This window comes from Dermacentor variabilis, chromosome 3 (genome assembly GCF_050947875.1).
Source record: "Dermacentor variabilis isolate Ectoservices chromosome 3, ASM5094787v1, whole genome shotgun sequence".
Lineage (NCBI taxonomy): Eukaryota > Metazoa > Arthropoda > Arachnida > Ixodida > Ixodidae > Dermacentor > Dermacentor variabilis.
This window is the reverse complement of record NC_134570.1, coordinates 244,172,118-244,295,063: the sequence shown is the minus strand read 5'-3', so window position 1 is coordinate 244,295,063 and position 122,946 is coordinate 244,172,118. Positions and strand designations below refer to the sequence as shown.

The 122,946-nt window shown below is 46.2% G+C and overlaps 1 protein-coding gene and 1 pseudogene across 1 annotated transcript; both read left to right on the top strand.

Moving 5' to 3' along the window:
- Window positions 1-27,748: 27,748 nt before the first annotated feature.
- On the top strand, window positions 27,749-96,798 carry LOC142574454 (uncharacterized). The gene is made up of 3 exons (XM_075683524.1): window positions 27,749-28,093; window positions 50,322-50,439; window positions 96,653-96,798. Exons 1-3 carry the CDS (start codon window positions 27,751-27,753, stop codon window positions 96,750-96,752), a joined length of 561 nt encoding a protein of 186 aa, XP_075539639.1. The 5' UTR covers window positions 27,749-27,750; the 3' UTR covers window positions 96,753-96,798.
- Window positions 46,014-49,509, top strand: LOC142573871 (uncharacterized; annotated as a pseudogene).
- Window positions 96,799-122,946: the final 26,148 nt, after the last annotated feature.

Below are 122,946 nucleotides of genomic sequence, written 5' to 3'. Positions count from 1 at the left end.
GTCTATTTCATTTCTAGTATCGCCGTTCGGGCTCCTCCACATCCACTTTCGGCTATCCCGCTTGTTGAAGAAGGTATTCATAATCCGCATATTATTCTGTTCTGCAAAGTCTACTAGTAACTCTCCCCTGCTATTCCTAGTGCCTATGCCATATTCCCCCACTGACTTGTCTCCAGCCTGCTTCTTGCTAACCTTGGCATTGAAGTCGCCCATCAGTATAGTGTATTTTGTTTTCACTCTACCCATCGCCGACCACGTCTTCATAGAAGCTTTCGACTTCCTCGTCATCATGTCTGGATGTAGGGGCATAGACCTGTACAACCTTCATTTTGTACCTCTTATTGAGTTTCACAACAAGACATGCCACCCTCTCGTTAATGCTATAGAATTCCTGTATGTCACCAGCTATATTCTTATTAATCAGGAATCCGACTCCTAGTTCTCGTCTCTCCGCTAAGCCACGGTAGCACAGGATGTGCCCGCTTTTTAGCCCTGTATATGCTTCTTTTGGCCTCCTAACTTCACTGAGCCCTATTATATCCCATTTACTGCCCTCTAATTTTTCCAATAGCACTGCTCGACATGCCTCACTAGATAACGTTCTAGCGTTAAACGTTGCCAGGTTCATATTCCAATGGCGGCTTGTCCGGAGCCAGGTATTCTTAGCACCCTCTGCTGCGTCGGAGGTCAGACCGCCGCCGTGGTCAGTTGCTTCGCAGCTGCTGGGGACTGAGGGCCGGGGTTTGATTGCTGTGTTCATATAGGAGGTTGTGGCCGAGTACTGCACCAGGGTGGCCAATCCTGCTCTGGTGAGGGAGTCTGTTACCGGTTCTGGTCACCGGGATCAGGCCACAGTCCAGGCCTGTTTATGCAATGTACAATTTACAATGTGCCGCCTGTACAGGACCTTAACATTCTTGATGATGCCTTGGTCCAATGTCTGCAAAACAGCTGTTATGTTTGCAGGCAAAAATGCGAGGCGTATTGCACTCAAGGCTGGCACGTTCACGTGAGGACTGCAGTGATCCACAAGGAACAACACCTTGCGGTTCGAAGAAGCAAACTTGTCGTACAATTTTGTTATCCAGCTCTTGAAGATTTCGGCCATCATCCACGCTTTCTTGTTCGACTCATAGTCCACTGGCAGCGTCGTTACGCCTTTAAAACATCTCGGCTTGGCGGCTTTCCCGATCACAAGTAAGCGACATCGTTCTGTGCCAGTCGTGTTTGCCGCGATCGGCACCGACACCCTCTCCTTGCTGTGTTTGTTCCCCAGCACATTTGTCATCCTTGAATGTCAGGGTCTTCTCTGGTAGAAGCCGATAGAAGAGTGCAGTGTCATCTGCATTGAAGATGTCTTCCTGTCTGTATTCGCCGAGATGTTCGTGCAGCTTTCCATCCTTCCACGTGGCGCATGTTTCCATGTTAACGGACGCTTTTTCACCACACACGCTCTTAATAACCAGGTCATGGCGATCTTTAAAGCGCGTCAGCCATCCATCTGACGAAACGAAGTCATTGATCCCCAACATTTCTGCAAGCGTTCAGGCTTTCATCGCAACAATGTCTTAGCTGAGAGAAAGTTTGTTGCTCCGGGCCTCCCTAATCCACACCAGCAGAGCCTTCTCCAACTTTGGGTAAGCGCCGGTGCGCATTCGCTTCCGAGATGTCTTGAACTTGTCGTTCTCAAATGCATCCATTATTGTGCGCTTGTTTTTGGTGTACTACTTTGAGACCGTTTTCGGCTTGATCCCGTACTTTCGTGCTATGTCTTGTTTGACGGCACCTACCTTCTGAACTTCCTTCAAAACCTCGACTTTCGTTGCCAGCTCGAGCGTGCGATAAGAGCCACGGTTTGCCATGGCTATCAACTGTGCGACCATGTACAGTCAATTTCGAAGCGTAGGATCACCCGTGGAACAACCTAGTCAACGAGCTACACGCACAAAGGCCCTCGATCAACACACGCCACAGCGCACGCCTCGCCATGCGCTCAATATGCTGCGCATGCTGCAAGCCTAATCTTGCACAATCTCGCCACTGTCAGTATGCAGCGCTGCGTGCACCTATGGCACCCGCGTGGCCTCCGCGATCAGCTCCGGCTACGAGTGGCAGCCGCTTCGCCTCCCGCTGTAGCTGATTGCAGAGGGTGCAGCAGGCGAAGAAATGAATAATTGCACCGCTCCAAGAAGGGCGGCGTTGCGGACGCCTGCGGTGGCGATGACACCAACGCAGAGCACGGAGCTGTTGCAGCACTTGAAAAATTGCACATTCTACCAAAGAATGACGGTCAACTCGAGGATCCCGGCTGAAAATTAACTTCCAATGTAACAATATTACTGGATGAGGACTTTGAATTATCGAGCGATTTCTTCCATAGGATTACATGCAAAACTGACGGGACCAGCACTTCACTTCCAATTAAGCGGCTTTGAATTATCGGGAGTCGACTGTATGATGATCAATCACCAACTAGCCCAACTTTCCACATGACGGAACAATTTCTGTATGTTACCAGCTATATCCTTATTAATCAGGAATCCGACTCCTACTTCTCGTCTCTCTGCTAAGCCCCGGTAGCACAGGACGTGCCCGCTCTTTAGCACTGCATACGCTTCTTTGGTCCTCCTAACTTCATTGAGCCCTATTATATCCCATTTACTGCCCTCTAATTCCTCCAATAGCACTGATAGACTCGCCTCACTAGATAACATTCTAACGTTAAACGTTGCCAGGTTGAGATTCCAATGGCGGCTTTTCCGGACCCAGGTATTCTTAGCACCCTCTGCTGCGTCACAGGTCTGACCGCCGCCGTGGTCAGTTGCTTCGCAGCCACTGAGGACTGAGGGCTGGGGTTTGATTGTGGTATTCATATAGGAGGTTGTGGCCAAGTACTGCACCAGGATGGCCAATCCTGCTCTGGTGAGGGAGTGCGTTACCAGTTCTGGTCACCGGGATTAGGCCGCACTCCAGGCCTGTTTATGCAATTTTATCAACACGTGGATTTTTTTTAATCTGGTGGAAAATTGCACGGCACCAAGATTCAAACCATGGTCCTCTTGCACGCGAGGCGGGTACTCTACCTCTATGCCACCGCTGCACCTTGCACGTGCACCAAGTGCGCGTTCTTCAGCCAATGGTAAAAACCCTCCGATATACATACCGGTAGATTAAAACATCGCTGGGACTTCCAAAGCAGTCGTAGGGCGGCATGTGCAGTTGGAATGTTCACAACGGTAGTGTTGTGCTTTTACCAGAATGGTGGCTTGCCTCACTCAGGAAGAATCGCGTAATGATTCACTGGTAATGTGGCACATTAAAGAAAAATTGACTATCTGCGCCACACTAGTACAATATTGTCACGTACGAGTTTGTGCCGCTGTGGACAATGACATTGGTGGGTGAAGAGGAGATTGAAGTGTCTCAAAGATTGGGTGATTGTGTTACCCTGGTCGCTGAGCTACACCCTTTTATATGTATACTAGCGAGCATTTATATGCAAAAGCATTTATAGAAAGAGCATTTATACATTTAGAGCATTTATACAAAATATATGTATACTATATTTTAAGTAAATATATTTTCTCCCCGTAACATTTTGGTGGACGCGAGGGGTACTCTCGCCTCAAGCTGGCCCTGGATCTTTGCAGCGGGCGTCACATCGGTTCCGCTGTTAAGGCTACTGACGCTGCCTCCTCCGCTCAGACACTAGCGGAAGTAGTGCTAACCCAGCTATGTCACCCGGTAATCATTATCGGCACTGGCAAAGTCGATGTCGAAGACTGGCTGACGTCGTATGAGCACGTCAGTAAGCACAACAAGTAGGGTGCCACACTTTTGCTGACCAACGTGATAGTTTACTTGGAAGGAACCGCAAAGGTATGGTTCGAGACGCATAAAGCTGATATTAGAAGCTGAGACTCCTGCAAGGAAAAGCTATGCCATCTTTTTGGAAGACCTGTGGGACATCAAATGGAGGCCAAGCAAGAGCTAGCGTGTTGTGCCCAGGCATCAACGGAATCGTATGTCGTGTATATTCAAGACGTTCTGGCTCTCTGCCGTAACGCGGACGCGGACATGCTGGAGGCCGATAAGGTCAGTCACATATTGCAGGGCATTGCAGACGATGCGTTCAACCTCCTGCTTTGCAGGAACTGCTCAACTGTCGAGCCCATCATTAAGAAATGCCGGAATTTTGAGCAAGCGAAAAGCAAACACATCGTACAACACTTCGACCACCTTCCGAATACGGCTGCCACTTCCTCCTGCAACGACCCTCCGGCGTCACACGACGACCCTCCGGCATCACATCCGCCTACAACGCCAAGCATGACACAGGTCATCCGTCGCGAACTTGAGGCTATGCCTCCATGTTCTCACTGTCCCATACGCATGACAACATGACCGTATCACTCATTCAAGCTGTTGTCCACCAAGAAATTGCAAACATGGACATCCAGTCTGCCGTCCGCCCACGTCCCACCCCTACCGCTCCTGTCATTGCCTCTGCTGCCCCTTGACAGTCGTTCCCGAATCGATATCGGAACCCCTCTGAGTGGCGAACACCGGATGACAGGCCAATTTGCTTTGCTTGATCCCGGGTCGGTCACATATCCCGCCTCTGCCGTAGTATATGCTGATGTGCTGTATATGCTGACCATATGCTGATCGCCGCTTTGACCGAGACCCTCGGCCTCTGTCGCCCCTCTCTGAACCACACCATGCCGGCCTTCCCTCTCGGGGAAACCACTAGCCACTCACCGTCGCCTCAACGCCGTCTATTGCGTTCGCACACACCTCGACGTCTCTCGTCCCTGTCCTACGCGGGCCGCTTCTCGGGAAACTAAACAATGCGGCCCCTGGAGGTGAGGCTGCATTGACAACTTGGACTGCAAAACCTCTGCTGACCCCTGCTGGACCGAACGTTGTTGAAATTTTGCCGATGATGTACCCGTTCAAGCCCTCATCGATACTGGCGCTTGGGTGTTGGTTATGCGATCAGATGTTCGTAGCCGTCCCTGTAAAGTCCTGACACCTGCCGAGTCGCCTGCCGTCCGAGTAGCTAGCGGCAGTACAACAGCTGTGATGGGAATGGGCGCCGCGAATGTTACCATTGACGGCCATCCAGGGTTAGTCCTGTTCACTGTATTTGCTGAGTGTCCACACGAAGTGATTCTTGGAATCGACTTTCTGACTGCCCATTCAGCACTGATTGACTGTGCAACCGGCACCCTTCGCCTTAAGCTGCCCCATTACTTTGCCGACCCGACCGACGACCATAAGTCCTGACTTCGTTCTACTGAATTTGTTCTACTGCAACCTGATGCTGCGACTTGCGTCGTCATGTCGCCTTCTCCACCACTTCGGGATGGTCTTTACATGGTGTCCACATTTTGTGACGTCCTCTTGGCACGTCAAATAGCACTACCAAGCTCAATAGTAACTCTTACCAACAATCGAGCATGGCTTCCTCTTCTGAACTTTGGTTCGTGTCTGCAAGTGCTTCCTGCAGGTGTATCTCTTGCTGTGCTATTCCCTTTGGAAGACTGTGGAGTAGCTGCTCTTACGCCGGAACCATGATTTGACACTGCTCCAGCTACCGCCCCTCCTACTTCACGCAATGACAAGTTCACATCAATGATCGCTACTGATCTACGACCTGCTTACGCCGACGCCCTTCGCTGCATTCTGATGTCCTATGAAGACATCTTTGATTTCGGCAATCGCCCGCTAGGTCGAACCTGTGTCGTCACCCATCTAATCCACACTGGTGATGCTCCTCCTATAGACTGGAGGTCCTACTGTGTGTCTGCAGCTGAATGCCAGGTTATCCAAACGGAGGTGGACAAAATGCTCTCCAAATATATTTTCGAGCCTTCCTGCAGTCTGTGGGCATCACCTGTCATTCTGGTTAAAAAGAAGGACAACACCTGGAGATCTTGTATCGATTACTGTCACCTTAATAAGATTACCAAAAAGGGTGTGTATTTGCTTCCACGTATTCCGCGCTGGACTGCTTACATGGTGCAAGTTATTTTTCGTCGATTGATTTGCGCTCTGGCCACTGGCAAATTGCAGTGGATGAATGAGATCGCGAAAAGACCGCTTTTGTCACCCCAGATGGTCTCTAACAAAACGTCAAGTTGGGCCAGTTGGTTGGGATTCGTAGTAAGTTTTGTTACGGCGCAACACAAGACAACGACAAAGGAAGGTATTCATAGTAAGGTTTGTTACAGCGCAACACAAGACAATGACAAAAGAAGGTTGTCCTTGTCTTGTGTTGCGCTGTAACAAACCTTACTATGAATCTCTACCAATTTAAAGTGATACTTTTCGGACTGTGTAATGCCCCTGCTACCTTCGAGTGCATGATTAACTATCTTCTGCGTGGATTCAATTGGACCACATGCCTCTGCTACCTTGATGACGTCATTGTTTTTCACCAACGTTTGAGAGCCACCTCCAGCGACTCTTATCCTTGCTGTTTTTCGATGAGCTGGCCAACAACTCAAAACGACAGAAAGCTGAGCTAGTTGGTAAGGATTCATTATGCAAAAAAGAGATGAGCCGTGCGGACAGGACGCAAGAGTAGATAAATGAACAACATGAACGCCGACTTGTCGGTGTTCGTGTTGTCCACTTCTCTACTCTTGTGCCCTGTCTGCATGCCTTACCTCTTTTTTGCATAATGAACCTACAACTAAATTCTGCAAAATGCCATTTCGGCCACCGCCAAATATGAGTACTTGGGTCACTTGGTTGACGCTGCTGGCATCCAGCCTGATCCTGATAAAGTTCGATTATCTACTATGTCAAACTCTTGCCTTTGCTTCGTGTTGTCGACAAATTCGACTTCGCCCTGCCATCTCCTAGCCACCTGGTTAGCTCAGATGGTACAGCGGCTGCCCCGGAAAGGCGGTGGTCCCGGGTTCGAGTCCCGGACCAGGGCGAATTTTTCTTCAACTATGAGGCTTTTCCTTCGAGGAACCCGTATGAGTTTCCTTTGTAGCAATCGCTACGAACTGGTGGATGTCTGATTTTCCCTTTATTCACCTGATAAAGTTCATGCCGTTGGTGAATTTCCTCTTCCACATTCTTCTACCGATGTCCGAAGGTCCTAGGGCTGTGTTCCTATTTTAGGCGATTCATCCAGAATTTTGCCGAAATCGCTCGCCCTCTCACAGACCTCCTCAAAAAGGACGCTACTTTTCGTTGGGGACCCGACCAGGCTGCAGCATTTTCCACGCTTATCAGTCACCTTATCACTCCACCCGTGTTGGGTCATTTTGATCCGCATGCCTACACTGAAGTTTGCACTCATGCAAGTGGCCATGGCATTGGCGCTATCTTGTCCCAATGGCAGCGGAACACCAATCGCGTGATCGCATATGCTAGCTGTCTTCTTTCAGCACCAGAATGCAACTACTCCATAACAGAATGTGAACGCTTGGTCCTTGTTTGGTCCATTGCTAAGTCCACCCTTACCTGTTCGGTCGACATTTCACCATCAAGACAGATAATCATGCCTTATGTTGGCTATCCTCACACAGAGATCTGACGGGCCGCTGGGTATTGTGCCTGCAAGAGTGCACCTTTTCGGCGTCCTACAAATCGGGGCGGCTACATAAGGACACCGACTGCCTCTCCCGCTATCCTGTCAACCCACCCGATGGCACCGAAACCGATAGATACCTGCGTTTTGTTGATTTCCGACTTCTCACGCATTGCCGATGAGCAGCATCGTGACCCATATTCGTGATCCATCATCAAATGCCCTACCTCAGAGCAACAGGACGTTTCCTTCCGTATGTTTATTCTCCAGGAGAAAACTTTGTACCGATGCAATATGCATCCAGATGGTGCTGAACTGCTTCTCGTCGTTCCCCAGCATCTGTGCTCGAGAATTCTCTCGCGGTTACACGGTCTGCCCACCGCTGGTCAATTGGGTATCTCCCGTACATACGACCGTGTGCGTAGGCGATTTTTCTGGCCTGGGCTATAATCGCTTTGGTCGAAGCTACGTCACTGCCTGCAAACTTTGCCAACGCTGCAAAAAGCCTTCATTGTCTCTCATTGGGCACCTTCAGCCTATAGATATCCCCAGTAAGCCATTTTTCCACGTCGGCCTGGACCTCCTTGGCCCATTTCCAACTTCATCCTCAGGCGACAAGTGGGTGGCCGTTGCGACGAACTATACCGCGCGTTATGCCATGACGCGGGCCTTGCCTACAAGCTGTGCAACTGAAGTGGTTGATTTTCTCCTACTTGAAGTGATCCTACATCATGGTGCCCCACGTCAGCTACTCACTGATAGAGGCCGCTGTTTTCTTTCTAAGGTTGTCAACGACCTTCTCCGCTCTTGCTCAACGTCCCACAAGTTCACGACGGCTTACCACCCACCGACAAATGGACTTACCAAGCGTCTCAACCGTACACTCACGGACATGCTCTCCATGTACGTGTCCGATGATCACCGTGATTGGGACTGCTCCTTACCCTTCGTGACGTTTGCATACAATTCGTCGTGTCACAATATTACAGTCGCCGACCGTTTATTCGGACCTCACGGGGACTGCGGAAATGTCCAAATAAACAGGTGTCCGGAACAGCAGATTAAGAAAAAAAAAGAAATCCTTTATTTCCACGGACTTATTCGGGCTCGGCAGTAGGCTTGAAGAAATCGTGAATGCGCCGTTGCACGCTGTTCCGTTTACGCGCAGTCAGGTAAGCCTGAATCTCGGAGAGGGTCGTACGGTCACTACAGGTGGCTGAAAGCAAAGTCACTGCTTGTACACGCTCCGCATGCGATGGCAGCGTAGCACATGGTACGTCATCTTCCGACTTGGAGTCATCGTCTGGCGGTGCAGCAGAAACCTGACGAATGATCTCGCCGTCGTCGAGTTCTGTGCATGTCATTACAGCAGTGTCAGCACCTGTGAAACTGTCAAATGAGACGGTGTCCGGAATCGCAATGCAACTACTGCGCAGGTCTCAACAAAACATTTTCGGCGTAAGTAGGGAGCATATCGGAAGGCGACAAATTCTAGGCCTCCCAGCACCTGCTTGCCGGCATTCCCCCGCGCAGTCTGCGCAGGCACTGTCGGAGTGTGTACTGTCGGCGCCATGAGGCACTTGATGTGATGTTTCCATATGCTGCGTTGGATCACCGCAACCTTGACACAGCACACAAAGCAAACAGCACCACGCCGTCCCACCGACACCAGTTGCACAAACGAAAAACGTGACCTACTCGCAGCGTCGTGCACGAAGAAAGAAACAAATCAGCTGCTGGATTGTCTTGACATGGCTTACTAAGCTGAGACCGGAGCTGCTGTAGCCACTCTATCAAACCATGCAGAAACGATGATGATGAGCCGGGATTTGCAGTAGCACCACTTCGTGGGGCAGCAAGGAGGCTCCATTCAAAACAAAAATGGCGTTCAGCAAGTCGAACCATGCACTGGTCAGAGTCAGAGCATGGTGCTCTCGATCGAGTTGGCTCAAGGAGTGTCCGCAAAATCAGACGAGAGGTTGCAAGGTGTCCGAACTTTTGGCAGTTGTTATACATTATGGTGTATGGGGAGAATTGCCGTGCTGTGAAGCAGACCGAATAATCGAGCATGTCCGAATTTTTGGTGTCCAAAAAATCAGTCGGCGCCTGTACTAGTTATTCTCCATTCTATCTACTATATGGCCGTGACCCACTCCTGCCTCTTGACTCATTGCTCCCTTCTGATGCCAACACTACCACAGTCTACGCTCACGACGCCATTGTTGGCATTGCCCGTGATCGTCTTCTGGTGTCTCGGACTATCCAGAAGCATGGTTACGACAGTTGTCGTCAGGACGCTCATTTCAGCCCAGGGTCACTTGTCCTGCTTTGGTTACCCTCCCGTCGCGTCAGCCTCCGCGAAAAACTGCTGCCATGATACGTCTGGTCGTACCAAGTTCTTCGCCAAGTCACTAGCTTCACATATGAGATATCACCTGTGACTTTGACGTCTTCTACCCCACCAAGAACTGATATCGTGCACGTTTCACGACTCAAGCCCTATAACTCGCACGCTGATTCGTCACCGTAAAAAGCATCGAGACGATGCTTCTGCGGCCGGGGGTTAATGTCACGTACGAGCTGTGCTGCTGTGGACAAAATGACGGCAGGTGAAGAGGAGATTGAAGTGTCTCAAAGATCGGTTGATGGTGTTACCCTGGTCGCTGAGCTACACCCTTGTAAATTTATATATTGTAAATACTGCAAGACAGCTGTTAAGCCTCAATGGTTTATTTCGCAGGTCGCGCGCTCAAGATGATGACGCTGGCCATGATGATGAATATATGCAGATGAAGATGAAGGGGTAAAATAATGCTCACACAATTCCCCCGCGCGTGGAAGCGGCCAACCTGGTCACTAGTTACGCTGGATATGGCGGGAAACGCCGTATAAAAGGCTTTAAACGCGAAGCATGCACAGTCTCTGTGGCACGGGAGCGGCCGTCCAAAGGCGGAACAACGGGAGTCACACGATAGTTAACTGGCGAAGTCTGTTCCCAAACAATGTAGGGCCCGATAAAACGGGACTGAAATTTTTCGCACAATCCAGGAGCGTGAACTGGGGTCCGCAGTAACACTTCGTCTCCAGGGTGGAAGGAAACGACACGGTGAGATGCATCATAGCGAATTTTGCGGTCTTATTGACTGGCGTCGGTGTTGAGGCGGGCACGTTGGCGACACCGGGCAATGCGCGAAACGAACTGCTCACACACTGATGTGGACGAAGGCACGGGAGCACCGAAGAAAGAAACATCGAAGGTAGTGATCGGTTGGCGACCATACACAAGGAAAAAGGGCGAGTACCCTGTAGTGCATTGGACGGCTGTGTTGTATGCGAAAGTGATGGATGGTATAATGACATACCAATTGGTGTGGTCAGGGTTGATGTACATAAATATCATGTCGGACAGCGTGCGATGAAAGCGCTTTGTGCGACCATTAGTTTGAGGGTGGTAGCTGAAAGTCGTTTTATGGATGGTATTGGACGCACGGAAAACATCGTCGGAAAGTTTAGAGGGAAAGATCCTGCCGCAATCACTCAAAAGGACATGTGGGGCTCCGTGCCGTAAAAAGATGGCTTCCAAAAAAAGGCTGCAACCTCCTCTGCGGATCCCGAAGATAGTGCGGCTGTTTCAGCGTACCGTGTCAAGTGGTCTACAGCTGTGATGATCCATCATTTACCGCCAGTGGTTAAGGGTAGCGGTCCATAGAGGTCGATACCAATTACTGCGAAAGGAGCTTCAGGGCACAGTACAGGTTGGAGCAGTCCAGCCTGAGGTGAGGTCAGTTGTTTGCGGTGTTGGCAGAGCGAACAGGAAGCCATGTATTTTGCTACGGTGGTTGCAAGTCCAGGCCAAGAGAAGTGGCTGCGAATTCGCTCATAGGTTTTATGGAAACCAAAGTGACCGGCAGTGGGATCGTCGTGAAAGGTCTCCAATATCTGGGCCCGAAGTGATACGGGAACGACAGGAACCAAACGGTGTCCTTCGGGATGAAACATGTACCAGTATAATATTAAATTTTCCATCTTGAAGTTCTTCAACTGCCAACGGAGCCAAGCGTTAAAGGGAAGCTGAAACAGTTTTCGAAAAAAATGAGTTCTCTGCGGCATTCTACAGTTTTGAGTCCCCTGAACACGAATAACTCGTTTAAAAAGGGCGGAAACAAGCGCAAGCGGCTGTTTTTTCATGAAAACGCGCACCAGCGCCTCAGGGTATCGCGCGAACACCGCTGTTGCCCGTGATTGCTCGGAGCCGCTGTGACGTCAATGGCGGCGGTCGCCGGTCGGCGCCGCCGTTAGCACGCTGTTCTGTTCTGGCGTCATAGCTGAGTTGTAAGCATTATGGAACGTTCTCGCTGTCTCGGACAGCTTGTATTTTCGCCGTACATGTTCGAACCGACAGCCGATACGGAAAACGATGGCGGCAACGGCGGCAACGATGATGTTGAGTGTGCCAAAAGCGAGAGTGATGTGTGCACCTTCTCGCGCGTTGGAAATCTTAGCTGTTACGTATGCTTTTTTTTTTTTTCGTGTAGCTGCACGTTCCAATGACGGGAGAAAAAATGCGCTAAAGTGTCACTGGGAACTTGCTGCTGGAAGAATGCCGAAGCACTAACTTCTCATTAGATTGTAAACACGGGTACAATTCCGCTATGTCAAGCACCTTGCCGCTGCTTGTCTAAAGTCCCGTGGTTTTGTGAGCGTTGATACACGATCGCGAACATAAGTGCCGCGTTTCAAAGCGCGCACATGCAGTGCTGCGAGGTACAGTCATGGAAGTTGCTTATCATACACATCCAGACCGAGATGGTCAGGGGTATTATATGTGCAATATTCAGAATATGGTTCGACGACTTTGCGATTGTGGCTCGATCAAGAATCGGTATGCGCGCTCCATGCTAGTGTTGACATAAAGATATTAGGCAGTTTTAGCACCGCCGTGTGGTAAACATGATAACTGCAACCGTACGTCGAATGTCACTAGGCAAGCCTATACTCCATTTCATACCTCAGGTGCAACGCTGTGGAAGCTACGCACGAAGTCCGGTTACCAAAATTTATTAGTGCGCGCGTTTCCGTCTATGGTTCGCAGCGTGCCAGCGGCATTTGCTCGCGCGAGCATGCACGTGAAGCTGCCGCGACGGACTGCAATTAAACAATGCCGAAAAGAAAATTGATTTAAAAGAACGTGTTAGCAGCCGTATAAGTACACGGATTGTTTCTATGGGTAAATTCTTTTTTTTTTCATTCAGAACTGAGCTTATATATGAAAAGTTTTCTCAAAAATCGGGTCAAGAAACACCGAACTTTTTCTAAGTGCAAACGCAGCCACTGCAAGAAGTATCTCAAGTATCCACAGCATTGCACTTGATGTATGAAACGGAGTATAGCAACGCTAGCAACAACGCGTTTCCGCATTTGTCGTAAGGCTATCCGGCTATCGCGGAAATGGTCCGAGCACAGCACAGTTGATTTCGTCGGCACGAACTTATCTCTCCTCACCGCACTGCGCTGCAAGCTTCTTGTCCTTCGGGAACCTGTGAAACACCACATCGTCTCACCCGCGTGTGTTCGCGCAGCCGAATGCTACACAGAACGAGGGCATGTTGGGCGCCCTTGGCTGTAGGCACTCACGCAGCACAGAAGGAAAGCACAGTTAACGAAAATCTCAAAACAAACGTGAGCGGCGGCGGCGGCGGCAAATATCTGGTAGCGTCGTTGAGTAAAGCGCAGGACGGAAAGAGGCATGCCAGCGCATGCCAGCACGCCGGTCCGGCAGCTCGGTCCCCGCCAGTGACGTCACTCTCACCGGTTCACTCCTCTGGCAACCACCTCACCCGGCGCTCCGGGAAGCGATGGGGGCGTGTCCGCGGGGGTGATTTAGAAAGCGATTTCCGCCCCTTATATTAACAAAACGAAGAAAAAAATTTCGGAACCATAAATTATTAGGTCTGTTCTTCCCAATCCCAGCAATTCATGGAAATTGAAAACCGTTTCAGCTTCCCTTTAAGTGGGCGAGATGATGCACGAATGCGTTCCATAACGGAGTGGCAGTAGGAGTCATTACATTGGCTAGAGGCAAACGTATGAGAATGGCTGGAAGGGAGCCGGTCGAGAGCTGCGAGCGAAGGGAATGCAGGCGACGTGCCCTGCGGTTTCCTCACGGAAGGTGGTAAGCAAGCAGCGTTTTAAGACGATGGTAGGGGACAACGAGAGAGAGCATCGGCATCCTGGTTTTCTTTCCAAACTTGCAGGTGACGTCGAAGTCGTATTCTTGTAAATGAAGTATCCAACGGCCGAGGCGTCCCGTTAAATTCTTTAGCGTCGCCATCCAGCACAAGGCGTGGTGATCAGTAACGACCGTGAAGTTGCGGCCGTGCAGATAAGGCCGATATTTTTGGACGAACCAAATAACGGCGAGACACTCTTGTTCGGTAATCGTATAATTTTTCTTTGCAGCTGTTAGCGTGCGACTTGCGTATGCAACCACACATTCTTCAGAATTTTGCTGACGTTGCAGAAGAACGGCGCCGATACCGTGTCCCCTGGCGTCAGTACGTAGAAGAGTGGGTGCGGTGTTGTCGAAATGACAAAGCACTGGTTCGGACATGAGGGCACGCTTGAGGGTGTCAAAAGCAGTTGGGCATTCGTCCGACCATACGTAGGGAGCTCCAGAAGGAAGGAGTTGATGGAGCGTCGGCGCAATGGTGGCAAGGTTGCGTATGAAGCGCCGGAAATGCGCAGCCAGGCCAAGGAAGCTTGGCTAGTCTTTGGCGCGTTGAGGCCTGGGGAAGCGAAGGACAGTGGCAATCTTGTCGGGGTCGGGTCGGAGGCCCTCGTTGCTGACAAGGTGTCCGAGCACTTTAATGGTTTTGCTGGCAAAGTGGCACTTTTTTGTATTCAGCTGAAGGCCACCAGCTGAGAGGCATGTCAGGACTTCGTCGAGGTGCTGCAAGTGCTGATGGAAGGTCGACGAAAATATGATGATGTCGTCAAGGTAGCATAAGCAAGTCCTCCACTTTAGGTCCCGTAGTACGATGTTAATCATCCGCTCAAACGTGGCGGGAGCATTACACAGGCCGAAAGGCATTACGTTAAATTCATAAAGTCCATCGGGTGTGGCAAAGGCGGTTTTCTCCTTGTCTGCTTCGTGCATGGGGATCTGCCAGTATCCGGAGCGTAGATCAAGGCTGGAGAAATACTCTGCGCCTTGTAATGAATCTAACGCATCATCGATTCTGGGCAGTGGATATACATATTTGCGGGTTATCTTGTTCAAGGCAGGGTAGTCTACGCAAAATTGCATTGAGCCGTCTTTATTGCGCACCAAAACGACAGGTGACGACCAAGGGCTTGAGGATGGGCGGATTATGCTACGTTTCAGCATGTCGGCAACGTGGGTATCTATGATCTGTCCATAATTGTCCAGCCAATCATCAACGTCGTCACTACGAAGGCCAGCGAACATGGTGGGATTGCGCTGCCGCGTGCTGACGGTCCATGAAGGCACGGCCGGTGGGGCAGAGACGGTGACGCCGGAGGCTCCTGGAGGATCTTCTTGGGGCATCCTGGCAGAAAGGCGGAGCAAGCGGCGGCCTGAACGAAGCTCCAGGGAAACTCGAAGGCGTAGAGGACCAAGGGATCGAAAGCAGCCTCCACCACTTGCGAGACAGCTGTTAAGCCTCAATGGTTTATTTCGCTGGTAGTGCGCTCAAGACGATGACGCTGGCCATGATGATGAATATATAGAGATGAAGAAGATGAAGGGGTAAAATAATGCTCACAATACATATATTTTCTCCCCCTAACAATATGTTCAACATTACAAGGCGGCTTGTGCAATCGACACTACAGCAAGTGTTCAGCATGAGTCTCGTCGCTGACGCTGAGCCTATCGCTCGAGCGTTAGTCCACGGAGTCGCTTTCGTCGACAAAAGTGCTTGCAGTGTTTCCCATGAACTGCTGAAGTGCTTCCTTTAACTAATATTCTTTCCCAGAAACCCAATAAAAATCATTGTTCAGTCCCTGAAGCTCAGGAAATTACCACGGATCATGAAAAGGATCACGCACCCGGTTCCCACAACTGTCCTGCTGTAATCGTGGCGCAGCTTGGAATGCAGCTGGGGTGAGGGTAGGCGCATATGCATAACTGAATTAAAAAAAGGTTCATTCTAGGGAGCCATTTGATGGGGATTTGACATAGTTTATGGAAGAAATGCGAGTTCTGTCAGTGATGAGCTTAGAAGCGTTTTGAGAAGTGTATTGACACATGTACTTGTTTATCCTTTTTTCGGGGAATGCATTTCACCCACTTACAACTTAGTCAGCGCAAGACGCACTTGCATGATTTGGAACTGACTTGAAGGTTATTGTTTTTTATATCTGGTATGTCTGTTGTCACCGAAATTTGAGTAATCTGACTGTATCTGCAATGTGAATTGTGTCGTATTTTCTGAAAAGCACGCAGGCACTAGCACCACTTTGTAAGAGCGTTGCTTTTTGTTCGCATGCAGCCATAGGCCAGGGTTGCTGGACTTTTGCACGAAATGCACTAAGGATGCATGTAGGCGAGGATAAGGACATTGTTTTGGCTATGCAATTGTGGAGTTTTGTTTTTTGGCAGTTGAGTTTTGACTTTTCCATTTCGAATTTGAGTAAATTAAAATCTGTTTGCTGTGCTCACCTGCGTCTCCCGACTCCATCTCTCCCAAGATCCGCACGGCCCCAAGATCAGTGTGACAAGGAGGTAAAACACCCAGTCATCTTCCCGCACAATCATCACTTTTCTACGTTACTGACAAAGCGAGCACACTGCGAAATACTACACGGAAGCTTGAGAGACACCCTGTCACAGTTGCGAGAGCACTATTGGATCTGCCGGGCAAGAACATTAGTGAATAAAGTCGTACACGGCTGCTATACGTGCAGATGTTTCAGAATTGGCCCTGGCGACACTCCAACTGCTCCTATAGCACGTCATTGTGTAAGGTCGACGAACCCATTTGAAGTCACTGGAGTTGACTTCGCAGGACCACTTTTTGTTGTGACTCAAGCCGGAGAAACAAAATGTTACATAGCGCTCTTCGCATATGCCACATCACGAGCAGTGCACCTGGAACTGGTTTCCAGCATGACCTGAGAAGCATTCCTCATGTTTTTACGACGCTTTGTAGCGCGAAGGGGTCTATCTCGCGTGATTTATTCAGATAACGCAAGAGCATATAAAAGACGTCAAAAGACTTAGAGAAGCTTTTCAAGTTGCTTTTCCAAGAGGATGTAACGGCGTACTTGAGCCAGAAGATTTTCAGTTGCAAGTTTATTGTTCCCAGCGCAGCATGGTGGGGCAGCTGGCAGGAGCGTCTGGTCAGGACGATCAAGCTTCCACTGAGAAAGGCTCTTGGCAAAGCTCAAGTTAACTTTGAAGAGCTGACAACTGTGCTTACGGAAGTCGAAGCGGTCGTGAACTCCGGGCCTCTCACCTGCGTTGAGTCGGACAGCAAAGAACCTGGCACATTAACACCAGCAGACCTCATCGTAGGACGGAGACTAGTAACGCTACCACAGTGCAGCAACAACGTGTCAGTGAACTGTACGTGCACGGAAGCTGTCCGACGACACGGCTACAGGAAACGCCTAGCTGAGAACTTCTGGAAGAGGTGGACGAAAGAATATTTTGCTGCAACTTCGATCAGCGCACTTTTCCCATGGGAGACCCACCAACGAAATAAAGACTGGAGCTATTATTATAGTTAACGCCGAGAAATTACTTCGACAAATGTGGAAACTCACAAGGGTTCTTGAAGTCTACAAAAGTGTTGATGGCCATGTCCGCTCTTGCAAGATTCAACAACAGCAAGGAGTTATTACCACCAGACCAATACAAAAACGTTATTCGCTCGAGCTAAACGAGTGATTTGGCGGCTGGTAGTGTGTTGAATTATTCTCAGCACAGTCTTGGATCGAAGAAGAAGCGCCTCCTTCCTGGAGGGAGCCCGTGCTCATGAGCACGTGCAGCCAAGGGCTACCTGAACGGCAAAGAATAAAAATAATGCCTGATGCTTTGAACCTCGCTTGTTGTCAGTAAACCGCACGACATCTTAAACACCTATGTGCCATGTATGGTGCAGAGGGTGATGCGCGCAGGCGCGCATTATGAAGAGCAAGTAGACCAGCAAGCTCTGGAACAGTGAATGCTTTATTCGGAACAACGTGTCCTCCTTATACATGCTGGCGGTTGCTTATCCGCTTCTAATAACACAGAATTATGCCTGTCGGCGCTATCGCATTCCTTCCCCCACAGTTAAGTTCTTTTGTGAAAGCCCTCCAACTCGTAAAGAGCCGGTTGTTGCCGCCTTCGTAAAATTCTACGTAGGACGGCAGGGGCCGCGGCTGGCGTGGGCTGGATGGTTGTCTGGTGGGGGGGGGGCGGCATGCTGGCATGAACTGGCTGGCTGGTCTGAACGGTTGCCTGCTTCCTTGGCTTTGTTTGAAGATGGTCTCGTTCTGACGGTCTTCCTCCATGGCCTGGTCATACTCAGGCACAGTCGTCGTGCTCCCGGGTGCGCCTGTAGGGATCGTCTGGGGGCCCACGTATGGCAGCTGCTCTGGAGTGGCTAGGTGAGATGACTGACATGGGGTAGCCATACGTGTCTACTGGGAATAACTGGCAAGATGTAGATGATCAACCTTAACGTAGTGCACTTTACCCTTTGTGTCCACTGAATACGTCACTGGGCTAATGACTTTCACTATTTGGCCTTTAGTCCACGCTATTTTCTACTCTCTGACAGTTTTAACATAGAAGCGGTCCCCTTCCACGAAGAATCGAAATACAGAGCGACCTCGGTCGTGTTAGGCCTTGGCCTTTTGTTGCCCCTTTTTCATATCTTCTTGAAATAATTGTTTTAGCAGCGACAGCTTTGTACGCTGCGCCCGTTTCAAGAACAGTTCAGCCAAGGAGCAGCCCGTTGCTGTGCATGGAGTTGTCCTATATGCAAGCAAAAAATGGTCGAGGCGTTCACTTGGCGTCCTGTGGCTCCTTGGCGTCCTTGGCGTCCTGTGGAAGCGCTATCATGAAGTAGTTGGTTGCGCAAAGTTCTTTGAACTGCTTGCACACACCTCTCAGCTGCTCCATTAGACTGTGGGTGATAAGGTGGGCTCCCCATGACTTGAGAAAATAGTTGAAATCCCGCGCCACAAACTCAGGACAAACTCACACAAAATATCGACTCCTGATATATTGAACGTCAAGCGGTGTAAAAGTGCCCTCAGAAGTTCGCTTTCCCTTGCGGTGGCGTGAAAACCGGGTGGCATGGCTCCATCAAACCGCTCTCCCTACAGTGACTGCGCTACGTTGAGTCGACGTAGACACCGTCGACACCCCCCTGCAAAAAATTATTCTGGCCCGCCCGCAGCTCTTGCTGAGACAGCCAATCAGAGGCTCTTGTGCCCTGGTTGTGCAAGATGGTGCAAGTGCGAGTTGTCTCGCTGCTTTTCGGGTTCATTGTGTTTGTGCCTTGTGGGCCTTCTCACGCAGTGTTGCCGGGATGAAGCGGCAGAATTCGCCTTTCGCCGTGAAGCTGTAAATCATAAATCGGGTTGAGCGCAGTGAGAAGTCGGATGCCCCGCAGTGTGCGAGATTTCTACGGGCACTCTTAGCATGATCTTGGAGAATAAGGGGAAGATTAGGGCTAAAGCGGCCAAACTTGCGACCCGGTGCCCGTGGCGCCCCACGCGTCCTGACACCCGTATACAAGTGGTTCATCCAAAATTGCTTCAGGCGTGCTGCATTCCGCGTGCCCGGGGATAACTGTAAATTCTGATGAATGCGACAAAGCCGTTGCTGGCGTTGCCGAAGTTTGGAGCGAGCTGTCAATTTCAGAAAGCCGTTGATGAATCAACGGTCGATGAATTTGAGTGTAGATGATGGGGTCGCAACCACGGGAGAACCCGAAAACGAAGACGGCTGACACTGTACCGAGCGCAAGTGAAAGTGGGCACAATGAGGAAAGCAACGACAGTCCTTTGCCCACGTCCTCCGAGGTGATTGGTGCACTCGCATTAGTCCGGTGCTTCTGCGCAGGTGTGGAAGCTGCTCCAGCTCCTTAGAGAAATGCATGCATCACGGGCAGCAAAATTACACGAGCAGAAGAAAATACAGGACTATTTCATGCGAAACTAAGCTAGTTTCATTAATTAAGTGATTTTATAAATGATATGTGTTTTTATGACATCCAATTCTTTAGCAGCCTTATATCGAATTATACTCCATATCAAACTGATGCGCATCTTTTTGCGAGTTCGATATAGCCGGGTTCGACTGTAATAAGGCGACCTGGAGTGGCTGACAAACTTCACAAAGCAAACTTTCCAAAGCAAACTTCACAAGCATTCTGTGTTGTAAATCTTTTGTTTCACCATTCCTTCACCTCATTTTCACTTTGGTGTGCTTCACGTGGTGAGCATCTTTTAGGAGTGATTATTTTGTGGTTCTCAAAGCTTTTTTTTTGTGCATAAGGCAGGCTTTACGACGACGAGCCCGTTCACAAGCCAACACTCACTGACGCTCGCAGTAGACAGCTTCTTCCTCAGGCGTACACACTACTTGTAGTCTTCCCATAGTTGTAGCTGGGATGGAATGGGAGGAACCACTAATTCAAACCTTCATACATTGGGCGCAAGGCACACCACTGGAGATGCGGGTGCTGCAATGGTTTGGTGATTGGTTGGATTGGTTTGAAGATTGACGTCTTCGTGTTTCTTGATGAGGTTATACACACGTTTGGCTACGACAGAGAGAACAACGCCAGTGATTGTATGGCCGTAGTCCGCCGTTGCCGCTTGCATTTGATGTCTCGGGTGTACACGGTGGCATGGTTAGCAGCATCCGTCTGGCGCTGCCGCTTGCGTTTCTTTAAAATGAAATTGCTTCGAAATTGAATCTGTCCATCATGTAAGACAATAGTCACATAGTAGTGGCATTGAAGAAAGAGCAAAATTGCGAGTGATGAAACTAGCTTTCTATTGGGCGAACCTGTGCCCTCAAAAACAGGCTATACTCAAAGAACAACAGTAGCAGCAAACGCCGTCAATGATCATAGAAAATCTAATCTGCCAGTCAAGCGCGCCGGATTTTATACATTAGTCATTGAAGGGTCCAGAGTAATCGCTCGTCCCCGCGTGCCTTCCAGAAAGTTCTACACAATTCGCGTCGCACATGCAATCAGATTACACAAACTTCGGTGACAACAGACAGAAGATAGAAACATCAATAACACTCGAGAAACTTCCGACACGTGGGGGTGTATCTCACGCTGAGCAATAACATTGGTTAGACGGTGAAAAGTGGTCATCCGAAAAAAGATTAACAAGTGCATGTGTCAATGCTTTCCTCTCAAAAAGCATCGTCCCGATGCTACAAACATAACACGAGAGCGAAAAACAAAAGGACACTTGTTAAACAAAAGTAACAAAACAACAAAGAAAGAAACTCCAAAGTAACGCAATAAAAAAAAAAGCCCAAGTTCAGCTATGCAAAGTCCCAAAATTCGCTAGTGCTGGTAGAACGGCTTAATTAGCACAGCATGGACTATTTCAGGTCATGAGTGGCACTGCTGTGATTGCGAAATACCGTCTGGCACGACCTCATAGTCGAGTGTGCCAATGCGTCGGATAATCTTCTAGGGTCCAAAATTGCAGCATAAAAGCTTCTAAGTCCTTGTCGGCATATCAGGGTCCAAGCCTAAACACGGTCGCCAAGCTCATATTTCACGTATCATTGCCGAAGATTGTAGTGCTGGCTGTTGGTTCTCTGCTGATTCTTGACGTGCAGGCTGTCGGGCTTCTTCGGTGTGCTGGAGATAGGCGGCGATGTCGAGATTCTCTTCATCAGTGATGTGCGGCAGCATGGCGTCGAGGAGTTATCGTCGGGTTCCTTCTGTAAAGCCTGTTTCACGTGCAAGCGATTGAGCGAATGGAGCGAACAGCGGCGCGGCGCTGTGGAGCTTTTCGCAAGGTTTCGTTTCACATGCATTGCCGCCGCGCGTTTTCCGCCGCTGCGAATAGCAATGTTGCTGGCAAAAAAAACGGGACTTTCAGCCTGTTTCGGTAGTTTGCGACTACCAACATAAACATCGCTTTGTTCCTGCCTCTCAAATTTTTATTTTATAAATACATATCCTGCGCTTAGCAATTAGCAGTTCGTTGAAAAGCTCTCTCGGCATGTTGCCCGTACGACGTTCAGCAAGTAAATAAACATCGTCCTATGCGCAGGCTTTCCCCCACTAGTCCTCCACTGGTCACGTGTCGAGGCGGGCCGTTCGGAAGCGCTGCTGCCGCTCTGCCGCTGCGATGAAATTCCAACTTGCCCGAACCTCGCCGCTCCCGCCGCTAGTGCCGCCGCCGCCGCTCGAAACAGATTTCTGCGGCGCGGAGGCAGGATTCGCGAGCATTTTCGCTTGCATGTGTCACAGGCTTAATCTAGTTTGAATGACATCATTTGAGTTGTTTCGTGGAATGCCGTGTTATAACCAAAGGTTACGTATGGCAAGACTGCACACCACATCTTGTGTTCGACGTTGACGTACATTGCTAGCATGTCGGCGAGGGTATTGTTCAGCCGTTCCATGGGATCATTCATCTGCGGGTGGTATGCATTTGTCCTCCTGTGATTTGTCTGGCCGTATTGGAAAATGGCTTGGGTAAGCTCTACAGTGAAGGCTGTTCCTCTGTCGGTAATGAGGACTTATGGGGCTCCATGTTGCGGCATGTCACAGGAGGTATTCTAAGACCTGGATTGGGAACAATTGGGGATAAGAGTTAATGGAGAATACCTTAGTAACTTGCGATTCGCTGATGATATTGCCTTGCTTAGTAACTCAGGGGACCAACTGCAATGCATGCTCACTGACCTGGAGAGACAAAGCAGAAGGGTGGGTCTAAAAACTAATCTGCAGAAAACTAAAGTAATCTTTAACAGTCTCGGAAGCGAACAGCAGTTTATGATAGGTAGCGAGGCACTGGAAGTGTTAAGGGAATACATCCACTTAGGACAGGTAGTGACTACGGATCCGGATCATGACACTGAAATAATCAGAAGAATAAGAATAGGCTGGGGTGCGTTGGGCAGGCATTCTCAGGTCATGAACAGCGCGTTGCCATTATCCCTCAAGAGAAAAGTGTATAACAGCTGTGTCTTACCAGTACTCACATAGGGGCAGAAAGCTGGAGGCTTACGAAAAGGGTTCTACTTAAATTGAGGACGACGCAACAAGCTATGGAAAGAGGAATGATAGGTGTAACATTAAAGGATAAGAAAGGAGCAGATTGGGTGAGGGAACAAACGCGAGTTAATGAAATCTTAGTTGAAATCAAGAAAAAGAATTTTGCATGGGCTGGACATGTAATGAGGAGGGAAGATAACCGATGGTCATTAAGGGTTACGGACTGGATTCCAAGGGAAGGGAAGCGTAGCAGGGGGTGGCAGAAAGTTACGTGGGCGGATGAGATTAAGAAGTTTGCAGGGACAACATGGCCACAATTAGCACATGACCGGGGTAGTTGGAGAAGTATGGGAGAGGCCTTTGCCCTGCAGTGGGCGGAACCGGGCTGATGATGGTGATGATGATGATGATGATGTTGCAGCAGGGTATTCTCGACGAAGAATTTAGTAACTTCGATTGTACTATCTTTAGGCAGAGCTTTCGTTTCGGCATAGCGGGTAATGAAGTCGGTAGCCACGACGATCCACTTGTTTCCAAATGTTGACGTTGGAAAGGGTCCCAACAAATCCTTCCAGATCTGCTGAAATGGCCACCAAGGAGGCTCGATCATCTGTAGTAGTCTGGCTGGCCTTGTCAGTGATGTCTTGTGTCGCCGACAGTCTCGGCATGTCTAGACGTAACGGACGACGTCGACGGTCAGATGCAGCCAGTAATACCTTTTTCTATCTTTGATAGCGTCCCGGAGAATCCGTGGTGCCCAGTGGTTGGATCGTCACATAGGCCCTGCAGTACTTCAGGATGCTGTGGGGAGGGAACAGCAAGGAGGTAGTTGGCACAGACTGGTGAGGACTTCTTTACAAGTAGGTTGTTTTGAAGCGAAAACGAAGACACTCCTCGCTTAAATGCCCTAGGGACAACATCAGTGTTTCCTTCCAAATACTCTGCAAGGCTTCTTAGCTCTGGGTCTGCTCGCTGCTGTTCAGCAAAGGCTTCTGCGCTTATTATTCCAAGCAAGGGGAACACATACGGCGTTTGTTGAAAATCTGATCTGCCGGTGAAGCACGCCGGCTTTTATACATGAGTCATCGAAGATTCAAGAGTAATCGCTGGTGCCCACTTGTCTTCCAGAAAGTTCTACACAATTCGCGTCGCACATACAATAAGATTACACAAGCTTCGGTAATAACGGACAGAAGAGAGAATCATCGTTAACATTAAAGAAACTTCCGATATATGGGGGCACGTTCCGCGCTGAGCGATAACATTTATTGGACGATGAAAAGCAGTCCACCTGGAAAAGGTAAACCAACTACACGTGTCACAATGAATCGGTCATACCCCCTTAAGCAATGGCTTATACTCCCGTAAACGCGGCCTCCCCTTTACGACAACAGAAGAGAATAAACGTGCATCAAAAGTAAACTTTACTGCTCTAAAACACATTTTTGGCTGGTCCAAAATGGCATAGGCCAGTAGCATCACTGGAAATGCTTGCACTATACTCTGGATATGTCAATATCTCAACTGCAGAAGTGTAGGGAGAATGTCACTACCCAAAGGCTTCCATACATTGTGTGCAGCCACGATATCGCCAAAATGTGACAGGACTGCAAGTGTGTAGCGAAATGTGCTTCATTCTACGTCATTCTTATCATCCACTGTTCATGGCCGACTGTGGCTTCATTGATAATGCAGGCGGAATTCGCTCTGACCCCTCACGAAGCGCTATAAGTGCGAGGAGGTACACCTCCACAACATAAATGCTCAAGTTCATGGGGCAGCTGCAGCGAATGTTGGTCATGTTTTTGGCATTTTTTTAAGTTCAGAGTCGCGATTTTATAGCGTTGCCCTTTCTGATGCCGCTTCTTATCATGCTTCGTCAGTGATAATAGCGACTCTCCATCTGTGTTATGAATGGGATAAGTCAGCTGAGAATGCTGGATGAAACAGCGGCATGTAATCAAACATAAGTCATGGCTGCAAAATCGAGGCCCTGAGGTAGTATTCCCAGTCAATTACTTTTTGGTGATACAAGCATTTTGGTATGCCACCAGGTTTTTGAAATGTCAGTGCCTATGTACAACAGCATTTTCTTGGCTCTGTGCAAAGCTCACCTGTAGATGCCTCTGAGTGCCGAGTCGCAGAATATCTCGCAAAAGGGATCTACTAAAAATACCGCTTCTGGTATTTGCTTCTCGAGCTTTTATGAGAAATCTAGTGGCTACTGGCGCCTCTAGTGAAAGGCTCTGTGTAAGTTTGCCCAGCCTTGGGCTTATACATTTGTGAATTCGCTTATCTAGAAACATTGCCTATCTAGAAAATTTTCCAGGTTTTTACAAATTCCAAGTTAATTGGGTTTTACTGTATTATACACTTGTGCGAATATCAATCTTTTAATTCGTAGTCAAGTCAAGGCAAATAGTAATTAGTGATAAATAATTTCAAAGGAAATATAGTTCAATATAGTGCGATTTGCATATAAACTGGGCATAAGAGCCAGTTGACAAATATAAGAAAAGTTGGTTCTTGCAAAAATGGAAACAGGTTCATTTCTAGAGTCAGTTTACCGTATTTACACGCACAATGATCGCGCTCGCGTAATGATCGTGCCCCAGAATTTTGCCATCAAAATTCTATTTTTTTATTTCCCGTGTAATGGTCACGCCCTGAACTTGCCACAGCGATATGTTCTGTGCCAAGTCTAGCTAATAATGATTGCACTTACCATCTGTCAAATGCTACGCGAACGACTCTTCAAAGACAAACCAAGCAGTCTACACACACCAAACAGTGCACTCGTGGGCACGCAACAAATCGCAAGCAGCAACGATAGTGTCCACGTTTACACTGATATGTGTTACACGTTTACACTGATATATTTGTAAATAAATAAAAATAAAAATATTATAGACGTGTACCCTATTCATATGCCGACGCTTGTAACGCAGCTAAGATATTAGCCCACCCTTAGCGGAAACGTGCCGTATTAGGACAGCAGCGAAGACAAATGCCGCAGTTTCCGTAGCATGCCCGCCATGTGTTTCTGTCACTGGCAGCTAAGCGTGCCCATCTCTGTTTCTGTCCCCTCAAAGTGGACATGGCTACGTTATTGCCGCAAACTTGCCGATATTAACGATATTATTCATTACTGATACGGAAGAAACTGTTTCAATGCATGTAATACACTCACGAGAACAAAAAAAATTGTGCTCCGCTGGCTGCTATTTTTGTTTTGGTGTTCCGCACTACATACAACGGCAGCTCTGCCTATTTGTTGACCTGTTGTCATCCCGCTGCTAAAGTGGGTTGAACATTTTTTTTCGGGAAATTTAACCCGCGTAATGACCGCACCCCTGAATTTTCATCAATTTTTTTACAAAGAAGTGGGATCATTATGCAAGTAAATACGGTATTCTTAAAGTGCTGTTAGTCAGATATTTTCACGCAAGAGAAGCAAGTTTCACCTTTTTTACAACTACAGCATCAGAGAAAGTTTCTTTGTAGGCTCTTGCTCACTGTTGTGCTTCAGTCTTTGTGGTGGCCGAGGCCGCAGGAGCATTCGCCCGTACGAATCGCCACGATGCTATGAAGTGCGACCTTGAGTGCTCAGTGCCAGCAGTTTATGCCATGTTGTGGAAGTTCTGCACAATGCTCTTCTCAGTCTAGCCCCCCCCCCCCCCCCCCCCCGTGCACAATCACCAATGAGCTGCAAACTTTGCCGGACCGATTTGCCATCCACCACAGCTCTCTTAGCTGCTAGGCCTAAACAGTTTCGTTATGGTGGGTGTCGGTTGCCAAAGTTATTTTTCAATGCTGTGTCAAATCAAGTCTATTCACAGCGGCCACATAGCTCTTGGTAAGCCATACGACAACTTCAAATAATATTTGAATATTATGTTTGGGCAATCGAGAAGATAGAGAATTTGGGTGTGTGTATAACAAGTGCCTGTGAAATTGAGCATTAAAAGTGTGCTGCGTTTATATGTCAATTTAGCCTTGAAGTGTGGCTTCACAGCCCTGTAAATGTCACCTAGAGGTGAGTTTCGTGACAGCCTGGGCCACGCTGACCTGTCGGGCCAAGTTCTTCGCCACCGAAGAGGTGGGAACCGAGTCGCTGGCCAAAATTAAATCAATTCGTGTATCTGTGAATGGAGACTGTTTATTACAAAGATTTGGGCATTATATGCAGTTATTTCTGCTGGCACGCATATTTTTAAAGAATTTGCATGGTAGAGTAATTGCGAGGGCCAGTTATACGCAGCAAAATACTTATATTCGTTTTTTTCTAATACTTTGTAAACTTCAAATACTGAAATTCGAGTCGGAGGGAATATTGAATAGCATATTATTCAATTGAATATGTTAAAGTATTGAATATTCGCACAAGCCTAGCATATTTTCAACCCACGTGAAGAAGATGCACTGTTGATTTGGCAAGTAAGTGATCGTGTTTATTGTCCTTTCGCAGCTTCTCTAGCCTCCTTTATCTTCTGCAAGCGTCTCAGGATGATTACGCTGTCCTTGGACTTCGCCATACTTTCTTACGCTTCATTTTAGAATACTTTTAGCTTAGAGCGGTGACAAACATTTAAGTAGTTTAAGAATACTCAGAAAAAAACTTGAATTATAGAATTTGCAATAATCTTCTATAAGACAAACAAGAATTTATTTTTACAGAAAACATTGACAAGCTGAACAAACCCCACCTTGCAGAAACCTAGGGAGCTTTTCTATCTGTGTTAAGGGAAGATTGGGTTCCAAGGTTGGCATCATTTGAGGTTGAGTAACTGCTTTAGCAAAATTCTCGAAAGGTTGCCAGAGCCACTAGCAAATAATGGTATGACGCTTGCTTCAGGAAGAGATGACTCAATGAGATGGTGCTCCAGTTATGTGTTTTGTTGTGATGCAGGGGAGCTTGGCAACAGTGCGACGATTTGTTTCGAAGGGGCATTTGGCCGAGAGGAGACGTAAGAGGAAATGCTGATTCGTACCGGTGAGATGACACCATTTGGCACAGCTGCTGCTCCCCACACTGGCCACTCTGTGCTGCCCTCAACCAGTGCGGGTGCAGAGTTGGTGCGCCAGGTGTCACCGCCTCGGAAAAGGAAGAAAAAAGAGAAGCTGGGTACAGTGGTGCGCAGGGGAATTCCTCCTGCACGGACATCGTGCAACAGCTTGCTGGATGAGGAATTCCTTCTGGATCCTGAAGTGAGCGACTCTGGGGATGCTGGGCAGTCTGACCATGATGGGTATCGACCCGAAGAAGAATACCTGGCCAGCGATGACGATGATTCTTGCAAACCCTTGCTTGTCGTAAAAGGTAATGTGTCTATTCTCATGTTTACTTACTTATTTATTTCGGTACTCTTAAATGCTCTAAGGCTTTACATAGAGGAGTCGGTATCTTTTTATGCTCATAAGTCTTCAAACATGTTTTCTTGTAGGCAGTAACATCAGTAATTGCAGCTACAGAAGAAGGGCTATTATTCCATTCGTTGCTCGTGCTAGCTATAAAGGAATTAGAAAAAAAGGTTGGTTCGGCATGCAGAAACTCCTACTCTGAATTCATGGTCACTGTGAGAGGAAACGTAGGTGGAAGCCAGAAGAAGCTGTTCTTTAAGGAATGGATTAGTAAAACAAATGTTATGATACAAACACAAACAAGAGCACATGCATTGCAATAACAGACTAGAAGACAAAGCGTTAATTTTATAGAAGGTGCGCTCACTTCACTGAAGTAATTGGATACAACAAAACGGCCGGCACGGTTTTGAACACTTTCTAGAGCATGCGATGAGGTAACACTAGATGGATCCCTGACAGACCTGGCATACTCTGGCTTCTATCTCACGAGGGATACATGAAGTAGAAGTTTCACATGGGTATGGACGGAATAGAAGTTTCGGTGCAGAAAGCCAAGCGTGCAGCTGGCATTCCTAATTACAAAATCAGCATACATACCATATTCCATGATAGGTCTTGTGTAATGTGTATCCCGAAGTATATATAAAAGCAAACAGCTGCTTTGTGTGTCGTTGAGGTTGTAAATGAGAGGCTGACTTGAGTTAAGAATGTGCAATAATCTCATTGGTTAAATGGTTAACAAAAACCCGGGGCACTTCGCCGACCAAATAAAGATTTAAAAGAAAAGAAGACGTTTCGGCTCCCACACGAGAGCCTTGTTCACAGGTAAAATAAACAAAAGTGCTCGAGCAGCTCGCTTAAATAGTCTAGAACACGTTACGCAGGCAGCGCGCATACACTGACGGCAGATTGCCATCGCTCCTGTTCAGAGTGTGTGGCGTAGTCTGGATCATGAGGGACTCAAGATAAAGGCGTTGAGATAGCCCTTTTTCCCTGGCAAGGACACGTGCCTTCCCCCAGTCGATTGCGTGGCCGCTTGAAGTGGCATCCTCAGCCAAGGCACTGGATTTCAGATTTTCTTTTTTGACGTCATAATTGTGCTGTTTATGACGCCTTTCAAAGTCACCAGTTTCGCCAATGTACACGTAGTCGCAATCCGCGCATGGGACAACGTACACAACACCTGGGAATTTCTCTTTTGGTAATCTGTCCTTAACATTGACGAGTGATTGCCGTAGTTTCTGGTTTGGAATGTGTGCCACTTGAACATTGTATGAACGCAGAATACGGCTTAGAGCTTCACTCGTGGATGGGATATAGGGTATTCCGGCGCGCTTTTGACTAGAGGCAGCATGGGGTAACTGCGGACGTGCCATTTGTCGTTCGACAGCATTCAAGAAAGAGCACGGGTAACCACAGGCTGATAGTTCCCGCCGTACCACGCTTACGTCGGCTGCGTAGTCTTCTTGTCTCGTGCCGATTTTCTCCGCGCGTCGTAGAAGCGTCGAAACCACTGCCCTTTTGTGAGAAGCAGGTTGCAAGGAGCCGAAATGCAAGTAGCGTCCTGTGTGAGTTGGCTTTCTGTAAACTGCGAACGACCAAGTAGGCCCCTTTCTTTCAATCAGCGTATCAAGGAACGGAAGCTTGCCGTCGACTTCCTCTTCTACCGTGAACTGGATCGCTGCTTCCATGCTGTTCAGGTGTGAAGTGAACGACTGAACTGCTTCTTTATGAATGATGCAAAAACAGTCGTCCACGTAGCGAAAGAATGCCTTCGGAGCAGGGCTGAACGAAGCGAGTGTTTATTTTACCTGTGAACAAGGCTCTCGTGTGGGAGCCGAAACGTCTTCTATTCTTTTAAATCTTTATTTGGTCGGCGAAGTTCCCCGGGTTTTTGTTAACCTTTTAACCATGTTTCATCCCGACCAGACGGGCTTCCGTCAAACACTGAACTTCAATAATCTCATTGTTTTACATATTGTAATGCTAAGACTCATTAACAATTGATCACCCTTAGACGAGAGCTTACTTCTGTGACCTTGCAAAGCAAGAACACCATTAGGTTCATTAATTTGCCTATGTAGGATTCAATGACCAGCGCAACACTTAATTTAATGTTTAATTCCAACAGCCAAATCATCAATTTATATAAGTAATAGCAGTGGTCTGGGGAACTCCTGAGGTAACGGACACTGATGAAAAATCAAAGCCATTGGCATGCACATATTGAGAACATTTCGAACAGAAGCAGACTATCCTTTCTAAAATGTTCTGATGTATTTTTAGTTTGGACATTTTTAAAAGAAGGAGATTATGTGAGAAAGTCGAAAAATATACAGTTAATAATCATTTTCTTATCTGCAGCTGCAAACAAGTCGTTAGTGTATCAGCATGGCCCCATGCTTGCGATTGCCAGAACACGAGTGCCCAGGATTTATTGAGCAGGTATTTTATACAGTAACATGAGGCAACGCCCCTCAGACGGTCGTGCGACGATATACAGAGAAGTGGGACTACGCCCTCTCAGTTTATCATGCATAGCACACGTGTCAGACGCGATACGATACATCCTCTTTTGTTACGAGAAAGAAAACAAAATAAACAGCGCAATTATTTACAGGTCTGGTATAGCGATGATTCCAAGGTTACACTGAGATGTCTGGAATTGCCGTAACACTGGCTGGCGTTGGCGGCGCAATGTGGGACATGTCCGCGGCTGTCGCAACACTATTACTCGGCGCTGGGTCGTTGGTGTGACGAGCAGATGTCGAGCACTGTGGTTCCGCGTCACTAGCATTGGGAATGAAGTCAGGCTGAAAGGTTTCCCCGGTCGGTAGTAGGTGTTTGCGATTGCGTCGAGAGGACCGCCCCTCTGGCGTGATGACATGGTACGACCTGAGGTACGTCGATGGTTTCAGAACCTGGTGCTTTCGTGGCCCACGTGCCAGCCTGGACTCGCACGACATCGCCTTCGTGGAGCGGTGCTAGTGGCTGCGCGGAGGTTTGAAGCTGATGGTTCTTGACAACTTGGTGGGCTTCGAAGGCAGGCAGCAGTGTTCATAGTTGGCTGCCTTGGAGGATCACTGCTGGCGACCGGCCACACTCCAAGGGAGAAGTCCTGTAAGCCAAAAGTGCCAACCAGAAATCCTGTTTAGCTTCTGCCGTTTTCTTTAGGTGTTTTTTGACCACCTGTACCCTCTTTTCCGATAAACCATTCGAAAGTGGGAATCCCGGTGTTGAGGTAATGTGTTTGAAGTCGTAAGTGCGCGAAAATGTGGCAAATTCTCTGCTAAAAAATTGGGGACCATTTTCCGAAAGAACCTCGATTGGAATGCCATAACGGGCAAATATAGCACTAGTCGCTTCAATGGCGGTCTTGGCTGTAGTGTCTCTCAGGTATTGTACTCCTGGGAAGTTAGACAAGGCGTCATAGACACACAGGTAGGACTTGCCGCCGTAGTGGAATATGTCGATTCCTACGCAATACCAAGGCTGGTCCTGAACGGGACGCATCATAAGTGGCTCCTTCGGCTGGTTATACGCATACTTTTTACATGTAGCGCACCTCTGAGCGAACACCTCGATTTCCGAGTTCATGCCAGGCCAGAAGACGAGACGACGAGCCCTAGCTTTACATTTGCCTATTCTTAGATGACCCTCGTGAATCCTGTGCAAAGTCTCTCGCCTCATACTGCTTGGAATTACTACCTTGCACCCCTTGAATAGGACACCTTTAATATGAGATAGCTCAGATGAAAATGGTTTCAATGGACCGTCTATTGGCTCATTCATTATTTAGTTTTGCAGTACCACTTTCAGGTAACTATCCTTCGCTGTTTCTGCTGCGAGGCGCTTCCATGTTTCATCACTGATGAGTGAAGATACCGTACTCACGGCGTGCACTTTACGTCAGCGGTGCCAACCGCATCCGTGTCCAAATTGCTGGGTGCTCGAGACAGCATGTCCACGAGCACGAGCTGTTCTCCTGGAACGAATTGCAGGTCGAAGCCATATCTGAACAATCGCATAAAGAAACGTTGTAGCCTGGGTAGCATGTCACCGATTGCTTTCTTACAGATAACAATCAAAGGGCGATGATCGGTCTCAATGAAGACCTTTCGGTCGTACACAAAGTGGTCGAATTTTTCGCAGCTGTATGTAATGACTAGCATTTTTTTCTATTTGTGAACAGCGCTTTTCCGCTTCTGAAAGTGTTCTCGATCCATACGCAACTGGTTTCCAAGTGCCGTTGTGGCTCTGCAAGAGTGCGACGCCTACGCCACTGCGTGATGCGTCATACGATAGTTTTGTTTCTTTTGCTAGGTCGAACACTGACAGCAACGGTTTACTATTTAAGGTGTGGCATATCTGACGCCATTCTTTCGCGTGATTCGGCGTCCAATCAAACACTGCGTATTTCTTGATTATGCTGCGCAAAAGCTTCGTCCTTTCTGCCAGTGCTGGAATAAACTTGCCGAAATAATTTACAACTCTGAGCATTCTCTGCGCGGCTTGTTTGTCACACGGTTCTGGAATTTGGAGTATAGACTGAACGAGGGCGGAACTCGGCCTTATTCCTTCTGCAGAAATTACGTCCCCTAGGAACTCTATTTCGTTGACTCCAACAACGCATTTGTCAAGGTTGAATGTTAGCCCTGCTTTTTCTGCAGTCTTTAGCACCAACCTCAGTCGTTTGCCATGCTCTTGCCTTGATGAGCCCCAAACCAATATGTCATCGACATATACCTTTCTTCCTGGTACAGTCTCAAAAATGTCGTTTAAGGTCTTTTGGAACACTTCCGATGCTGACGATATGCCGAAAGGCAATCGGCGAAAGAGCAGATTCTTGACGTTTCGTCGTGAAGCGAAATCTGGTAGAAACCGGAATTTGCATCTAGGCGAGTGAACACTTTAGCTCCTGGGAGCTCTCTGTCCTCTCGCCTAGGAATTTCGAAGTGTTCTCATTTAATGGCCTCATTTATTTTACACGGGTCCATGCACGTATTTTACCATTTTTCTTGTGCACTGTGACAAGAGGGCTTACCCATTCAGTAGGCTCAGTCACCTTCGTGATTATGCCTTCCCGCTCTATGCGCTCCAGCTCGTGTCGAAGCTGCTCTTTCAAGGCCAATGGTACTCGACGCGCCGGCTGGATGACGGGGAGTGCTCCGTCGCGCAGGATCATGCGATAGTGGCGCTGGATACAGCCTATGCCAGAAAAAAAGTGGCGAAATTCATTCACAATTTTTTCTGAGCTGCTTTGCGACACGCTGTGTATTGTCGGGATACTAGCTCCATGGTCTCGCATGTCTGCAGACTGAGAATTGCTTGGGCTCCCTTGTGGATAATGAAAAAATATCGAGTGAAAGTGCAGTTGCGCAGCGTCACTTCTTGCCTTACGGTGCCCAAATGCTTGATTTCGCTTCCCCCGTAGGATCGTAACACCACATTGCAGGGCTTTAACTGTGGCTTCGGGTTCATCTGTGCTTACAGCGCTAAAGGTAGCAGGTTGGCCTGTGATCCAGTATCTATTTTAATATCAATCAGTTTTCCTCCCACCTTCGCTTTCACCATCCAGTCTGCTCGGCTGGACTTATTTCCGATATCGAGAATTTGAAAATCATCTTCACTACCTTGCAACTCGCCTACTTGTGGTTTTGATTTGCAACATATAGCAAAGTGGTTTTTCCCTTGGCATGCACGACATCTTCGTCCGTAAGCAGGGCATTTTCGTGGTGCATGCACCCCTGCACACCTTTGACATTTGTAACTTTTGCGCTGCTTTACTTCCGAAGCACGACTTGTCCTGTGCATTGCGGCGACTTGCTTTTGCTCTCACATCCAAATTGCCTGGTTCGCTACTGCTACTTCAGCTGCTTTGCACTGTTCTTCGGCCTTTTGCAGCATCAACTGGTTTTTAGAAAGAAGCTTTTCTCGAACCTTGGCATCGCTTGTGCCAAAAACAATTTGGTCTCTGATCACTGACTCTGCCAGCCCACCAAAGTTACACGCTCGTGCTTTCGTCTTCAGATCTCGTAAGAAATGCTTAAAAGGCGCACCGGGCTCTTGCATTCGGCTACGGAACAGGTAGCGCTGATGTACCTCATTGACTTGAGAAGCGAAGTATTTGTCGAACTTTTTGATTACTGCGTTGTAATCGTCCTTTGACTCGTCTTCCGTGAAGCTGAAGGTGTTGTAGATCTCGATGGCTTCCTCTCCGGCGATGCTCAGTAGCAACGCAGTTTTTGTCGATGCTTCTTTTCTTACTCGATGATTCCGTTGCTGTCAGGAATAGTTGAAACCGTTGCTTGAACAGCCCCCAGTTCTTATGTCACCTTCAAACCGCAGCGGCTCCGGTGGCTTTATTAAATCCATGCTGGCAGCCTTCGAACGGTGACCTCGGCGACTGCTATCCTTCAGACGAGCGGATGTGGGCAGGGGCTAGAAACTTCTGACACCATGTATCAGCATGGCCCCATGCTTGCGACTGCCAGAGCACGAGTGCCCGGGATTTATTGAGCAGGTATTTTATACAGTAAAATGGGGCCACGCCCCTCAGATGGTCTTGCGACGATATACAGAGAAGTGGGACTACGCCCCCTCAGCTTATCATGCATAGCACACATGTCAGACGCGATGCGATAACAAGACAAGAGGGCTTACAAGACAAGAGGGAAAGTAATTAGTTGCATTTCCCAAGAGAAAGCTTCCTAAAACCATGTTGCCATGAAGAAAAAAAATGTGTTAGATTCAAGAAAAGACATGAGGTTAGAATATACAGTTGGACCTCGATATATTGAACAGTGCGTTGATCGCGAAATAGTTCAATATACCCAGAATTCGGTATATAAAATCCCATGAAAAAGCTTCAAAACCTTATGCAAATTAGTCAGTGAACCAATGGCGCGATCAGGGATCGTTCAGAGTGCGCGTTCGGTTGCGCTACGCACAATTGGCCTAGGCCGTGCCAACTTCGTCAGCCGTGAGCGCGCGGGCAATTGTGCTACAGGCAGCACCGACTTCGTTCACCGGATGAAGTCGCAACCGCGAAACCGAACGCGTACTCCAAACAACAATCCTCGATTGCGCCCCAATCGTGGTGCAGTAAATACTCACATGAAGCTTCACACAAAGTATTTATTTGTTTGGCTGAAACTACTGCAGCAGTGTAGCCTGCTTCTTATTGGCATATGCATGCTTAAACATGGAGTCCTCAACATAGTCTAAACGATCCACGTGCGATAGGCCGGTGCCTTCTATTGCGCCGCAGTAGCAGCGTAGAAGGGCAAGATCAGCTACAGCTCCAGTTGAAGTCGGGAACGGGGCGACATCAGCACTTGTGGGATCAACCTCGGCAGAGTCTTCGTTTGGCCGCTACTTCTGCTGCGATCTCTACGTCCGTTAATCGAAGCATTTTGAAACACTGTCAGAAACTAAGCACAGTGGAACCTCGATTATATGACTTTCTTGGGACCGCGAAAAAGCTTTGTAAAATGCGGGCGTCGTAAAATTTGAACATAAATTATGCCTATGAAAATACTACTTATTTCGTGCTATGGTTTTACGGGAAAATTCAATGTAAGCTACTAACATACTCTGCAGGGCTTGGTGAGAAATGCGATAAGAATTAATGCTGGAGTACAGGTACCAATCATCCTTTATTCACACGAACCTTTACAGCACTTCACTGCCCACTGCTGCGATTCCCGCCAACTGGCGCGAACTGTGAAAAAGTCGGTAAGTTTCTTTTGGACCTTTTCTGATCCGTGAACCAAGTGCTTTTGCTCGAGTTGGGTGACGTCCAAAAGAAGGTCCTCTGTGGGGTCGCGTGAACAGATGAAGTTCCGGATGCCGTCTATGTGCCGTAGCACCTGGGGGGAACGTGGTAGGCACAGGCACGGCATCTGTGGCAGCGTCTTTGTCCTTGTCTGATGTCGCAGCAGTGTCGGCACTAAGCAAAGCCTCCTCGATGGTGTCATCCAGCGACACCTCGCCGCAAATCGCAACGTTGTCGTCGGCCTCCACGTACTCGGCGAAGGTCATGGTGAGACCCTTGCTTAATGCACTTATCCAGCGGCTATAGCCGGCTTGTGCAGTTGGGCGGAAAAAAAACAACCTTTACGTTCTTCAGGCTGGACGTATCGGGTGGGTGGCATGGTGTGTTGTCCACGAAAAGCAATATTTTCCTTGCCTTAGCACCTATTTTGTTATCCAGCCGCTGCACAAAATTTCTGAAGAGCGCAGACGTCATCCACTCCTTTTTGTTGAAGTTTTCGCTGCACGGCAGCGTCACGTTCTTAAAGCACCGTGGCTTTGCAAACTTTCTAACAACTAGCACGGGCAGCCTCTCGGAACTGCCCTCGTTAGCACAGAATAGTGCCGTTACACGCCCTTTACTATGCTTGCCACCATGACAACTGTCATCCTTAAGCGCAAGGGTTAGCTTGGGCTGCATATGGTAAAAAATACCGCTCTTATCGGCATTGAAAATGTTGCAGCGCTTGTATGCAGCAATCATCTCCGGCAGCGACTCCATCCACTCGTTCACCGTCGAAACGTTCATGGAAGTGCTTTCTCCGCAGGGGCGGCTGTACACAATCCTGTTTCATTTCTTAAAGTGAACCAGCCGTTGTTCTTTGCCTGAAAGTCATCGATGGCCAGACGCATTGCCACGAGGTTTGCCTTTTCGTTTAGAATGGCGCCTTCAATGTTGGTCGCAGAGCTCTGCTTGATGCAGCCACTTGATAAGAACGTTTTCCAACTTCTCATGCTGTCCTTCTTTTGTCGCTTTCCGCTTGAGCCTGAACTTGTTCGCATTCCGCAATATCATCGCTTTGTTTGCCAGGATCTTCTTAAGCAAAGATTCGGATATCTTAACGTCCCGGGAAATGCTGACTTTCGTTACTCCATGCCGCTTTTCTGCTTCCTCGATAATATTCAGCTTATGGCCGAACAACAGAACTGTCCTCTTTCGGGACATCGAGCGTCGCGTTGCTCCACATAACTCAAAACCTCCGCTGAATGCTGGTCGCTAGGATTATGACGAAGAATATGTGCGATAAACCTAGGCCTCTCCGCGCTATCTTGTCGGCGATCTGCTGCTGGGAAACTGGAAGGAGAGAAACGCTTCCCCAACGCGACGAGAGGCGACGCCACCGAAAAGAGAAGGAGAAAGTGATTGTGGAGAAGAAAAGGCGCTATCACAGCACAGAGGGTGTCGTGGTCGGCCGTTGGTGGGGGAAATAGAAACGAACGATGAGACGAGGCAAGGAAGAAAGCTGCGCCAGAGCTAACCGGTTGAGTGGTGTCAAACGCTCTGCATGTGGAGAGACGGAGTGAGGAAAGAGACCAGCAGCACTTTTCTTTCGTCCGCCATTCCGTCCCACGCTTCGCGAGAGTCGTCGTATAATGTGGGTCAGGCGTAAAATTGTGTCGGATAACCGGGGTTTTTAATGCATTGTTTCTATGCGGACTTCGCCCGGACTGCGCTGATCCGTCGTAAAACTCGGGTCGTCGCAAAACCGGGGGACGTATAACCGGGGTCCCACTGTATTAAAGGGGCCCTGAACCACTTTTTATCGAAGTGGAGAAAGACATTTGAAGTGAAGATATTGTGACACGCTGACGAAGATGTTTTAATCATCGTTGGAAGAAGACGGTGCTCTGGTCTTGTCATCTTGTCAGCTGCTATAATCTGTCAGAACCATCTTGTCAGAACCATCTTGTCAGCTGCTATAATTATTGTAAATATTCTGTAAATACACGCCAGAGTGTTTTTAACCCCGTAACATTTTTGGTGGAGGTGTGGGATCATTATCAAGATGGATTTATGCAGCGGGTGCTCCTTGGCTGCATCTACAATGCCAGCTCAAGGCGAGGATGCTTCGGGTCCGTCGGCACCCACGCCCACCGTCATTCTAGCCCAACCCCGCGACCTAGGAACCTTTTCTGGCACCGACGACACTGTTGTTGAAGACTGGCTTCAACTATATGAGTGGGTGAGCGCCAGCAACCACTGGGACCAGACCATCATGCTCGCTAATTTGATATTTTACCTCATGGGCACGGCACGTGTCTGGTTTCAGACCCACGAGGAGGAACTTACCAGCTGGGACATTTGCAAACAGAAACTCAGATTTGTTTGGCAAGCCTGTTGGACGTCAGCGCGCCGCCCAAAAAGGCCTCGCTTCGTGTGTCCAGACGTGCACTGAATCCTATCTCACGTACATCCAGGAAGTGCTCGCTCTGTGCCGCAAAATGGATCCAAAGATGTCCAAACCTGATAAGGTTGCACATGTCATTAAGGGCATAGCAGATGATGCCTTCCATCTCCTTGTCTTCAAGAATTCTTCCCTGTGCAAGCCATCATTACCGAACGCCGGTGGTTTGAAGAAGCCAAGAGTCGCTGCATTGCCCAGCCATTTCCCCGCCTTCCCAACACGGCTGCTACGTCCACCTGCGAAGACCTCCGCAGTCTGCCCACACCCAATCGCTCTGATGACATCCTCCATGTCATCCGACGCAAAATAGAAGCCGCATCTCCTGTCACGACCCCAACCTATGGCCCCGACGATTGCCAGGCGACCATCCCATTGATACAGTCCGTCGTGCGCCAAGAATTGACCAACGTTGGCTTGACCAACGTTGGCTTGACCAACGTCTGATCAGTTAATTGGCCTGACTACACTCTGTACAGCACTGTCATATGCACCCGCCACCTGAATGCCCCAACGCGGTATCGCAACCCGGCTGAATGGCGTACTCCAGACGACAGGCCTATATGCTTCACTTATGGCCGTATCGGCCATATTTCACTTCACTGCCCGTCTTCGTGGAATTCCAGCCCTGGTCCTACCACCCATCCCACGGCCCTCACGCTGCTCCTCAGTTCGCCCCGCAAACGCAGCCAGCAAATTCTGGCGACACTGCTCTCCTTCGCCGCGTCGCCGCTTCTCCCGATCACCTCCATCTCGCCGTTCACCTTCCTCTAGCTCCTTCCGGCGCACCCTTCCAGAAAACTAAAGGAGGCAGCACCTGGAGGTGATGCTGCCAAACCGACCTGACGCAAAAATCGTCTTTTGACCTTGCCCACACATCGGAACCTCATTAACGTGAATGTGGATAGTGTACCTGTTACGGCTCTGATTGACACTGGCGCGCACGTACCTGTGATGAATGCTCAGCTTCGGAATCATCTCAAGAAAATCCTGACTTCTGCACCTTTGCCTGTGGTCCAAGTCGCTGACGGTGGAACACCAGCCGTTATTGGCATGCGTCCGGCTCGTATGAGTGTCGCCGGACATCATACTTCTGTTTTATTTTATGTACTAGAGCACTGCCCTCACGACCTCATCCTGGGCCTTGACTTTCTGTCTACACATTCCGCTTTGATAGACTGTTCTGCTGGTGTTGTGCAACTCGCTCTACCTGCTGCTATTGATCCTCCCGATAGTGCTCCGATACGGCTATGTTCCACAGAGCATGTTCGCCTCCCTCACCGTGCCGTTACCTACATAGGTGTCTCCCCCGTTCCACCTGTACCAGGCGGTGACTACATCGTATCTCTTAATCCGGATGTCCTGCTGTCGCATAACATCGCTTTTCCTCACACCGTCGTTACCATTTCGGACAACACGTCCTGCCTTCCACTTGTGAACTTTGGACTCTGTACACAAGTACTCCCGCATGGAATATCCCTGGCGCAAATAACGCCAGCCAGAGACTACCACATTTCAGCTTTAACTTGTGACAGCTCCTCGTGTTCAGCTCTTGCTTCACCCCCTGTCCCTTTAGACTTGAATGCCCTAACAAAAATGATTGCTCCCGACCTTCCTCCCCAGCGTGCTCAAGAGCTACGTTGCCTCCTTGCCTCATACTGGGACATATTCGACCTTGGAGAACGCCCTCTAGCACAAACATCTGTCGTACAACATCGAATAAACACCGATGATGCGAGCCCGATCCATCGGCGACCCTACCGCGTCTCGCCTGCTGAGTGACATATCATCCAACACGAAGTTGACAAGATGCTTTCTCGAGATATCATCGAACCTTCTTGCAGCCCATGGGCATCTCCTGTTGTACTAGTTAAAAAGAAGGACAACAGTTGCCGATTTTGTGTCGATTATCGACACCTCAACAAGGTAACAAAGAAAGACGTCTATCTGCTACCACGCATTGACGATGCCCTGGATTGCCTGCATGGAGCACAATATTTTTCGTCCATCGACCTTCGCTCCGGATACTGGCAAATTGCCGTCGATGACATGGGCCGCGAGAAGACAGCTTTTATTACTCCCGATGGCCTGTAGCAGTTCAAAGTGATGCCTTTCGGTTTATGTAATGCCCCGGCCACATTTGAAGGAATGATGGATGCCCTCCTACACGGTTTCAAGTGGTCCATCTGCCTCTGTTACCTGGACGACGTGATCACTTTTTCTCCGACTTTTGCGACACACCTCGAACACCTGTCGACGATCGTATCTGTTTTTTGTCAGGCGGCGCTACAACTAAATTCGTCCAAGTGCCACTTCGGTCGTCGTGAAATTTCTGTGCTCGGGCATCTCGTCGATTCTTCTGGTGTATGTCCTGATCACGATAAAATACGGGCAGTCAAAGACATTCCCGTGCCCACATGTGCCAAGAATGTTCGCAGCTTCTTGGGCCTTTGCTCCTACTTCCGTCGGTTTGTCCAAAATTTTGCGAACGTTGCGTGCCCTCCATCAGCTTCTCAACAAAGACGCTGAATTCATTTGGGGCCCTGAGCAAGCTGGTGCTTTCACCGAGCTGATTGGGCTGCTTACGTCCCCGCCCATTCTTGCTCACTTTGATGCGTCAGCTCCAACAGAAGTCCGTACCGATGCCAGTGGCCACGGTATTGGAGCTATCTTGACACACAAACAACAAGGGCGCGAACGTGTTATTGCCTATGCTAGCCGCCTTCTTTCCTCTGCGTAGAGCAATTATTCTATCACCGAACACGAGTGTCTGGCTCTCGTTTGGGCAGTGGGTAAATTCCGCCCCTATTTGTACGGCCGCCAATTCACAGTCATCACTGATCACCACGTTCTGTGTTGGATTTCGTCCCTCAAAGATCCTTCAGGGCGCCTTGGCCGCTGGGCTCTGTGGCTCCAAGAATAGAACTATTCAGTTGTATACAAGACCAGCCGGTTACAACAAGATGCGGACTGCTTGTCGCGCCATCCTGTCGACCCTCCTAACGTTTCTGCGGCCGGCATCCCTGTCACCGTTCTCTCTCTGGGTGCTTTTTGCGGCATTGGAGCCGAACATCGGGATGCCTTCTTGCAACACCTTATTCAACGGCTCACTTCAACGACGCCCGATCCTTCCCTTCGCATGTTTGAACTTCAAGATGGTATATTGTACTGCTATAACATGCGCCCAGATGGCCCTGCCCGACTCTTCGTTGTGCCTGAGTATCTGCGTCAGACTGTTTTCGCCCAGCTTCATGATGTACCATTTGCAGGTCACCTTGGCGTGTCACGGACTTATGACCGCGTTCGTCGGCGCTTCTTTTGGCCTAATCTATACCGTGACGTCTGCCGTTATGTCACTGCATGTGATCTTTGTCAACGACGCAAAAAGCAACCATTTGACATACCATCAGAACCATTCTTCCGTGTAGGTGTTGATCTTTTAGGCCATTTTCCCTACGTCTGCTTTGGGAAGCAAGTGGATTACTGTAGCAAGAGACTATGCCACTCGATATGCAATCACACGGGCTCTTCTGACAAGCTGTGCAACCGATGTCGCTGACTTCCTACTGGAAAACATCATCCTTCACCACGGCGCCCCTCAACAGCTCCTCGCCGACCGAAGCCGCTACTTTCTTTCTAAAGTTGTCAATGACATTCTACACTCGTGCGCAACTAAACGCAAACTTGCTACTGCTTACCATCCACAAACGAACGGTCTAACCGAGCGCCTTAACCGCACCCTTACTGACATGCTGTCCATGTATGTCTTCGATGACCATCGCGACTGGGACGTTGAGCTGCCGTTCGTTACTTTCGCCTATAATTTGTCTCGCCATGATACCGCAGGCTTCTCTCCATTCTTCCTCGTGTTTGGCCGCGACCCTACGTTACCTTTCGACACCGTTCTGTCTGCTAGTCTGAATTCCACATCAGAGTACGCCCGTGAAGCCATCCTCATAGCACAAGGAGCATGCCATATTGCCTGACGTTGACTTGTGGAGTCGCAGAACAATCAGCGGCACTTATATGACGCCCGCCATCGTGATGTCCATTACGCACCGGGCGCCCTGGTTCCCTCGGAGACGTTACTTTCCCACTACTCCGGCCCTTACCGTGTCTTGCATCAAGTAACTGACATCACGTACGAAATCGCGCCTCATGAGCGAAGCGTAGCTCAGCATCGCTCCAACATGGTCCACGTCGCGCGTCTCAAGTTGTATCTTTCGCCCGCCTCGTAACCAGCACCGAGCCGGTGCTTCAGCCGCCGGGGGTCATGTGACACGCTGATGAAGAAGATGTTTTAATCATCGTCAGAAGAAGACGATGTTCTGGTCTTCGCGCGCTGTTTACCATCTTGTCAGCTGCTATAATTATTGTAAATTTTCTGTAAATGTACGTCTGACTGTTATACACGTCTGACTGTGATAGGGGCAGGTGTTTCCACGAAAGCTTTTTTAGAAATTCTTTTAATGTACTTAAAGTCGACGCTGATTGGGTGGAGAGATGGCGTGTTTCTGCAGAAATCGGGCATTTGTATTGGCTGAAAAGTTGCCCCCATTCTTAGCGATATTTACCTGAGTAAGGTTGACAGCTGCTTAGAGAAAGCCTTAGGTGATTGCATTATCAAGATATTTCGTTACGTTGATGATTACCTGATTTTCTGCAAGAGAGAACAATTCGATTCCACTGTTACCTCAGTAAATGAGCAATTTACACTTTATGGAGGAGGAGTAAAGTTTACCAAGAAATTTCCTCAGCGACGCGTAATTCAGTTTCTAGACATTTTCTTGGTCTTCAAACAAAATCACGTTTGTTGGCAGTACTCCCCAAGATCTTCGAAGCCATTGTTAAACTTTCAATCCAAGCATTCCAAAGTAGTAAAAAACGAAATTGCCATGTCGTGTCTTAAGCCTTCTCTCACCAGATCCTGCATACACAAAATGGGTGCCAGCTTTAATGCGTAGGTCCGGCGCCTATTAGAAGCAGGTTATCCTAGCGTAGCAGTGGCCACTGTGGCTGAACGCCTAAAGTCGGTTTCGAGGGAAACGGACGTGACTACAGAAAGCAGTAATAGCAAAAAAAGAGTAGTCGCTGTTCCGTACATTCATTCAGTATCGCACAGGCTTAAAAAAGTTGCAAGTAGAGATGATGTTAATGTTGCTTTCACTGCTCCCAATAAGTTAGGTAAGATATGCGCTGCCGTGCAGAGGAAAAGGGAGCAGGTAAAAGGCATAAAAAGAACAGATATTTGTCCAGTGAAGCACAATAAGAACTACAGTTTTACTGACTGTCGTATGGGTGTGGTTTATAAAGTTCCCTTTAGCTGTGGCCAGTTCTATTTAGGGCAAACGGGGCGGTGTATCAATCAGTAGCTAATGGAACATAAAAGGAACTCGAACAACTCCGCGCAACCAATGCGACCCTGGTAGAAACCACGCGCCGGCTTGCCGAAGAGCTAGCCGAGGTCAAGAAAGAACTTCAAGCACAACAAGCCCATCCATGGACAGAGCCAGCTCAGTCATCTGAGACACCTACACCCACCACCGACACGCCACCACACCAAGGCATACAATCAATGGACACAACCCAAGACGAGCCCCAGGAGGAGAAGACCACTGATCCAACCCCCAAGAAACGAGCACGCACCGAACCAACACCCACCGTTGTCCCCGAGCAGAACTCCGACACGCTATCGCACCAAGTCACAGAATCAAAGGACAAAACCCAAGACGCGCCCCAGGAGGAGAAGATCACTGACCCAACCACCAAGAAACGAACACGCACTTCATCACGACATAACAAGGACCTGACCCAATTGGAAACTCAGCTCGAAGCCAAAATTGAAGCGCTCGCCAACACCTATGCCAGTACCGCTGCCGTGACCGACCAACGACTGGCACGGCTGGAGGAACTGATCACCACGTCCTTCCGCACCATACAAGAGCGTTTCGAATTCATTGAACACACCCTCAAGCCCATAGTCCGCAGCCCCATCTTTTCAGCGGAATTCGCTAAACACCCATAACTCCAAGAACAGACGCAAGCCCCACCCTCGACACAACTATGTCCCAACACCAATCCACAATAGCATCGCTACCAGGCCTTACGGTCTGGCAGTGGAACTGTCACAGTTACAACAACAAGAAAGCAGTGCTGCAACAACATATTACCACAGTAAACAAGAAACCCGACATTATCCTGCTGCAAGAAACGGCGACGGTGACCCCCACCCTCCCTGGGTATCGCGCTCACGTTAGCCAAGGGGAGGGACGGGGCGTCTGCACGTTCGTCCGCAAAGGGCTCACGTTCATCGAGCACCAACTCAAACACGGCCGCAGCAGGGTGGAATACGCCTTCACCGAAATCATCCCAAGCAAACAACGGAAAGGCAGCCTGTTCATCGTCAACATCTACAGTAACCCCAAGCACCAAACACAGAAATTCAAGACCCTACTACACACAGCCAGCACCCAAGCCAGACACACCACGTTGCTGATCGGAGGGGACTTCAACGCCGCCCATCGAGCGGGGGGTTATGTGAAGGACACGGCCATGGGACGGGACTTATTGCAGGATACCCTGGACCACAAATGTGTGCAAATCACGGTCGCCACGCATCCTACCCGCATCGGCAACTCCGTAGCACGAGACACCACACCAGACCTTACGTTCGTAAAAAATGACCACACGGGACAAGTAACATGGCACAACACGGGCGTCGACCTGGGCAGTGACCACTACATCCTCGAAATTACGATAACCACCCAATTACGGAGCAATACCATTATACATAAGTGGACGGACTGGGACGAATTCCGTAAGGGGCGCCTCACCACAGCGCAAGACATCACAGAGATCGAAACCTGGATGGCGGAACTCCGCGATGCAGTGCGCTCAGCCACAAAGACCATAGAAACAGACGAGGACGTCATCATCATGGACAGCCGCCTGGCCCATCTGATAGAGGCCAAACGTTCGATACAGGCGCGTTGGAAGCAGCACCGGCTGAATCGCAAATTGAGGAAGAAGGTGGCTGACTTAAATAGGGCCATTGAACAACATTGCAGGCTCCTGTGCCGTCAACAATGGAACGAGATATGCAACCGAGCTGACAGGGAATTGCATCGCAGTTGTACATGGAATCTATTTCGGCACCTCCTAGACGAAACAAAGACCAAGTCAAACCAGCGCGACCGCCTGGGCCGCCTCATGCAAACCATCACGCAACAACAAGGAAAAGACGCTGTTATCAGGAGCCTGGAAGCCAACTATCTGCCAGACACGCCAACGGAAACCCACCCGCCGTACGGGGGGCTGCCCAACGCGTGGCTCGACCGAGACATTACCACATCAGAGGTACGGGTAGCGCTGCACGAGCTCAACACCCGCTCAGCAGCTGGCCCAGATCTCGTTACAAACAAGATGCTACGCAACCTGGACGGCGCTTCGATAGAAGCCCTAACCGATTACTTCAATGAATGCTGGCACTCGGGCAAGCTCCCCCGACAGTGGAAAACGGCAAGAACGATCCTGATTCCGAAACCGGGCAAACCACTGGTTATCGGCAACCTGCGTCCCATCTCGCTGACGTCCTGCGTGGGCAAGGTGCTGGAGCACGTGGTCGCCAACCGGTGGCAGGAATACCTAGAGAAGGAAGGCCTCTATCCTGACACGATGATCGGCTTTCGGCGCAGACTCAGCACACAAGATGCCATGTTACAACTCAAACAAGAAATCGTCGACAACAAGACACAAGACAGCAAAATAATTCTGGGTCTCGATTTACAAAGTGCATTCGACAAAGTTAAACACTCAGCCATATTAGGACAAGTATCAGGACTCAACATGGGGGTAACGAGCTACAATTATATTCTAGACTTCTTGACTAACCGCACGGTAGAACTGCACGCCGGAGACCTCAAGCTCCCCGAACATAAGCTCGGCAGTACGGGTACTCCACAGGGTTCGGTCATATAGCCGTTGCTCTTTAACCTCGTCATGATCGGGGTAGCGAGGGCAGTAGCGGGGACCGGCGCCCGGCATACTATCTATGCCGACGACATTACCCTGTGGGCGGTCGGTGGCACCGACGCCAGCATCGAGCAACAGCTGCAAGCGGCGGTTACCGCCATCAAGCAGCACCTTGATGGCACAGGCCTAATGTGCTCGCCCGCCAAATCCGAGCTGTTCGTCCTCACACCGCTTCGACCGGGACGGAAGCGCGCTCCTCTTCGGGAGTGTGATCACATTAAAATTGTGACTGCATCGGGGCGACGCATCCCCGAAGTGCCCAAGATCAGAGTACTGGGCCTGCTGCTCAACAAGAGCGGCCGCAACGACGAGACCATGAACAAGCTTACCACCAAGGCAATGGACGCCATCCGGCTCATACATCGAGTCTCTACAAGACGGGCGGGCATGCGTGAAGACAGTCTCGTGCGCCTTGTCCAGTCGTTCGTGATCAGTCACATCGCCTACGTTGCGGCCTACCTTAATTGGCACGTCACTGACAGGACCAAGATCAACACGCTGATCAGACGGGCTTACAAGACGGCGCTGGGTTTAATGGAGACCACGAGTACGGCTCGGCTCTTGCAGCTCGGCGTTCATAACACCCTAGAAGAAATAGCCGAGGCGCAGCTCACCGCGCAATTCGAGCGCCTCTCTACCACCAAGACGGGGCGCAGTATACTGACGTCCCTGGGTTACAACCCCCAAGCTCCCAGCCGGCAACCGTGCGAGATCACAGATGAGGCGCGGGCCCACATTTACGTGGACCCCATCCCGAAGAACATGCACCCAGAATACAACCAAGAACAGCGGCAGGCGCGGGCCAAGGCCCTCACCGAACAACACGCCCAAGACCCGCACGCCCGGTATGTGGACGCCGCGGAATACAAGCGGGAAGGCTTCGCAGCAGTGGTCGTTGCGGCGGCTAACGGCACCAAGACAACGGCAGCGAGCGTGCGGTGCACGAACGCCACAGACGCTGAGGAGGTTGCCATCGCTCTGGCGATCACCGAGGCCGAGTGTCGCACCGTGCTCAGCGACTCGAGGAATGCCGTGCGCAATTTTGCCAAGGGGCGAATATGCGTGCCGGCGGCCGCCATCATCGGCAAGCTCCAATTTCAAGTCCGCGGCAGCACCGTCCGTATCAAGTGGTTCCCGGCGCACGCCGGCGAGTGTGCATCCTCACCGAACCACAACGAGACGGCCCATTCGGCGGCGCGAGCGCTTACCTTCCGCGCCCCCGAGAGTGACCGTTCCGTGTGGTGGTTCGAAACCAAGGACAGATTGACTAGTTATGCCGAAGTAACCAAGTGTTACCGCTTAGCTCGACGGACAATGCCGCCTCCCCACCCGGCACTCAGTCGGGAGGAGGCCGTAATCCTAAGACAATTACAGACCGCGTCACTCCTCGCCCCCGCAATGCTGCACGTGCTTCACCCAGAGCTCTATCCGAGTGGGCTGTGTGGTGTTTGTGCAGCGGGTCCGGCGGACCAATGGCACATCATGTGGGACTGTGCCAGGTTCCCGACGGCAGCTACCTCCAGGACTTACCCGCCAGAACTTCAAAGTGCACTGCAGTCTACAGACAAGGACTCACAACTATGGGCCGTCCAGCAGGCCCGGGGTGCGCTCGAAAAGCACAAGGCTCGTGACCCACTACAAACGGGCCCAACGGGGCTAGTGCAGAGTAGAATATAACCCCGGGTCGACGCTTGGCCAGCGTCACGACTCGTTAAATCGTCGTTTGCCGGTACTTTATTAAAGTTATTCCTATCCTATCCTTGTTAACCGGTGGATCACCTTCTAATCTTTCCCTACATTGCCAAGGTTGTAACTGCACGCCAGAGTTAGATGAATGCACGATATTGAATGTGCGATATTGATATAAGAATGAAGATACGCGTCTTGTGGTAGAGGCATGGCATATGTGTAATGGTGGAAGTGCGTGCATGAGTCAGCCTTCAATTACTTTACATAAGGAAGAGATTAAGTGCCCTAACAGCTATCTCTCACGTAGACCGGCGCATGAACCCGACTGACACGTGGTGATACCATTCCAGAGCTTGCACAGATGAGTTTTGTGTTTCTTTCTTTTTTTTTGCCTCAGTGCTCACTTCAGTTGATAGTCGGCGTTCGTGTTGTCCACTTCTCTTCTCTTGTGCCCTGTCTGCATGCCTCACCTTTTTTGCATAATGAATCGAAGCTACCGGAAACAAGATAGTGGCGGCCGTAAAAAACGCTAGACTCTTCTCTAAGCATGCCTTGGACGCAGCAGCTGCCAGAGTAGAACCCCCCCCCTCCCCTCGGTGCTTTGTGTGTGACAAAAGACAGCATGCTACGTCCCCGCTTTCCTCCCTAGTGCGCACGCAAGATTGAGCCGCCATCGTCGGCTCACCTTTGCATACTTTTTCTCGCACATACAGCATATGGCGTGTGGTGCCGATGTTATTGCTCCTAGATTTTTATACAGAACATCATGGCGACGGCAGAAATATACCTGTAGTGCCCATATTGTTGCTACGGCAATAAAAGTAGGTTGAGGGCGCTGAGAACAAACTAGATATTAGGGAGGAGTGCGCTGCAGCTGGTATAATGTAAGACTGATCAAGTCTGTATTTATGCCCATATGGGCAAAGCCTCGGCCATTTTGACCTGTCGCGAAAAGCTAATGGCGGATTATGAATGAAAACAGATTGGAATAGTTTTATATTCCGCCATTCTCTTGCCATTCCAGTGTTACATGTATGAAAATAACCCTGAATCTGCCAGATCTTTTATTACGCTGCAAATGTACTCGTCTTTGCCTATTCCACAAGGTTTATTACTCTAACCACATGCTCAAGAATCAACTTATCACCCCACCTATGTACGTTTCATCCCGTTCTGACCACAGAACGGGATGAAACCATCCCGTCCGTCCCATCCATTCCGTCCCATCCTCCCGAACGAACAAGTACCATGATTCTTTTTTACCCCGCACAAGTGTCGACTCGAACCATCTTCCTGCGTCCATCATTGAGATCACAGATATGTCTTCATTCAAAACAGCAGTCTACCACGCTATCGCTTAATGTTGTCTGCATACCATTGTCTGTATATTACATTGCTTTGTTATGTACCACTCCTTTCTGCCTTAGGGCCTTAGGGCCTTGAAAGTATGTATAATAAATAAATGAATAAATAAATATTACACCAGAAGGTTAAGCATAAGGTGCTTTGGAATCGCCCTGGTCTAATATGTAGAAAGGACTTTCAATAAACCACAGTAACTTATAACTCTGGCTTCTCTCTACGGTGTATTGCTGAAGCACATTTCTAGGCACTTCATGCACAATGTTGAGACATTAAAAAATATTTATATATGAGAAAATGTCCTGGGCTACTTTTCGAAATGTTGGAATTACTATTGCAGAATGCATGTTTTTTGTGATTGCTACCACTAATAAAAAATCTACAGGAACTATTACCAAAATTTACATGCACTAGTTGGTTTCAGTACCAGGGTAATCTGCTTTAAAATTGAGCTTAAGACGTTGCTTAATACAGTTGCAGTATAGTGCTTGTGTTGGTTTATCTGTCGTGGTTTGGAAGTGTGCTCGTATCTTCGTCTTGCGTGGTCTGGAGCAGGGGGAAGGGGAGGTGAAAACTGCTGTGCGCCCAGTTCGGTTGCACTTTCACATTGAAGAACTTCGCGTACACCCTCCATTTACCACAAGCAGGTTTGAAGCGGTTGTCCTAATAGTACGGCGCTCTTGAAGATATTTGTCAAATCTGGCCGCAGTTTTAATAAGTGGTGTCAGAGAATCATAAGTGCAGTGAAATGTGCTCATTATAAATAATAATTCGTTATAACTGGGTTCGTTACAAGCGGGCTCGACTGCAGTAGCAGCCCAATTTACTGTGTTTGTAAATGTAGCAAGTTACTGGCAATTGAACATGAATATCTGCTTTGTTTAGAGAGGAAGGGGCGACAAGCCAAGAGGGCGACCAGCAGACGGGCCGAAGAATCACCTAAGAAGCGTCTTAAGAAGCTCGCAGACGATGGCAATTATGCGACCTACCTCAAGAGGCTCAAGTGAGTTAACAGTTTGGCATGAAAGCTATGTTGATTGTCTAAAGTGTGAGGTTGCTACATTAACATGCAATGTTGGCTGACTGCATTTGAATCAGCCTTACAGTGCAGCTGATATATCACTGGTGCCCAATTTTGTTACATGTAAGGCCATGATCATCTCTAAGTGGGGTCAGCTGGGCTCGTTGGTTGGGAATAGCATTACGAAACATTGTTCCAGCCCACAAATAAACACAGATGAGCAGAGAGGGACAAACAAGAACGGTGGACCTAACTCATTGGTTGATTGGTCAGTGCACTGATGAAACTGCCGTATTGGTGATGGTCTATGCTTGCTGTCCAAATTGCTAATCTAAATTGCAAATCTTGTCCACATCCAAATTACATCTGCAAATACATGAAGCTTGGAGCATGTAGGTTTATTTATTTATTTATACATGTACCTACAGCACCTTCTAGGGGCATTGTTGTTGGGGGGCTTACTATACAAAAAAAAGTTGTGATACAAAGAAATTGTAAAATACATCATCATCAGCCTGGTTACACCCACTGCAGGGCGAAGGCCTCTCCCGTACTTCTCCAACTACCCCGGTCATGTACCAATTGTTGCCATGTTGTCCCTGCAAACTTCTTAATCTCATCTGCCCACCTAACTTTCCGACCCCTGCTACGCTACCCTTCCCTTGCAATCCAGTCCGTAACCCTTAATAACCATCGGTTATCATCCCCCCTCATTTCACGTCCTGCCCATGCCCTTTTCTTTTTCTTGATTTCAACTAAGATGTCATTAACTCACGTTTGTTCCCTCACCCAATCTGCTCTTTTCTTGTCCCTTACTGTTACACCTATCATTCTTCTTTCCATAGCTCATTGTGTCCTCCTCAATTTAAGTAGAGCCCTTTTTGTAAGCCTCCAGGTATCTGCCCCATACGTGAGTACTGTTAAGACACAGCTGTTATACACTTTTCTTTTGAAGAAAAATGGCAACCTGCTGTTCATGATCTGAGAATGCCTGCCAAACACACCCCAGCCCATTCTTATTCTTCTGATTATTTCAGTCTCATGATCTGGATCCGCGGTCACTACCTGTCCTAAGTAGATGTATTCCCTTACCACTTCCAGTGCCTCGCTGCCTATTGTAAATTGCTGTTCTCTCCCGAGACTGTTAAGCACAACTTTAGTTTTCTGCATATTAATTTTTAGACCCACTCTTCTGCTTTGCCTCTCCAGGTCAGTGAGCATGCATTGCAATTGGTCCCCTGAGTTACTAAGCAAGGCAATATCATCAGCGAATCGCAAGTTACTAAGGTATTCTCCATTAACTCTCATCCCCAATTCTTCCCAATCCAGGTCTCTGAATACCTCCTGTAAACACACTGTGAATAGCATTGGAGAAATCGAATTCCCCTGCCTGGCTCCTTTATTGGGATTTTGTTGCTTTCTTTATGGAGGACTCGGTGGCTGTAGAGCCGCTATAGATATCTTTCAGTATTTTTACATAGGGTTCGTCTACGCCCTGATTCCGTTATGCCTCCATGACTGTTGAGGTTTCGACTGAATTAAACGCTTTCTCGTAATCAATGAAAGCTATATATAAGGGTTGGTTATATTCCGCACATTTCTCTATGACCTGATTGATAGTGTGAATATGGTCTATATTGTTGAGAAGCCTTTACGGAATCTTGCCTGGTCCTATGATCGACAGAAGTCTAAGGTGTTCCTGATTCTATTTGTGATTGCCTTAGTAAATACTTTGTAGGCAACAGACAGTAAGCCGATCGGTCTATAATTTTTCAAGTCTTTGGCATCCCCTCTGTTATGGATTAGGATTATGTTAGCGTTCTTCCAAGATTCCGGTACGCTCGAAGTTATGAAGCATTGCGTATACAGGGTGGCCAGTTTTTATAGAACAATCTGCCCACCATCCTACAACAAATCTGCTGTTACTTGATCCTCCCCAGCAGCCTTCCCCTTTTGCATAGCTCCCAAGGCTTTCTTTACTTCTCCCGGCGTTGCTTGGGGGATTTCAAATTCCTTTAGACTGTTCTCTCTTCCATTATCTTCATGGGTGCCACTAGTACTGTATAAATCTCTATAGAACTCCTCAGCCACTTGAACTATCTCATCCTTATTAGTAATGATATTGCCAGCTTTGTCTCTTAACGCATACATCTGGTTCTTGCCTATTCCTAGTTTCTTCTTCACTGCTTTTAGGCTTCCTCCATTCCTGAGAGCATGTTCAATTCTATCCATATTATAATTCCTTATGTCAGCTGTCTTACGCTTGTTGATTACCTTCGAAAGCTCTGCCAGTTTTGTTCTAGCTGTAGGGATAGAGGCTTGCATACATTGGCGTTTCTTGATCAGATCTTTAGTCTCCTGTGATAGCTTACTGGTATCCTGTCTAACGGAGTTACCACCGACTTCTTATGCACGCTCCTTAACGATGCCCACAAGATTGTCGTTCATTGCTTCAACACTAAGGTCCTCTTGCTGTGTTAAAGCCGAATAGCTGTTCTGTAGCTTGGTCTGGAATTCCTCTATTTTCTCTCTTGCCACTACCTCATTGATAGGCTTCTTATGTACCAGTTTCTTCTGTTCCCTCCTCAGGTCTAGGCTTATTCGAGTTCTTACCATCCCATGGTCACTGCAGCGCAGCTTGCCGAGCACGTGCATATCTTGTATGATGCCAGGGCCAGCGTAGAGTATAAAGTCTATTTCATTTCTAGTCTCGCCATTCGGGCTCCTCCACATCCACTTTCGGCTATCCCACTTGCGGAAGAAGGTGCAGATTGAAGCAGAAGTGCAGAAGAAGGTGCACATTGTGCAGTAAAAGTGAACAATTTAAGAGCATACGATAGATGATACAACATACACTGGCAGGACAGTTGCCCTTGACATCGAAAACCGTTGTGAAAAAAGCAGCACTAAGTCAAGACATGCTCTTTTAAAAATGAACGAAATGCTTTGCGTAGGGTGGTAACAATCTACGCCGGGAGGCTGTTCCACTCATGTGTTGCTTTTGGAAAAAATGTAAATTCAAACGCATTAGTTCGACACATATATTCGCGTACTTTCAAAGAATGGTCCCTTCGTGATGAGATGTAACTGGGTGACTGTATGTAGTTTTGTTTATTGATACCCGTTTTTATCATCATCATCATCATAATTTATTTTCCCTTAAAGGACCCCTGTTGGGGTACTACATAAGAGGGGGGATTACAGAAGCTAAGAATAGAAACAAAGATATGGTTACAATTTCCTACAAAACTCAGCCTGTGGATTCGTATGAGAACAGAAAAGGAACTAAAAAAAATTAGAAAAAAAAGAGCGAGAAAAATGAAGGCCAAAAGGCACACTGAATAGAATGCAAAAGCAAATCAGCAGAACAGTCACAATGTGAGACGGCAATCGCAAAAGAATGAAGACACAGTACGGTCATTATAATGTTAGGGTTTGAGGTGACCAGTAAGCAGGTGTTTGAAGATAATGGGCTTACGCTCATTGACAATTCTATCTGGTAAATTATACCACTCTGCAATGGCGCTAGGGAAAAATGATTTATTAAAGGAAAATGTTGAACCATGCGAGCGCTGGATGCTGCAAGAGTTAAAAAGGCGACGAAATGTACAGGTTGGTGGGATTAGATGCTTTCTATGCAGTTCAGGGAAGTTATAATAAAGTAGTTGGAAAAGGCACAGTTTTGCAATTTTCCGATGCAACACCTATGGTTCGAACCCTAGAGATGATGTAATCCCACTGACACGTTCTTCACGGCTGTACGTGGAAGTTATGAATCTAGCAGCACGATCTTGTATTGATTCTAATATATTAATTACCTAAGTAAGTTTGGTGATGGCTCGAAATAGCTGAGGCGTATTTATGTTTACTTCGAATGAAAGTTTCATAAGCTAGTTTTCTTGTGGATTAGGGGCACAGCGCAAGGGCACGTCTGACGTAACCAAGTGATTTAGTGGTGTCGGTAGCCAATTTTGTTATATGGTCGGACCAGGTCAACTTGCTATTAATAGTGATACCGAGATAGCGATATGATTCAACGGTGGATAGGGCTGTCGAGTTTAAAAAAGTATGGGTGATCCTTGTTAGAGTGTTTACGGGACACCTGCATAACTTTACATTGGGAGATGTTAAGTTTCATTAAAGAGTTGGAACACCAGGTTTTTAATAAATGTAAGTCTTTTTGGAGCATTCCATGCTCGGTTGGGTCTGTAATACGACGATAGATTACGCAGTCATCTGCAAAAAGTGGAATATTGTATGATATGCCTTTAGCAAGGTCATTTGTGAAGATGAGAAAGAGAAGGGGACCAAGGAAGGACCCTTGTGGTACTCCGGAGATGACACTAGCAGTGGTTGAACAATGATTTCTGACAGCTGTGTACTGCAATTGATTAGTAAGAAAGCAACAGATTCATGACAGTTTGTTGTTTAATATGTTAATGAAGAGATCTAATAATCTGACATATTTACGCCTTGATGAAAGTGATGGCCATCCCAATGCTTTGACAATTTCGCTTGAGCTTCTGGTGAAGTTGTAATTGCCCGTTACAAACCAGGCGGCACGTTTTTGGATACGCTCCAGTTCATAAATATTTGCACCAGTTTCTAAGTCCCAGGCATTGCAGACCTATGGCAAAATTGGGCATACATTTGATACGTAGAGAACTTTTTGAAGAACAGAAGGTGCTTTCCTGAAATTACGTGGTAGAAAGTTTAGCATGCGACTGGCTTTTGCTGATACCTTATGAATATGGTCATTGCAGGAAAGTGTGCTCTTAATGACAACCAGTAGGTACGAATATTCCGTAGCAACACGTAGCAATGTCTGTTCCATGCTGTAATTTGTAAGTAGAGGCTGCTTTCTTTTTGTAAACTTAAGTACACTTCACTTTCACACGTGGAGCTTTCATTTTCCATTTGGCATACCACTTTATTATTGAGTTAATGTCATTTTGCAGTTATTTGGAATCCTTTGTGCACCTAATTTTGTGAGATATGCAGCAGTTATCTGCATACAACCTGATATGACTGGCCACACATTGAGCAAGATTATTGATATAAATAAAAAAAAAGAAGTGGCCCCAGAATAGAGCCATGTGGCACCCCCGCTGAGACGGACACATGTGATCTGATCATGATGCACCATGAAGGACGGTGCATTGTTTTTGGCATAAAAGATAGGCTTGTAACCATGCTAGTGTGTTAGGGGATATGTTAAGGCACGATAATTTTAGCAAAAGGAGCGAGTGTGTTACAGTGTCAAAGGCCTTGCTGAAATTGAGGAAAATGCAATCCATTTGGCTACCAGACTTTAACGTTCTGGTGATGTCATGTGTAGGTTCTATTAGTTGTGTGTTGCAGGAAAATTCTTTTCTAGAACCATACCCTGTCAGACAGAAAAATTTATTAGCCTGAAGGTGGTTTATTAATCCTTTAACCACCAATTTAACTTCCGGAAAAGATGCCAAAATCATCAATTTTTTAAGTAGTCCTAATTTTTTTCATGTAATTCTGATTCTGAAAATATATTACGTCATTGATTTCTGTCTAGAATTAGCACAGAAATTAAAAAAAGCAAAGAACTGCTGTTGAAGGCAGCTTTCCCTCAATGCATGTCGTGCTATGGGTCAGAATGTACTGAAAGTCCAAGTATTTATTTGATGCAATACACGGTAACACGCTGGAAAGTGCACAGGCGTTGCTTTGTCGTAACAAAAGCTTTCGTGAATAATAGTCGCTCTTTGTGTGGTAGATTTCGAAGCATGGTGTCACACAAAGCCCGACTTGGCAGTCCTCGCACCACATTCGAATTTTCTTGCGCAGCTTCTTTGATGTGTCCCTCGAATTGGCACGTGTGCAGGCAACACATCTCCACGTTGGCTCCTGCTTTTTTGGTGTTGGTGGAATTTTTCTTGGAAAGTGTCGGCCTTTGAGCCTTATCAGAGATAAGTTGGATCTGCAACCTGTTCCGGCCAGAGTGTGGAGGCACTTCTCAAGTACTAAGTCCACAAGTCGTACGTCGAAATTCAAATGGCTCAGTCTTCCTGCTGACTTCTTGCACAGACAAAAGGCATTGAAGATAGCTATGTCAAGGAAGTGGTGAAATAGTGTCTTGTAATAAAGCTGCTGCCCTTTGTACAACGATGGATAGTATGACAGGTTTCGGTCCGACCAGTCGACGCCACCCATTGTGTAGTTGTAGTCGAGAGCAATCGTGGGGGGGGGGGGGCTTAGAAATTTGCACATTCCTGCAATTGTCAACATCTTGCATTGTAGGTGAATGAATGGGGCTTAGAAAAGTCACAAGCTTCTTGTCTCTCCATTGGAGCGCGAGGCATATCCCATATTGAAAGTGACAATTCCACCTTTTTTCAAACTGGTGTTTTTGAACGGAGGCATGACCTTTCTTCCAGGACAAGCTGTTCTATAGACATTGGTTTTCCACTTGAGGAGAATGTTGGCTAGTTCCAGTGAATTGTAGTAGTTGTCATCCGTCAAGGTGTGCTAACCTTTGTCAAGAAAGGGCTCCATTAGGTCCATCATCACCTTGGTACCCATGGCTTCATTGCCGGCCATGTCTACTGTCCCCTTGCCCCTTGCCAATCAAATTGCAGATGTAGACACTTGAAGATTCACACCATAGAAAGAGTGTCAGGCTAAATCTTGCACGTTTCAGTGGAAGATACTGCTTCCGTGTCAATCTTCCCTTGAAAAACAAGAGGCTCTTGCTTTTGTGGGATATGAATTGTAGTAGTTGTCATCCGCCAAGGTGTGCTAACCCTTGTCAAGAAAGGGCTCCATTAGGTCCATCATCACCTTCATACCCATGGCTTCATTGCCGGCCATGTCTACTGTCCCCTTGCCCCTTGCCAATCAAATTGCAGATGTGGCCACTTGAAGATTCACACCATCGAAAGAATGTCAGGCTAAATCTTGCACGTTTCAGTGGAAGATACTGCTTCCGTGTTAATCTTCCCTTGAAAAGCAAGAGGCTCTCATCAACGGACACATACTGTTCAGGCACATAGGCAGCAAGGAATGCCTCGTTCAGCCTTGTGATAACGGGCCACAGCTCCTATAGCCTGGGGTGCAGATGGGTAGTAACATCCAAGGTGTTGAAGTTGGTGAAATGAAGGTAGCACATCAACACGTTGAAACGGTTCCTGCTCATGGTCTTCCTGAACACTGTTGTCTTCAAAACTTCCTTTGTTGACCAGTACATCTCAACTTGAGATTTGCCGACAATACCCTGCTATATTATCAGCAAAAATAAGACCATAATCTCATCGTGGTCTACTGGTTATGATGTAGAACCCTCAGCAGCAAAGTACGCTACCACATAATGATTCGTGTCCGTGACGATTAGGTCAATGATGCCTAACCAGCCGAGAATGTCATTCTTGTCAGTGGGCTGCCGCAAGATTCCGGGCACTGAAGAGAAGGGAAACTGCAGAGGCTCAGGTGGCAGGTTATCGGTGTTCACGTGCTGCCACACACGTGCACTGCTCAGTGCCACACCATCGCTCTCGTTGTCATCTGAAGTAATGTCCAGGGTAAAGACAATGTCCGAGTAACGGCCCAACACATTTTAATAACTACAACATCATGATCAGTAATTCCCGGCACTGTAACAACAGAAGATGTAAGGCTTTGGTCATTGCAAAACAACAAGTCTAACACGTTTGCTCTGGAACTGCAGACCCTCGTAGGGGCGGTCACAAGGTGATATAACTGATGAACATTAGCAATTTCTTTAATAGCTCTATTCAGCAATGACTCACTGTGGACTACCGGTATGAATGAGGTCCACACCACATCTGGCAGGTTAAAATCAATGGCAAGAATAAATTTCTCAACGTAAGTTATGTCGAGAGTTCACAAAATATTTGTCACATATTTCTCAAATTGTTTATCAAGTTCAGCTCACACTTGGGGAGTGAAAAACACCTGAGGGCATTTCAGCTTATTGGGCCAGGTTTGGCATTCGTGTCTAAGTGGCTCAGGAATAACTTTTTTTCATACTTTGCCATGCCCCACAATCTTTGAAAAAGGACTTTCATCCTAACAATGAATAATGATTGGCAACCTAATCAATCGAAAATCTGTGCGGTCATCGGAAGGACATCTCTTTTGGTGTCGACCTTTTCTTTAGAAGTTGCAACAGTGATTACATGTTAATAAGCCTGTCAGCAGCTGTGTTCCATAGCACACCAAGAACCTTCATAGGAACCACTGCTGGAATGGAGTTCAATTCATCAGCAATGTGCCGTCTTAGTTCAGTTCAGTTTCATTACCTTAAAGGCCCCTTTCTGGGGGGCATTACATAAGGGATGGTTTTTTTTATTTATATAGCGATCACGCAGGCAAGGTTAATTAACATTTGATGATCACGAACACAATCGTGAAAAGTAAATGTTGAAGCAATGATGGCGATGTCCTGGAAGAGGCCGTTCCTGTCTGTAGCTGCTTGATAAAAGAACGAGGCGGAAAGAGTAGTAGTGCGCGATGATGGGCGGGCAACCTGAAATGGATGACTGGTGCGGTGAGATATGCGTGTTGCAGCTGTTATATAAGGTGGCTGATTTAGTGAAGAATGAAATATTTAATGATAAAGGGCGAGACTGGCAATGCGGCGACGCAATGAAAGGGGCTGTAATTCGGATTTAGCTTTCAAAGATGAAATGCTGATGTCATACAAATATGAAGAGTGAATGAATCTAGTGGTGCGATTTTGAACTACTTCTAATGCTTTAATAAAAACTCATTGTGTGGGCTCCAGACAGCAGATAAATATTCTAATTTTGGTCTGATGAGTGACTTATACAGAACAGTTTTAAATTTGGGGGGGGGGGCAAGGCAGAGATGGCACTTTAGAAAATGGAGCATTTTATTTGATACTGAAATGATGTTACTAATGTGGGTACGCCATGATAAATGATAAGACAAGGTTACTCCTAGATATCTATAACATGGTACTAATTCAATTGGGGTGTTAGCGATGGAATACAGGAAGTGATGCAGACTATGGCAATGAGAAAAGGACACAAGTTTGTGTTTAGTAGGATGGAGGGACATTAGCCAGTTGTCACACCAATTAAGTATGCTGTTAATATTTTCCTGAAGAGCAAGCTGATCACGAACATTACTAATAGTGTGGTAAATGACACAGTCATAGGCGAAGATTTGAATACTGCAAGAAACCTGCTTGGGTAAATCGTTAACATATACAGTCGAACCTCGATATAACGAAGTCCAATTGGCAGCCGAAAATTTCGTTATATCGCGAGTTTCGTTAAGTCGAGGTTCGCATGTTTCAACAGTCCAAATAATGATGCAGGTTCTTCGAACACTCCTGGCGTATGGCACTTTGTACATAGCAAAATTACAAAGATAACCAATAAACCCCGGAACTAATAACACAACGATGAGCGTGATGCCCGATAGCCAGCGGGTACGAACGCATTTTTCTCCATTACGCGTACTGTGAAGAGCAGGTCTGCAGCAAGCGCCGCGCCTAGCGCTCATAGCTGCCACTAGATGTGGCCATCAGTGCCATCATCATCATGATTTGTCATCACTAAAAAAAATCCTTTCATGAAGGCATGGCAACCCATGGCATAAAGAAAAAAAAAATTATTCACATACCAGAGCTATCAACTTGAATATTCTTTCGAAGAAACTTGGAAGTAGTACTAACTTGGTGAATCCATGAGGCCACCACTTACCATCGGATGATACCGCGCTCAGTAAAGCAATGAGCACGTTGATTCATGAACGCTGGAATATTTTATTTAACTTCCCGCAGAGCAATTCTATGCAACTCGGGTGGAAGCGAAGAACTCCGTCAGCTTTATCTGCCGCTTTTTAATATCACAGAGCGCAGAGCAGCTGACACGAGTCAACATCTGTTGTGTACGCCATGCTTTCGTCACCGTCATTGTACTCGCGGCGGAGCAGGGCCTTAAAATTAAGGCGAAGGTCCGGGCTTGTTTCATGACCATGCCGCACTTCACTGGCAGGGACCGATCGCGCATTTCAGCGACGTACGCCGCAAGCTTAGCCTACAGCTCCGGAAAGCGTCCACTTCGGCACGCGTCACAGGTGAAAATTTCGCTTCGCTGCAGTCGCCACTCTCGCACCAGCCCTTTGTGATTAGTTTCTTCGGCGTAAAAGATGGCAGCCCTCTTGAACGCTGCTGTGAACGAGTGCCGAACGATTAGTGGGCCTGGAGCACTCATGACGACTGTGGAAGCATAGAAGTAGCACGTAGCCGGCAGTGAAGTGGAACGCGTCAAACTAATACTAATGCCTTTCAAAAGAGAAAGAAACCTGCGAGCGGTGTCTGCTCTTTCATAAATACCCATACTCCCCGCAAGCGCCACCATTCTGAGGGTGCCGCCGCAAATGGGAACAGCGGCACTTCCATCAACTATCGACACCCCCCGATTAGTGTTGCATGCACTGTGAAACTCTCAAAAATGTTGAAAAACCCTTCCGAAAAGCGAACAAACACGCGGGATAGCGAAAAGATACCAGTAGGGCCATAGAGCAAACATAATATAGTAAATACGTTGTAGCTCCCGTTGGTCTCGCTTTTTTGGCGGGGCCATGTTTTGGTTTCGATTATAAGTCGACCCCCCAACTTCAGACTTTCAAATTTAAAGAAAGTGGTCGACTTACAATCGTGTAAATACGATAACCAACTGAGAAAACGCGCCCAACGACCGCTGTTCGTAAACTTACTTCCGGTTGACGCTTTCCCGTTCCAAGAGGCCGCTGACGTCATGGTATCACGCGTTCCGGAACTTCTGAAGCACTACGGCTAGCACTACATGAGCGCGTCCGCTGCGGGTTTCATACGTACACGATAGATGGCGCAGCGGCACGTTCTGCTCCACGTATTGAAGCGCGCCGGGGAAATTGAGCATTAAAGGGCGCATGCAAATCGCTGTATGCCCAGCTAAAGTTTTCGCCTGCCAGTCAAGGAGGATAGCGATGTTACTGATGATATTGATGATATTGATGAGTCAAGCGATGATATTGCAGAATGCCAACAAGTTCAGGCTCAAGCGGAAAGCGGCAGAAGAAGGACAGCATGAGAAGTTAGAAAAAGTTCTCGTCAAGTGCCTGCATCAAGCACAGAGCTCTGCGATCAACATTCACGGTGCCATTCTAAAAGAAAAGGCGAACCTTGTGGCATTGCGTCTGGGCATCGGCGACTTTCACGCAAAGAACAGGTGGCTGGATCGCTTTAAAATATGAAACAGGATTGTGTACAGCCGCTCCTGCGGAGAAAGCACTTCTATGAACATTTCGACGGTGAACAAGTGGATGGAGTCGCTGCTGGAGCTGATTGCTGCATACAAGCCCTACGACATTCTTAATGCCGATAAGAGCGGTATTTTTTACCATACGCAGCCCAAGCAAACCCTTTCGTTTAAAGGTGACAGCTGTCATGGTGGCAAGCATAGTAAAGAGCGTGTGACGGCACTATTCTGTGCTAACGAGGGCGGTTCCAAGACGCTGCCCGTGCTCGTTGTTGGAAAGATTACAAAGCCACGGTGCTTTAAGAACGTGACGCTGCCGTGCAGCTACAACTTCAACAAAAAGGCGTGGATGATGTCTGCGCTCTTCAGAAATTTTTTCCAGCAGCTGGATAACAAAATGGGTGCTAAGGCAAGGAAAATATTGCTTTTCGTGCACAACACACCATGCCACCCACCCGATACGTCCAGCCTGAAGAACATAAAGGTTGTTTTTGTTTCCGCCCAACTGCACAAGCTGGCTGTAAGTGCGTCAAGCAAGTGTACCGGAAGCGGTTAGTGCAGCGTCGGCTGGCGGCTATGGAGCGCAGTGAGTCGGAAAAAAAGATCACTGTGCTCGATGCCATGCATTTTATTGCCAGTTCGTGGAACGCAGTGTCGCAAAGCACAATCGCTAACTCGTTCAAGCACTGTGGCTTTAAGCGAGAGACTGCCTTCTCTGCTGGGGATGCAGCAACCTGAATGCAGGCTTCGCCGACAACGATTTCGAGGGTTTAAACCTCACCATTACCCGCCGAGTACGTGGAGGCCGACGACAACGTTATGATCAGCGGCGAGGTGTCGCTGGATTACACCATTGAGGAGGATTTGCCTGGTGCCGACACTGCTGCGACATCGGACGAGGACAACGACGCCGCCACAGATGCCGTGCCTGTGCCTACCACGTTCCCCCAAGGTGCTACGGCACATAGACAGCATCCGGAACTTCTTCTGTTCACACGACGCCACAGAGGACCTTCTTTTGGACGGTGCCCAACTCGAGCGAAAGCACTTAGTTCACGGATCAAACAAGGTCCAAAAGAAACTTACCGACTTCTTTTAAAGTTTGCGCCGGCTTGCGGGAATCGCGGCAGTGGGCAGTGGAGTGCTGTAAAGGTTCGTTTGAATAAAGCATGATTAGTACCGGTACTGCAGCATTAATTCTTATCGCATTTTGCTTTTTTGGTAAGTTGGGTTTCCAAGCCCTACAGAGAATGTTAGTAGTTTACATTGAAGTTTCTCGGGAATCCGTCGCGTGAAATAAGTAGTATTCTTATAGGCATAACTGATGTTCAGATTTTACTGCGCTCGCATTTTGCGATGCTTTTTAGTACTCTGGACCCCTGGTCATACCTCGCATCCGGGTAACGAACGCGCACATGCGGTTGCCCGAGAAATTTCCCTCCGGGCGACTCGGCGTGGTGAGGCGACTAGTTCAGAGTGGGGGGATCCCTTGCTCCTTTACAAAGACATACTCCGTCATTATACACGCATTCGTCGCACCCACGCCGCACCACCACCGACCTTCTCGCGGGAGGAAGCAGTGGCATTACGCCAGTTACAAACCGCAACTTTTCTAAATCTTTTCTCTCTCAATAAATTCTACTCACACTGTTATGCAGATCGTTGCCCTGGCTGTGGCAGCTCGCCCACAATCTTCCACGTCACGATTGAGTGCACTGCAAACCTCTTTCCTCCCTTACCAACTCTCCTTTACCCCCTACGCAACAAAGAGCTGTGGGACGACGCCCTCCGCGACGGACCTCCCGAGGTCATCCGAGCTGTGATACAACGGGCTCGAAAAATCGCCGGAATCATCTTAGGGACCCTGGACTGAGGGTTCCTCCCACACTGCTCTCGCCATTCAAATATTATTAATAAAGATGTTTTACCCTCTTAGCGCTCCCGAGAAAGTCGTATAATCGGGGTTCCAGTGTACAACGGGTGTTCGCGAGTTTCGCCTGCATCGGCTGCCTGGCCGGGATTCAATCCCGCGACGTCATGCTTAGCAGCCCAACACCATAGCCCCTAAGCAACCCTGTGGGTAAATCGCAAGGCGTAGCTCTTGAATGATTGTTTGAAGAAATGCCTTTTGTACATCAGCAGTAACTTCAATCTTGTGCAGTCTGAAATTCACGAGCGTTTTAACCATGTGATTGTTGATCTTGGGCCCTCTTTCTAATACCGTATATACCTACGCGTGTAATGGAGCCACCCTTTTCTTTTTTCCAGAAAGGTAATGTGAATTTGGAGGGAGAGCTCAATATGCAGGAGAAAAATAAAATTCCGACAGACTTATAACAGTTGAAAATTCGTATCACGATGTAATAAGAAACTCGCTATTAAAGCCTTACCTTTTCAGTAAAAGTATGTACGCAATATAAATGTACAGGGTGTCTACCAATCGGGAAAACTGGGGAAACCGGGAATTCGTGGGGATTTTGTATAGTCTGAATGCGGATAACTGAGGGAATTTATGCTTCTATCAGGGAAAATTAGCTGTAATTTTATTGAAAGGGAATGAAAGTTGCGGTAGTGCTGGCTCGAGTAACAAAGAGGAATCGTAATGAATCTACTTTGATGCCATGTCGTCGGCTGGAGGAGGTACCAGTGTACAGTCAACGACCGACTTTCCGGACGCCCGATAATTCTGACAGCTTCGAGGCACCACCAAGTACCCCATAGAGTCAACGTCTGACATTTTGGACGCAAGAACCCTTCGCCGTCCGATTTTCCGGACTTTTTGCTGTGACAAAGGTCCGAAATGGCATTAAACAGCCATATCGATTACTTCGCCGCCTCGAAGGGCGCTCTCGCACGCAGATCCGCTTGCGACCATAGCCGCCATCGCGGCAGTGCTAGGCCCAGCTGCTTCGACGTTCGCTGTTAAGCTTCTTGCTGTTCGGTGCCGTGTTTTTCATTGAAAGTATTCGCCACTGTCAACAATGCGACTCCACCTTAGCGGTCCTCGCGATTAGCTTCGAAGCTCGGAAAGCACGGCGCGTTGCATAAGGCAGGTTCCTGAAAGGTATCTTCGCCTTAGTACAGTAGTGTTACGTAGTGAAGCATACGCAAAAGTATTGCAGTGAAGCATAAAAAGCGTCAGAAGGGGCAATTGTCACGAGACGCAGTATGTATTCCTTAATTATACATGGGTACACTCGCCATCTCCTGTCACAGTACGAGCACCTATATGTCTAAAAAGTGTACTGGCACGCACTCAGAGCTTTTTCGCATGTGCTTGTGGCAATTTGAGCCCTTAAAGGGACCCTGAAACGATTTTGACGATTTTGTATAAACGTACTGAGTCGATAGAGTTAGTCTTTCTTATCATTAATTCACGCAGCTAAGTGCTCCGCGTAAAGCGTGTAAGTTATTACAAAGCTTTTAAAATGTACACCGCTGCCGATCGCAGCACACTGCTCGGTGGAATTTTCAGCCGCCCCTACCCGTACGTCGTAAATCACCCAATTGACGCCAGTAGGGCGAGCTATCCGATTGGCTGCCCAGGGTGCGTCATCGATAACTTTTCCATCTTTATGGTGAACGAATGATGTTCGTAATAGTTGCAATGTTAATTTGTTTCTGAAAAAGAAGGTAACAGAAAGAGAATGCATAAGAATTTCTCGCTACACTTAAGCACTTTCGGCACACAGCAAGTGTCGTCTGCTTGTGTTACAATGTGCTCCATCTTGAAGGCAGCTCTACGCAGGGTGTCTACCAACCGGGAAAACCGGGAATTCTCAGGGAATTTGAATAGTCTGGAAATACTCTGGAAAAAATCAAGGAATTTGTGCTTCTATCAGGAAAAATTAGCTGTAATCTTATTGAAAGGGAACGAAAGTCGTGTTAGAAAAATCAGACAAAACGAAAGTCGTGTTAGAACGACTTTTTTGTTAGAAGTCGTGTTAGAAAAATCAGACATCCACCCGAACGGGTGGATGTCTGATTTTTCCTTTATTCATTATTTCTCCCCACCTTGTGGGTTTCCGCAGAACTACTACGTCAAACACTTGCCTTTGCCTCGTGTTGTCGACAAATTCAACTTAGCCCTGCCATCTGCTAGCCGCCTGGTTAGCTCAGATGGTAGAGTGGCTGGCCCGGAAAGGCGGTGGTCCAGGGTTCGAGTCTCGGACCAGGACTAATTTTTCTTCAATTATGAGGCTTTTCTGTCGAGGAACCCGTATGGGTTTCCTTTGTAGCAATTGGTATACGAACTGGTGGATGTCTGATTTTCCCTTTATTCGAAAGTCGTGGTAATTCTGGCTCCAGTAATAGAGGAATTGCAAAGAATCGTCACTGACGCCGTGTCATCGGCACGAGGTATTGCCAGAGTAGTTAATGGCCGATTTTTCAGACATGCCCGATAATTTGCACGGCTTCGCGGCACCACCACGTACTCCATAGAGTCAATGTATAATGCCCGGACTATAGGTCTGAAATGGCATTAATCTAAGCCACCACCGCCGCCATTTCGATTATCTCGCCGCCTCAAACCGGTGCTCTCGCACGCAGATCCGCTGGCAGCTGTAGCCACCACCGGGCAACGTTAGGCCTAGCTGCTTCTACGTTCGCTAGCTTCTTGCCGTGTGTTTCATTGAAAGAATTCGCCACTGTCAGCAGTGACACCGACTACGCCTATGTAATCCTCGCGATTGGCTTCCAAGCTCGCAAAGCCCAGCGTGTTGCGTAATGCCAGTCTCCAAAAGTTAGCTTCGCCTCAATAGAGAAATGTACGCGGTGAAGCATAACAAGTGTGGGAAGGGGCAGTTGTCACGTGACACCGTATGTATTCCTTAATTATACATGCTTGCACCCCCGTCAGAGTACAAGCACCGATATGCCTAATAAGTGTACTGGCAGGCCTTAAGAGCTTTTTCGGACGTGCCTGTGGCAATTTGAGCCTTTAACTCTTTCGTTATTGCGAAAAAACGGTAGTTTTTTATAGGTCTCAGAAAAAAAATGTTTACCACTACAAATAATACTTCAGCGTACATTGCAGCATAGCATGTTGTGCATAATGAAATTCTCCGTCCAAAAACATACGTTGCGGAGCAAAAAAATTTTTAGGTAGAACAAAAATTCTAGAAAGCACCATTTTTGCTGTCAGTTGATAAAAACAATAAAGGGATGATATCTGCTAAAACATTAATATGAAAGAAAATTCCTAATAGACATTTCAAAGATAAATAACCCAGGAATAGTGTCTGAAAAAATAAATGCTCAGTAGACCGCCGTTCTTTGGATACAAAAAAGAAACTAAGACCAGTTCATCACTCGTGCCATGCGGTGAAGCAGTTTTTAGATATTGTGAAGCATAAGTGAACTCCGCACTTTTCCTGCAAAATGTCTGGTATTTGTTCATCTTTGCGGTCCTTGTAACACATTTTGCTGTTCCGTATTTTGGCATCTGAGGATGGTCCGATGAGAAGTCCAGGGAACGTACTTCACCAGGGCTGCGATCGGAGATATTTCGTTCGATGCGTTCTGTTCGGTTGCTGCAATGTCACAAAGTGGCAGTATGCAAAATTTGTGACAACGGGGCGGAGAGAGCAGCCAATCAGGAAGCGGTGACCTCCCCGGAAGTTTACTTCCGTCGTTAGTCGTCTGCTTGCAGATAGTCTACCACAAAACGAAATGTTTCTCGTCTTCTAAATGAATGAAATCTCCATCTAAAAAAAGGTATTGTTTTCTTCTCAAGCCCAAACATGTTTTCAAATAGTAGTACATGTGACTACTGCAATTTATAACTATTTTTACAAAATCGTTGCAAACTTCTGAGGTTCCTCAAGAATGAAAAATTGCTAAAATTATTCCGATACATAAATTGGGTGATGCTACAAATCCTTCAAACTTCCATCCTATTTCACTCACTTGTACAGCGGGGAAACTTTTTGAGCATTTAATATTAAAACACGTAACTTTTGTTGAAAGTCATTCACTAATTAACCCTAACCGACATGGATTTAGGAGTGGTTTGTCTACAACAACTCAACTAATAGAGACTATTCAAGACCTAGCATTAACAATCGATAAGCGAGGACAGGTAGGCATAATTTTTCTAGACCTATCAAAAGCTTTTGATCGGGTATCGCATCCAAAACTAATCCATAAGCTGCAAGGAATTCTGGGACACGGTATTCTTATAAAATGGTTAAAAGCATATGTGTCACGACGTCAACAATTTGTTGATTTCGAAGGGCAATCCTCAGACTACGTTAAAGTTCTATCCGGTGTACCTCAGGGTACAGTTTTAGCTCCCATTCTCTTCCTTCTTTTTATCAACGACGTAGCAAATGGCATTGACGCAACGGTACGCATGTTCGCAGATGACTGCAATGAAGAAATAAAACGAAGGACACCGACCAACATAGAAGTGCTAAAGAATGAAAAAAAAATTTAAAAGACGTTTCGGCTTCGCTACGGAAGCCTTGTTCACACAATTGTGTGAACAAGGCTTCCGTAGCGAAGCCGAAACGTCTTTTAAATTTTTTTTTTCATTTTTTAGCACTTCTATGTTGGTCGGTGTCCTTCGTTTTATTTCTTCAATGCTTCATCCCGACCAGACGGGCTTCCGTCGAACCCTCGATTTCAGATGACTGCAATATTTATAAAGCAATGCAGACCAAAGATGATCAGGTTGTTTTGAATGACGCACTTAAAAAGATAGCAAAATGGTGTCAGGACTGGCAGATGATGCTAAATTCAGAAAAAAAAAACTGTCTACATGACAGTCACGAGAAAGAAAGCACCACTAACCTTTCCATACCAAATTCAGCAAAGACAACTATAAAGGGTTGAAGAATACAAGCATTTAGGTATCATTATTTCTTCCGATCTAAAATGGAACAAACACGTGTCATACGTGGCAACAAAATCACTCTCGGCGCTTTTTTTCCGCAAACGGTCCCTCAGATACGCTTCATCCAATACCAAACTACTCACGTACATGGCACTCATTCGCTACGTTATAGAATACGGCGACATATGCTGGTTCCATACACTAAATGTGCCATAGCAAAGTTAGGAAACGTACAAAGAAGAGCAGCTAGATTCATTTATAATAAATACCGTCGTCATGCATCCTCAACTGAACTTCTACGCTTACCCGGACTCCCAACAATTAGCGATCGTGCTAGATATCTCAGACTAAAATTCCTGTTTATTCTCCAGAGCAATGCTCTAAAAATAGACAAAAACAAGTTTTAGTACACTCTAACGCTAGAATTTCAAGAACGAAACACAATAAACAATTATCTGAGTATAGGTTTCACAATGACACCTTCAGGTATTCATACTTCCCACAAGCTATCAGAGAATTGAATCTGTTACCACAAGAGGTTGTCGATTGCACAACCCTCGATTCTTTTTTGTCTAACCTGTCTGACCATATCTTTGTTGCTACTTGATGAAATCTGGTTTTTACATTATGTTCTATTGTCACCAAGAATGTGGATTGTCATATCGCTGTGCGTGTGTATGAATAAGCTTGTTTTTAAACCAAAGCTAAGGCCTCTTGTAAACGATTATCGTTGAACCCTGTGTGCATGATGTATTTTCCCTTTCATGAATGTACCCTTTCCTGCCAAAGCCTTCGTTAAGGCTAGCAGTATCTACCAAATAAATAAGTAAAATAAATAAATAAGTAAATAGTTTCTCTACGTCGTCCCTAGGTGGTGTCGCGCACAGTGAGAAGAAAAAAGAAAAAGGAACGATGGGAAGAATGGCGCACTTTTCAAGAGGCAGCGACAACATTCCAGTGGCTCGCTGGCACCGATGATGGGGTCAGCTTCGCTGTACAACCAACGGATTATTTGTTTCGAGAAAGAAAAACAACGCCGGAATTCACTTTCTGCCATTCTTGAAACGTGTTTCGCACCGCCACCCGCTCTCCTCCTTCCTCTAGAAACGCCAGCGCAACAACCTAAGTTGCTAACAGAAGCGCCATTTTCTCGAATTAAACTATGGATTGGATCCAAACGTGCCATGCCGCAGCCACCGGTTGGATCCAATCCCATCCACCAGACGTGGCGTGCGAAGCCGCATGATCGCTCCAAACTTCCCAGCTCCCGTCGGGTTCGGCGCCTAGCAGACCAAATGCTCGGTGGGAGCATGATTGACAGGAGCGCGTCATCATTTTGACTTCACCAAAAACGTGGCTGTGCCCCGCGGCTGGCGACGTCGGCGCAGAGTAGGCCAATCGCGTGCGCCGGTAACTGAACGAACGCGCCGAACAACCATCTCCGATCGCAGCCCAATTCGTCTAGAGTCATGCACCTCTTCAGGACCGATCGCTCTCAGCGTAGCTGGGCATCTACAAGATTATGCATCCAAGCATATCTGTTTGCTTTTTTGCAGATTGTCTTCATTACTTCAGCAGAGAAGACAGAGTAGGAAAAAATCCCATGCCATTGCAAACTGTCTTGCGCTGATCTGCAGTGCTGGGCCAAGATGTGCTGCGGGTGGCTTTCTTGGCATGACTGGAAGTTTCTGTGCTACCGATGGCAGCACATCATAACCAAGTGAAGTATACACCCTGAAGATAATCAGGAGAGCTCTCAGGTCGTGCTAAAAGATTGGCAGATAAATGCGCACAAGGAAGGAAACCGCTCAAGGTCGTAATGGAAACTCACTTGTGAACAGTTGCGGATGTCCCATGTTGACTCAAAGCATTGTCGCCGTCAGATCTTGAATCTGCTTTGCTGTCATCTTTGAAATCATAACTCGAGTCCTCATCACTAAATTGAAGTGGAGGGGCTGCATAGTTTCGAGCACTACGCTTTTCTCGTGACGCAGCCGCGTGGGATGACGACATAGGAGCCTTTCAATAACTGCGCAGTAACACGGCAGTGCCCCTTGCCTAGATTTTACGGGAGAAGTGAAACCTATGCTCTTGGAAACTGATTGAAAAGGCCAGATGCACATGCTAGACTTGCGGCGGACCTTCAGAAATACACTTAGGTGGAATAAAACAACTCTGACTCCAAACCAAAGCTCACTAGTGAACAGCTGGCATCATTTTCAGTTATCACCGCTCAGCACTGTCAGTGTCAGATGGAAAAGCTGGCGATATAATTTAATTCTTGACTTATTGGGAGTCATTTGATTACAAAATTTTCATGCTAGTGCAGTGTAATCATGAGCGACATGATTTTTTCTCAAGCTCAGCGGAAAGTGATGGCCATGCCTCTTTTTGCTACAATATACGCGCATTCGTTCGCAAGAAGGTCCTTCAAAAATCATAACATTACCGGAGAGTGAAAATTTTAACTGATTCTGAAAGTGCAGTGCCTGTACTAACTACTGGATGGCCTTAAGTGGATATGAAACGGCTCCAACATGTCGAAATTGGTGATCTAAAGTATCGATCACTGGTGATCGATTTTAATATACGTGGTAACAAAAGAGTTAAGGACAGTTAGAGACATGCATTCATTTTTTTCGGACTGCCTGATTTGTCGGATGTTTTCGCAGCCCCTAGGGAGTCTGAAAAATCAGACGTTGACTGTACAACTGACCAAGAGGATGCTTGAAATGATACATGGGACGAACGTGTGGTGGAATGAGGATGAGAACAGAAAGGACTGACGCCCTGAGGCATTAACAAGAAAGGAAGCATGCCGACACCTTTTTGAAGCTGCTTGAGCTCAAAAAATAAGTGTTGGTTGACGCCGAGAGGCAGGTGTCCCTCATTCAAACCAAACTCTTAAATCAGTGAAACCCTTCACCGAGATTTTGTGTACGGGCTGAAAGTACGTCAGGACAGTTGAGGTCGACTTCCAAGCTGCTGAGAGAGAATCTTGGTTGTGACAATGTTCAGGCCTCATACCGATGAGCTTGTTATCAGTTGATAGAAATAGCTCATATTTGAAAATATTGTTGCAGGAAGAAAGCAGGCCCACGAGTGTAAAATAACGTATATTTACAACTGAGGTTAATGGCGTTCAGGCAACTGCCAGACTTCGTCTTCCTCTCGTCCAATCCAACTTCTTCCTTCCCTTCACCGTAACATCACCCTCCCGGCGGAGTATCTCCGTCCCGGTGCAAGTTATAGAACCTCACTTAATGGGGGGACATAGGGCTTCAGCCTGGCGATGTGAACAACATCGCTGGTGACGTTGGAAGGCACTGAAGGCTGACCGACTGGGGCGATCTCGTATGTCACGTCGGACAGTTGGCGTAAGATCTGGTACGGTCCAGAATAACGGGAAAGTAGGTTTTCCGACAGGCCGACGCGACGTGTAGGCGTCCAAAGAAGGACAAGGGAAGCAGGTGAGAAATGGGAGTCTCGGTGCCGAAGGTCGTAGCTTCGCTTTTGAGAAGCTTGCGAGACTGTGAGGCGATGACGGGCGACATCTCGGGCCTGGGCGGCTAAGTCAATAGCATCGCGAGCACAACCACTGCTGGGTGATTGTACTGCAGAAGGTAGCCACGTGTCAAAGGGCAAGGTGGAGTCGCGGCCATACAACAGGTAAAATGGTGAGAATCCGGCAGTATCGTGACGGGACGAGTTGTATGCGAAAGTGATGTGCGGTAAAGCGACGTCCCAGTCGCGGTGATCGTCGGAAACGTACATGGCCAGCATTTCAGTTAGCGTGCGGTTGAGTCGCTCGGTGAGGCCGTTCGTTTGAGGGTGGTACGCGGTAGCAATCTGGTGTTCTGTAGAACAGGAGCGGAGCAGATCATCGACGACCTTCGATAGAAAGTAGCGGCCGCGATCCGTCAGCAACTGGTGAGGGGCGCCGTGGTGCATGATGACGTCGTATAGTAAGAAGTCGGCGACATCTGTAGCGCAGCTGGTTGGTAGCGCTCGTGCGATGGCATATCTCGTGGCATAATCGGTTGCTACAGCAATCCATTTGTTTCCTTTGATGGAAATTGGAAAGGGGCCAAGGAGATCTAGGCCCACACGGAAGAAGCGCTCTGTAGGGATGCCAATTGGTTGCAGCAAACCAGCGGGAGGCATAGCAGGCATCTTCCGGCGCTGACACAGGTCGCAAGAAGCGACATAACGGCGCACAGAGCGATACATGCCGGGCCAGAAGAAGCGTCGCCGCAGGCGGTCGTATGTTCGAGTGAAGCCCAGATGTCCAGCAGTAGGAGCGTCGTGAAGTTGCTGGAGCACGGCTAGCCGAAGGTGCTTGGGAACGACTAGGAGGAGCTCCGGGCCGTCAGGACGAACGCTACGACGGTATAAAGTTCCATGGCGCAAGGTGAACATCCGGAGGGATGGGTCATTGGGCGCTGCTCGTGGCCAATATGGAGGAAGCCGGAGAGGGATAGAACACTGATGTCCGAGTCTGCATCGGTATCGTCCGGTTGATCCACTGGATTGCGGGACAGGCAGTCAGCGTCTTTATGCAGGCGCCCTGACTTATACCTAATATAAAATGCATATTCTTGTAGACGCAAGGCCCAACGTGCAAGTCGTCCAGTTGGGTCCTTCAAAGAGGAGAGCCAGCAGAGGGCATGATGATCGGTTACGACGCAGAAGCTCCGACCGAAAAGGTACGGCCGAAATTTCGCGACCGCCCATACGAGCGCGAGCCATTCTCTCTCAGTAATGGAGTAATTTCGCTCGGGCGTGGAAAGAAGGCGGCTAGCGTAAGCGATGACACGGTCTTGGCCCTGTTGACGCTGAGCGAGGACAGCGCCGATGCCATGACCACTCGCGTCAGTTCGTACTTCAGTGGGCGCAGAAGGGTCGAAGTCTCACAGAATTGGGGAAGTTGTAAGCCGCTCAATCAGGGTGGAGAACGCTTTCTCCTGCAGTGGTCCCCAAGAGAAAGCGACGTCTTTCTTAAGAAGGTCAGTGAGAGGTTGAGCTATGTCGGCAAAATTTTTCGCAAAACGCCGGAAATAAGAGCTCAAGCCCAGAAAGCTACGGACATCGTTTGTTCAACAAGGTACAGGAAAATTTCGCACGGCGTGAACTTTCTGTGGATCAGGTTGGATTCCGGCGGTTTACGTGATGGCCGAGCATGTTAATTTCACGGCGACCGAAATGGCACTTGGAGGAGTTTAGCTGAAGGCCAGCCCTGCGAAACACGGATAGTATGGTTGTGAGACACGCAGATGGCTCTCAAAGTTCGGCGAAAACACAATCACATCGTCGAGGTAACAGAGGCATGTAGACCACTTCAAGCCGCGCAAGAGAGAGTCCATCATGCGCTCGAATGTAGCTGGCGCATTGCATAATCCAAAGGGCATGACTTTAAATTGGTACAGACCATCCGGTGTGACGAAGGCGGTTTTCTCGCGGTCCATCTCATCGACGCTAATCTGCCAATAGCCGGAGCGGAGGTCAACTGATGAAAAATATTGGGATCCGTGAAGGCAGTCAAGAGCGTCATCAATGCGAGGCAGGGGATAAACATCCTTCTTTGTTATTCTGTTTAGGTGACGGTAGTCAACGCAGAAGCGCCACGAGTTGTCTTTCTTCTTTACTAAGACAACTGGTGATGCCCACGGGCTACTTGAAGGTTCAATGATGTGCTTGTCCATCATCCTGTCTACCTCTTTTTGTATGATGGCCCTTTCTGTTGCGGAGACACGATATGGCCGCCTATGAATAGGGCTGGCGTCACCGGTGTTGATGCGATGCGTGACAACAGATGTCTGGCCAAGTGGACGGTCGTCCAAATCAAATATGTCCCTATAAGATGACAGTAGGTGAAGAAGAGCTGCTGTTTGCTCGCAAGGAAGGTCTGGGGCGATCATCTTAGAAACATCGTCCGTATGTGTCGAGGACGGAGGAGTGGGTGACAAAGGTCCGTTGGTACTGAGGAAGGATTCAGAGTTCAAAGAAGAAACCTCAAATTCTTCCATAGGAGTGATATGCACTATGGCGATACCGTGTGGCAGCACATGCGACGAAAATCCAAAATTGAGGATGGGCATACGAGTGCAGTTTTCGCGGATCCGGACTAAGGTGCTCGGCAGGGCAATATTGCGCGACAAAACCACGTCAGTAAGCGGCGACACGACGTACTCGCCATCAGGTACGGGAGGACAGGGCGTCAGGAGGACATTTGTAGCCGCTTGTGGAGACAGCCTTGCAAACTCAGCTGAACATAAGCGATGTGAAGCGCAAGTTGTTGCGTCGGTAGGAAGCGGCAGATCCAACTGTACAACAACTGCGGAGCAGTCAATTTGGGCAGAGTGTTTGGAAAGGAAGTCGAGGCCGAGAATTAGGTCGTGCGGACAGTGTTCAAGGACGATAAATGGAACAACGGTATAATGGCCCCCAATGGTCACACGTGCTGTGCACATTCCAAGGACAGGTGAAGTACTCCCTTCGGCGACTCGCACAGTGCCCAGTACGGCGGGTGTCAGAACCTTCTTGAGCCTTCGGCGGAGAGTAGCGCTCATAACTGAAAGCTGCGCTCCTGTATCGATGAGAGATCTAACAGGAACGCCATCAACTTCAATGTCCAGTAGGTTTCCACATGTAGGCAGGGTCAACAGAGGATTTGTGGGCCGGGTCGGAGTCGCAGCTTCACCTCCGGGAGCTGCACTACCTAGTTTCCCGAAGCGAAGCGACCGGTTGCAGAAGGGGACGAAGAGCGGTGAACGAGGGGCGAACGGGACCTACGACCTTGCGGAGACGGGGAGCGGCTGGATCTTGGTGGAGCACTGTCGGCGTTGATGTTCCTAGTCGGTATATAGGGCGAGAAAGTACGATTGTCTGGTACTTGGCGGTAGTGACTCGGAGACGACCACCGAGGAGGCGACGACCAGTGGTTGCGGCAATGACGGGCGATGTGTCCAATACCGGAACAATTAAAACAGATTGGTTTATCATCCGCTGTGCGCCAGTCAGCTGGGTTGCGACGGCGTGGCGGAAAGCGTTGTGTCAGGGGGCGAGCGGCCGGAGAAATCTGGTAGGTGTTTCTATGGCGGACCGAGCACAGAGATGGAATGCCCAAACTCGCTATTTCCTCCCGAACGACCGCTTGTATAAGGGAGATAGCGGGCACGCTTTCCCGACAGTCGGGACGAACTGGAGCCGGAGCCATGGCCTCAAGCTCACGGCGAAAGATGCGCGTGATATCTTCCGGTCCTGCGGGCTGAACGAACCGCGGCGGGTCTTCGCAAGAAGATGTCGCGGCGGTATTGGGCAGCCGGTCGAAAGTTTGAGCGACGCGGCGGCCCTTCGCTTGTTCGAAGCGCCGGCACTCGTTTACAAGTGCATCCACAGTGGCACAATTCTTACACATTAGGAGATTGAAGGCATCGTCTGCAGTACCTTTCAGTATGTGACCAATCTTGTCTGCCTCGGTCATGTTGTTATCAGCCTTGCGACAGAGGGCCAGCACATCCTGTATGTACATGACATAGGATTCTGTGGACGTCTGACCGCGGCACGCAAGTTCAGTTTTTGCAGCCAGCTGACGACCGACAGGTCTGCCAAACAGGTCTCGCATTTTTTCTTTGCAGACATCCCACCTCATTAGGTCAGCTTCGTGTTTGTCGTACCATTGCTTCACAGTTCCTCTCAGATAAAAATATTACGTTTGCAAGCATCATTGTTGGATCGCACCTGTTGTTGTCGCACACTCGCTCGTACATCGTAAGCCAGTCCTCGACGTCGGCGTTGTCCGTGCCACAAAATGTCCCTGAGTCCCGCGGGTGAGTGAGGATGACCGTTGGCACGGGCTGCTGAGACATTGTCGCATGTGTCGGTTGATTTGCCATTGTGGCGGCAGGCAGATGGCGTCCGCTGCGAAGTTCCGTAATTGTACCCCGCACCTCCACCAAAATGTTGCAGGAAGAAAGCAGGCCCACGAGAGTAAAATAACATATATTTACAACTGAGGTTAATGGCGTTCAGGCAACTGCCAGACTTCGTCTTCCTCTCATCCAATCCAACTTCTTCCTTCCCTTCACCGTAACAGTATTTACTTCTATATGCGTCTCCTTTTCATGCGTATTTGAATATGTTTGACTCGATTCGGAATGGGTTTTGCCATCCTTTTCGCTGTGCATTTTACTATCACCTTCTTTCTGTTTTCTCTTTGAATAAAATAGATATTACTCTTTACTATTGAAACTGGATTAAATCATTTTGTTTCAACATGCTTACTACAGAGTCACAGCATTGGGCAACATAGTGTCAGCCCAGCTTGAAGTAAAACAAAGGTCTGGCTCATTCAGGAAATTTCGCAAGGGTACTCAGGGAAAACATGGAAAACTTAGGGAATTTGTAAATGTCAACTTTGTAGAAACCCTGTCCGTGGTCAGAGTCGATCTCAGTCTTTTTGTAAGCATTATGATTAGACTTTGTTGTGTTGTGGACGGCAAATGTAGCGGCTGGTAATATGTCAAGCTGGGACATCGTGTCCCTCTGAAAAACAGCAGACGAGCAGACTGGCTGCAGCACATTGGACGGGCGCTATCCGATCGGTGCCAGGATTGGCATGTTTGTGGCCGTCACTTTACACCAGAAGATTACTAACGCAATAGCGAATTGCGAGTCCGGTATTAGGGTAAACGCAAGTGCAAGGGGACAGGGCCTGGCCGTTTGACTGTGTCGTTTCACGCAATGAGCAGGAAAGCAAATGTAAATGGTCTGCGCAGTGCAGCCACCGGGTGGCAGAGTGTCATGTGTTAGAGGCATAGGACACAAAAAGAAAAGAGAACGATATGCGCCGACTGGTCCGAACGGCTCGAGCCCTCGAGGCGTGTGGCCCGAGGTGTGATCGGAGAAGCGGCGGCACCAAGGTGGCATTATTGACGTGGCTCTGGGCCAAGAAGGTTGGAGCACCAGCTTCGTACTGGCGATGGGACCCATGGAGGTTCGGACAGGCCAATGGCGCTGGCGACCCAGGGTGTAGCCGTCGACCTCGGCGACGTTCGAGCGAGGCTCCCTGGACCTGCTGCAGCCTCCCACGGCGTTGCCGGGCACTCTAGGAATTGCATCCCCCTTCTTCGGCAGACCAGCACGGGCGATAGTCCCCGGGGCTTCTCGTCGGCACACGGAGAGGCAGCGGCGGAGTCCAGTGTTAGGCCTAGCCAGGCAGCCTGTGTGCACCGTCACCAACATAGTTCGGGATGCCGGCATCCGAGACGGAGGAGCTGGCCGGCCGATACCAAGAAAGCAAAACTTGCGGAGTTGGCAGGAGCACCGACTGGGATCAAGAGCCAATGCACGTCGGACTTGGAGATGCGCACGACTGAACTTTGTAAGAACGTTCCTTTTCTAAGCGTGCAGCCATAGGCCAGGGTTGCCGGACTTTCGCGCGAAACGCACTAAGGACGCACGTAGGTGAAGATAAGGACATTAATTAGGATAAGGAATTGAGTGTGGAGTTGTATCTTTGTCAGTTGAGTTTTGAATTCTATTTTGAGTGTGTTTTATTTTGGTGTTGTTATCAGTAAAGTCTGTTTGTTGTGCCTGCCTGCGTCTCCCGACTCCATCTCTCGGAACATTCGCACGGCCCCGAGATCAGCGTGACACACAGAGCTCAACCACACACAGTAGCAGTAACGAAATATATTCTTCTTCGCTGCTGGTGTAAATTTTTTGCGGGAGTGTAATCGTTAACAAATTGTTTTTGTAAATGTTTAAAATGTTTTACACTTGGTTATAGCAATATTAGCTCTTTGTTTGGCTGGCGAAGCTCTGTGCCAACAGGTGACTGAACAGTGCAGACCGATCAGGCCGCCCACGTACGTCTACGCTTAGATTCCTTCTTCAGCTTGAGTTTATGCCTCCAGCCATCTGTCGAAACACCCAGCTCGCCTGTGACTACCAGAATACCAGACACGTTCGGCGCTGCGACAGGATGCTCGCAACGCACGCTGCTTCAATAGCTCTTGCTTGGGGTCGACTGCCAAGCAGCTGGTGGAGAGTTTGGAGAAGCTTCGCGCGCGCGCTCCTAGAGAACCAGAAGTCGACGATACGACATGCCATCATGACGCAGAGCCAGTGAAGGTGGAGCTTAGCCCTGATCACTCAGCGAACGAGTTGAGGAGAAAATGCATGACTATGGAGGAGGGTAACTTCTAATTGTCTGTAGCTCTCTTAATATGACATGTTTCACACAAATTGTGGTGCGAATGATTAACTTTAGTTGTACCCTGCGCGTCTACAAAATTTGTCCAAACTGTTTCAGGGGCCCTTTTAGGGCAAGAAAAGACATGCATTTATTTTGTCGAACTGCCCGATCTTTTGGATGTTTTCGCGGCCCCTAGGGAGTACTGAAAATCATGTTCACTGTACAACTGACCAAGAGGATGGTTCAAATGGTTCGTGAAGCGAATGTGCATCGGAAGAAGGACAAGAACAGAAAGGACTGACGCATTGAGGAATGAACGGGAACGGAGGTGTGCCGCTGCTTTTTTGAAGAAGCTCGAGATAAAAAAAACAAAGTGTATTGTATTGGTTGACGCCGAGATACAGGTGTCCCTCATTAAAATGAAAATAAACTCTTTTAAGCAACGAAATGCAACACTGAGGCGGTGTGCGCGGGCTTAGCCTGGACAGCTGAGGGTAACTTAACAGCTGTTGAGAGAGAATCTCACTTGTGACAAAGTTCGGACATCATATCAATGAGCTTGTAATGAATAGATAGAAATAGCTCATATTTGAAAATATTTGCTTTTGTATGCATCTCCTTTTTATTTCGATTTCAGAATGGTCGACTCGATGCGCAATTGGTTTTACAATTCTTTTCGAAGGTATTTTATTTGCTGAGCATTACACTAGCCCCTTACCCCCCCCCCTTTCTGTTTTCTTATTGAACAAAATAAGCACTACTCCGTATATAAAAACTGGAAGTCTCTTTTTTATTTTTAACATGCTTACAAGAGAGTGACAACATCGGGCGACAAGGTGTGAGCCCGCCTTGACATAAAACAAAGTTCTGTGTCACTCAGGGAATATTGCAAAGTCACTCAGCGAAAACCTGATAAACTCAGGGAATTTGGAAATCTCAAGTGGGTAACATCCTGAATGTAACTACTGTATTTATTCAGTGCGATCATTACGGGAGTGCGCAATGATCACACCACTGAATTTTGTCATAAAAATTCGATTTCTTTTATTTCCCGTCTAATGATCGCACCCCGAACTTGCTGCAGCGATATGTCGTGTGCCAAGTCTAGCTAATAATGATCGCGCTTACCATCTGTCGAATGTTACGCGAACGACTCTTCAAGGCAAACCAAGCGGTCTGCATGCACCAAACATTCTTAAGCAGATGCCCCATTTCATTCCTTTCATCACTTTCCGCACTTCCATGACAAAAAGAAAAGCTACAACCACGCTTGCCTTTATTATGCGTAGGCTTTTCAACAACAAAAAAGGCGCCTTTCGATTCTTGTCGTCTGCACTCGTGGGCACTCAACAAACCGTGAGCGGCCACGATAGCAGCCACGTTTGCACTGATACGTTATAAGTGTACCCTATTCATATGCCGATGCTTGTAACACAGCTAAGATATTCGCCCACCCTTAGTGGAAACGTGCCGCAGTGGGATAGTAGCAAAGACAAATGCCGCTGTCTCCGCAGCATGCCTGCCTTGTGTTTCTATGTCACTGGCAGCTAAGCACGCCCATCTGTTTCTGTCCCCTCAAAGTGGACATGGTTACATTATTGCCACAAACTTGCTGATGTTAACAATATTATTCCCTACGGATACTAAATAAACCGTTTCAATGCATGTAATGTACTCATGAGAAGAAAAAAAATTGCGTTCGGCGTGTTCGGCTTGCTCCGCCGGCTGCCATTTCTGTTTTGGTGTTCCGCACTACATACAACGGCAGCTCTGCCTATTTGTTGACCTGTTGTCATTCCGCTGCTAACGTAAAATGAAAAAAAAATTTTTGCGGGAAATTTAACCCGCATAATGATTGCACCCCTGAATTAGCATAATTTTTTTTTAGAAGAAAGTGCGATCATTATGCGAGTAAATACGGTAATTTTCTTTATTCGTGTCACTAGCCAGCCATTTGTTAGTGCTCCTACTCCCAACTAAAACTGTCGTCGCTGTCCTCACAGACGTCGCTTGCTGCTTCTATGTCATTGTCGGCTCACGGTGCATCATCTTCTGGGCTGTGCAGGCTGTTTGAAATTCCATTCCTTTTGAAGCTGTGGATGGTTATATTGCTGGGAATTACGCTCCACGCCTCCAGAATCTATCTGCAGAGCATGTCAATGAATGGCCTCCTTATTTCACCTGCTGGGTAAAGTCGTGGTTTCTCCCAGCCATCTACTCTGTACAGCCGCTGCACGTTGTCCTTGAAAGGTTTATTGAGTGACACATCAAGGACCTGCAGCACAGACGTCAGGCCACCTGGGATCACGGCGATGTCTGCACGCGTTTCTTTTCTTCGGTGCTGGACACGTCCTGTAGGTGACCGTGGAAACTATTGACGACGAGCAGTGACGGCAAAAAAAGAGCCCCCGAATGCCATCCCCAAACTGTCTTCAACCAGTCTACCATCAGCTCCGTCCAGCCCTTCTCCTGAGTACAGACATGGATGCCTGCGAGAACAGAGTTCTTGGGAAGTGTCTTCCCTTTGAAAACGACAAAAGGAGGAAGCATCCTTCCGTCAGCTGTCACTGCCAAGATCACCGTGGAACATTATTTTTTGGTGCTTGTTGTCTTCACGTGCACACTTTTCGCACCTTATAGTTCCACCGTGCTGCTTCGCGGCATGTCCAAGTTTAGAGCAGTCTGGTTGGTGTTCCCAATCTTAGAAAGAAGTAACTGCTTAGTAATGTCTGCTCTCAGGCCAGTTGGTACATGGCTTTCAGAAATGACCTTAGGCGAAAAAAATAAGACATGACAACAGAATGAAAGATACGGACAGGCGCACTCTCGCAAGTGACTTTTATTTTTCCTGATGCTTCACTTATATACCCTGAGGAATGCAAACAGGAACATACACATGTGAGTTTACATGAAATAGAAACCAAATCTTATCATATGCTATCATCCAGGAAACTAAACTCATTCTTGTGAAGAGATAACAATGGAACGATGACACACTGGTCATCAAACTTTCAAATTCAAATTCTTTATTCAAAGCACAATAAAAGTGTGTCCAGTACTATTTGGACCCATAGCCGTAGGCTAGTTATGGGTCCAAGAAGTGAAGTGGAAGTGAAATGAAGAAGTGAAATTCTATAAGGCAGATACTTCGTCACATGCACAATAAAAAGTTAGATGAGTGGAGAGGGGGATATATACATAAAACAAATGACAAAAAGAAAGCATAATAAGAAACAGTTGATTCAATGCAAAAACATTGTGCATGTTATATTACAATAATAAATGGGATGCGAACAGCAGATAGATGTCTTTTAACATGTTTAATGCACGCGCTGAAAGAATTTTTCAGCTGAAGTGCAAAATTTTTAGCGTATTTTATTTCTTGTAAAAGAGTATTCCATACCTGAAAACCAATGAAAGAGCTGTCATTCTCCATAAACGTTGTGCGTGGGCGGTAGATTAAAGTAGCCTAATAGTACATTTCTGGTAGCACGCGATGATGTATGGAAGAAGGACATATGAAAGGGCTGGTTGTTTCTTACGATACTGTTTACGACAGTTGCTGTTTTTAGGAGGCGTAATGAATCGAAGGGTAATCTTCTGGATCGTGGAACAATGGGTTGCTGGGGTGATCCTGCTTAGATTGCGTTATGATTCGTAATGATCGTTTCTGCAATTTTCTCATTGGCTGGAGATAACTATCGTAGGTCCATCCCCATGATTCCAGACTGTATGGGAGATGACTATGGGTAAAGGAGAAATATAAAATACGTAATGTACTTGTGTCAAAAAAGTCGCGCGCGTGAAGCAGTTTATAGCACCTCGATGTCACCTTCGTACCCACTGCTAATAAATGGTTTTGCCAGTGCAGGTGTCTATCAAAGATTACGCCAAGATATTTAAAACTCGATTTCTAGTAGCGAGTTGTCAATACTAACGTTTATAGAGTTAGCGCTTACTTGTTTTCTACGGGAGTGAAATATAGTATATCTTGTTTTCTTGACATTTACAGTAATCTTGTTGGCTGAAAACCATTTAGAGACATTTGCCAAATCTACGTTTGCTTAAGACTGTATTTCCTCGATGCTATTGCCTGTAATTATTGTAGCAATGTGGTCTGTGTAATCAGCATTTCTCCGAACTTTAAGACACGTGGAAGGTCGGAAATGTATATAGAAAAAATCATGGGTCCCAAAACAGACTCTTGGGGCACGCCTGTATGAATACGTTGTGTTGACGATGAGATATTTATGACAACTATCTGATGACGTTCAGTGAAGTAACTAGATAACAAATAGAAAATCCATTCCCGAAAACCGTAGTGATTTACCTTGTACAAAAGGATGGAATGGTCAATTGTATGGAAAGCCTTTTTTAAATTGAGAAAGACTACACCTATAAGTTTGCTGTCCTTTAAAGCACAATTTATAATGTGGGCTAAAGACTGCACTGCTAATGAGATTGAATGGTTTGGCTGAAAACTATGTTGCTGTGGGCAAATTATGTTGTATTTGTGTGTAAAGCTATTGATTCGATTTGCAAGGATTTTCTCAAAGTATATTAATGGCGCTGCGCACAGATATTGGTCGGTAACTAGAATGCTTGAGGACTTTCTGATATGCATCGCCTCTGCTAGTTCCCGTGCCACCGTATTCTTACTTTTTTGTAATATGCATGTGTTTTCCAGCAAAGGTTTACACGTCCGCACTTTGCAGTGATACGGCAAATGCGAGCCAGTCCCATTCTTGATTGATAGAGCATTCTCTTGCAGGCGATCATTTAGACAACGCCCAGTTTGGCCGATGTATGCCTTGCCACAGTCTAAAGGAATATTATACATGATGCCAGCTTAACATTTTTTCAAAAAACTATTTATGTGGTTCTTTACACACTCTGCCCTTTTTATGGAAGACAGGCGCGTATAAAGGTGAGAAAGTTCCAGAGGAGCCGAAAACGCTACCGGTACATCGTACCTAGAAGCAACATACTTTAATTAATTAGTAACTCTGTGTATATTTGGAATGACAACAGGACGCATTTTCCATTTCTTTTCGCATTCCCCCGAAGCATCGTTAGGCTCACGCCTAAATTTCTTCAGCAAAGCTTTGCTCACCGAAACTCACAAAGAAGCAGGGAAGCCCGCTGAGCCAAGCTTACACATTAGAAAATTAAAGCTTTCCTGAATGACGTGGATGACGTGAGTGACGTAGTTGGAATCAGTTGGTGCAGAACAGGCGTAATTGGAGATCGCAGGGAGAGGCCTTCATCCTGCATTGAACATAAAATAGGCTGATGATGATACTGCTGCTGCTGATGATGATGAATGAGGTGGGGGCAGGACCTAGTTAGAGCCAACTGTAAGCTAGTAATGGCAATAGCTCGTTTTACTGTTTTTGAATGAGCGGAATGAAACTGCAAGAATTATTTCTGTGCACGGGGGCAGTACATCCAACAAACATGGTTTTCATGAAGGGTAAGATGAAGGTATAAAGATGTCAGCTTGTCAAAAATAGGATGCCCATGGGTGAACTTGTGCCCTTGTCCAAGCACTTTAAATGTGCCTAATATGTTTTAATGCACACTGTATGGGTACATTCCTGTTGTTTTTCAAAATAATCAAAATGTCATCTACATACCTAAAGGTCTGCAATACCTTGTCCTTCGAAGGGACACTAAAGGCAAATAATAAGTCAAGCTAAAGTGATAGATTAGTGCTTGAGAATGTCTAAGGACTCAGTATTATTGCGAACAGAGCCTTAATAATTGAGAAATTGAGGTAAATGCAGGACATGGTTAGAGACTCCCCCAGGACATTCAAGCACTTGCCGGAGAACGAAAGCACTCCTCAGTTAAATTCTGCCACTAGCACTCAACCATTCATTGCAAAAACATCCTTGTATTGTTTTATAAGACAAAATAAAATGCTACTTGCCCAGTTCTCTTTCATTTCTTAGAAAAAAGAACTCATTGAAATTACCCTTGACAATGACGTAGGCGGCCGAAAGGTTTCATTTTAGTTCGACTGCGCATCGCCCACGCTTTTGCGTTTCACTAGTTTCGTTATTGTATGGTGCTGCACTGGTGGATGAATGTGCACAAGCTTGAGCGGTTGTACACATACGAGTCATGGCACCACCCTGGTGACCCAATGCTCACATAGCGGAAGCGATAGGGGTGGTCAACCAGTGCCAGTAGTATGATGCTATACCTGCAAAAGAAACGAGACAACTTTTAATGTTGTCCAGAGGACATGGAATTGGGCAGTGTTGAGCATAAATACTGAAAAACACTGAGATCACACCCGTTTGTAATATAGCTGGCAACTGCTTGATATCTGGCAACTGCTTGCTATTACTGTATTTAAAAGAATTTTAATCATGCTATTATGGTACTCTGGAAGGTATTCATGATCTATGCAATCAGGTCGCTGTGGAATCTTTACAATTACGTTACGAAAACAGACTAGTGAATATGTTGATTCTAGAGATTGCAATTTACAAAAGGGACAACATGGATACGGCACTTTTTTACCCACCAGCCTTTGTAGTTGTGATACTTACTGGCTTGGTCCTTCGGAGGGGACACTGGGAAGTGGCAGCCATCCAAAGCACCAAATCCTTGTGGAAATCCAGTCATCGCAGAGAATTCATGAATGTGCTTGCCCATTTTGGTGGGCGGCACCATAATTAGCCACTCCTGTGCAAGGTTACGAAGGACAACAGCACAAAAGTCCTTATATATCATGTTCACCGGGGAGCGTCCCACACCAAATACTTTTTTTTCTTTTTGCTCTCTTCCTTTTTCTGTTCTATACGTCTAGCACAAGAGCCCATATTATTATTGTCCTACATGAGTGTTTGCCGAAATGCGCCCACCTGCTTAGTCTGTATAGACTGCAGTATGTACAAATAAAGCCCAACCCTGTTCTCTACAGAAATTGCGTCTGTCATGATGGTGTCCTGTCTCTGCAAATCGGCACGACAGGCATCCATACTGTACCTGTTTGTGGCCTGGGAGACACAGAAAAACCTTTTAAAGTTGGCTTCACTCAACTGAGACAATGTGGCCTCAAACCAGTGCGAGTTCCTCGGAAACCGCCACCGCTGCCTGGGCACAGCGACAAATGAACTCACGGCAACAGCACTAATCGTGAGTGCGTTAGCCAGGAGAAACTGTTCGATTTCACGGCGGCGACTCCTTGCCTTGTTGGCCTCATACTGAAGCCTTCGAATTTCTTGACGATGTTTGGCTCAAAGAAGCACATACACTGCAACAAACTGGAGCACACAGTCTAAGTATTCAGGATCGCAACTGAATGTGTTGATGCTGTGAGTACCATTTTTTAGAGCGCAGCTCTTTGGCGTCCGTTCCTGGGTTTCGCGTCGTCGTCGGCGTCGTCGTCGTCGTCGGCCTCGTAACCAGCTCCGCCCCCCTTTCATCCCCCCAGCGCTAGCAGCGACCGACTGACACCGCTGGATGCCGTTGACGCCTCTAGAGAGTCAAGATAACGTGACTGCATAGAACACCGTCGCCGCCATGCAGAAAGAGTATCAGTCAAAGGCATCAGTCAGTCGCTGCTCTCTCTTCCCTCCTCCCTTTATCGTGTTGTCCGCTTGCTGCGCGCGCTTCTGCCCCCATCGTTTGCCGCTGGGTGTACACGCCGCCCCCCTCCGCTTCCGCTTACTGCTGGTTGCTCTCGACGGCGGCAATGAGCCTCCGCTTCGGCGGCGCGAACGGCAGGGTCTTCTCGGCGGCGGCGCTTAGCCTCTGCTTCCCCCACGGCTGTGACAACCTCGCGAGGCACTTGTATAGATCTCGTCTTTGAGAATCAAGCATTGGTGTACCAAGTCGAACATATATCAGTCTATTTCTCCGACCACAAAGCTTCCTTCATGACTGTCAAGAACTGTTAGTGGAGTCTTTGTTAAAGGAATACGTGTGAAAAATAAAAAAAAATTCTGTGATAGCGCATACATGTGTTGCTCGATTTCTTTGCCTCAATCTATCCAAAAGGTGAAACAGCTTATTTGCTGCGCTCAAATTTCGCATTAGGAAGTAACGTAATCGTCGGTAATTTTTTTCAATTTTAATGCTTTGGCTACACTAATGGATTGGCTGTTCAGCTAGCTTCGGCTTGAAACAGCTTACGGCTGGGTGCAAGAATGACATTCCTAAAGTAAAATACAAAAAATACGCCTATAAATGATTCTCATGCCATTTATTAAACATTCGCTCCCTAAATAACTCTTTTTTATTGTATTACGATTGACAAGCAAACCTAACTGTTTCACTGCAGCTATCGTCATCGCGACGCTTAATGCCATTAAGTATGCGCATGTAGCACCGACCGAAATGTAATGGCATTAAAGAACTTAAGGCCTTACACTTTTAATGGCATTAATCTTGCCTGTGTGGCACGGGTATAAGACAACCTATACAAGCGGCTCAGTCAAATAACCCTGCAGGCAATAAGGCCACATTATGGCGGAGAATTTCAGCCCAGAGGATCTGGGCCTAAAAACTCCCTTGATTTATCCACCATAGGTGAGTTTTGCTGATTGCGATAGGTAGCACAATACAGAATTATTTCTAACTGGTTCTTACCTCATAGTTCCGGAATCTCATGTATGCAGGCAATCGTGAACTCGACTAGGTATATGATGCATTTCGACGACTTCGAACAGCACTTTAAAGCAAGCAGGGGGCAAAATAATAAACTGGTTGCTTCTCTCACTTGAAAGGCGAAGAGACACGGGGTACATCCTCCTTGCGCTGAATTTATATAAACTTTAATTTGTCTACTGAAGTAACAGATTACACAAATAACAGATGTTGCCTTCAGTAATTCTAGAAAATGACGTGCCACTAGGAGCAACGTCACAGCACTGCCACGTACCGAGGTGCACTTGTGCGATATTCATTGACTCTCCAGCTGGGTGCACGCGCCCGCGAGGTCAAGGGCAAACAGCGTTTATTTTTAAATTTCAACTTTTTCTGCGGCTCGTAACGATAGCAAACACGATTGTTAGCACATATTGTATGCAGAGCACTTGCCTGCTGAAAATGACCAGACCTGGTGAGAGGCCCTTTAAGAATGTGGCCGTTGTATGGTACATGTCCTTGAAATGTCGAGCGAAGCTTAGTATTTATCGCAGCTGGTCCTGTCACTTCATCATGTGACCAAACGTCATTTAGCATGGTCGGTTCCAGTGAGCAAGCTTATGCCGTCTTCTGTCTTTAGGCCAGGAAGCGACACAAAGCCAGCAATAAACTTCTTTTCAGTGATATAGCAGAGTATGGGTGTAGGCCAGTTGGTGATTCATGATTTGCGAAGTTACTGCAAGCAGCACACGAGATGAAGAAAGGGACAATATGAAGCAGGGCTTTTCAGCGGCCAGTTTCTGCACAAATGTCTATGACTGGGGAGGTTCAGTCAAGTGATCACAAAGAAAGAAAACCTCCAAAGCCTCGATTTCATGCTTGGAGTTGTCAAACTGGCTCACCAGTCACCTTAACCAAGTTGAGCTGCCCTTTTAGCGCACCGCTTGAACCACCAAATGCTTTCACTTCAATAGCTACCTTCAGTTTTAGCAGGCTTAGTTTTCTGGATATATCTTTTCTGATAACGTCCTCTGGCCCCTGTTGTCCAAGAACTGCAGTCACGAAATGTCTCGAAATGTCTGCAGTAATACGTCGTTTCTGAGCAAATTCCCTGTAAATATACATGTGATTGCAGCATGCAAGCTCGTTTTGGCATTTGCTCAGTTTCTTCATTCCAGCGTAGTTGGGATCACAAAAAGCTGTTGCGTGCTGCTCTTCACAGTTAGCGCAGCGGATATTGCGTCAGCAGTATTCCAAGCGGTGACCCGATATTGTGCACTTGAAACATCTACCTGATTTGGTCAGATGGCTCTTATTCTCATGCAGGCTTAGTGTAAAGTGCGCATTTTCATAGCATGTGTGGGTGAAAGGCAGAAAAAACAAGTACCTTTCGTCTTGCTAGCTTTTTTGTGCAAAACGGAGGCAGTAGGCATTGCACTGGGCCTCCTGTCACACCTTGCAGTTGTGTGTCGTGAATGCAAGACTCCTGTTGTCTGCTTTTTTCATGGGCTTTGACCTCCAGTCGTAGATATTACAATAGCTGCAGCTCTGTCTCTGACGTCAGGGTCTTTTCAGGCTTTTGTAGTAAGCTCTGTTGCTTGTAGTGTTCCACCGTAATGTCATTGGGGATCACAGAACAAGCAACTTCTTGGTGCTGCCCTTGCGGAAAAGAAAAAGGCCGGATGGAAATACGTCTGGGTCAGCTCGGGTAAAATTTTGGCACGGAAAGATGAACAGGCCGATGCCATTCGAATTGCAAACAAAGAAGATATCGCCCGCATCAAATAATACTAGACGTTGTTGTGTTGCTCCGGGTTTTTCATTTAATCAGTATGATGCTCAACTCAACCTCTTTCATTACTGAATCGACCACACTAAAATCAAATCTTCGATATTTACACCCATGTTTTTCCTTATTACACTTAAATGTCCGTAGCATGAGGAACAAACAAGATGAGCTGGACATTTGGCTAAAGTCCCTGCAAGCTAATTTTGACGCATTCATGTTCACAGAAACATGGTTAAGCAAAGATGAGCCTTCCCCTAGTCTTATTGATTGCATGCCAATACGATTAGGCAGAACTGGTAGAGGTGGTGGCCTGATTATTTATCTACAACGAAAGTACACATATCATATTGTTGATAAGTGCACAGTTATGAATAGGGATATAGAGTGCCTAACGGTGGAAACTGGCACGTTTTTAATTGCTGATCTGTACAGACCACCGACTGGATACAAGCGGCATTTCCTACAACATTTAGAAAACGTAATAATCTATTGTATTAATACTAATAAGCAGTTCTTTCTTTTGGGAGATGTAAACATCAACATGTTGGCCGACGACTCTTCTGCGCGCGACTTGATGAATCTCTTATCCTCTTATGGGTGCGAAAATGCTATTTCTATGCCAACCCGAATTATCATCATCATCATCATTTATTGTCCCTTAAAAGGCCCCTGTCGGGGTATTACACAAGGGGGGAGCGTGTACAAGGTAGAAAAGAACAAAGGTCAAAAACATAACAATCAACACAGGGACATAAAAAGAAGCAAGGAACGCAATAGTTAACACGGTGCTTGCCAATATTGCCTTGAAGCCACAAGCGCCACACATGTCGGCGAAAGGTTAGGGCAGCAGGCGAGTACACAATGGTTACAGGGAAGAAAAAAAAAACTCAATACAGGAAAAGGGATAAAATTTCATGAACACAAATCGGAGCAAAAAGAAACATGTCAGCCCAGATGATTTAACGATATCGCCTTAAACCTTGTCGCGTCGTGCTCATTAGTTATTGAACGGGGCAGCAGGTTCCATTCTGCAATTGCGGTCGGAAAGAAGGACTTGTTAAAAGCATTAGTGGAGCCGTGAAGTCATTGGACGCTATTAGAATTGAATAGGCGGCGCGATGTACGAATGGGAGGAGATATAAGGGAACCGCGTAGATAGGGGAAATTGAAATATAACTTATGGAATAAACACAGGCGTGCAAATTTTCGTCTGAGAGCTAAGGAAGTGCGGCCAAGTGATAGTTTAATGGAGCTTACGCTGGAATGAAAGTCGCGTGTCGATGATATGAAGCGTGCTGCACGGTTCTGGACGGATTCAAGCATGTTAATTATGTAGGACTGATGAGGACTCCAGATCGCAGATGCATATTCAAGCCTACTGCGGATAAAAGTTTCATATGCCAGATTTCGTATGTTAGCGGGGGAAGTGGGAAGTGATCTGATAAAACCAAGTGTACGTGAAGCGTCGGCCGTGATTTTTGTGATATGATCAACCCAAGTTAATTTGCTATTGATTGTGATGCCAAGGCAACGGTAAGATTCTACCTGCAATAGGTCCTCAGAAAATAAAGAGTAAGGATAAATAAATGAGACCGCTTCCGAGAAATTTGCATAAAACTGCACTTCCTAGTGTTTAATTTCATCATCCACGATGTGCACCAATTTTCAATAAGCTTCAGAACGTTCTGGAGGGCAGCTTGATCGTCTTTAGTATTTATACGCCGGTAGATAATGCAAACAGCTGCGAAAAGGCGGATGGTGGATGAGATGTTGAGTGGGAGGTCGTTAATAAAAATTAAGAAAAGAAGCGGGCCCAACACAGACCCCTGTGGTACTCCGGAGGTGACGCAAGTAGAACTTGAAGGAAGTCCGCCTATTACGGTGAACTGAGATCGAGATGTGAGAAAGTTGTGAATCCAGCCTAAAACAAGTGGGTGAAGGTGAAGACCTGAAAGTTTGTACATAAGACGTTGATGTGGAACACGGTCGAATGCTTTGGAGAAATCAAGATAGATGACATCGGTTTGGAACAAAGAATCAAGGTTTAGGAGAAGGTCCATGGTAAACTCGAATAACTGTGATTCACATGAATAGCCGTGACGAAAGCCATGCTGATTTTTGAAGAAGAAGGAATTGGAATTCAGGTGGGATGCAATATTCGAGTATATAATATGCTCAAGAAATTTACATAATATGCAAGTTAATGAAATAGGACGATAATTCGACGGGTCGCTCCGGCTACCAGCCTTGAATACAGGAACAACCTTGTTAATTTTCCAGTCACTAGGTATAGAACTGTTCGCAAGAGATTGATCAAAAATTATCTTTAGAAAATGAGAAGATACATTTTTTGTGTGTTTTAATATCTTCGCAGTGATGTTGTCTGGCCCGGCGGCACTGGACATGTTTAGTTTGTCTATTAGAGCACAAATGGGGGCCAGCAGTAGTGATGTTGATAGGGGCCATCGCAGGAAAGTTAAAAATGTTTGGTGTGGTGTATTCCAGACAGGCTCATGTGTGAAGACTGATGTAAAATAAGAGTTCATGACGTCAGATCGAAGTTCTGGAGGCACCTGTGAACCATCAGGATATAAAAGGGTAATGCAATGAGTGTTGCTTGATTCGGGTGATAACATCCGCCAGAATTTCTTTGGGTTTGTTAGTAGAATGCCATACAGATCATTGTGAAAAAACTTTCTTTTTGTACACCTAAGGAGACGCGTGTAATCCTGTAGGCATGCAAAATATTTCTTCCATTTAAAAGCCAGCGCAGTTCCTTTAGCTTCACGAAAAAGACGCTTTTTCTTTTGAGAAAGCCTCCTTACGGAGTTAGAATACCAGGGCTTGTTGGAGTCGCCGCGAATGCATATCAGCGGAACATAAGTTTCGACCAATTCTGAAAGTTTATTTTTGAAAGCTAGTCAGTTTTCCTCGACAGACCTATTAGATCCGGATAGCCTGAAATGAAAAAAAAAGTTCTCAAGCTCTTAGTTGATGCGGGCGAAGTCTCCCTTTTTATAATCGCGAATGAACTTAATAGAGCGCTGCCGTTGGGGAAACGGAAGTGATAGGTTGAAAATAACTATTTTGTGGTCACTGAAACTGTCACCGCTCGACATGGATTGGATGAGTTCAGGGCTGGACGTAAAGACTAAATCAAGGGTGTTAATGCCACGTGTGGGAAAGTTTACTGTTTGGCTGAGGTTGAAAGTCATGACAACGTCAAGGAAATCTTTCGATTGACGAGACAATGCGCACAAGTTTCCCCAGTCGATGTCAGGGAAATTAAAGTCACAGAAGAGGATGTAATTGGCTTTAGGAAAACGAGTATTAAGATCGAGCAGAACCAAGTAAATATCAGTAGTAAAGTAACTGTCGCTGTCAGGAGGGCGATAACATGCAATAACTATGCATGTGGTTGTGAAAAGGGTAATTATGATACAATAAATTTCATGGCAGGAATGAGTCGTAAGAAGAGAAGAATTAAGGCTGGTTTTAATAAAGGCTAAAACACCGCCACCCTTGCGCGAAACCCTGTCACGTCTGTAGATGAAAAACGGTTTATTGTTGTGAAGCAGTTCCTCGTCTAGGATATTTTCGGAGAGCCACGATTCTGTAAATATAGCGATATCGGTGCCGTTGTCATCAAGAAAAGCTTCCACTGACTCTCTGTTCGGAAGATAGCTACGAATGTTTGCTAAAACAAACGCCATAGATTCACAAACATGTGGGCGTGACGGAGGCAAAAGTGGCTGACAGTGGGAGGGGAGCCTTGAAGTAGATAGTGACCGCTATGGCCTATGCTCTAGCACGGAATCTGTATCAGCATTGTAGCTTGTTCCCTATGGTTAACTTGTCGTACCGTATTTTGTATTTTGAGCCACTTTCTTTGCCGAGCGCACGAAGTTTCTTTTGAGCTGTACGCACACGCGCTGAAAAATCTTCACGGAATGAAAAGTCAGTTTCCTTGAGCTTAGGGCCAGCAGAAAGGATTTTTCATTTATCTTTAAAATGCGAGAATTTGACTATTATTGGCCGTTTCTTCCCTTGCTCAAAGCGGCCTAAGCGATGCGCTCTTTCAATGTTGGCGGAATCGATTGTTATGCTTAACTTATCTGAACAGATAGAAATTACGGCCATTTCAGATTGCTCCCATGTTACATCCGCCGCATCGGGCAGTCCGAAGAACAGCAGGTTATTTCGCCGAAGTCGGTTTTCGGAATCGTCACATTTTTCTTTGAGGATTCGAATTTCGGATGAAAGGCTGTGAATATCCGAGTTTGAATTAGGCGTTAGACTGACATCATTGCACTGATTCGATGCGACAATTTTTTCCAGAGCATCAACGCGCGATGAAAGGCTACTGACCAAGCTTTGGAAATTCGACTGGGAATCGCGAATCATTGCAAGTTCAGACAAAACGGAATTTTGTGCAAGTTCTAAGCGTGGCAAACACTCAGCAGTAGAGTCAAGGGACGGGGGAGGACCAGGATTTAACTCGATGTCGCCTGACAGAACAAGAAGCAAGGAGTCAAAGTGAACATTGACGGCGAAAGAACATATGCACCGATACAAAAACACTTGGCAACGTTTGAATGTGTCTGAGGGGCACGACACCGCAAGTAAGCATGGATCGCTAGAGCGAGTACAAGATGCGCCCGGCAAATAACCAACCTGCAGCAAGAAGAAAGGCATTCCTGTGACCATGCTCGTAGCGGTGCGGTGCCCCAAGTGGTCCGTGAAGGTTGGGTGCCTTTGTAGCCAAGGCAATGCTCCCGTGCAGATAGTGGCATGGGATTGCCAGGCGAAGATCCGGTCGAGAGTTGGAAAAGGCGATGACGGTTGGACGATGTTTTCACGCTGGTTCCAGCCCACCTCTTCGCAAATTCCTGCGCCGGTGGTGACGTTGCAGCCAAGACAGGATAACATCGGCGAGATTTGCGACAGCAAAAAAGCCTGCAGCAAGAAGAAAGACATTCCTGTGACCATGCTCGTAGCGGTGCGGTGCGAGTAATAAAGAATTACTTCACAAAGTTCTGCTTCTATAGATATATGTGTTTCAAACCTGAATGCATCAGGTTTCAAAGCAGGGGCATTATTATGCGACATCAGTGACCATCTGCCTATATTCTTTGCCACACAACACACCCTAACTACGAACTATAAACGCAGCAGGCTTGAACATAGGGTGGTGAATGACTTCTCCTTAAGCAATTTTCATTCTTTAATTGAGCGTACTGACTGGTCAAATGTGTACTTACAGCAGGATGCAAATTCTGTCTATGAGACTTTTCTTCAGGTCTTTCTTAGTTGCTACAATGATGCATTTCCACTGAGAGAGTATATAAAATGCAATCAGAAAATTAAAAAGCCCTGGATTGACACCGCCCTACTAATACGCGTGAAGAAGAAAAATAACATGTTCCACAAATTCATATAATACAAAGACGGTTACTTGTTCAAAGAATTTTAAAAAAAATGTCGCAATCAATTAAACGCTAATTTAAAGAAAGCCAAACTTGCATATTATGAAGCAATGTTTGCTAGAATAAGAACGGATCCGGCAAAGATCTGGAGACAGGTAAATTATCTTACTGGCAGAAACCCATCACCGGTTAAGGCTGACCAAATAGTAATCAATGACTGTATAGGAGGCAAGACGCTAGCAGATGAAATTAACGAGTATTTCATTAATGCAGCCATACCCCAGCTGTCTATTAAAAAAAGTGGGATCTATTGGCCTTCTCGTCAAGTAAATTCATTCGTTTTGGATTCCGTTACAGAAAGAGAAATCAATGGTCTTATAATACGCTTAAAAATAATGTTGCAAGTGGGTATGGCGAAATTAAAGTTGAACCTGTAAAGCGAGTGTCATTAATTATCAGCCCTATCCTAGCCTATCTCATTAGTCTCACGTTTTCTATTGGAGTCTTCCCAGGTAAATTAGAACTGGCCAAAGTAATTCCAATACACAAAGGAGGTAGAATTGACAATATTACGAATTACCGGGCAATCTCAGTGCTACCGGTGTTTTCAAAGATTTACGAATTGTCAATCAATAACCGGCTGTCAAAATATCTAACCAAGTGTCATATAATATCACCCTCACAGTATGATTTTCAGAAAAATAAGACAACTCAGGACGCTCTTCTTGCCGTCAAGCAGCAAATAATCAGAAATATTGAAGATCAGCTCTTCACCTTAGGAATATTTCTCGATCTGCGCAAAGCTTTTGATTCCGTTGACCACGAAATCTTAGCTATAAAGCTAGATTGCTATGGAATTCGAGGTATCACATTGGACCTTATCAAGAGCTACTTATCGTTTTGGCGTCAGTTTGTTAAAACAGACTGTAGTTCTTCAAAACAACTTGACATTAAACTAGGTGTCCCGCAAGGTTCGATATTAGGCCTGTTACTTTCCTCTTATATGTGAATGACATTACGGAACTACAAAGAACACCCACAATAACCATGTTTGCAGATGACACTAGTTTATTCTTTACAGGTAGAACACTGCAAGACATTGAACAATCGGCCAATCTGTATTTAAATGATTTATCCACATGGTTGCAACAAAACAAACTTCAGTTGAATGCAGTAAAAACAAAGTACATGATATTTAAGCCAATCAATAAGCATAAAAATGATTAACTTACCGAGGACATAAGCTGGAACAAGTAAGTGTGCAAAAGTTCCTTGGGGTATGGTTTAGTGAACCATACCCCAAGGACCCCTCCATCTCAATCATCTCCTCTCCGAACTCGTAAAGTCTCTTGGATGTATTAGAAAAATAGCTCCTCTTCTACCTCTTTGGCTAAAGCAATCACTATATTACTCCCTGTTCTATTCTAAACTTTTGTATGGCATTCTGGTCTGGGGGACAACGACAAAAGGGAACTATGATAGGATACAACTGCTGCAAAAACGTGTCCTCCGGATTTTTTGAACCACACCGGCCCTATTAGTTTGTTGCCGACGCAACCACTTTTTCCCAGATTTGATGTTTTACTTGCAAATAAAGTCTATTTATGGATACTGGCAGAGCGAATATATAAACAGAAACTCCACAGTATTTACACACCTGTCTTGGCGCAATATGATATCCGTAACCCCAAACGCAGAAATAAAAAAGTCACAACAAATTATGGAAAACAAGATCCGGAATATCAGGTAATAGACATGTTAAATAACTGTGCTTCTATTTTGGATTTCTGCTTACCCAGAAAAACGTTCAAACGTGAACTGCGGTCAGTTTTGTTTTCCATTGATTTTGTTTTCCTTTGAAATTGTTAAGTAACAATCATAAATGTAAACTTCCGTTTCAATTGTTGACTTCCTTTTAAGTGTTTTTGTGAAATGAGCGAATCTTCAATGTGATTTTTAAAAATGAACTGTCCATAGTGCTTAAGTACAGCCATATTGTATAGGATGTATGATGTATGAATGCTGCAGGATGTATGCGTGTACTATTTGTAACGCCGCTTCTCTTTTTTTTACCAGCTCTCTGCTGTACTGCTGTGGACTGCTCCTTTTGTTACGTGGGCAGAGACCTCGTCAGGCAATCATGCCTTTAGTCTCTGCCGCCCGCCGGATGATGTGATTTTCCTGCAAATAAGAACTGACTGACTGACTGACTGACTGACTGACTGACTTTCATTAGAATCTTGACGAGCATCACAGCGTATGAGAACTCCTATTGTCCAATAGCCTTGAGACCTCTCACGTTAATGTGTACGGTATCCAGAAGATTCCTCGTATCTGTCACGTCAGTAGAAAAAACCTCACCGGCCTGAGAATTTGAAGATTCTCCAAGTACTGTATTTACTGGATTCTATCGTGCCCTCTATTGTTATGTGCACCTGTTTTCCGTAATGACAGAAAAAAAGAAAGCTTTCGATTGTAATGCGCACTCGTTTGCTGTGACCTAAAAAAAGAAAAGTCCTTTATAGTACCACGCACCTCATTCTTTCATACAGAAATACAACTTTCTGTCATTTGGAAAAACAAACATTTACCCCCAATGCACTAAAGTGGCGATAAATAAAAAAAGTCGCAGCTTCGCCCTAGAGGTGAAGCATCAATTATGATAACAAATTAATAGACAGCGACACGATAAGTAAGAATAGTACGAGCAATAAAAACGCTCTTCTGTAGTTTAAGGATAGTAGTTTTATAGGCCGTATAAATGCTTTTAAACTTTCGCTTACTAACTAAATTAAGAAGCATGGTGTCATGCGCACCCAAGCAAACATGAACACATCTCATGCAATGACTGCGGAAACTCTTTATCAAAATGCTGGAATGAGGAAGTGTGGTAGCAGTTTGAAGTTTGAAGTTTATTTCCTTTCTTCATTACAGAAAGAGGAACCAAGAGCTAAAGGCCATTCGGCCTGACAGGGGCTCTTGCTCCTAAGTGCGTTCGGCTTACATGATGAACCGATGTACAAACAAAAAAGCAAATATAACAGGAAAACAAGCAAGTACGATGTACAGCAAACAAATAAACAAGATAATGTGTACATTATACAATGACTATGTGTAAAAGACATTTATGCTTCAGTTTTTGTTTGTGCAATCACATTTCCGCGCATATTAAGGAATACATATATAGTGCATTATTAAAAAAAGAAAAAAGTTTAGTGCGAGAGGAATTTATGTGTAATTAATTTGATAGTGTATGAGTAGGTTTTTTATACCTTGCTTAAAATTAGGTGCACAGAAATCAATTTTTTGTTCAACAATGTTTAGTAGCCTAGATATTTGATAGCTTATATCCTGACGACCGTAGTTAGTACGCGTGAATGGTATTTTCTTGATTTCATAACGTAATGGGTATCGAAAAGAAGTGGGTGTGCTGACAACATGGAGCCTGTGTTTTTTTATATGTAAGAGTAATCTATAATAAAATACTTGATTTGCTCGGATCATTAAATGTTTGTCGAAGAGATTGTGTGTGGGTAAGTCACGCGGCCTACCATGGTAGTTTTCAAAAATTCGGAGTACTCGTTTTTGCAAGTTTAATAACTTATCATAGTTTTTTGTTGTAGTTGTTCCCCAGATCGACACAATAAGATAGCTTCGAGAAAAAAAGGGCGAAGTATATTGATTTCTTTAGCCATAAAGGAATTAAATCACCTATTTTATACATACAGCCTACTACTTTGCTAAGATCACTGCAGAGCTTATTGACATGATTATCCCAGGAGAGGTTTTCTTGGAACCATACCCCCAAAAACTTTTGCGTTGTTACTTGTTCTAGCCTCTTTGCTTGAAATAGAACAGTTATATTAACAGGCAATGGCTTGTTTATCGGTCTAAATATCATATATTTGGTTTTATTGACATTCAATTGTAGTTTGTTGATGTACAGCCATTCAGATAATAAATTTAAATAATCATTTATTTCTTTTTGTATGCACTGCAAGGAAGAATTTGCAAAGAAAAGATTAGTATCGTCTGCGTACATGATGATATTAGGTGAGGAAGAAATGTTAAAAAAATCATTGATATATAGATTAAATCATATAGGACCAAGTATGGATCCCTGTGGCACGCCATTCTGTATTTTGAGAAGTGAGGAAATGGCCTGATTATATGAAACAAACTGGTAACGATCCGTTAAGTAGCTTCTCATTAACTCTAATGCTGTACCACGTATACCACAGTCATAAAGTTTGCACAGAAGTATACCATGATTTACGCTGTCAAAAGCCTTACGTAGGTCCAGAAATAAGCCTACCGTGTATAAACGGTTTTCTATATTTTGCAGCATTTGATGTTTTATATTTAAGAGCGCATCCTCACATGATTTATTTTTTTGAAATCCGTACTGCGCCGTACTAATAATAGAATATTTCCTTAATAAACCTTCTACTCGAGTGTTTAGAACAGTTTCAAAAAGTTTAAAAAAAAGAGGTAGTATAGATATGGGTCGGAAGTTGTTTACACTATGATCAGCACCGCCTTTATGAACCGGGCAGACTCTGGCTGTTTTAAGTTTGCTAGGAAAAATTCCGGACTCAAACATTTTATTAATAAATATGAGCTAATACATTAGAGATGATGTCAGACACATATTTTATAGGAGATGCCATGATACCGTCGAAACCTGCAGCACTGTTTGATTTAAAGTTTTTGATCACGCTCTCTACTTCGGTTGGTGTCACCGGAAATAGCATTAAAGAATTTTGCAGAGACGGTTTAACAGTATGCCCTATCTCTTCTGGATCTGCTGCAGAAATGTTGCTGCAGCATTGAACAAAGTGAGTGTTTAGGATAGAGACGGCTTCTTCATCCGAAAGAGTGCCGTTATCCGAAGCTATTTGTAGGTCTTGAGGGCTAGCCTTTCCTCCAGATATTTTTTTAATTTCCAGCCAAACTTTTCTTGGATTCGTATATATGCGCGAGAACACATTCTCATAATATTTTTCTTTTGCCTTTTTTAATTCTGAATTTACTTGGTTTCGGTACTCCTTAAATTTGGCTAATTCATTCATGTCTCTGGTTCTAGAATGTATGGTACATTTTATTTTTGTTTTTGATTTTTGTAAAAAGCACTACATCTATCCACGGCTTTCTAATTTTTTTGGGTCGTTTTATAGCTCTATGTTGCGGGAAGGCTATGTCGTAGCAAGTGATTAGTTTATCGAAAAATGAATTGTATGCCTTATTTGGGTCACTTTCAGTTAGTTCAGATTCCCAGTTTTTTTCCCGAATAAGAGAGCGAAAACAGGCTAGCGTCGTTGTGTCTATGAGACGGTAGGAATATACAGGCGCATTATGCTTGTATTTCTGCGAACAAGGCAGAAAACAAAAAATAGGAAGATGATCGCTTATATCAGAGGACATGACACCAGCAGTCACAGTGGAATCATGTACATTAGTGATACAGACATCTAATAAGGTTTGACTGTGTGCTGTAACTCGTGTTGGCAAGGTTATAATATTCGAGCATGCGTAAGAGTAAAGCAACTGATTATATTCTCGTGTTATTGTATTTTCAGCCATCATCATAGGAGTCAGCGAATCGACTTTTGTGCGGCCTCTCGCTTCTATGCGAACTAAGCGACGAGAACACAGCGTGATGTGCCTAGATGCGTCGACTTTGTCTCCATCGCAGATCACTTTCAAGATGGGGGCCACGCAGCCGTACTGTACGTAGCAGCCGCCGGACAGAACGCCTCTTGCGCCAGTTGCGCACACAAGTTTCGGGAACTCTGAATGACCGTGATCCGGCCCGATTTCGGTCTGTCTCCGCACACGGGCTCATTTTCGTTTTAATTGCGGCATAGTGATGAACTCGGCATATCTTTGCAGTCGGCACTCCCATGCTGATAGAGCAAAGGTAGAAAACGGGAAGACTGGGAAGACTGGAAAGACAGACGGTGCACTAACCTGCAGCACATGGAGGAAGCTACAGCAGCTAGGCTCGAAGTGCAGGCGAGGTGGCCATATTGAAATGCCGATCTCAATATGGTAACGCACATTTAGGTTCGTACTCGATTTTTATGCACACGCAATTTTATTTATTTATTTATTTATTTGTACATACTGCAGTCTATACAGACCAAGCAGGTGGGCGTTTTCTGCAAACACTCATGTAGGACAAGAATAATATGTGCTCTTGTGCTAGACATACGGAACATCAAAAGGAAGACAGCAAAAAGAAAAAAAAAAGAAGTAACAAGTTGGCCTTTTTGTATTGCAAAGGAAGATATTAACACTATCAGAAAAGTGCACTGGGATAGTCAATATCACATCAAAATAACAAGTTCCCATCAGAACAAAATGCACTTGCATAGGCGATAGTAAAAATAACATGAATAAAAGAGGGGAAAAATAAAATTCCATATTATTGTGCAAAATACATGAGTAGTGCCTGCTCAAAATTATCAGCAGAGAAAATTTCTGAGTGTAGATCATTCCACTGAACAACAGTACGACGAAAGAATGAATTTTAAAGAGGTTAGTGCGTGCATGGAAAGGGAGCAAGTTGTGAGTGTGACGGTGTCGAGACGCGCGTGACAGGTAAAGTGGGATGTATGTTTGTACATTAAATTCAAGCGACTTGTCATACATCGTGAAAAGAAATTTTAGTCGTGCCACAGGTCTTCGTGCTTCTAAGGTAGGGATATGGCTTTCGGTCATTAGTTGTGACGGCGAATCAGTGGACCTAAACTTGTTGAAAATGAACCGTACTGCTCGCCTCTGAACAATTTCAAGCTGATGCTTATCCTTTATGTAATAAGGGTTCCATACTATTGAGGCGTAATCTAGTTTTGGCAATCATCATCATTTTTTTATTATATGAAACCAATGCAACAAAACATGATTGGACCCACAGCCAGTCATAGCCAGCCATAGCATATATAATTTCTGTATGCTAGAAGTTTCAAACTTGAAGGTGCTGTTTTCAGTTTATGACGCAGAAAGCCAAGCTTTCGAGAGGCGGATGCACAAACGTTCGCAATGTGTTTCGACCCGTTTTATGAGACAAGAAGTGCACGCACAGATGCAAGTAAATACGGTACTTCTGCTCGGTGATCCTCATGTTGCCGAAGCAGTTAGAATTTCAATGACATGTGCATATTATGCATCATTCACTTGAATTCTCTCGATCGCTTTTGCCACAGTCCCAGTAAAAAGTGGAAGTGGTCAAAGTTTGTTAAACTGACATTTTCGTGGACAGCATGCTTGAACATATTGCAGAAAGGCTGCCACTGTTGCACTGTTTCGTTGAAGTGAACCAAGTCGAGCTTTGGAAGTCTAGAAGCACCGACAGCCGGTATTGAGGTATCACTGAGGGCACAATGTCCTGCGGTCATACTTGAAGCTGAGGCATCATTGAGTGTCGGCAGGTGTCTATCCCCAATTGTTTAAGGCTGAAGCTGTTCGATGTGGTGACAGAGAAGGGACAATGTTGCTGCCGTGTTGTCTGCATAATCCACGAACGAGATGCACTCTTCAGATGCTTGCTCGTCTGTGAGGTAACCCACCATCTGTTTGTTGAGCACCCATAGTCCGTTGTTGCAGTTCGTCAGTCTGTCTTGCAGCACTCGAAGCACCAGAGGGCTGACTGGCTCAATTCTATGAGTTGGCTCGCCTCTTTATGGAGACACGTGTGCAAAGCTCGTTGGGTCACTTGCTTGCCATTAATCTCCTTCGTCTTTGTTGCTGGCCAAGTCTTTTTGTGGTTAGGTCACTTGGATCACAGAGTCCCAGGTTTCGGCACCAGAAAGTGTGAAACAAAGGAGTCTTTGCAATAGAAGGGCAGAAAAGGGGGAGTTTATTGCTCGGAGAATAGTAGTAACGCGTCCATCCTGGTCATTGTAGTCAATCTAAGTACATGAACACGAGCAGGATCCTTGCGCTGCACATGCTAGTTCCCGTTGTTGTCCTCTTCCTCTGATATCTCACACTTCCTTATCCATATAGTGATGCTTCTGCCACTTATGTGAAAACTGAAGAGCCTAACATTGCAGCTTCTCTCGCTGGTTGAATTGGACAAATTCTGGATATTTCCTGCAGCATGCAGTTGCAACTCTTGATTGGCATTTGTGCAGTCAATGTGCACCACATGAGCAGCAGTCAGATCGACCATCGTAAGGAATGCATGCCTGTCAGTTTTGTTAGGGCTGTCCTGGCCCTCCTGTGACAATACAATGCATCATGACAGGCATTTGTCCCACAGCAGGTTATTCTTTTCAAGAGTAATCCAAAATTGTGAAGTTATTAATAATCAGCTATTTTTATTCACCGATATTTAGATATAACATCGCAGAATTAAGACTGTTCGCATGTCTACACAGTGGCATTTCGGTGTTCATCACGTGCCGTGGAATATTTGACTACAACATCTGCCCAAATGCATTCCACATAGCTTTGAACCAGCAGTGCTAAAAGATGGCTTTCTAGAAAAGAAGTAGCAATGTCAATTTAACTTTAAAAAGTCTTGAGACAACTGCTAAGCGGCAATACCTTACTTCACTTGTGCAGCTGCATCATGTCCTCTGGAACAAAATAAATTGTGCTACTCGGTGACCCGTCAGGTGTGGCGGTGCTTCGTAATGAGTCTTTAGGAAGGATGGGATTAAAGTTTACTTGCTACCAGACCTTCCTGGTACTGAATGTGTTTCAGTTGAAGTCAGTGACTTGGTGCTTTTTTTATTGAGTGGAGTTATGTGGCAAAGTGCACTGTTGTAAGTTTATGTCTGTGATGACTGCTGGGTGTGATAAAAGCACACATGACACTGATTAGTATGTCTTTATCGTTTCACCTAACACAAGGTGTCACCACTGCTATCAGAGAAAGAATTGCGCTAATTGCAGTTTCGTTCTTGTCTTCTTAAGTGACTCATTGTTAAAAATGACTTTGAATGTCAAATTTCTGAGATAATAAAGCAATTCCTGTTAATTTGCATGTCGCTAGCAATGCTGTGAAACCCACATACAAATTGGTGCTGTATTTTAATGATGCTAATGATGAGGCTGTTGTTGAACAATTGGCAAATGATCAAATGATCACTTCCTGTTCTCGAGTGAGCATTGGGATGTAAACACATTGCTGGAATATTATTTTTGCTGTAGTGTTGCATCGATGATATTTTTTTTCAATAACTGTGTGTGATGTCTCAAATATGGGGGCAAAGGTTCGTGCACTCAAAAGGTTATGACGGTTCTCTTAGGCGGAGCCTCCGAGAACCTAATTGAGGACAAAGCCGTTCTTTTCGACCACACCCACAAACATTTAATGGAACAAAAAACCTTAAAAGAAATAGAAGAAAATAGAAACAATAAAAGACACACTCAAATACCACACCATCGCAGAAAGAAACACACTTGGGGCTAGTAAGGAGCTAACTAGTGCGCGAACACACATAGGGCTTGCATGAGGTTAACGAGTGCGCGAGTCCGTGCTTGCCACGAGGGCAGGGACGCGTAACAGTCTCGACGCGGCGACGCGGCGACAAGCTGGCGAAAGGCGTGGCGCCGGTCTCACCATAGGTCGCGGTGTAAGCTGACCGACCGGGCGACCGGAGCGCGCCAGCTCTGGCTAGGCGAGGTAAAGCGGGTGGCTTGGTGGCAGGAGCAGAAGGCGTCGGCGTTCTGGCCGGGCAGCTAGGTGTAGAGTCCGGGCCCGTAGCCCGACTGCTCTTGTCCCGTCCACGGGCGCAGAAGCTCGAACGCCGGCCTCGGGCAGCAGGCGGCACGACAGACGGGGGTGGCGTTCTGGCCGGGCAGCTGGCGTAGAACTCGGGCCCGAAGCCAGACTGTTCTCGTCTCGCCCACGGGCGCAGAAGCTCACCGGCCTTGAGCAGCTGGCGGCCCGCTCAGGTAGACAGGCGACGCACAGCAACAGGTTGGCAGGAGGCCCGGTCGGGTGAAGTCATGGTGGCTCGGGTCGGGAACCCGACGGCGCGTCTTCAACGCCCGCTCCGCTGGTTGACCTCCTCCTGCCATTGCTTCCTGGAACTCTCCTGGCGTCTCCCCTGCGTCTCCTTGCGTGTCCTCCCCTTCTGCCAGCGCACCACGCTTTTTCTTCTGGTCTGGCCGATTTGGCATTCTCGGATTGGCTGCCTGACGCCCCGTGGTCTTTTATAATTGGTTGCTTTTCTTCTTTTTGTTGTTTTTCATGCACCGCGCGTTCTCGTGCCGGACGCTCTTCGGCGTCGTTGTTTTCCTTCTTCCACCTCGGCGCGAGTGCACTCAGTGTCCTCTGCTCCTGGCCGTCCGGATCACCGCACCATGTAGCGCACCACACATCACACTGTGTCAATGTTAACCGCGAACATCCCTGGTATTCAACTACGTCACTGGATCAAGTGACTCTGAAAGCATAACCCCCAATCTTCTTAATCACTTTGTGTCGGTTTAATCCTTTAAGCTGTGTCTTACCAGTGCTCACCTACGGGGCAGAAACCTGGCGGCTTACAAACAGGGTTCTACTTAAATTGAGGACGACGCAACGAGCTATGGAAAGAAGAATGATGGGTGTAACGTTAAAGGGAAACTAAAGAGTCTGTCGAATTGAATAACATGCTCATATATGGATGCGGGAACTTTATAAACCATGCAGGTAAAATTTTGGGGGGGATTTTTCACTTAGGAGCGACCTAATCGTCCGTTAAAATTGCGCTGTTGCTCTGCCCCTGTCGAATGCCGCGCGCTGCTGCTGACGCTGACGATGCGAGCGGAGACCGGAAACCGCGGCGCAGTGACGTCAGCACTGGTGTTCCGCTCCTTCTCAGTCCCCGCGACCGTGCCTGACCGTGCTTCGTTTCTGCGTGTGTGCCGTCATAATCTGCTTCGCTCGACCCTGCATTCCTTTGTTTGTGTGTATGTAGAGTGGTAGTTTACGTGTGCAGCATCAATTGAAGTGGCGGGCCGATCATGCCGGCGTTCTGTGCAGCCTACAGTTGCACGAACACCAGCGGCCGCCCCCGATGATGTTCCGATGTTCCTTTACTTCCCGCAAGACAAGACGCTTTTAGCTAAGTGGGAGGCTGCTGTGAATCGAAAGAATTTCAAGCACTCAAGAACAACAGTGCTGTGCTCTAACCACTTTCGTGACGATGATTACTACCAGAGTTTATCAATAATGCGTGAATGAGTGGGAGTACGACTTGCAGTTAGCGGGCTTTCTAAACGCAGTGCGAGAAGGTCGGGGCAACGAACACATAAAGACAGGACGGGTGCGGGTGGTCGGACGGATGGTAACTGGTCTTGGAAGACCTTATGAATACACGAACTTGTCGAAACCTGGATTTTGATTTACTGCTAGCTTTGTGTTAGCACGCTGAATGGAAGGTGCATGTTTATCTCTCATCCTTGACGCAGGTTTGGTCGCAAACCGCCGTTAATTTTCTATTAGCACGTGCGTTGTGAAACAGCTTGCATGCACTTACCATAACCCAGGGCAAGTGTAAAATGGGCATGTGTTTGAAAGCCAGCGCACGCCAGGACGCTGCACTAGAGCTGTGCGCGGGCCGCAATTCTGAGCCCACACCTGGCCCGGCCCTACACTACCACAGGCGGCCCGGCCCGACCCGACGCTAAAGCAACCTGAGTTCGCCCGGCCTGGCCCGGCTCTGCCTTAGGCCGGGTCAAGGCCCAACCCGGGCCCGGACCGGGCTCGGCCCGACCTGCAATAAAGCGACACCGACACAAAAAGAAATAATATCATGAAAATCAGTTTATTTAAATGACCTTATAATGTTGAACACTTGCATTCCATATGACAAAATCGTGAATATATGAAGATGCAGCGCGCGCACACAATTGTTATTCTAAGTTATTGTGCAAAAACAAGTCGTCCATTGATGAAGGGTTAAGGCAAGCGCTTCCGGGTGCGCGTCTTCGGAGTTTTGTGAAGCCTTGTCCTGAGAATGCCACAAAACACCCGATCGTCCCTTTTTTTGGGTGCTAACAGCGGCGAGTTGAAAAAGTTCACCTGTTTCTAAGGTGCTGCTGAAAGAAAACAGTGACCTTTCTAGCATGGGCGATGACGACGTGTGCTTCCTGTCGATTTCGGTCAACGACCAGTCTTCAAGCAATACCACTGCCCATTGGAAAAGCCCCCTATACGCCGCCGCTTGGCTAATTTGTATGTGGGGCAAAGGTGACCGTGCGTGTGCCGTACACAGACTTCGCTTTCCAAATGCTTCCCTTCTCAGCCTTTTTACTGGGAGGCGCCTGCAAGCGGCGGCTTTTCCAGAGCGTCGGTACTTGGTAGAACCGAAAACGCATTCCAAGCCTCCGCTAGCTTTCGTTTGCCTTTTGTACTTTTCTCCCGTCCCTGTAGATTCCATTTTTGATGAATAAATACATTGCACATCCTGCTGTACCTACATGCGAGACGACAAGCATACTTTCGCATAAGGTACGCAGTCGAGATCGGGGAGTCCGACCGGTCCGTCCGAGACGTAGAAAGCCTGGCCCGGGCCCGGCCCAAGCCCGAGTGAGAGAATCTCCAAATGGCCTGAGCCCGGCCCGCGGAGCCGGGTCCGGGCTTTTGGGCCGGCCCGACCCCGTGCACAGCTCTACGCTGTACTCCCCCTTCTCTCGAGCACAGAGAGAAACCAGCCGTCCAACGTAGCCGACAGAATTCGCTGCCTTTACGGCTCCGGTTACGAGTAGCGTGCGGTTGGTGCGCTCATGAAGGTCACTACACGTGCTGCAAGGGCCGGAAAACTTTTCCCGCATGTAAACCGTCCGTATAGATTGCCGACCGTTTTGGGGCAGCGCACAAATGCCGACGATCGCATCCCCACTTACATTCCACGAGGAGGCATGTAGGAACGTATCAGTACAGTTGATTGCTCGGAAACGAACTCACTGTATCGCTGAATACAGCTTTGCAAAAAACATGCCCACCAAAGAACTTTTCTTACACGAGGAGATGCTAACACTTCGCTTTCGTTTCCGTCGAAACCGCTGCTTGCTACCAGCATCGTTTGCTTCTTCGAGAGGCCGGCTCCTCGCAATCGGCTCGTACATGCAGGGAGCAAGGCCGAACTCCTCAGAGGAACGCAAGCTCTCGAAATTTACAATTACAGTCTCAGCAAAACAACAGCGCGGAACCACCTTGCACCGTGCTTCATGGGTAGCGGCAGCGGCTGGTCCGGACAAACACCATTGTTGGCGTCACGAGGCGCGCGACCAATCACAGGCACAAACGAGGCGGGCGAGCTGCCCCTAGTCTGGTGCTGCACTTTCCGTCGAAGTAAAATCTGTTTGCGCTTTCTTTTCCTCAATTTCGATGTGATATTTGAATTCAGAGGGTTGAAAACCATTACGTACAGCTCCTCACTCATTTTTTCTGGAAAACCCTTCAGCTTCCTTTTAAGGGATAAGAAAAGAGCAGATTGGGTGAGGGAACAAACGCGAGTCTTAGTTATTAGTAAGGCACATCTGTACTGTTTTTCAAAATTATTAATCATATCCCACTTAGCACACCATTCTGCCAGTAATTTTAGATTCAAGTTCAACTCAAGCTGGCCAGAAACAGAATTTCTGGTTTTAAAGATGACACAGTCATCGGCAAAAAATTTAACTGAAACAGATGATTTGACAGAGTTTACCATATCACTGATATAGATGTTAAACAAGAGCGGTCCTATTAAAGATCCTTGGGGTACTCCCGAGTAAACATCCAAATTTCCAGAGCATGATCCGTCTATATCCACGTATTCTTTTCTATTAGCCAAATAAGATATAATCCAGTTAATGATTTTGGAAGATATACCAATTGTATTCATCTTCAGGATCAATTTATTTTGAGACACCCTGTCGAAAGCTTTGGAGAAGTCCAAAAGTATTATGTCCACCTGGCCATTCACATCTAGAACTTTAGCAAATTCATTAATGGAGTCTATTAATTGCTTGTTAGTAGAGAAGCTTTGTCGGAACCCATGCTGTGCATTGCGTATGATATTGTGTTTATCCAGAAAGTTACTTAAATATTTCACCAGAATATGTTAACGCCTTGCAAGAAATACACGTAAGGGAAATTGGTCCATAATTACTCATTTATATCTGGCTACCCTTCTTAAAAACCGCAACAATGGGAGCCAGGAGCCAATCTTTCGGTACTTTACCAGTTTTAAGGACTTATTCGGAATCAGTATTAGAATTTATTATTAGAAGTTGGGTCACATTACAAGTATTTAGTATACAGAAGGAGGTCCCATAGTCTGACTGTATCGGGACCCCCCTGTACAAAAACAATTACAGTTAACATCTCAAAGCAACAGTAGCATATAATAATGAAGTATACAAGCAACAAGAAAATAATGGTTGCAGAACAAAATACAGAACTGATTACAAATAATAACATGGTTTGGCATATCTCATGGTAGCAGGAAAAAATGTGCAGGAACAAAATATCAACAGTTCATTTACTTTAACTATTATGAGAAGAAATCTACCTGCCAGTTGTGCGTATCTCTTAAAAGAAATAGGCGGAATTTTATCTGGACCTGTTGACTCCTTTGCGTCTAATTGTAAGAGCAGTTCAACTACACCCTCCAAGCATATGGAAGACCGCCTGATCCATCTGTTGCGGGAGTGACATCGCAATTGTTGTCTGGCTTTGAAAACAAACTTTGAAAGGGATAATTAAACATTTTGGCTATTGGCCTGCCGTTTGTAACAAAAGTGCTGCCCAACGCCTCCTGCTCAATTCGTCAATGGCCCTTGTGCCCCAAGAACTGCCATAATTTTCGTGGGCTTTCTGATACAAGATGCCCAAGTGCTTCAGTGAAATAACGTTCTTGGGACTGTCGCAATTCGTCCTGAAGAGTAGTTTTTCAGGGTGTCTACCAACCGTGATAACCGGGAATTCTCAGGGATTTTCAATAGCCTGGAAAAACTCAGGGAATTTGTGCTTCTATCAGGGAAAATTAGCTGTAATTTTATTGAAAGGAAAGAAAGTCGTGGTAAAGCAGGCTCGAGTAGGAGTTGCCAGTGTTTAGTCAACGACCGACTTTCCGGACTCCCGATAAATCGGACGGCTTCGCGGCACCATCACGCACAGAGCCTATGTGTGCAAGAGCCGTTCACCATCCCATTTTCTGGACTTTTTGCCGTCACGGCCGGTCCGAAACGGCATTAATAAAACCACCACCACCACCACCACCACCGCCACCGTTTTGATTACCTCGTCGCTCCCCGAACGCTCTCGCACGCAGATCCGCTGGCAGCCGTAGCCACCACCGCAGCAACGCTAGGCCTAGCTGCTTCTGCGTTCGCTATTAAGCTTCTTGCCGTTCTGTGCCGTGTTTTTCATTGAAAGAATTCGCCGTTATCAGCAATGGCACCGACTCCGCCTTTGTGGTCCTCGCGATTGGCTTCGAAGCTCCGAAAGCACGACGCGTTGCATAATGCCGGTTGCCGAAAGTCAGCTTCGCTTCACTACAGCATTATTACGCGGTGAAGTGTGCGCAAATTATTGCGGTGAAGCTCAACAAGCGTGGGAAGGGGCAATTGTCACGGGAGACGTGTGCACCCGCTGCCTTTTGTCACAATATGAGCCCCAATGTGCCTAATAAGTGTACTGGCAGGCCCTCGGAGCTTTTTCTGATGTTCTGCGGCAGTAAAAGACATGCAGTGGCGTACCAACTATTTCTAGAGTGTGTGTGGGGGTGGGGGGCAAACCGCAGACGGTCTGACCTTTCGTTCTCTCTCTCCCTCTCTCTGTGTGTGTACATATATATATATATATATATATATATATATATATATATATATATTGCCAGATAATATTACAATAAGTGAAATAGCCTGGAAATGCTTTTGTTAGAAGTATATTTAACCGACAGGGACCTATTTATCAATCACACATGGTGTACCATGGGGGCCCAAAAATGAGCTGAATTTACATTTATCTCTTGCAACTATATAACATCTCAAGATGATACAGGGGCAAGAGGCAATGAGTGCACCCACAGTGGTTTCGGACCGCACCCAGTAGTAGCAGTACAGCATACATAAAAAGGCCCATTTGCTACAAAGAATTTAAATAATTCAACAAAGAATTGTACTTGCTGTTTAAGTCTGCAAGATAAATGTATTGTTAGTTTAGGTAATAGTACTGTCGAGGTTATAGGCGACGACATACAATCAACATAAATTACTTCCAATATTGACACATTATAAAAAGTGGACTTGCCCTCTTGACCCTGCGACAGTGGAGATCCAGCGAACCTGTTAAAAACCATCACAACAACTGCTGAGGGGGGTATGCTATGCAATGCTTTAGTGCTATATAATGCCCCCTATCCTTCCCACACACTCAATTTCCACTAGATATCTGTTGAGTTCACAATTATCCCAGGGCAATGGGATAAATTCTTTGTTCGCAAAACACATTCGTAAAGCTCCGAAAAGCTTACATGTGTACTATACTAAAATATCATAATTAGTTCTCTATCTTCGAAGTTTGCCTTCATATTGGTGATAATGCGCCCTTTATTTTCGCCAAATATAAACAAAATGTATTGTTTAGTTCATAGAGGACATCGCTGAAACAAGGATGGAAGGTGTTATGACACATGAAAATAACGAAAGAAAAACGACGGCTCATTATTATTTACGCTTTTAACCGGACCACGAACGTAAAAATTTCGTCACACATTGCAGTTACAATGGCTGCCCTCCACTTCCCACAAAATATGAACCTGTTGTAAACTACAGCTATGATGGGAAACCAGGAAGCATAGTTGATAGCGGCCATATCATACACTTTAATGCTTGAATAAGAAAATTTTTACAAAAGGTGTATTTGATCTAGCCACTTCGCACAGGTGGTTTCCATTGGGCACCACCAATTTTTGCTAAATTTAGTCTTGGCGGCTTCTATAGTGCTGCCAGAGCAACGGGCTCAATTCTTCCGCTCTTGTTAGAGACGCTCAAACACGCTGGAGTTCTTGCATATGTAATTTATTACGAAAGCCATCTATTTTGAACTTCACCTCCACATCATCAATTAATTTGTCCTTAGAGTCACCAAACCTAACGAAGCTGCCTTCTTTAGTTCAGTGAGGATGCCAGCCGGAACTGATAATAATAATAATACCTTTATTGGCAATAATCAAATCAGTACATTCATACAGGCCGGCCAAAGCCTTTGAAGGCTTGGGCGGCAGTGCCTGGCAGGCAGCAAAACCATACACGGTACATTAATAGACCAGCTAAAAGCAGCGAACTCAAGTATAGAGCACCAACAAAGGTTATTAAAATTTATACAGTGCCTATGAAAAGAATTTTCATTGAGCATAATGAAACACAGAAGCACAGCAATGCGTGTGAACAAAAATGACCATGAGATAATGCATAACCATATACCAGTCTGACCGTCATGGTGCAAAGGAATTGCGCAATCACATGCCCGAACACAAGCAATAACGGTAAACAAAAGGAACAAATATGCCTTTACGAACAGGTACGCCTTAGCAGTCTGTCTTTAACTTATACTTCGTTTGTTGCACAGAAGGTTCTGTGTGGTAATATATTGAAGTAGGTGAATACATAATGGGCCGGAGCTCTAGTTTCGCACCTTGTGGAACAACGTGGCCTCCAAAAGGGATCCCTGGGCCCTAAGCATCGGGAAGAAGTGTACGGAACTAGGAATTGACTGGGACCAGAAGTGTTTTAAAACAACAGTTTGCAATAAAAGATCGTTGAAATTCGGCATCGAAAGTATTTTGAAGCGGTCTTTGTCAGCATTCAGGCTCAGATCATAAGACATGTTTTTTAAGAGGGAGTGCAGTATCGCATTTATTCTGTTGTGCCAGAGGACATCACAGTGCCCGTAAATTGTTATTCCATACCGGTGTAGACTATAACCTAAAGAATGTGCTATTGTTTTCCTTACTGATAAGGGCATGTAGTATCTTATATTGTACAGTAGACAGGATACGGCGCGAAGCTTTTTACAAACGTAAGCAAGGTGGCTGTTCCAAGAAAGGTCGCTGTCAAGATATAAACCAATATATTTTACAACAGATGAGTACTGTAATGGTCTACAAGAACAAGCTGAACAATCTGAAGAATGCAAAACAAAAGGATCGTCAACGGCTACCTTCCTTAAACGATTATGGAAGCAGATTAAATGCGTCTTAGATACATTTATAGTAATTAGGTTATTTCGAAACCAATCCATAGCTTTTGTGGCAGCAGACTGTAAAGAAGCAATTGGATCATAGTAGCTGTGGGCAGAAGTTACGATCATCGTATCATCGGCGTATTAATAAAGAGAAAGGGGTATCATGCTAGAGAGGCCATTTACAAAAATATTACATAATACCGGGCTGAGTATAGATCCCTGCAGAACTCCTGCATTAATAATGAAGAATGCACTGTGAACTTGCCCAACTGAGACGACCTGACGCCTACCCCGAAGGAAATTTGCTAACAATGACCAGAAAGCACCCCGAAATCCTAACAAGAAAAGCTTATTTAACAGCAGACCATAATGAATACTGTCAAAAGCCTTGCTACAATCAAGAAGGAGCACACAAGCAACCTTATTATTATCGAAAGCTATATTCAATTGATCAGAGAAATCTTCCAGTAGGGTTTGAGTGCTTTTGCCGGGCCGGAAACCATACTGACTAGGTGGCAAAATGCTGCGGGCGTCTAGAAAACTTTTCATTGTTAACAATAAGTGTTTTTCAAGTATCTGAGCAATAGAAGGTAGAATTGAAATCGGGCGCACAATCTTCAATTCTATTACGCGCACCGCTTTTATAAAGAAGTATAACTATTGCTGTTTTCAGCTTTTCAGGAATTTCACCACTTGAAATTACGCGATTAGGTAGCGCTAGCAAAACCTCTTGGATGTATTCATATGTTCTGTGCAACTCATTAATGGATATGCCATCAATTCCAGGAGATTTATTACATTTTAAATTGAATATAATCGATCTTAGCTCTTCCTGAGAAATTGAAGGTAGGTATGCCGACTCACTTATGCTGTGACGCAAACTACACAAATCTACCTGTAAGTTTGTGTTTCTCATTACACGAGCGAAATAATTATTAAACTCATCAGAAATATTCTGTCTGCCGCTGGATAAACTGGAATGAAAATAAGTTATTATATCAGCTCGCGTATTAGCGCATCTAAAGCTGTTTATTAACGACCATGTTTTCTTACTACTGTAACTAGTGGCTTTAAATTTGTCTCGAAAATGTATTCGCTTTGTGGAGCGGATCATGGCAGTAACTTTATTTCTGAGCTGCTTAAATTGGGCCCGTAGGTCCGCACAATTCGGGGCACGCTTGCATTCGGCCCACAGTAAGTCTTTTTCTTTTATTGCAGCAAGTATGTCAGACGACATCCACTTGTTATCCACATTACGTTGTTTGATACGTGTTGTTCGGGTAGCACTTTCTTTTAAGTTTTTGAGCACTTCTGCGAGTTTATCATATATGTCAGCAGGAGACTCTATTGCTAAAAAAGATTTGCAGTCATATTGAGCCACCAGATTTTCAAATATTTTCGGATAAAGCACTGAAATTAGTTTTTTGGAATCTGTGGGTGCTGTCGCAGTATCTGGATAACTCATTGAGCCGCAAACGAAATAATGGTCAGCAAGATTAATTTATACTTTAGCGGATTATATGGCTAGATGTTGAGCGCGAACGATACAGCGAGCTTATACCGAGTTGATAGCCCAGTCATTGTGTTTGAACCTCTCTTCTTGTCCTTCGTGTTTTGTGAATGGTTTCTATTCTTTTACTATCACAGATGGTATTTTTTTCCTATTGAGTTTTCAGGATAAAATCTGGGCTTCGTTTCACCATTTGCACTTCATTGGCCACATATGCGAAACACACTGGGGCATTATTTTCAAGCGATCACTTTTACTGATACTATTGTCACATTCACGAGACTTTGCATCGAACTTGACGACGTGCATGCGTCTGACAGTGTTCCCAGCACTGTGCGCAGATAGCGAACTTGGCACAAGGCCAGAAATGGTGTCAGCCAATTGCGCCCACAGGTCTGTTGACAAGTTGCGCGAAAACTCATGAAAGTGTCTCTTAAGGTTATTTGCTGAGAATGCTGCTCTAGATCATAGTTGAGCATAAAATGATCCAACTTTAGCTCGTATAACTAGGTTCAAGCCACGTTGAGCCTAAGCCACATTAATTTTCTTTTAATATGACTGAAATGTGGAATAAACTTGATGACTACCTTTGGACATTAACTCTTTGAGGGTGAAAATTTTTCAGAAAAAGTTTCTCCTCGATGTGACATTTTTTATTGCAGATTTTAATTCTTCCGAGGAACTCAAAAATATTTTTTGGTGTCAACTAAAGAAGAAAATATTTTTCATGTACAATTTATGCATGGCTATTGTAAAATTCATATGTAAAATAGCATAACTAACTTTTTTCACACTCAATAAAGCTCATGCAACCTATATTCTTGTGTTTTAAATTGGTTTGATATTTGGGCTCGTATTTTGAAACATTCCGTTTCCTTTTATTATGTGTCGCATGCTACCCCGGCAAGGACGGCAGTGCGGTGGCGTCTGAGCCACATATTAACCAATGACGAAAGGCCCAAAGGACGTATAACGAAGTAATTAGTTAAATAATACAGCCCCAGGCATGCTTGGCCATAGCAAAACTAAGGCATGCCACGGGAGCGCATGCAAGCAAACTCAGAGGTGCGCCTACCTTGGAAAGCATATTTAGCGCCAGCAAACAAGGACAGAAGGGAAACGACACCACAATGCGCTATTCCGTCCTTCCGTCCTTGTTTGCTGGCGCTAAATATGCTTTCCAAGTCAGTTTACCAACTCGCATGCCTGTCATAAAAATGAAGCGAGTGAGACTTGCAGGAATTGGTTGTTAGATCACTAGATCAGTTGGTGTGAATCTTGCAAGAAGAGTTGCACACATGGAATTGCCGCCAGTCTGCGAGTGCCCGCCTGTAGGCATAAGTCTGAAAAGAAACAGCGCTGAACAGCGGCACATGGCTGAGACAGATAAAGCGCTGACTTTCAACCAATGTTTTATTAAGCACGCAGCAATATATACACGAACTTGATTAAGCAGAAGGGAGAGGAGAACATGTCAAAATAAGAATACATTGCCAGGAAGATAGCCACGATGAAGAATGTAAAACAGCACAACTAAATGATTGCCACCATCTACAAGATATGCGAGTTCCTTGATGAGCGATATCGAAGGCATACTTGTGCACATAACACCTTTTTTGTCCATGCAAAAGGCCTCACATTCATGCTGGTCACCATAGCACCTGTGTATATTGCATTGATTAAATAACCATAACGGGAGCTATGTGCGGCTAGGTGGCTGCCAATTCACATCCCTTCATTGAATTAGAATGTTCTCAGAGGTGGTCATTTACACAACACCTAGTTTGGCCGATGCATCATCGACCGCACGAGAGAGGAACCTTATTCAGTACTTTGTGGCAGCAGTCAACAAACTTTTTGTGTGTTTCGTATTGCATATGTGAAGCCCTGTGTCTTCCCTATTCACTTTTTGGCACATACTGGAGAATTTGTTTTTTGCCTAAAGGTAACTCTGATGCCTGCCTTACGTGCTAGTTTTTTTATACAATTGAACACTCAGTGTAGATAAGGAAAGACCGCGGTTCTCGAATATGAGCTTTTCTCTTTTTGATTGTTATGTTTGTTAGGTTTTGGCTATTTTAAGTCTGCTAAATGGACATTCGGCGATGGTAGACAGTAAATTTTCGAGGTTGGCGTCCATTCGCAATCTGAGCACCCGTGAATCAAAATTGTCACTCATTGTATAAAAGCACAACTGTTACAAGGCAGCTCCTAAACAATAATTGAAAAATCCCATGCTTCACAAGCTTTGAATGCGCTGAGATATAAGGTAGGAGGCTCTTCCTGGAGCAGGAGGTATACTGCCAGCACACATGGTCAGATAAAAACAGTTCAAGGCCAATAAACCAAAGTTTGTTATTATTAGAAAATTCAGCTGTTAGTTCTAGTTTCTTCATGCAGGAACAAAACATGTCAACAGTTTGTCTAGCACTAACCTGAGTGTCACATTGGTTAGATCTATACCAATGTGGCATTGGTTAGATTTATACATAAACGACAACACTAATGAAATTTCTCATCCTGTTCAAGTTAGACTATTTGCTGACGATTGTGTGTTGTTTAACGAGGTTACATGCCACGAAAATCAATCAATGCTTATCTCTTATCTTCAAAACATTCTTTTCTGGTGCAGTCGGTGCGGCATGGAATTGAACAGAGAAAAAACTGTTTACATGTCCATAACAAAAACAGTAAATAACATGTCGTTTGTCTATAACCTCGACTCTGAACCGCTGACCAAAGTCAGCCAGTATAAATATCTTGGAATCACAATAATCAGTGACCTCAGCTGGAATAGCCACATTTCTAATGTATGTTACTCGTCTTTCAGGAAACTTTGTCTCCTCAGGCACAAACTAAAGCACACTCCCTCTGGTAGTAGATTACTAGCTTACACTTCACTCATCCGCCCGAAACTAGAATATGCAGGCATTGTGTGGGATCCCTATAAGAAAATTAACATTAACGCTTTAGAGATGGCCCTACCTAAAGCTGTCAGGCTTATTTTTTCTAAATATAGACTGTGTGACTCTCCTACTAGCCTAATGAAGCAACATAATATTGAAATGCTACAACTACGCAGGAAAATGCGACAACTGAAATTTCTTTTCTTGCTTAAAAACAACTGTTTGTCCTTCCACCCACAGGCTTATGTTAAACCACTGACAGCACGCCGAACATGGCATCATCACGCTGATTCTTTAACACCTTATAACACCCAAACTAACCTCTTTAAGTTTTCCTTCTTCCCGCGCACTGTAACAGATTGGAACAGCCTGCCATTATCACAATTGATAAACACCGATTCTATTGAACGCATGTGTCTTTAATACTAGGGGTATTGCCATGTCGGCAAGCCTTGTTACTGTTTTATTTTCATTTTTTTACACGTGAATTTTGTTTGATACTTTCCACATCTTCCTTATTCTATTATTTTCAGTATATTGCAATGGTCTCTCGTTCAACTTCTGGTACTTGTTCTTTCTTTTCCTCTCTCGATAGTGCTTGCAATGCTCATAAATATGTGTGATATTGTCCTGATGTTTGTCAAGTTGTCTTCCTTCAGTGTACCTTCTCTTAATCTTATTAGTCGTCGCTTTCATTTTTGTTTTCTTCGGATATTTACATATGTTGTATTGCTTTTGTATTTCTTTTTCATGTGTGTATGTATATATGTGCGTGCATATGTAAATATTTATGTATTCTGCCCCTCCTGTTTGGGCCCCCATTTGGGCCTGCAGTATTGTATGAATAAATAAATAAATAAGTAAATAAATAAATAAATCTGTAAAAAAACTGAAAAGTCATCTACAAGTCTGAACACTCTTACAGTGCTTGTCTGTTGCTGGCATTCTGTGAGGCATCTATCATAACTTGCTAAAAGAATGTCAGTAAGAATCAGGACAAGACACGTGTTGATGCAGGCACCTTCTGTGCCTACATTTTACGCTTTCTATCCATACAGAAGGCACGATCTTTGTCTGGAAGTTGCTGAAGGTTGCAAAACCTTCGCAGAAGTGCTACGAAGCAACAAAAAGGTGCGTTTTTGAAGCGTTTGGTCACCGCTGTCACCTTTCAAGATCTGTTTCTGCCTCCATGTGTGTATGATAATGACCCATGAAGGTTTAGCCACTGATGAGCATGTAAAGGTATTGAAGTATTGCATGTTATTGTTTGAATCTGTGCTGTGCCATTAATTGAAAAAATGCAAGTTTGGGCATGTTGCTATACTAATTCCATTAATAATAACAATTATCTATGTTGTGTTGTTCATTACTGTAGAACCTCGTACATACGTTTTAGAAAAAAAGTGACAAAAATACCTACTAACCTGGAAAACGTACGATCAGAAGTCAGTAAAAAGTCTGTCAGACTCAACTGCAGTTCACTTCTACATAATGCGAACGTTCCATAAATCGTTGTGATACCGACGTGCCACAATAATTTTGTAATTGCATTACAAAAGGTGCACCTCCGGCACATTGTTAATGCCGATCCCCGATTGACAACAAAAACTTCATCACAAAAATACTAACTTATACGAGCAGATTGATTCTACGATTCCTGAATTTTACAGATATTTTATTTTAGAGAAGAAGAGTAAAATTTTCTTAAATCAATAGCGACCGTGCAACGCCTTCAAATACATCTCGGAAGCCCTGATCCTTGGTTTGTACCATGCTTACAAATTATAATCCGCTAGAAACAATTTGCCAAAATACTTAATGTACACACTACTAATTTGTCTCACAGAGAATTGAAGATGTATTTTGTTCACTTATGAACATGTATATTCAGGTATAATGATGCTTATTGTATGACCGCATCTTATTTTTTATGATCTGTATGAGATATGTTGTCGGTTTCTCTATTGCATGTCAGATATCCTGTCAAGAGGCTTGTATATGAAAAATGTTAAAATTGATCTTTTTCATTTGTGTCTTTGCTTTAGTACATATTGAACTGCTTTAGTTTGTTTAGTGTTGTTAATTATGTACGCTACAAAGTACTAGCTGTTATATCGCGCTGTCCTACACAACGTTTCCCGAGTTCAGTCAAGCTTTTATCCCAGGAGGAGATTTCTAGTGTACACTAGAAGAATAAATAAAGTTAAAGTTGAAGCATCCTCCCTCAAAAGGCCCCTCATCAGGCCACGTAGCAAATTTTGGTTATATGCTGGAAGTTGCTACATGCCCTCTAGGAAGCATTCTAGCACAATTTTTGAAATTGTTTCATTAATAGCAGAAATAGAAATATTTGGCCTGCTGTAAACACATGATTTCAGCAGGCTAGCATGACGACCAACACAGACACTCTCCCCACTTTCCCTCGCCCAACCTCTGCAAGCGAAATTCCTTCCCTGCGTTCTCCCATACCGGAGTCGGAGGGTCGTGTGACAAATATGTCACATGCAAAATAGAAGTGAGGCGTGCAGACAGGACACAAGAGTAGAGAAGTGGACAACACGAACCTGGAACCTACTAACCTACTAATGGTGATGTCCACTTCTCTACTCTTGTGTCCTGTCTGCACGCCTCACCTCTATTTTGCATGATGAATCATTACCAACTAGCTCAGCTTTCTGTCGTTCTAAGCTTCATGTCACATGCCCTGCCTTTTTTTCTTGCGTGTTTTTACTGCGCATATTATTTTGGTGACAGTGCCGTTGCGTTTGTCTCGCTTCATGCAGCACACAATTTTGCATGCTGTGCACAAGAGCACCTGAATAGCAGTCAGTGCCACACTAGCACTGAGGCGGACACAAGCAGATCAAAGCACATGATCAAGCGCTGGAATCTTGTAGAAAATGGCAGATAGTTTCGTTTTTTGTGCGCGCAACTACAGGCCTGCAAACAACCAGCCATGCGAACGAGCCGAAATGGAAGTATGTCCCTCTTGCTATGGCATGGGATAAAACAAGGATTTGCAGACGTTCGGTTTGTAGTTTTTATGGTTTATCGAAACTTTAAATCATCTAGTGAAGCAAGCGATCAAAGAAGCAACTGCTGTAGCCTGAAATAATTCTCTAAGTAACCTGTTGGGGTGAGTGATGTTTCAGCCATGCGATATACATAAAGGCACTTGTGCGTCAGACATAGACTTTCCTGCTGGCAGGGCTTCTCCCTTGCGAAAAAGGGTGCATTGCATTTGGTGTGAAATTTCAGGTGTTTTTGTGGCACGGCAGTGTAATACTTTGCAGACACGGTTGTCAGCACGCATTGTACACACTGCACTTGTCTGTTTAAAATGGCAAAACCTAGGAAGGACCCCTTTGAAGCAGGTCTGTTTCACCACTCATGTATACCTGTTGGTACTGTTGTTTTATTCATGTTACTTAGGTCTGTTTCATTATGAAATACTTACCAGGCTGTGTTGCTTTTCATGCTTTACCTTATTGATTTTGCTCTTGTATTATTTTTTATACCTGTACTTGCTCACCCTTTATAATGAAAGGGCAGTGTATGTAGGTGCAGTCAACATCTGTTGATTAACAGGACAGGTGAAATTGATTGAATTATCTGGCAGGTCGAATGAAACACGATGCAGAAAAAACATCAATATAGAGCTTTTCATTGGGCAAGGAGGAAAGGGTGCGTGGCGAGCTTTTCCTCCTCTCTGGCTTCTGTAAGCCGGCATGGCGCTGCTTGAACATGTTGCTGGTCACGTGCTTCGGAACAATTTACAGGGTGTATTTCTGAGTATACCTTATGTGATTTCAATTCATACGAGGTCATCGAACAGCCACTGTTTAGCCTTTATGTGCAACAGTCGCTACAGTATCTGGAAATCTCTCTTGGCTATGCAAAAATGCAACACGTGTCATCAGCCGCGGTGTTGTGAGCTATTTTGGATGTATCGCTTTTCACTTGACGAAGGGAACTGGCGTCTGTGAGTTGCCAGCATGAATTGGAAAATCTTTTAACAAAAGAGTGCTCGTGCATGGCCAACCCTATGCAACCCCAAAACATCTAAGCACCAATTGTTATAAAACATTTGCATCAGCTGCCGACATTTTCTCACGCATTTCAAGACTAGTAGACTTCAAATCACTATGTCTACGTTAGCCTCCTGTACAAGGCCAAAGGTCTTGCTCAACATTGTGAGCACTGCAGTTGGTAAACCAAGATGATACATACATGCTTTGTGCTTCGATCAGTAGTGCCCTTTTTCTCTGTAAGGCATAAATTCCAAAGGGGTTTGAAAAGAATGCAGCGGCTATTTGTAAGGACACAATTTCCGTAAGATGGGGGAGTGCGTCGTACAGGAATGGACTAACAAGACTGGAAAAAAAGAAAAAGAGGGAAAGGTTCTTATTTCTTTCTTTCACGAAAAAAAAGAGAGAGAACAGAACACAGGATAATGCCGCATGCTCGGATCGCTTGGATCATGCGCTATATAGAACAAACAGATCTATATAACACAGCCATCCACTACTGCCTCTGACGCCCCCGCAGTCTGCAGCTGATATTTTGACGAGTCGACAAGTGGGATTCACGCTGTACGGTATGCGGGTATTATAAGCTGAAAATATTTTATTTGTGCACGGAAACCTCGTCCGGCAAACGAGGCAGTCGCGCAATCTAACTGCAGATAGCAACTTGAATGCTATGACAGAGTATACATAACTTATTCCGCAGCAGAATGGTAGCCAAGCTGTTAGGGTCATCATATGTTTTGTAACTACCCGTTGCTGCTAAAGCACAGCTTAGAATTTCTGTGAGAACGCTGCAGTAAGGTCACATTCTTGAATATTATGCAATACCTAATTGATCTCTGAGGCTGATTGTAGGCTCATACAAACGCATGCACATAGCGCTTCGTGCTCCGTCTGCCCTAACGCCTGAAGGAACTCCAGCCATGCCCACTTAATCACTTCAATAAGCCTAACAGAACCGTTCCCTACGTAGAAGACGCCATTTTATGCTAAATAGACTGCGCAAGTGCGAAGAAACCTGCCAGAAACTTCCGCTGAGTGCGTACCATAGCATAGAACATGGAGCGGTCACCCAAGCCAACATGCCAACTGCCCATAGATGGCGCCACTGCCTATGCAATATGGTGACGCCCATGAAAAAACGGTCTATGCACCTATGATTCACTTGGCAGCATTTGCCCTATTCTAACCTCAAATCACACACGCCCACCCACTTTATATGTGTCCAAAGAAGAAAACTAATATAGAAATGACAGTAACACAAAAGGAGTAATTTAACGTGCACCCGATTTTGTACCGAGAAAAATGGGCAAGGGTCTAATATGTGTTCCAAAATGGCAACTGGTTTCCTAAAGTCAGCTTTGCGGCATGGTTATCCTGTACTATGCAGTAAAGCATATGAATGTTGCAAATGCAGGTTTGGTTATGTGTTCGATAGCACCGCATAGGTGATATTTGGCACAAATTTCTTTTTAAAAAAGCTGTGCATTAGAATTGGATAAATACTGCAATCAGACATTGTGAGCTGTCCTTATTCCTTGGAAATGGTCCTAGGGCAGGCCAAAAATAGACGTTTTCGATGGGGAGGTGAGGGGATATAGGTTAAACGCATTCATCATCTTTATCTTTAGCATAAAGTCAGGCCACAGCAAAGCCACTGAAAGACACAGGGAAGATAAAAGAAAGGCTGCAGTTATCCCTTACCTTCTTCGCATTTCACATAACCTCAAAAGGGTGGTTTAACAACA

What these genes read in the sequence shown, in the direction of transcription:
- LOC142574454 (XM_075683524.1), top strand. Translation starts at nt 27,751, where the DNA reads ATGCTGATTCGTACCGGTGAGATGACACCATTTGGCACAGCTGCTGCT. An exon ending in ACCCTTGCTTGTCGTAAAAG is followed by an intron (nt 28,094 to 50,321) that starts GTAATGTGTCTA and finishes TGCTTTGTTTAG; the next exon opens with AGAGGAAGGGGCGACAAGCC. An exon ending in ACCTACCTCAAGAGGCTCAA is followed by an intron (nt 50,440 to 96,652) that starts GTGAGTTAACAG and finishes TTTTTTTACCAG; the next exon opens with CTCTCTGCTGTACTGCTGTG.